The 118555-nt window shown below is 31.3% G+C and overlaps 3 protein-coding genes across 7 annotated transcripts; 1 reads left to right on the forward strand and 2 right to left on the reverse strand.

The window, feature by feature from the left end:
• Positions 1–4460: 4460 nt before the first annotated feature.
• RHBDL2_3 (Rhomboid- protein 2) lies at positions 4461–15467 on the reverse strand (the record flags this gene model as incomplete). 2 transcript variants are annotated; one of them, XM_035730511.2, is made up of 9 exons in its annotated part: positions 15376–15467; positions 15314–15337; positions 15132–15278; positions 13781–14020; positions 12630–12906; positions 12041–12141; positions 10473–10563; positions 9443–9541; positions 6809–6978 (listed from the first exon to the last, which is right to left on the reverse strand). In XM_035730511.2, exons 1-9 carry the CDS (start codon positions 15418–15420, stop codon positions 6809–6811), a joined length of 1194 nt encoding a protein of 397 aa, XP_035588015.1. In that variant the 5' UTR covers positions 15421–15467. The 2 variants fall into 2 exon arrangements, with proteins under 2 accessions (XP_051073584.1, XP_035588015.1); XM_051214572.1 differs by having other exon boundaries at positions 4461–9541; positions 15314–15467.
• A 4239-nt stretch (positions 15468–19706) lies between these two features.
• On the forward strand, positions 19707–38314 carry GNAI1 (Guanine nucleotide-binding protein G(i) subunit alpha-1; the record flags this gene model as incomplete). Of its 2 annotated transcripts, XM_035730510.2 has the most annotated exons (8): positions 19885–20002; positions 20041–20083; positions 20118–20259; positions 21760–21917; positions 22632–22760; positions 24217–24346; positions 29126–29279; positions 35942–38314. In XM_035730510.2, the coding sequence occupies 8 exons, from the start codon at positions 19885–19887 to the stop codon at positions 36127–36129; spliced, it is 1062 nt and encodes a 353-aa protein (XP_035588014.1). In that variant the 3' UTR covers positions 36130–38314. The 2 variants fall into 2 exon arrangements, with proteins under 2 accessions (XP_051073585.1, XP_035588014.1); XM_051214586.1 differs by lacking the exons at positions 29126–29279; positions 35942–38314 and having other exon boundaries at positions 19707–20002; positions 22632–27355.
• A 2854-nt stretch (positions 38315–41168) lies between these two features.
• MS3_00006450 (uncharacterized protein) lies at positions 41169–95791 on the reverse strand. Of its 3 annotated transcripts, XM_051214610.1 has the most exons (9): positions 95501–95791; positions 81836–82086; positions 66700–67315; positions 58798–58990; positions 54072–54304; positions 52172–52935; positions 50935–51365; positions 48730–48786; positions 43178–43882 (listed from the first exon to the last, which is right to left on the reverse strand). In XM_051214610.1, the coding sequence occupies exons 2-9, from the start codon at positions 82050–82052 to the stop codon at positions 43802–43804; spliced, it is 2592 nt and encodes an 863-aa protein (XP_051073586.1). In that variant the 5' UTR covers positions 82053–82086; positions 95501–95791; the 3' UTR covers positions 43178–43801. The 3 variants fall into 3 exon arrangements, with proteins under 3 accessions (XP_035588013.2, XP_051073586.1, XP_051073587.1); XM_035730509.2 differs by lacking the exons at positions 48730–48786; positions 95501–95791 and adding an exon at positions 93239–93383 and having other exon boundaries at positions 41169–43882; XM_051214611.1 differs by lacking the exon at positions 48730–48786 and having other exon boundaries at positions 43308–43882.
• Between the last annotated feature and the right edge of the window lie 22764 nt (positions 95792–118555).

Consider the following 118555-nt stretch of genomic DNA (forward strand, 5'->3'; position numbering starts at 1 on the left):
GTGAATCATCCTCATTGTCTAGTATTCGATATAAGTATCTAGATTTGGTGAAACGTGAAGCTAATGACTATGTTGTCTCAGCAAACCTCATTAACAGAGAGTGTGGACAGTTAAAGTTACCCTCAGGATGCTGAGATTAAGACCAAAAATTTAATTCGACGTCATACTCAGGACACTGACGTATGAGTGCAAACAGTTGCAAAACATCAAACATAACAATGAGTTAATTGGAGAAGTAAATACAAATTTAACCTTCAGTAGTGTCACTGCTATTACATGGTTAAAGGTTCAGCAGCCAAACAACTAGTAACAAACCAATGACTGCTTGTCGGTTATGTGATGATTGAAATTATGTACTATTCTACCCACTTAATTAACGCTGGCGAAAAATGACGATCGTCCACCCAATCGTACGTCCCAGCCCAAGAAGAAACAGGCGTACTCGATACATGGTGGAGTCACGTTCTCCAGGAGCACCTTTTATAACAGACTACGACATTCGAAGGGAGTATGCTGCTAACCAGATTAACGACATCTCAACGCGTCTTGGCACGGTATCCGATATAACTCTGTCTAGAGAAAAGTATAGATTGCTTGGAACGTCGCCAATGGAGCCATCGACGGAGACTGCCAGAAATGCATCGAGATTTCTTTTACTTGTCAAGGAATTACAGTGTGAATTTTCCTTTAATAGAATTAACCGTAGAGGAGTTTGTTGCCAAACAGAACGACCAAACCTTGATCTTGGTCTGGATATGTTAGAAAAACTTATAAAGATGGATATACACATTAACGGTGTCTCTAATGTGTCAAATTCATCATTGGAAACCCCGATACTTGCAAAAAGAGTAGGTTAAAAGTTACTAGAAAAGCTAAAGGGAAAATTTGCTTCTATTTTTCAGAAAAGCCTTTGTCTGCACCAACTAGTGCTGTTTCATTAAGATTCTTATTGGGATTAATTAGTCATAACAGTACATTTCCCTCCTGAAATGAACAGAGTGAAAAGTCTTCTGAATGAACAACTATCACAAGACATACATTGGTCGTGGTCAGCAGAATCTCAAGCATCTTTCGATGAAGTCGAATCAATGCTCAGCTCGAGGTTTTTGTTGACACACTTCGATTCCAACTTGGGAATTGTTAATGTATCTGATGTTTCTAGTAATGGACTTGGAGCAGTGATATCTCACGTGTTTCCGGACAAATCAGAAAAGACAACTGCTTATGCTGATAGGTCACCCAATCCAGCTGACCGGAACTACAGTCGCCTGGATTGAAAGGAAAGCCCTTGCAATCATTTTTCCTGTCGAAAATTCCATAAAATGCTCTACGTCAGTACGTTTACTCTACTGACAGACCACAAACCTTTAACTCAAATTTCCGGTTCTAAGAAAGGAATTCATGTCTATAGGTCCAACAGATTACAGCGATGGGAGACAATGCTTATGAGCTATGGCTTCAATATCGAGTATCCGTCACCAAATACCATCGATCAATTCAACTCTCTCTTTCGATTCATTGGAGTTCAACATCCTGGACTGGAGGACATGATCATTGTTTTCATAGTTGTAGATCCAGAAATAAGGAGTGTAGTAGCAGATACCATTCGAAACAATCCAGTGTCATCAGATGAAGTCAGAGAATAAACTCTTGGAGGCTCGGTTCCACGAAATTAAAAAGTTTCATCTAGAAGAGTGACCCACGAAGATCAGCTCCACAGAGGTTCATCAGTTTCACCAGAGCAAGCTAGCTCTCTTAATCACCGATGACTGCCTTCTGTTTGCCAAACGTGTAATAATCCCGAGGAAGTTATAGCCAACAGTGTTTAAACAGTTGCACTCAGGACATCCTGAAATAAATTGGATGAAAGCACTAGCACGATGTTGTGTGTTGGCCACATTTAGACAACCAACTTGAGCAGATATTCTGTTCCTATACCAAGTGCGAATTAGCAACAAAACCACCACGGGAAGCATAGCTCCAACCATGGCCAATACTACAATCACCATGGCAAGGTATACACTTGGACTAGCGGATACACGGAAAAGACTCTAGGATATTATGGTGTGAAAATTATAAATATACTAACGTTTTTCTCATTTTGATTCCTACTTCCACTTACCCTCGTTTATTTGTGATAAGTCTTGCAAATTGAACGCTATATTCATTTCCTAAGCTATTCTGTAATCCCCAAGCTAGAAACTATACAGAGACCTGAACAACGAGAAAGAAGATGCAAAGTATGCGAGAAATACTTTACTCCAAAGTTCATTTCAATACAGAAAATACAGGGTTTTTATATTTTAAATGTCCTTGGGTTGCTAAAAGATTCTGGAGTGCTACTAAACATAGTAACAGTGTAGCAATTAGCCAATCAGAACCTCTGCATGTGACGTTTCGCCCCCTTGATATTTCTGGCTCAAACTTCAAGTGAACGCTGATTGGAGGAAACGCTTCTTAGTGTTTTCCTGATCCTTGGTTGACCTTTGCGAGAAATTTTCTGGGTCACCCCAACAATTTGGAATATAATTACGTTCCTATTTATACGCGTTCTTATTTGAGGACTTGTGGAGTGAAGTAGTACCCAAAAATACTAAGCAATAAGAGTACCTGGGTAGTAATAAGAGAATTCATAACACTTGAACTGTTGGATTTTAAGAAAAGAAAGAGGTTCACTGGTTCATCAAAAAATGGAGACGTTGCAGCTAAGGAAATTTTCTATTCGATGATATTTTCTGAAGTTGTACAATTTCTACATGTAGCAGTCGATAGTAAAATAGAGGTTTATAAAACTATCAAAGATAGTCAGACTTATTCAAATGTAAGCCACTGAAAACGGAGTGGTGCTGCACAATGTAGTAAAGATTATCAAAAATTTCAAATGTCAACTATCATAATTTATAAATGGAGGGATGTTAGTTCAATGTAATCAAATTTTTTAAGTACTGAATAAAAAAGGTTTATATCATTAAGCAAAGTAATCACCAAGATAGTTTCGGAAGTGGTAACAGGTAATAATCTATGGAATAAAAGATAAAGATAACTATCTACGTAGAGAAGAAGGTAATAGTTAGCGATTAAAAGTTGCAAAATTTGATAGGGGTTCTAAGACATTGGTAGAATAAGGGATTGAACGGGGCTCTTCTGTACACAGAGTTTGGGTTTGAAACAGGTAATTTATATAGTCTTGGCAGTGCATAAATTCCTTATCGAAATGCCTTGGGTTCAGATTACCGTCAATGAAATAAGGTAGGAGACCATTTTCCAAAAGTGTTCGTCGGATCATATTCAGCTCATAATTATTTATCTCATCAGTGCATATTCATCTGGCTCTTGATGATACAAAATGAACTAAATTTCTCTTCCTACTCAGTGGCACCCAAGTGTGGAAGTTCACTCATTGCCCGTTTCAGGCTGGCTTTCTGTATAACGACCGTTGTAGAGACCAGTGTGATCTTCGTTCTACAAAAATATCAAGGAAGTGGAATTCCTAGATCAAATCCGCTTCCATTGTGAATGTGACCGACTGGTGATAATTATTGAACTCTTGCAATATTTTATTAAGGTTGTCTTCGTCACAGATGATAAAAGCATTATCCATACATCGCTTACAAAAATAAAATTTACCGATTTTTGACCGAAAGATGGTGTCCTTTAAGTTGGCCATAAACATATTCTGCTATAAGAGCTCTCATCACAACACCAGAGATCGTCGTTAAATTTAGCGTTGAAAATGTAACGTAGGAATAGCTCTTTGAGGAAATGTTTTGGTGTTCCGACGTCAACGTCGCTAAAGTAAATATGATCACATAAGAAGCAAATACTTTATGAGCGGGACAATTGTGAATAGAGAAGTAACATGTAACGATATCATTTTCTTTCTTGATACATCGACGTTGACTATTGAGTTCAAGAAGTCGAAAGCCTGAAACGCTATGTTTGCAGATTCGGTTTTCGACAGGTAGTAGTGTAGTGAAGGGAAACACAAGTGAGGAAAACCGAATGTATTTTAGCACAAGATTACAGAACATCTCAATAAAATCTGAGAACCATACAGTGAATAGTTAATTTGCAAAATATCAATCGTCTTAAACTTGACTATTTATTTTGTATATATCAGTCGATCGTCTCAGATTTTATTGTTCATTTATTTTCATAGCGATTGCTTCCCATTCCCATTGTTTCCTTCTCTATCTTCTAAATACATTCTATGCCCGACTATCGCCATATACTACTGATGTAGATATAAGTAGCTCACACCACAGTAGAATTTCCACCAGCCATTTGGCAATCGCGTGGTATGGGCGATTATTTATGTCCATTATCTGACGAAGAGGAAAATGTCTCTTGTGTAGCTTCGCGAGCTCATACAACAATGGAATAGAAAAACCCGATGGCTTTAAACGTTTGAATAAGTCATCGTCGATTATTAATCCACTTTTATCTTTTTCAGCATTATGGTTAGCTTTAGTTACATTTGGCATCTTTTTTCTTTGGTTCTTTAGAAAACTTTTCCTCATTATTAAATGTTGAGGATAATTTATCAATATGGTCCCTCCAGTCCATAAGAACAAGTCCAAAAACTTTATCTTAACAGAGCAATAATAGATCCTTATTCTTTAAAAGATCGTTTTTATTCAGATTTATGATAGTATCCAAACTGATGTACTCATGACAATAGTTATAGTTGATTCGAGTTGCTCAAAATGACTGTTGAAAACCAGATTTAAGTTAGATGTTTGTTTGATGAGGTTTTAGAATTACATTTTTGTGTAAGGTCCATCAATTTCCCAAGAAGTATCACAAAATTTCGAACATAGTGACAGTGCATGCATTTGGAACGTGGATAATTGTGCACCAAAATAGTCGTAGACATATTTCTCAAGGGACTCCGTAAAGGTTTTAACTCTGTTTTTTCGGGACCACCATTTCACTTTCAGTGGTCTACACTTTAGTAAGTTCAACTACCTTTGATAATTTTACCATCGACTGCTACATAGAAAAGTTGTACAGCTTCAGAAAATGATATCATCGAAAAGGAAATTTCCTTCGCTGAGACTTCTTCATTCACCTTTTTCTAACTTCTCCATCGACCCATAAATAACTGTCGCACGTCTTTTTTCCATATTTCACATTAATTATTTTATTACTCATATTTCGTATCACTTACAATTAAGTTATGTACACATTATAATCCCCTAATTGCTTTGCTGTGTGGTTATATATTTTGGCTACAATATAGTGAGTTTTGAGCCATAATTGAATAGATTCTAATAAAGAACTGATTTGTCTTTGATTGGACACTAGGTTAAAAGCCGCTCGAAGACCAATACGCGTTAAGATTCTGGAATTTGATAATTACAACAGCTACCTTCTCAATTATTGCCTGATCACACTGGCCTCAGCAATATCAAGCATTTATGTGTTTTTCACGTTATATTAAAACTTAACTCAGACTAGTTGGCAAAATTGTACTTCAGTACTAAATCGAATTATAATTGACTTCAAGTATTAAACTTCTTTTGAATAAAAATAAGAATTAACCATTTAAAGCACATGAACAAATAATCATCATACGATCATCGATCTATTTGTTAAATGAGTTCAAATAATGAAATGTCAAATCATCCAAATTATTAATCTTCATATCTAGTAGTTACTAAATATATGAATGTATGAAAAGGAACAATTTATTAAGTACACAAATATATTTTAGAAAGTATACACTAGCAAACAATAATAATAATAATAATATAAAGTTTCTAATTGCGCAACGCATACAAATACATCTATTTAAAAAAGAATACCTTCACAATTTATGCAACAGGAACAAAATATTGATCAATCTTAGTCATATAGATTGTGAACAAAGCAGTTGAAAAAACCATATAAACAAAACGAATTAAACAAAAATCTTAACTATAAATAAGTAATCTCACTTCATTACTTTATTATTTATCTAAATTGTCCTATTTTATTCGTTTTATTTTTCTCTAAGAAAATAAATACTCATTACTGACGCTTCATGAACCCTTACATTTATACACAAAAACTAAAAATTCCTCTATGTATGCATGCTACGCTGATACATTACAAAACGATAGATAATGATATTATATCTACCTAGCTTAGATTGTCTGATACACAACCAAATAATACTAATAAATCGATTTTAATGAGACAAAACAAAAGTTTATCCAATCAAAATATCCAGAGATGATTATGGATCCAAAAAAATAAATAAATAAACAAAAGTCACTAGGACTAGACTTTAGAACACGAGATATACGAAAACAACAATTTGTATTTTAGTGTCAGCATGTACCACATTAATATCAGTCATGCAAATAAAGCGTAAGAAAGCGTCCAAGTATAGAAAATGAACGTAAAAGGCTGACCAGACAAGAATAAATACGTTAATTCCTTTCTATGAGTCAGACAGTATTTACGCGTCTTTTTTTATAAAACAAACAAAGTATGTGTTTCATGATAAAATTTATACTAACCACTAGAGATCAACGAAGTTAGACAAAAATGATAATAACAAGTAATGGAAAACGGAAAAAGTATAAACGGTTTCCAAAAATAGTATATTTTAGATAATTCCATAAAGGAGAAAGAGTTAACAAAAGAAGCCAACGAAAGCAGGCGCACACATGCACAATCACAAAAACACATAGTGCTTTGATTAGTTACATACATACGTTGAAGTAAAAAATTAGGTCCACAATCTGGAAAAGTGTGTTTTCACAGAACAAGAATGCATAAATTCTCTGTCAAAAAAATAATAAAAATCTGATTGAATTTTTTAGGTATTCCATATAGAGGCAGGACATTTGTTAATTCTTACACAAAATACATTGAATAAGATAGCTGCTATAGAAAATAGGACGAAGAAAAGAATACATATCCAAAAGAAAACTTTTTCCCACTTTTCCACCTTTAAATTGCGCAAAATAACTACACCTAATAAAAGACCTAGAAATGAAAAAAGGCATAGATGTGAGAAATAGGTAATGAAATCTCAACAAAATTAAATCTGAAAACATTTTGATGATATGTTTTCCCAATGAAACTATTTGAAAAGGACAATCTTACATTTTCTTACATATATCGGTTACTTGAAAACGACAATCTGTGTCAACGTTATGTCAAGCACCTCGTAGTATAACGACAATGAGTCGCAAAAATTACAACATGGTCACTTGATTGCAAGTTTTTCTGATTTAAATGCAATGACTAAGTGATTTATTCGTTTCTGCAAACCAACAGGCACCGATTCGTGTACTCGACTTTCAGCCGGTCGATCGAAACGAACTAGATGCAGGGTTGCAATCCCGAAGCTCAGTAGCTGAAACACAAACACCTCAACTCCTGAACAACCACCCCACATTACGATTACAAATATACACTGAAACTGGGTACTTTTACACTAGTTTAAAGGGGAAACAAACCTCATCTAATCTCGTTACGATTGGAACCGCACAGCACATTCCCGTGAAACAGTTACACAAGTACCAAAAACCTTAATGGACCACATCGTTTGCACTATTGGATACTGTCAATGCATTGTAATTGTTAGTGGTAATTTAAAAGATAATAAGCACAAAATCCTACAACTCTCGGGATCCATAACTAGGTAAAACTTTGAAATAGATTGTTCTTCATTCAGAATCACAACCACCACTATTAAAGAAACAGGAACTCTCTTCAATTACATTAGATTATAAAGTTTATATATGGTGGTGAAGGCAAATCTGATTGGTCACTGAGTTTAAAGAAACAGGCACTCAATTTACTGAACATCAAATATGTGATTTCTTCTCCTCTCATTGATTTCTACTCCAGAACAATCGAATGACTGAATGTAATTGAGTCAGATAAAGTATTGTCTAGCGCTACTCTGGTTCTCTATTCCTGGTTGTGAATCGTGTATCTGATATGACGTAATTTAGCCTGTGTATGGCGAACTGTTCGAGTATCCAATTTATTGGTATTATAAACTTGGTCACCCAGTCTTATTATCGTCGTATATCACAGAGAGAAAAATATTATAAATCATCATTCATACCTAACTGTCTACTTCTGCAACTTAAGTATGTAATTTTTCGAACTTTATCGCGATCAAAAGGTTTATTTCCTTACCCTACTTCGATGAAGTAAACAAATAGTTGCCGGCTGTGTGAAATAAGAATGTTGGATAAACTTATCACAACTCAGTAGCTGAGTACATGATCGTGTGTTTAGCTTTCAGTTGTATAATATGAAGTTAGATTTATTTATGCAGTTCATTTCCAGACATCGAATGAGGTACGATGGAGTTCAAAACTACAACTCACTATCTGTTCCACGTCCAAGGCTTAAACAATAAGTAAACAAATTACGTATGTGCTCTTTTATTTGAACATTATAAATTTAGACGTACTTAACCATTCAGAAAACATTACTTATAATCAGTATACAAAAAATACCATCTGTAACTTCAATGAAAACATATGTACACAATAAAGAGATAGTTTAAAGGATAAGAGCTATTTCATCTACCCCTTATACAAGCCAGAGGTAGACATATTAAGTTTGGTTTCAATTAATAACACGTAAACTGTTTTTTATATGATACATGATTAGCATTGATAGATCAAATAAATATGTGAATAGGACTAAGATTCGCTGCCAATAGTTTAACATCTACTTATATTGTTCTAACAGCATTCAAAAAATTCTTTTGTTATAGTTTGCCAGCTTTACTTTTAGATACTTAATATGATAAATACAATCTTCAGTTATATAAAATACTTTTACAAATGAGCGAACATGTGACTAGGTCAAATTTATTACTAGAAATCAATGTATTGGGGTTTTGAAGATATTATTAAACAAGTTATATTATTGCATCTATGTTTGTAAATACATTTACATTTGCTTGTATTTCTTGTTGTAAAACTCAGAAATAATAATAACAACTCATTTACTAGGAGTATTTTTGTGTGCACTTAATGTATAGTTAAACTTGTCTTTGTCTATTGGACGTGATACTACTTATTTGTCTAAAATAAAGTAGATAGCATGGTGTTCAAACCTATAAGCGCGAGGCTGGAGATCACGCACTTCAACCATTAAGTCACTGTTCTAAAAATTATAAAGAGATATAAGTAGCAGAAAAATATAGAAAATATAACTTTATAGCTAGTTAATTTATCTGTTTAAATGTAACTATGGTTGTACAATCTAGTATTGTACATATTTATGAAAGTTCTAGGAGTTGAACTACGAATTTGAAAATTTCACCATAAATTGAGCATGAAAACGCACTAAATATGTAATTCTGGGTCAATAAACAATTTACATATGTTTAAAGAAACTAATCATTGGTTACTGGTAGGAAGTGGATACGTAACAAATGAACGATAATTGTTAGAACAAATTAGATTTGTTTAGTAACCTGCTATAAATCCACCGAAATGAGCAGAAAAACCAACACGTGTTCTTTCATCTGGGTTTTTCAAACGAGCATAAATGGCTAATCCAGTATCACCACCACCTTAAAAAGTGTTAAAATAAAATAGAGAACATGAATTAATACCGATAATCATATAACAATAATGTGCAGACAAGATAGCAAACTATTATACTAGTAAATTGGCATGCAGTGTACTAATATTGAACATCTAGTTTAATCATGACAATCTAAATGGTTTCAACAGTACTCTATCACTAATTATATGAGCAATTATTTGATAAAAGTTCAAACTAAAGTTTCAGGTGAACAAATTGAACAAATTAAAATAAACGTATTCAAAGCAGCAATAAAACCGCTAAGCTACTCTGGTACATTGAAACGGTTTATCATAAATACCAAGGTTATTTATATTTTGCACGATTACGAAAAATATATTTTTGGATTTTATGCCTGAAATAATTGCACATTACTAATGTCTTCTCTAAAAACAGACCAGGGATCTTTCATTCTAGTGAAACCTAAAACCATACGATATAAAATTACTAGGAAAATGGAACAGATAACAAATCGTCCATTGACAATTAATAAAATGTTTACAGACGAACATTAGACTCGAAAATAACTGTATCAACCGTAAAATAATTAAAAAAAGAGAAGTGTTAAAGTAATAGACCTTTTAAGCCAGTATTTAAAGTAGATAATGTGATGAGTGACTTAACTCAGTTATTAAGTACAGATTCGGATGTCCTGTTTTTGGCAACACATTGTGTACACCAGGTGGAGATCTCATACAGTTACTTATAGGGCATCTGATGAAATAGCTTCAACTTTCTAACCAACTGAAAATCAAAACTTATATATATATATATATATATATATATATATATATATATATAAATAGAAAAACAAGCGTAACTAAAATAGAATTAGTAAAAGTGGAAGAAATGTATAAACACTTGTGTGATATGCAGTAATTTACGATGCAAATAAGTATATGATGATTATAACTCACCAAGTAGAATAATTAGAATTAACCTGACAACACCACTTGATATAAAGTTTAAAGGATCTTTCAGCCATCCCTCTTGCATTATATCCCAATTCTGAAGTATTCGGAAAATAAAACAATAATTCAAAGAAAACAGAATGAACTTTAACAAAGTTAAATAGGCACTAATAACCGAAATTCATTTGCAAATGCAATTTTTCTATTGTAATCTGATAGATATCAGACGAAACGACTTCCTAATTACCTATTGATATTTAACCACCGGATAGTTTGTTGACAGAGTTGTCATTCAAACTAATATCTCATCACCTTATCTATACAAAAACAATTTAACGAATCTGAGATTGAAATACACAAAGCCTATAACTTTCAGTTATATATCTTGATCAAATTTAACAAACAAATCAACAGAATCGCGGTAAATTATTTTTTGTGTTTTTTTCAAGGTAACGGATAAGTCAAAGGCATAACCATTATTTGAAAAGAATTGGTTTTACATTTCCCTTACCCTTACTATAACATCACCTAAGACCCTAATTTCTAAATGATCTGAATTTTCTATTGGATCATCTTACAACCATGACTAATATGAAAAAAAAAGCTTCCAGTACTCAGTGAACCAGTATACAGTTGTTTTGGACAAGGGAATTCAAAGTACTTCGGCCACCTCATTGAACAAGGCAATGAAAATCGCAACGATGCCATAGTTTGGTAGAAATGTGTACAACACTCTTTTGATAGGTCAAAGTATTGAACTTATAAAGACGTAGTACTGAAAGGATTTCTGTCAAGTTTTCGATTCATTCTAAACGTTCTTTAACTAGACAGACTGTGGAAAACAAAAAAACCTATGTGTGAGTTACTGACTTTCTTGTGAATTTCACTTTCATTCGCAATTTCCCGACTGATAAGTAACTCAGTCACAATATCTCGATTAAACATTTTGTATACAAATAGTTTTTTCCCTAACCAAACACCCAATAAGTTGAAGATTGGATTAGCCGTAAGAATGCTATGCAGTTCTAATTTGAGCACAGGTTTAATGAGTGAGTTGCCAGTTCAATAATTTTAGTCATTGCTGTCATTATATTAAAACGATAAGTTTATTATAAGACTAATTTTATCACAATAACACCGACAGTTATTATCAACAAAGAGAAAATTTAACTAAACATGTCGGGAATGAACTGTCCATAAACAACATCCCATATGAACGAAATATCCCTTCCTATAAATTTTTACTATTTAAATTCGAAAACATTTATACCTAACTGACTTGCTCTGAATCAGATTGATTAGACATGGTATATTTCTAACAGTTGATTATGCGTTTCGGATTTCTTATTAAAAAACATTTCATGTTATTAGTTCAAATGATAATCAACTCCTGGGTAATAATTACTAAATAATATACAACCAAATCACTTCAAAAGCTTTGAGACTGTTACTACTCGATTTACACAACAATATATTGTCTACACTTGCCATAGGTGGATGATAAAGCAATAATTTCTATTTTTTGTTGAGATTTATTAAGAATATACGGTAACAAGAGAGAAGACCCAACATACCATTATTACAGTAGCTAAATGAGCGCCAATAAGTGCATAACAGCCCCCACTAGCTCCTGCCAACAAAACAAACGGGTCACTCACAGAATGAGCTAAAGAACCTATAGTGAAAACATTAATATACAAAAACAGGATTAAATAAATAACTGTTGAATTTTCGGTTAAAAATCAAGGGACAAATTAAAAATTTCTTGCTAAACACATGCAACATAAATATACAAGACAAAAGAACTAAATATTTACATAAGACTGGTCGGGTGTAGATAGGTATCTCGGAGTTAAATAGGGCAAAATAAAGAAACAGGAAAGCACAGAAAGTAAAATCAGACAATACACTTGCGACCATAGTGTTGTCATGTACTTTACAATAAGTTTTGAGTAGACCTAAGTTTCCAGTTCATTACTTAACATTTTAACTTTTGAAAACGAATACATAAGTGGGAAAATGTATTTGTAAAATTTCAGCGAAAGAATTTGAAGTAGATCCAACGTTTCGCCTGGTAATCTGGTGGAAGCTTTTTCAAGGAAAAAAAGTGTCTGAAAATCTTTTACAAATACGTATTTTTACAAATAATAATACGAAAGCTACCTGCAATAACGCCTAACAAATAGACTAATCCAACTCGCCAAAATTTATGAACAATTTCAAGTAGAAGACCAAGTACAACTTGAAGTAAGCAATTGAAAGCTAGATGCACATAACCATTATGAATAAACATATAGGTTAAAAATCTCCATACTTCATGACGTTTAGTTGGGTTATAAATAAGTATACTATCAATTGGGACACCAGATGACGCTGTGACGATACTGGAAGAGCTAGGTTTGTTGTTGTAAGTAACAACGTAGTAAATAAAAACTACAATCTAAAAAAAGAAAAAAACATCGAAAGTATCGACAGTCACTAACGTGTGACTTTTAAAATGTAAAAGTATAATTTTAGTACTACTATACAGTTCGATATTTGAAATTGAGATTGAATATACTAACCATGAGAATCGCAACAGATGATTCTAAGTAGGTTTTTTTTAGAAAACTGAGAAACAAAAGTTCAACAACGAGAGAGATCACAATTGTATATTCGAAAAGAAATATATGGCAAAAGCCAACCGAAAATGGGTTTCTGGTACGCAGTACATGTATGAAAAAACGTGTGTACAGAAAAACTTTCTAAACTTTCACACAAAACTATAGTACGAGGTTTTGCTTCAGTAATGTCCTTATTTCAGTGTCTTCAAAAACATTGGTCGCAGTAGCTTATGGTTACAATATTTAAGTGCTTATGGATCACTAAAAAATAATCAAATGATTCTTTAAAAAAAACATAACAATGGGATCGACGAAACAATATGCGCCCAGAAACGTGAAAATTATATCTAAATACGACTCAAACAACGTACCCAGTACAGAAGTATAAAATTACGGACAACTGTTGACCCCTCATACATAGTGAGAAAGACAATCTACAGTGAACAAAAATATACCACTTCTCATTTGGCCTTCAAAATTACAACTTCGTGTTTAGATCTGATTCAAATTATAGAGATCCACTTCACTGTTTAATGTTGCTTCCATGTGACTGTTTTCAAAAACTAATTCGTTCTCATCAGAATTAGTATTTTAGACCAGAATAGTGCTGATAGACACTTCTTAGTGAACAACAAAAACAATTACAGATCCACAAACAAAAACCAAATCATGTAAAACAAAGTGTTGTCAGTCAATTAGGAAATGAATTACCTCAGCAATAGTTATCAAAGGGATAAATATAGGAGGAGGACGACAGTCATACGCCTGTACATAATTATCAACATCTGCTTCACCCCAATTGTAGCCATCGATAGAATCGTAACCAGAGTTTACAGCAACAGTCCGTTGATACTCGCGTCCACAATCCGGTGCTATAGCCAGCACTGCACGATTGAGGACTCGTTTGTGAATACGCAGTCTCCGGAGAGTTCCTTCATCCTCAGATAGAACCTATTCCAAATTTAGGGAAACATAGTAAACGGAAAAGTGAAATACTAAAATGGAACTAATAACTACACAAAAAGATTAAAAAATTACGTTGATTCTATTGAATATTGTTAAAAACCATCATATTGTCGCCCAACACGCCCAGCTGCTCTCAAAAACATTACTAGAATTCAAAAACAGCTCTTAGAGGGAATAGGTTCAGTCGAAGTTAAATGTATACTGTCCGCCATGAACTGTGGCAACATATGATTCGTAAAAGAATACAGTAAATAATGGACATATATAGCAAAGATATAAAGATGGAAATCACTCAATCAATTGGAATATAAATGCAACCAAAGTACTATGCTACATAAAGAAATTCAGATTTTGAGCCACATTTATTGTAGTTTACACAATACACAAATGTTATGAAATAAGATTTTAATCATACAGTCAAGAAAGTCGGACCAACAACCCGATAGGGTTACTTAACAGTCAAACGTCAACACAGTTTCAAGAGTTAGGTTATTTAAATAACTGGGAGGAGAATAGACGAAGTTCTCTTCCATCAGTAGCTCTCGGCATCGACAATATTACAAGTTTACACTTCGAAACAGACCTAGTGGGACATTCCACATGTTTGGAAAATTCATACTCTACTAGTGAAAACTTCACTACGATTTTAGTACATTCCCACAACAAATACCAGAGCTTGAAGATGGAAAACATGGTGACTTGCATGTGTCGGAATAACAGATTGGAATCTATGCGTCAACCTGCTTCGTAATCTGGAAACAACCGTGATTATGTATACAAAGATAACCGAGTGATTTCGCCATAGAGGAACACGATCTCAAGTCCAACCGCATCCATACACAACACGAACTAGGATTTAAATAGATACTACTCATTCACAGTAGAGGATCATTGAAAATCATACCACTAAACAATCACACCATCAGTTAAACTGATAAATACAAGTAGCACAAACGAGATGTCAACCGTGTCAACCAGACTTATCGTTCTGAGCTTGTAGTTTGTCACATACACCTTTTTTCTATTACTGCGCATCACATCAGATAACGCATTGACAACATACAAATCTGTTACACTATATTTTGAAAATACTTACTTGTTTTAGGAATTCATCGTAAGTAATGAGCTGGTCTCCATCTTTATCGGCTGAGTCCACAATATTGTGAACTTTTGATTCTGGTAGGTCAGACTTCCCGAGAAGTCTCTTCAAATCAGACAATGGAATACCATCTTTTGTACCGTACTAGGGATCCATTGAGGCAGGTGAACTTAACTTACCTGATCAAAGGTGGGTTTGAATTTCTACAGAGAAGCCGATATGCATACGAAAATGAACATACTTTATCCAAATAAGTGCGCAGATTGCCAGACCGTCTACTCGACATCCTAACTTTGGAGAAGAGAGTACATCAACTAGCTTATATAGAGCGCTTCCGGACATTTAAGGTCATCACTTCGGCCACAAGGACAAAGATAAACTGTCATAAATGTAATTGACTAATTTTCTTTTATCGTGTATATTTCATTAAGATGATACTACAGATTTCTACTAAAAATTGAGTTGTCTGATTCCGGAACATTTATAATTTTCAGTGCGTTTTCATTTTTGTCTTGCCTTCTCACACAAGTTGCAAATGATAATGTAGGGTCAGTTAAAAGTCACTAGGCACTAGCCAAATCATCCAGCAGTGAGCGTCGAACAGTTCACCGATCCTCATCAAGTTCGAGGACAACCAACGCGTATATCGATTAATCTCACACCATGGCCTGGCTCATACCATGGTGATCGCATTCCCTTCCATACACCTACTCTCATTAATATATTTTTGTAATAACGTTCTACGTGCTATACGGTCTTCAAAGTAGCCATAGAGTCTGGACACGACGAGACGGTAGTCCACGTCAGGTACTAACCGTGAGGTGTGGCTTCGACGGTCGAGTTGAACCAGGTTTAACTGAACGTTTGTAAGCCGGTTCACGTCGGTGTTTTGATCCACACGCATTGAGGTTGAATAATCTACGAATTCTCCTGGGGTTCAAGGTGTCGTGATTCAAATGAGTTTGGCTGCAGTGTATCCATTATCATCTTCACTGAAATACGAATTCTGAATAAAAAAATCTAACTACATCAGTCCATTCAAAAATGTATTCTGCTGAGGGTAAAACCTACAACTGTCATTAAAATCGTTCTACCAACCTATTGATATACAGAAGGAAGACGGTCGTTTGTTCATGTGATTCTTGGGAGTGTTGTGATACACAGAAATCCTAATTTGGTCTGAGATCCGTGGTTTTTGTTAACAGTCGAAGGGCGACCAAGGTTTGCTACCAGTCGTTTGATGAAGGAGCAGGCCATTATTTCAGTAGCAAGGTCTCTGACAGATAATGCTTCTGACCACTGTGTTAAATCGTTTATCCACGCTAAGAAATAAGAGTATTAATTTGATTTTGGTAAGACCTACCAAATAATCACTAATATGGTTGAAGCGGTCTCCAGGAGATTTTAACTATTCTGGGGGACATTTAGCAAGTATAATCACCTTTAATGTCCGGTAACTCATGCAAAAATGTGTTCGCTTCTTCAAGTCTTGATTCATACTAGGGCGGAAATATCGATCTTCCCTTAACTTGATGGTTGCTTGAAAATTTGGATACGTAAGCTTGTGCACGTATTGAAGATATTGAGACAACAGTGTTTCCCCATGAATGGACTATCGTTAACTGCAGTGTTGGCACAAAGTACAATTTCCTTGTCTGATCTCATCTGTTTGAGGGTTGTTGAGGATAACACATACAGAAGATCGGCGTCTATTTTTGGAAGCTGGAAAAGTTTTAAGAAAACCGTTAAAATTATGTGGGCGCCTACACTGATTGTCCTTGAAACATGTATGTCTGAATTGATTTTTGAAGTGAAGTCCAGATATTTGATTCTTAAGGAAGGTACTTGTCTGAAGACGGGTAAGGAAAAACGGTTGGACGTTTGTGGATGGAGTGGATACTCGGCTTTCACCACTGTCGTTCAATTCGATGATTTTTGCATGGTCACATAAGACTTCGTGTGGACCATCAGTGGAGATATGTCAGATCGTTGAATGTGTGCAGTCACTTGACTGTGGTCGGTCTTGAGTGATTTAGAACAGCTGCCACTTTGTTTTCTGGGGATTAAATACATTAGGCGAATATTGGCTTGCCTGTGTAAGTCATGTTAGTAGATAACAGTCTGAAATTTCTGTGTTAACGGTGGTGCGGTCCTTTAAAGTCAGTGAAAAACAAAGTTCAAATGCTGGAGACGGGATTCTGTAAATTAACTTGCGACTAGACAGCCATCGACTTATACGCGCGTAAACTATGTTGATGAATCTCTTGAAAGCTTGTGGAGCGGTTTTCAAACTGAATGACACACTTATATTACAACTTACTTAAGCCTATTAACCCTCGTGGAAGAGCAAAGGTCATCCACCAGCATTCCTCATCCAACTCGATTCTGAGAAATCTTTTCCAGTACTCTCCAGTGGCCACAAATCCTTTCATATCTGCTTTGAATTCCTGAGGCAGTGTTTTTAATTTGGTCTTCCTCTTTTCTGTTTCCTTTCAAGATGTCAAGTAAGCGCTTGACTCATGATGAAGTTTGGTGATTTCCGTACTGTCTGTCTTATTCACTTTCATTGTTTTTTCCTAATTTTCAATTCAACTGGAAGCTGGTTTATTCTCTCCTATAGTAGGCTGTTGCTAATAGTTTCCAGTCAATGGACAGATAGTATCGTGCATAAAAAATTGTTTATAAATACTTGTACAATTTGATAATGACTGTAGTAGTTCTCCACGTTTAAGCTCTGAACAGTAGAACTATCTTGACGTTCGTGTTGAGGATGCTGACTTTGGTATTGGTTGACAGTTGTTTTGAGTCTCACACGTTTTTCAGCTGCAGGGAGGCGGCCTTTGCTTTACTAATCCTAGCCCTTACGTCTGCATCGGGTCATCCACGTCCATCAATGATGCTGTCCAGGTACGTGAAAGATTCGACCTACTCGATAGTTTCTCCAAGTGTGGTTGCTGGTTGCAAACTGAATTTTCGTTCAGGTTTATCGTGACAGGTTTGGGATCATTAAAACTGCACAGTTTCTGGAGGACTTATCATGGGTGTTGTTGTAAGAGTACTGATTTTAGTTATATATTACCAGGGAACTAGAGACAGATGTTTTACGTGAAGGGCTTTTTTGAGGAATCTTAGACCATTTGTGATCATGGCAGATGTTCAGAAAGGAAGTGATGGTATTACGGAAATGTTATTTCGTTTTTGTAGACTGAGCTTTCTCTTAACATAATAAACCTCAGTGCCAGTTTTTTTGGTGGTATCCAGGACGTGAAGAATAAATGAAGCTCATTTGTAAGCAAATACAATAAGCTGATCTGTGGTGTTATTTAAGAACGAAATGAGAACTGCTTGCATCTTCTGGAGGAGCTTAGATATAAAGAGTTTTCTGAAATGAAATTCGCTGAAAGTTCGTTTACCAATGATGTCACTCATAAGTCGGGACATTTTCATCGCTTTTCGGTCTCATGATTCGTTATTGCGTGAGAGCTGGTTTAGCTTTTGTCAATCAGTTAGGTCTCCACATATGCGGATGGTCTTTATCAAAGCGTTTCGTTCGGTATAGAAGATTACATCGAAACCACCACTGAAGACGTCAAGGGTTATGACAGATCAGTAATAATGTTGATTACTTATAGAACTATTTGTTACGTGGATTTATGTACCACTACAGGTTTATTGAACTCCATAGATTTATATGAATTGTCTCGTTCTCCTATCAGAATAAAATCTCCCTAAACCTCATATCTATACACAGCATTCTCCTTCCACGGCACAAAAATTATTCACTCAATCGCAGAGTTACGGACAAGTAGATTTCATGCCACTTAAACAAATGAGATAAGCGTGGCTCTCGCATTTCAAAAGTGCATGATTGATTTCTCATGTCGAACATAAAAATAACTTTTTCAGGATATTTTTTTCACTAATGACTTAGATTTAGCTTAAGTGCTACTTTGTCCTTATATAAAAAGCTGCCGTGGCAATGTTGCTTTAAGGCACTCCTGAACAATCTTTCAAGAATTAAAGCCCCTCCCAAGTGAAGAGACAAGAGGCAAGCTGGGCTACACAAAGAAATAGTTCCACGGATTTAACAAATTTTCAGCATTAGCAGCCATTCCTTGAGTTCATATTAACATTTGTGCCGATGAAATTATATACTTTACTAAAAAGGGAAATACTCTTTAGCAAGTGACCATAGGTATAGCATAATATGTGGTTCATTTGACAAAAAATTAAGAAATTACGAACTACTTTCTGGTGAAAATGACATCATTGGTGAATGCCTTTTCCGACACTTTTAAAACCCTTATTGTGATTATTGGTTGTAGATTTATTAGGTTGTAAAATAAAAAGGGTTCGAACAGTCTTATCATAACATATATTACTAACTGCACGAGGCAAATAGCGATTGCGTTTACTTTATCTAAACATACAAACGGTGCACTATTTATTAAAGGAAGCTAATAAATGTAAGGGCTGTAAAAATAAAAGAATCGATAACTCTGAATCTCAGCAGTAAGTTAAGTGTTTATTCACAATCATTTATCATTTTTGATATGATTACTTTGGTACCTTTCAAACCTCAACCAGTGCGGTCTTTCTCTAATGTACAGCATAAATTCACAGAAAATAAAACAATCATTTGATTATGTAGCTCGAAACAAGATAATAAATAAGTTTTCATACAATCTTGGTTTTATTGTTTACTGATTATTAATAGCGCATGGTGTAAACGTTGTAACTATATTCCGTGATGGGATGTTTACTAAGTATTGACGAGAAGGAAGCTGTTCTAAGATCTAAACAGATAGACGCCTCACTCAAAAGCGATGGCGAAAAAATGGCAAGAATAGCTAAGCTGTTGTTGTTGGGTAATCTTCAAAGTTTCATAACCTTTTAATAATACAAGGTGCTGGTGAGTCTGGGAAAAGTACAATACTTAAGCAGCTAAAGTAGGGTCAGTCAATTTTTAGATGAATTTTTTAGGATTATTCACCAATCTAGCTACACAAGAGAGGAGTGCTTACTTTATAAGCCTGTTGTTTATAGCAACACCGTTCAGAGTATGATAGCAATTATACGAGCCATGGGTCACTTGTACATTAAATTTGAGGACGAGTGTCGAATAGTGAGTCGTTTTTCTTGTGAAAATTATCCTCTTTGAATCAACGTCTTAAAACGTCTATCCTTAATTGAATTGATAGATTTTAATTATTGACGATGGTATTTAAAAACATTGCTTTGTCGTGTGTCTTGGTCTCAAACAATTTACTACTTTAACGAAGCAATTTTGAGCAAAACTACATATAAGGCAAAAGTAAACATGTTGCAATCCTTATAAATTGTCCTAACCTAAAGACATAGCTTTTTCATGGTCCTAATCGATAGAAAATTACGTGTAAATTTACTAAGGTGTTCAGAACACTTCAGGCTTTAGTTAGAGCAGATAAAATCGTTTTTATAGTTAAACTGGATTTTCAATCGTTTGTTATGTATTTAACCAAATTAGCTGTCTTGACTTTGTTACGAGCTCAAGAATTGTAGTTTATGGCTGAAACTGTGATATTAAATCTTGAAACAGATGTGGAACTCCAAACAATTTTGGCGTTTTGAAAAATATAGCATATTTTATTAATTCATGCTGTTTACGTGGTTTGTCGCTGGCTTGTTTGTTTCGCTATAGATACATATATTAATATTACCCATCGATTTATTCCTTCAAATGTTCTTTTTTGGGCAAAGTGATATATCATTAAGTGATTTTTTACCTGGCATACTTATCCGCAAGAGACGTCCATTCTTTCCTACGAATGTCGAAATGTCGAAGAAAACTAATAATAAATTACCATGTTTTCAGGCTTGCCTACTGTTGTAGATAGCTCTTTACTAAAATACTAACTGAACTCGGGGATAACTAGGGATCGAGAGTTGCACAGACCATACAGTATGCACAGACTAATCAAGCAACATAGACAAAGTAAAACAAATTCCATAAATAATTCTACCAAGGTTAGCACTTAGGAAATAAGCATATTATAATTTTCTGCTTGACGTCTAACTATTTCTTGTTAAAATGGTATTCTTATGTTACACCTTACAAAAACAAGCCATATGACTTATTTCATAAAATTTGCATTTGAGTGAACAACATATCAAGCTTGCAACTCTGGATAAGTTCACATAAAAACCTAAAAGTTACACGTTACTAATAAAAATTCACTAGCTAAATAAACTTTTGATAAATGACATTGATATACACTGATAATTAAGAGTAATATGGTGTATGTTAAAATGCATTTGGTTGCCCCCACTTGTGTTCTCACTGCTTATAGTAATAAAATTTTGCCTAAGAAGATACCTAAAAAGGTACCCAAAACTTGCTTGTTAGCTTTGAGTATATGATCTTTAACCTGACATTTTTGACGCAAAAGTGTGACCAGGAGATCTTATCCATATTTACTTTTGTCTTGTATTATTTTAATTGTTATGCATTAATTTTTTAAAATCTTAATGAAAAATCACTTTTAAGTCATTTTTAGACCGTTGATTAAATTTTTTCTAGTGTATTCAAGTTATTACTTCCTCAAATATCAGAAAAAATATTTTATTTACTGCAAATCTTAAATAGGACGACGCTCGAACTTTATTTGCGTGTGCGAATGAGGCCGCAGACGGTTACTTATCAACTGAATTATATAGTGCTCTTTATCAACTCTGGAATGATGATGGTGTTCAACAATGTTTCAAGCGTTCAAGAGAATATCAATTAAATGATTCAGCATCTTAGTAAGTTTTGAATAATAAATTAAAGTTTACGCACCATTAGAGTTAAGATCAGTCGCATTAGAAGGAGGTAAATGTTGTAGCAAAACATTTGATTCAATATATAATATTATAACAGACTCTATGAATGCATTCAAACTGGCGGCAGCGATAGATATCATAACATAAACAGTTGTATAGATAAATAATTTTTTCGTCTTGAGGTTAGCTAAGTGAGAATCCTTTGCCATCAACCTAGCCCTCCAACTTGGTAGTTATTTAATAATTGTAAAAGAAACTAGGCGTTATATTAGTGGAAAAAAAACGAGCCACACGCCTGAACATATTAGCTACAAGTAGTTGTTTGGTGAACCGGATGATATCAGATTTTTAAAATATTCATCAGCTGTATTAACAAAGAAATAAAAAAGAAACATTTCTATGATCATTATTTATATGTCTTATTTTTACTGAAAGTGAGGAGAAAATAGGGAGTGTCATATTCTACTCTTGTATTGTATAAAAAAAATGCCCTCTGTATTGATATTACCCCTAGCCATTTTGGCTTTCCAAAGAAAGCGTTACCATCCGCCGACATTGGAGTAAATATTTCGGGATATCGCCAAGAGTTTACGTGAATTATAATCAAGAGATGGAAAAATTATAAAACACAAATGTTATTTTGCCACAACAAATGGCTAAAGCAACTGCTTTCCCATTGTTTCTATTCTTTTGCAGCTTTTTCAATTCTTTAGATAGATTGGCTAAACATGATTACATTCCGACCGATCAAGACGTATTAAGAACACGTGTAAAGACTACGGGCATACAAGAAACTCAGTTTTCTTACAAAAAGATTGAGTTCCGGTAAATGTTTTAATAGTGAATCCTGATTGATGTTCGCTTAAATCAAACTTGTTAACTCTAAGAGCGGCAATAGTTTCAAGTTCTCCAATAATGTCACCACCAGGAAGTTTTAAGTAGTATGTTGAGATGACGTTTTTTATGAAAATATTATTCATGTGATAAACTGAGAATAATTTGCGTTTTCAGTTGACTTTTATTAAACTTCTAATGAAAACAAATTAGAGCAAGATGAAGCGACTGAAAACAGAAGGCATTGGGAGAAAAGTGTTTCGTTAAAATCGTTTTGTTTCATCTTGAGCTAAACGACGCTTTATTCACGTGATGTAAGTTTCCGAACAGCCGAGCAGAGAAAATGACATCTTTCAACCAAACTTTGAAGCATAGTTACTTTTAAATAATTCTTTTTGATCAAGAAATCATTCTTTATCTGCGAATATTTTTATTCATGGTCATTTTTACGTTCGTTTGAAAATATAGCAATCAATTCAGTTTACAATCCGTCGACCGAAATTCTTTGATATTCTTTACACTTTGGCTTAATTTAGTACTTCAGTGAACAAACACTCAGGTGGGGAAGACCAATTTATTGTTTCTTGTACAATTAAATAGTAGTTTAGTAAAATGTGAAAATTATACGCCAACTACATTATTTGCGAATCTCCCTTGAGTTATCTCTTACAAGCTTCCTTGTTCCTTTGTTTCTGTTTTCATCTTGATTACTTCTCTCTTCTCTTCATTTTAATCTTCTCAACCTGGTGCTACACACAACTTATATCTGCAAACACAAGTATCATACACCACAGTACAACTACTGTGTTAATTCGATCAGTGTTTTGCTTCTAACTATTTACTGATTTACATTTAACACCCGGATAAAGTTCCGTTTTTGAAAGAAAGCCATTAACAGAAGGACTATTGTAGGTTTAGTGTAGGATATTGAAAGTTTATTAAGCTGGAGGATACAAGATATAAAAGAAATACCTGGGTAAAAGAACCGGTGAATAATGGTCTATTTACCCCAGACTAAATCGCGATGAAGCAGAGCAACTCTTCAGATAAACCCATAATGACTCCTCAATATGTCAGTTCTCGTGATGGGTAATAAGTTTCAAAATGTATCGTTCGATTTTCTCACGTTTAAAAATCTGTTTTAAATTTAAATAATAATTTTTAGTAAAGGTCGACTAAAACCGTGAATGATTGGTGAAGTGAACATAAAAATAAATTTTTGCTTTATTGTTACCCTTGCGACGAACTATATAATTTGCACTTGTTTGTGAATGAATATCTATCTTAACTCTTTATAATTGATAATCTAACCCTTAATAAATTTGTAAGATATAAGATTTCCAGTGATTAATTAGCTTAATGGTGGCACTCTAGATCCCCTTCTGTTTTTTCCTGACAAAAATAAGAAAACCACTCACGATTACTTTTCATTGTTTGGTGAATGTAGGTTAGTAGATGTTGGCGGACAAAGATCAGAAAGAAAAAAGTGGATTCATTGTTTCCAAGATGTCACTGCAATCATATTTGTGGTTGCATTAAGTGAATATGATCTTGGTCTAGCTGAAGACCAAACAACCGTAAGTTCTTAACTTTTAGTGGTTTGCGTAAACGGTTAACAATTCTTTAAACAATAAACAAACTTGTATGAACTGATGAGCAAGTTTTTAACTTGTTACTCATAAGTATTTCAGTCAACAAGATGGGTTAGCCATGATGCTTTAAGTAAAAAATATTCTAACAGTTGATTATCAAAAGGACAGTTTTAAAGCAGAGCTAGATCTCTTGAGCAGGAAAACAAGTCAGTATGGGTTAGTCCACATGTTTTAATTGTGTAGATTCACCGTCAGCTACCTTTAAATCGGGAGACAGGATAATTCATAACATCAGTTACGTGTTTTCTAAGTCGTGTAGAGAAATACATATAGACTTGCTGCCTGTATTTATGATAGTTCAATAGTTGGAGGTCTTTGTCATCTTGATTTAAAATCATACTCAACTTTCTGAATTAACCAAATTCATGGTTTAGAACCACTAGTTGACCTTTGAGTCTATTTGAATGTTGGCTAGCAGTAAGATTCTTGATGCATATCACATCCTGTTTGGGACTTTTTGGCTGGAGATATATGTATGCCAGTATTAACGTACGTGTTAAAATTGGAACTTATCACATATCACCTTAAATACTGACGTGCTGACGACTATGACACTGAGGTTAGATAGTCGCCAAGCTATTCGGGGTGAATGATGTTTATCAATAAATCATGAAATGTTTTTTCATGAATTTCGAATGAGAAAATATGAGAGTCATAGATTCCAGCGCTACCAGTTATTAACATGTACGAAAACCTGTAGCGAAAGGGACATATAGAAATACTCATTAAGGCTCTACATATCCCCATAAGTATGGGTCAAAATTCAGTCATAAATTTCAACAAAAGGAAATTACAACCTCCAAGAACCATAGTTAATTTTTTCAGTGTTTTGAATTATATACTTGATGGTTTAGTCTAGTTGCCCATATTCAGAAATCAAAACACAGTCAATCGGCGTCTACTACGTAAATATATAACAATTATAATATCGAAGCTTGTGTCAAGTGAACAACGAATTCTTTTAATCGGAAAGTTGCGTTAATGCATAAAATAAATCAGAATGAATGGAGCTTATGGTAACGGCGTTCGTGCTTTGTTACAAATAGAACATGTAGTAGTTGTTGCATCCATAAAAAATCTGATATTCATTGTTCTGTATATAGAGAGAACTATGGTTCACAAGTAAGTAAAGGCCAGCTCGTTGAAAACATGATCATCTTCAGAGCTCAGTTACTGTGTTTGCTGGGTTCGAGCAAAAATTGATAGATCGAAATTGTCTTTGCCGACCAGTTCAAATAAACTAGTCAATGTATTTTGCGAAGTTATGGGGATGGACGTATACAGAGTTTGATAGAAGTAAGCTAAAGTGTCTGAGTTTGACAGGAAATTACTTGCCACTTTGTCCGTTTACCTGGCAGTTAGATGATACATAACAATGTTGGTACGTCAAATGATTTCCGAATATCCTAGATAAAAATTTTGAAAATATCTTTCTACCATGAATCACTGACCATCAAATGACTATAATCCGAGAAGTGATTCGTGAGTGGTCGATTTTTACATTGATAACGCCATAGAAGTTGGTTTTTGACGTCGAAATACCCCCTACTCTGATTTCTTACTTCTGATCAACTCACTTTTTGTACCTCTTATTTTATCAATGTTTTCGTTTTACAATGTGTGTAGTTCGTAATGGTTTCTCTCAACTGAAAATTGTTTCCTACGCTAATGATCAAGATATATTCCATTCTAATGTAGAAACTCAAAATCAATAAATAGAAACTATGGCATTTTTTCTTACATTATTAATTACACTGTTTCTTCATATAAAAAACATCATAATCTATTTCTTTAATGATATATGATGGAAAAAATTTACCAACAGATAAATTGCAATGTCAGTTCATTTACTTTACATATTATGAATAACTGAAGAGAAGCATTTGAATAACTTGAGTCCCTATTTATGTATTGAAAATTTTCTTTTCATTTGATTTGATGAAAAGTACTTGTATTTCAAGCTTATATGAAAACATAATTTTTAATTTCTGTATGCAGTCAAAAGGTTCATGTGATTTACCTTAGCTATGCAGTCGATTTCAGTATTGTTCATAACTCTGAAGTTATAACCTAATATAACTCAGAATATTTAACAAAATGCATCTACAAAATTAAAAAGAACCGAATATTTTACCTATAACTTCGCCATCATCACTATAATAACAATAAGTATAATAAATTAAAATCGATAAAATGTTATTAGCAACACCAACAATAAAAATAATTTGACAAGCAGAAAATAATTATTTCAAAATATATTGACAACGCAAATCCGTTTTCATACGTTACTTTTAATGGTATGACAACGACACAAATATTTATTAATTGTGACCTTATATCGATCCTAGCAAGAAGTAATTGGTTTATTAAGTACTTACGTAATTGCTCTTTTGCTATTGATGTTTGTTAAAAATGTCACATATAATAAATAATCCATTCAAGGTGATTGAAGTGAAAATTGGGGAACACAATTGAAATCTTATAGAATTATGATGATAACTAACTGATTATTATAGACCATATAGGTATAATAGTAAACACAAATCTAACCACTATGTAATTACATATGTAGATAAACGTAAGTGAACAGATTCTTTCATTATAATTAAACTGAATCTGGTCTACTGTGAGTGTCTTTTAAATGTAATCCGGATAATGGATAAGTTTAGTGCTATACAAATGAGCCCCTGATAAGATTATGACTCTTGTAGCCACAATTAGTTGTTGAATAGTCAATACCAACCAAATGAATGCACACTACAGAAGTCCCAGGATGAATCACAATATATATCATTCTGATTGAGATCATGAATCAATTGATGTTAAACCACCGTTGGAAACCTGGATTCACTGGACGGCCGTTTCGTCCTAGTATGAGACTCCTCAGCAGTGCGCATCCACGATCTCGCTCTCCGCGAGATTCGAACCCAGGACCTATCGGTCTCACGCCAGGCGCTTAACCAACTAGACCACTGAGCCGGCATCCAATGGTGTTAGTGTCTAACATCAACCAATCCACGAAATTGCGCGACCAACTTCCATTGTACTGAGGTAGATATCTGTCTCTACCCGACACGGATTCATGATCTCAATCAAAAATTTAACAATCTACAAAACCCCTATACTGATAATTAACATGTGCTCACTAGTGACTAGCTTCGTGAGGGAATTCTCGGAGTTCTAGTGGGAAGCCGTGACCAGTGGAGCTAATCCGTGTCGGGTAGAGGCAGGTATCTACCTCAGTACAATGGAAGTTGGTCGCGCAACTTCGTGGATTGGTTGATGTTAGACACTAACACCATTGGATGCCGGCTCAGTGGTCTAGTTGGTTAAGCGCCTGGCGTGAGACCGATAGGTCCTGGGTTCGAATCTCGCGGAGAGCAAGATCGTGGATGCGCACTGCTGAGGAGTCTCATACTAGGACGAAACGGCCGTCCAGTGAATCCAGGTTTCCAACGGTGGTTTAACATCAATTGATTCATGATCTCAATCACAAACTTAACAATCTCCACAATCCCTATACTGATAATATATCATTCTGATGAATTATTTTAGTGGTGTTATTAATTTTAGAAATAACCATATGATATTTTGATATCATCGAAGTACCCACTATCTGTTTCGCAGTGATTAATTAATTTTTCCCTGAATATGATTATTTAATGGAATATTTTTCTAGTTACTATTTCGTAGGTTAGGATCAGAACGTCGCTTCAAAATATGTGTAAATGATGAAATACCGAGCTGTGAAAATTGCTTCGTTTTGCAAAGAAACATGAAGAAACAATAACGTTTCGTTTAAATGGGACATTTGTAGTTCAATCATGAGCACGAACCGTCTGTAAAACGTTAGAAGCTAAGTATTGATGCATGAATGTCTTTCCTAGATTAAAAATAATCAGCAAAAATACTTGTTAGTATTAATGAAAATTATTTTGATTATCCATAAATACATATTTAGGATTGAGAATTCATCGACCTAAAATAAGATTCAAAATGTCATTTCCCAGTCTGTGTATGGATTCCATACACAACAGTATTGATTCTGTAGTATCATCTACATATAAATGTCAAATACTTTCTTAAACTATTTAAGTGATTATATGAATTTTGACATCAACGTTTGTTCATGACTTACAAACTGAACAAGCGACCAGAAGAACAGTGCAATAGAAATTAGATAAGCCGGTAGGTGCCTTACATAACTGTCAATATATTTTTTAGAAATTAGAATATATGAATATATGAAGCCTGTTAAGGCTTTTTAAGATACCATTTTTGAATCATTTCTCAACATATTTCAATGTTTAGTGTTTATTTGAAAATCAATTTTAATTAACTAGGTGAATTCGAATTACTTTACTGTTAGTTGTACGTCTACAGTAGCAACTAAATGATAAGGTATGAATATATAACTTTAATAAGTTTATTGGTTGTTACGATCTAATGTTTTATGAACTAATAGGAAAATCTGTCTAAAAGTTAATCTGAAGATACTTTTTTGCTCCTTGTATATTAGGTTTTCAACTGTGTTTGTGTTTATTACCTGTTATTTTTTATTGATTTTCTACCATTTTTGTAGAAATTTATTTATTACTTCATATTTTTAGTTATTGGTCTATGCATGAAGTAAGTAAATTTTCGCTTTGTAATGTATTTTAGTTTAAAAGAAACTTTTTATACCCTTAATTATTATTATTTTAGAATCGAATGGTTGAATCTATGAATTTATTTGATTCCATATGTAATAATAGTTGGTTCACTGAGACCAGTATGTTGTTATTTTTGAATAAGCGTGATTTGTTTGAACAAAAAATCTACCATTCACCACTGACAATTTGTTTTCCAGAATATATAGGTATGTTATTGTAATTATCTTTTCATTTCAATTCTGAATTATTACTTACGCCTTATATATTTCATTGCGAATAATTAAGAGATACAGACTACATAAATTAATAAAACAAATTTATTTAAGTAGTATCTTATATTTTGTTGGAAAAGGGATCACATTTTATATCACTATAAAAATTAAACAACATAAATGACGGTATAGAAATTATTTGAGATCTCACTAAAGCAAAAACAAATAAAAAATATGAAAAGCGTTTAAATCATGCGTCTCTTTGTTTTAGATTGAGAGATTTTGTGTCGTACATTAGTGTTTCTTGACAATAAAATATTTACACTTATTCATTCCTTCAAGTTGTTAATATGGAATGAATAGTCGTAGCTAATTTAATAGTCAGTGAAAAATTCAATCATTATTCATCTACATGAATCTTAATATTTACCGGGTTATTGTATTTTAGTTTCACGAAAAATTGAGAATTCTATGTTATACAGTTCTTTATTAACATTTGCTAAGATGTAATGTTACTTAATTTCAGATATTTATAGGCCGAGTTTTGATTAAACTACCTTCAGGCGTCAAGCACAATAATTCAAAGTGTAATGGCTTTAATGTGATTTATGGTAGTCTTGTCTTTTATCTCAAAATATTGTTTTGTAAAAGTACTTAATTTAAAAGAAGGAAACATAAAACAAGTACTTTTTGAGAGTGAGTAATTGTTTGTTTGATGACATCTGATGATGATGTATCCAGAACTCCTTGGAGAAAGTATAATCTCTAAAGCGAAGATTTAATTTTAAGTTAAAATAATTTAAGTTAACGAAGTTAAATATTCGAATAGGTACGCATTTTATTTTATTTAGCTATAAATTTCACCCAATCTATTAGGTTATATATTCAACTACTTGTAGTACATAAGGCTAAAAAAGATCTAATGGACTAATAAATGTAGAATGAATGTTGGTTGCAAAATGTCGCGAATTAATTGAAATCAGGCATATAAACCATTTTGTATCTGCCAAATGGTTTGATGGTTAAGCCTTTACTACCAGAACGCAAAACATGAGTTTATTCCCCAATGGGACTGCCGATACAGACTGCTGAACAGTCAATTAATAGGGAAAAGTAGGTGTTCAGTGCTTTTCGGTTGATTAAGGATCTTAGTAATAAATGTAGAAATGCTGATTATTAATAATCGAAATTAGTATGTGAAACCAAGCTGAATATTGGTGATATACAGTATCAAATTATTGACAAACCTGAGTTTATCAACTTTCGTTTATTTTGCAAAACCAATAATTTTATACCGGAAGTATATCGAGACTAAACGTAATAGTTACAACAAGTAGCTTACCAAAATACAGTGTTTTGTTTTACATGGAACACAAAAATATTTATTTATTGTGAAATAAAACATTTCAACTGCTTTTATGAATAACATTTCGGCGTATCCTAATAGGTTTATATACTTAGGTTTTGCATCTTGCACATCAGAAATAATCTAATATTTAGACGTTTGTTTTCAAAAGTCGTCACAGTTGATTAAAAAAATGTAAGCTGGTAATTTAAGTTGAAACCAAATGTGCCATGGGTGCTAATATTTAACGTTCATTTCTCAAAACGTTGTGTGTCAATCGGTTATCCTTTAGTCGCTTTGTCATCCATGTTATTTATTTCTAAAACAAAGGAAATAGAAAGTATACGTTTGTTTTAGTTGTAAAGTTGTTTCATATGAGTCGATTCTTCTGTATATAGCTGACAGTAACTAAAGAATTATTGAGGGATTTGAAATTTTTGACTTCGACTGTTCTTATGAAGATTGAAATCTTAATGTCGTTGAAAATTCTGAACTACACAGAAACTGTAAGCTGGATATTTATTATTTTATAGTCATCATTTAGTAAGCTAACAGGGTCGTAAGCTGCACTTTACCGAATATTACTAACAAGTTTATGTTTTTATTCACTGGAATAACCTGTTTACTTCACCTTAAAATTCTATTCACTATTTCTTTCGTTCAATAACTGACTTAACAAACTTTTAATAAGTATTTAGACAAGTGTTCATGGCGCTTCCTTTGAAAGCACCAGATTTGATTGCAAGCGATCTTTCACTGTCACATAATATCAGTTAATGAATGCTATAAGAAGAGATAAGCTTGCCTAAGTTTTCGTTATTGTATGTTAATTCTTTCTTTAAAGGATTACGTCGATAACATTTTCCTAATTCATAAGTCCGCAATGATATTTATTGTCACCTGATTTATTGTCATCGCTATCAAAGTACTAACTCTATCATGTGCCTCTACGGAATATAAAACTATCATCAAAGTTCAGTTTTCTCTATCTCTAGTAACGTGTGGATTATTAACGTCAAATTGTTGTCGTGTTACAGACCTCCACTCTATTCAAGTTCTTATTTTTTGAACCATATTAAGATAATCTTCAGTCATCTGTAGATAAAATACACCACAGATCTGCCGGAAACCCTTATACCCTAATCTTTTCTGTAAAGATATAGTGGGATGGTTAAAAATGACTAGCTTATATCTGTGAATCATCTGTTATGTCTCTGAGAAAGTAAATCGTAGGTAGACTACTAACTAGTTCCAAAACAGGAGAAGACAACTGTTTGATATCTCATAGTGATCAATCAATACTCTTTGAAAAGTTAGTTGACTGAAAACACCAAACCTCAATACAGACGTTGTGAGGAACTAAACGAAGTTCTATGTAATTGCTTGATTTCATATTACATTTTGGAAGCGGTTTGCCAAAAATTGATAACGCCATGAATATACTAAAACAATATTGATCATTGAATTTTTTCTTCTAGATCAATTTAGATGCACACTGATGCTTATTCCAACCCCGTAACCCATCAGAAATTAAGGGTTTGTTGATCATTTCAGTTAACACTTTAGAACATATGTGCAAAGATCACTAAGAATTATTTCTGATTGTCTAAATATAATGTTTGATCTATCAGACAAAATATCAGTGGACTACATGATCTCACTGTATTTTTTTATAGATGTATCAATGTTTACTAAAACCAATTTATATATTCGTATCTTTAAAATCAACATCTCTCTAATCGTCCATATAACAATCAACGTTTGTGACATAAAATCGAATAGTGTCATGTTTCATTATTAATCCAGGATAATAACTCAAATAGATTGTGATGTTTAAAACTACAAAAATTCATCATATTTATGTCATTATAGATTATAAATAGTTAAATTGCTTGGGATCTTTTATAAATAGATGAATTTAAATAAAAGTGCTGTATTTGCATTTATTTCGGTAAGGAGTATGTAATTTATAAATCACAATCCTGTAAAATGAATTAGGGTAACCTTGTCATTTTTAAAATAAATAGCTGTTCCTTTTATGTGAAATATAGTTCCGAAACCAAAACCCTTTTAAAAACTTGGTTTACTATTGTTTTGGAGATACTGTAAAGTAGCTTTCAAAATTACTGAATAAAGGTCTCCGAAAATGAGGAAAGATAGTCAGATTTCTTTCTGTCTGATGAATTTGCGATGTTAATTTGACTGCTTTATATAAAGCATCTGTATGTTGCTAAATATGTAACTATTTAAATTTAAATTTAAGGTTTATTGACTGATAGTGTTGTGATTTATTTTTCATAAGCTAATACAACCCTTCGCGAAATAGTGAATAATCATTATCCAATAAGCCTACATTCTTTATATTCACAGCATTCCTGTATCCTTATTAGACCTAGAGTACAGCAATATTGTTTTTCTAGTTCAACGGAAAAGTCTCATATTAATAATCATTGTATGCTTTAAGAACTACTGTAGGGAACTAATGTTGGTAACCAATTATGAATTCATGTTACCATTCCCAGTGAACAATCACGCATTATGCATTACTCAATGGTAGCTTCATTGAGATAATAACATTTTACTCGCAAGTGATGCAAGTTCAAACCATTAGGCTTGCAGAGGAATAATAAAAATTTATGGAACATCATTTGCTTGTTCAGGTGTAAAGACGATTATTTACGATGATTTACTCACTAATATGAGTTGTTATAATGAACATCAGATAGGAACCCGTACAACAGATAACTTACAGATCTGATGAGAATGATGTTCGATTGTGCAGTAGATGTTTTAAAATACGTATGTCATAGCCTGTTTATATATGTAAGTTTCTAAAGGCTGTAATTGTATTTCTTACTGAATAACTATCCAAAGTGACGAGAAATGAACTTTACTCAGTTTTACTTTTTTAGCTAAATAAATATCTATCCGTGATCGGATTGTAACCATGAGTAAACATTTAATCAACATCTGTTTAAGATGAACTAATCGTTTCAAGTCTTATTGACTAAAGTTTAGTTTACTCACTCATCTTAGGACAAAACCTATTCATTATTCCTATACTGGTTACACATGAACAACTTAAAATTTTAAAGTTTTCCTAAGAAAATAGGTTATGATTTTCATTAGAGCTAACTTTATTGATAACAATTGAAATCTAGTTCATTTGTTTGTTTAAATGCTAATTAAAGCTAGTGTAATTAATTTATATTGAACAATTGACGAGTATGATGATACTGTTGGTACAAAAGCCAGGTATATAGCTATAGTAAAGAATGTATGTCTGGTCATCCTTAGCCTGTATATGGCTTATGATCACTGACAGTATGCACTGAAATAGACTGTGGATTATCGTATGTAGTATTCAACCTAATCACTTTAATCGACGAATAATTCACAGTCTAAAGAACGGGTTTACAAGATTTACTTAGTGTTGTGTACAACATCTGCATCGCTCTTACAGTTGTTCCATCATTCAAATATACTGTTTCAAATTCATGTATAATAGCACACAAAAATTCATGTGAATCTCCTGACTGTAGAGACGATATTCAGTGTTTAAGTACTCAATCGCAAACGATGCTAGTACAATCAAATTTTATCATAGATCAGTAATATGGCAGAATTCCTCTGAGAGGAATATCTGATGGCGATTTCTTATACATTCTAAACATGTAGATTGACACGTAATTTAAGCTTTTATCCTTGAATAAAAGACGAAAAATGCATGTGACACAAACACCGTTTAGTTTCTGAAAGTAGCCCAAACGACTGAATTTTAGTGTATAATTTCAGGAAATAGCTCAACTAAGTAATTCAAAAGTGACTAAAAATTAGATTATCAAACGGTCATCCACTATTAGTACTCGTTTCACAGTTTCACATCAATATTTCACAGTGTGGTGGATATATATTTTTAGGTAATTAAAATAATATGTCTTTTCTGAACGAATAAACCTGTTTTTTAAAATAGGACAGAACATCTCTAACCCATGAAGAAGAAAACGGATAAAATTGATTTTATTGAAATTCTCATGTATTATCTGAATGATTCAGGATTAAAAAACTTTTCAGTAAAGTAGAATACAGTAATGAGCATTTAAGCAAACTTATCTGTATTATTTTACTTTTATCAACTAGCAGAAATAAAGAATAATGAACAAAAAACTGATGATAACAATAAATTAAAATGTAGTCGTATTCTTTTAGACAAAAGCAGAAAAATGAAATAGGAATTTGGTATAGGTTTTGAACAAATTAATTTTCTATCCACTTCAATCTTTTTAAACAATAGTGAAGAACAAAAATAATACACATAGATTATTAAATATATTATCATTATTTTTCAATATAGTAACAAAGTTCATCTGCATTTTCATATATTGTATATTCGGTCAAAGTATATAGTTTTAATACAAATGAATTACAGTAGTTCCGGTTCAATGTTAAATAATTGCTTATTTTCATAATAGTTGTATGAAATTACTTGTAAGAATGTATATACAGTAGAACAATTACTCAAAATTACCAGTTAGTCTAAGAAATCTTTGTAAGCTGAACTTGTAGAACGTAAACAGTAAACAGTTAATCAAGACTACATGTTGTCATGATGGTATAAAGCTAACAAGCCTATATTATTTAGAATTTTTTCGGTACAACAATGGGCTGAAATCGAACGATAAATTTTTCTATAATCATGTAATACTATTCTCGCTCTATTACAAATTTAAATTTAGTAACCGAGTATTTCATAATTTCATGTTTATTAAAGAAACCAATAATAAGGTGCACATTCAAAATTATGTTTACATGCCGAATGATATTCCTGAAATTCGGAAAATCATGGGTTTTATGTACCTTCAATTGAAGAGAGTCTATAGTGGACGAGTTGTTATGAGATGACGAATTATTCATCTAATTAAACATAAACACATATTTTCCACAAACTTTGAAGATCTGTATGTATGAATGAGCTGTAAATATTAGCACTCGAATTTTATCAACGTTTTACATAGTTATCTTTTTCTCCAAATGCGTAACCGGCTGAACAAGCATAGAGATTTGCATTGTTAATTGCACCTCATAATATTAAGATTATTTTAATTTGAAATATGTAAACTATCAAAACTGTATCACAGTGTTAAACGAACAGATATAAAGTCAAACTTTCTACATTATCATGATTATTTTATTGTTCTTCTTTTGGAATTTTTACTTTTTATTTGTAACATTTTACAGACGACTTTTAAAGTTATTGATTGTTTACATTGAAAACTAACATTTCTATCATTGAATATACTATTTATTGTAGGTGAAAATAATTATCAAGAAGCTGGATTATATATACAGACAAAATTTGAAGCACTTAATAGACAGACAACAAAAGAAATCTATACACATTTTACATGTGCGACAGATACTACAAATATACAGTTTGTATTCGATGCTGTAACAGATGTTATCATAAGGCGTAATCTTAAATTAGATGGACTTTTATGAAATTTCTTCATATTTTTTTATGTTTGCGTACATAAACAACTTGTGTGAGATTTTATCTTTTGAACATTGTGTATACTGTTCTATGATTATGTGTGAATTATTTGTATAAACCTTATGAAGTAACAAAATTAGCTTCATCACGTATATTACGACCTTAGTAGTAAGAATATATAGGATGTATATGTTTGTGATAAAAGTACACATGCCGTTCTCCAGTGAACTTATAACTTGTCTTTATGCTTTTATATGTCTTTTGAAGATCCTTATACTATTAAGATTACTTTAATACGAATAAATGTTTTATGAAATTTTATCGTTATTATTCCCTTTCTTTTTAGAAGAACAATTGTCCAATTGTAAATCCTAAAACATGTGTGTAAGCTAACTTCTCTGTATCAAATAATGAACTTCAATAACATTTGAAATGTACTGCTGATGCACAGCGATATAACTGGAAAATTTATTTTTCGTTCGAATATTTTGAATCACCTATATTTTATAGGTCATTTTGTATAAATGTAGTCGAACGTCTTGACAACTTCACTTATCTTGGAAGTCTGATCAGCCCTAATGGGTTGGTGTCTGATGAAATCCCTACATGGGTTCGAAAAGCTCGTTTGGCTTTTACCAACTTACGTCACCTATGACGAAAGCGAGATATCCGTCTATCAATAAAAGGATGAGTATACTGCGCGGCAGTCCGTTTTGTTTTACTTTACGGCTGCGAAACGTGGGCATTAAGATTAGATAATCATAATTTACTAGCATTCGATCACAGATGTCCTAGAAATACTGCTCGCATCTTCTGGGATCACCGGATAAGTAATAGTGAGGTTAGACACAGGGTATCAGGGAATGATAATAAATCAGTTGATGAGGATGTGAATCTTCATCGACTGAGATGGTTGGGCCATGTATTACGTATGCCTGAACACCGATTACCACGACGCGCAATGCTAATCAGTGTTGGCGATGGTTGGAAGAAAGTTAGGGGTGGCCAAACTAAAACGTGGCATCAGTGCTTGAAGTTACTAACCTCTAGCTTGAGCCATGTTGGTAGATGCAGACTACTTGGTTGGGGTCCGCGTGACTATCGTAACCAATAGTTGAGGACTTTTGGTGACATGGCTCAGAACCGATCACAATGGCATAGGTGTATACACTCTCTGTCTTCCCTTAAATTAAGAGATTAAAATCGCTTCATATCTTTCTTTCTACGAGCCAATTCTTTCTTCCTGTACTATATTTTTATACAAAGTCTTTTTTTGTATATTACTAAGATTGAAGTAACTACTGTGAATTTGGTGTTCATCTTGTTGTGCACATATGTGGCTGATCCTACTTTGTAGCTGACTGACTTTTTATTTTTAACTTATCTGTTTTCTTAAATTTTATATTTTAATTCAAACGCTTTCCTTTGTATAGTCATCAAATTTCCTCATATATATATCATAAACGAGTTTTGAATAGCTTATATACAGTTGATTTTATATGATAACGAATGACGAGTTAGCACTGACAATTTAATGAATCGAGATTAATCCTCGAGAACCGTGTTTCATTGAGTTATACAATATCAAAAGAGGAAACATGACGGCAAAGCATGTACATTTTAAGAGGTAATCGGGCTCTTTTATATAAAGATTTTCTTTGAAATGGTCGATCATCAAGTTTAAACAACCATATTGTAGGCAAATATCATGTTAAATGAATATCACAAAAGATGACTATGTGAAAGAAATTGCTAGCATATCGTTTACTGTTACACTATACTATTATCATAATGTTTTAATCCATAATTTTACTCTCAATCGCTTCCTAACATTAATGAAGATTGTTTTTGATGAGATTGATCTTAATTAGGTCAGTGTAATCTTTAGCCTGAAATCATAAATTTAAATTGTCCTTTCCTTATCAAGGATGTTATTAATCTTATAATCTACATATGAAACATTCGTTGTTTAATCAAGTAATCTTCAATTTTTTAATACTACGTTAAATAGTTTCTAATATTTCAAATTTCAATTTGCTTTTTATATAATTTTAATAACGAAATACTTCGAAATTCTTCAATGGATAAGAACCCACTGTAAATGACTAGTTCCATGTGTTCTTCCTTATGAAACTATAGTTGACAATGAGATTTAAGTTTACTGAAATACACATCAAACTATTCATATTGCATATTTCTAATTTTGGTTGATATAAAGATGAATTGTATTATATAATACTTGTGCTATTTGATTTAATAAACATTTGTACATTTTCTTAATTATTAAACTAAAAATAGTATTTAAACATTAGAGTAATATCTCGAATCAGTCATTGCAGTTTCATTTAATGTTCTCAAACTATTTCAGTTTATTACATTTAAACTAAATGTGTTGACCCTGAAGCTTTATAAATGTCAAAATAATGTTGTTTTCTTTTATACAAGATTTGCTTTTAAAGTTTAGATAGGAGAAAGTTGAAGATTCTGGAATTGTAAATAGTTGATTAAAAAACGTGTACTTCGTTTATGCAGTAACATAGTAACTTACTTTCTCACTGAATTTCTTTTACTAATGTGTAATTTGTTAATGCGAAACTATCTGACAGACTGAGAGTAACCTAGTTCAGTCCTATAAACAGACTTTTACTAATGATACTTGTCAAATAATCATTGCTAAACAATATTATTTCTTTTCACTAGGTGTTTAATATTAGGCAGTTGGTATATTACAGTTTTTACTGATAATGAAATCATAGTTGGATAAGTTTCAGTAGAAACTTATTACTTTTAGTGTCTTTCAAGTAAGGATTTGGGTGAAACTGAATGAAAACAACACATAACAAACTTATTGATTGATTGAGTGAAACCAAGTATAGTTTGCATGAACACGGAGAGATATTTCAAAATTACGAAGCTACCTAAAGATTCATAAGTTTCAGTGGTTTGTGATGCGAATGATGCTGTGATCCCATAGTTTTTTATGTGTCTTACAAGTTCAATGAATCGGTATTACCTGTCACTGTTTATTAATATTTCACAATACAGAAAGCATGGTGTATTCAGGACACTGTATTATGAAAATATGGACAGTTTGCTTTAATATCAAAACTAATAATCTATGGAGTTCTTTAACGTTTAAATCCACTGAAAACGAGGAAACACTGAATATTTATTCCGTCCTTGTGAAATTTAAACATATCGAAAGTGAAGTATTTACCCTCTGAAAACAATAGATGATTGGGCAATATCGCAAATTGATCGAATTTAGACATGTACACAACTGCATGCTTACTTATACAAAGATTAAGCGTTCGCGGTAAGATCAAAAATGCTGAGTTGAGTCACTGGTGGGGTTGTGAATGTCCAACATCAAGAATTTCCATACTAGGACGAAATAGGTTTCATGTGCTTACTGACTTTCGGTAGATGTTTAAATTAGGTTAATCCATGATTTCAAAAACCTCAGGATGGGAGATTCCCCTGTATACATATCATTTATGGAACACCATAAAATCAGATTATTGTCATGAAAATAGATCATAATTGGAAGGTTATTAATAATATTTTTGAAGTATTTATGCATGCTACTATTTAAAATTGTTCAACAGTTTGAAGGTTTCGTATCACTGCGTTTTCACAATCAATAATAGTAAGGAACCTAATATCTTCATTTGAAAACTGAGAGATTATGTCTTAAAAGATTGAATTTAATAAACCTCAATCCAAAATTATTTCTATTGAGATCTGATAGTCTATGAATACAAGTTTATTTCATGAGTTATGAATAAGCACTATGATCTATATTATTTCTAAATAAATAAGACTTCATAAATCAAAATAACCAATGATTTTCATTGAATAAAAATAAAGAGAATTAAGAGGAAAATGTTTCCTACACTAAAAAGTCATTTATATTAGCCGTACTTTATTATTCAGAGATCTTGGTAAATAAATGAAGTTTACGTTACTGAGGAAGTTCTCTGTGGTTTGACTTGACGAAATATTTGATTGTTAAAATAAATGGATAGAATGCTAATTTATGGATGAACGCAAAATGTGGTCGAGTGATGGATGTTTGTAAGAATACATTATCGGCTCAGGCTCCGGAGTGATTTCTAATCAGTAGCTAGATTACTAACCATATGAATAGTTTTCATGAAAGAGAATAACCTACTTATACACAAAATATGAACATTAGGATTTGGCGACAGTATAAATGAACCAACGATAATAAAAGTAGTAAATCTAGAATTTCGACAAGAAATTCACTTATCCATATGGCTAAATAGTATGTCGGCATAGTAAATGATGTCATTTTACGACGAAAATCCAAATTGTAATTCTTAACCCCAACTACTAACTGCTAATCTTAAACTTAATTATCCATACTAATTGAGAAACCCCTTTTGACCATAGTAATTAAATGAATATTGTCCAGGTCACTTGAACCCTGTTTAAAAGTTGTCCATAAATGGTAATCACATTCAAGATTTTAATCTACAAAGTCTTTGGTTGTAAATATGATTTCATTAATTCTAACATGCATATTGCAGTGATATATATTGTGACTTAAATGGATGAATATTTATTGTTGCCATACGTTGCCATACTATTCGTATGATAAGAATTACTGATTTAAAAATAAATCCTATCATTTCATTTCTATTCTATTCTCGTTTTATTTAAATCATTATATTTTCTCAAAAATTCATCTTTTCAAGGAATTTATTAGAATTTGGTTGATCGACATTGATGAATTGTAATAATTTGAAAAGATATTTAATTACTGGGCAGAGCTCTTGATACAGTTGGATAGTCTTGTTTGATTCACAATCATTCTTCTTCATTTTTACTAGATTAACGTCTAACCAAAAGGTGTTGCAGCATAAGATTACTAGGTGGCAGAAAACTATGCAGATGACCCTGAACAAGTTAAGACAATCGTCAGATGGCGTTCACTGAAAGAACAGTTTATCATAGAGAAGTATGATATTTACATATGATTATAATGATTAGTAAGTTATTTAACATAATAGATCAAATAAAGGATAAATTAAGGGGTTAACTTGGGGTGATAGGAGTTAGATTCAGGATTGAAGAATATTTTTCAAACGTAATGATAAATACTCATAACTATATTTATTTAATTTCAACATTTTAATCACATTTATTTAGTATTGAAGAGGTCAGAGATGATGTTGAGATTTTATATACATCTTATTTCGATTTGCTTATTATTGTTTTTCCCATGAAAATCAAATCACTTTCTCATATTCGATTTCATTAGCATTTTTTAATTTTTCGTTCATTAATTGGAAATCTCAGTTAATAGATATTATTAGGTTTCATCTAGTTCTTACTTAATTACACATTTTTAAATTTATCCATAGTCGGATATGGAATTTCGCCCAAGTATCTAAGATCAACTACCTTTAACCTTGTTAGTTTGGTGGTAATGTTTGCGTGTCCCAGTCCCTTACTTTCTGACATCTCAAATTGTATATTGACTGTTAGAACTAAATGTTGACAATATTTATAACATATTTAGTGTCGATTAAGGCTTTGTTGCTTCCGAAAACTTAATTACTCTTGAAAGTGTTGGTTTGTGAAAAAAACATTTATTTTGCATTGTGAATAAGCATTTTGTTGATAGCTTATAATCGACATGACCTCTTCTGAAGTATTTAAAAAATTAAGGAGCAAAAACCTTTAAATAGTATACATAACTTTGTGCGTAGATCTCTTATTAGTATTGGTTGTAACATCAATAACAATCACTATGCATGGGTTTGAAGAATTGACTTGAACAATATATCGAAAATTTAGCTTGAAGTAAATCACAGACCATTTAATATTTACCCAAGTGATACTTGACCTGTGAAAACAGATGAATTGAATGTTGCAGTATAATAGCTAGTCAAATAAAATGTTCTTTATCCATTATGCAAGTGAATCAACTTTTAATTTATAAGATGATTCTGGAACAAGTAAATTCAAATTAAATATTATACAAGCATTAAACACTATAGGTACATTTTCCTTGTTTCTACATGACATATGTAACATCAGTGAACCACAGGTTTAATTGAAGGGTACGAACATAAAGTAACTGTCACAAGTTATTTTTCAAATCTTGTGATTAATTTATTTATTTGTGCTATGTTAAATTAGCGATAGAATAAATGCAGACACCGGTTGTCAGTTTAAACTTTATTGAGCTTTATTAGTCAAACTTTAACATGTAGTAGTTAGATAAAATGTTCAAAACTATTTTAACTATTAACTAGTAAGCAATAGATTCTAGCTTACCTTCTTTTACCGTAATTTTGGCTTTCATTGTCAAATACATCTATCTGTCTAATCAAAACCGAATATTGTTCAGCAAACATAAAATATGATCACATAATAAATATAAGTATTCATGGTAAACATTATTAAATTTTATGTTCTTGACAATGATACTGAAATGTAGATTATGACTGATTTTCTTATTTGTTTTATTTCGGAGAATATCACATTTGTCTTTCTCACAAAAGTACAGATTCCAGGTAAACACTTGACTACAAAATCAAATTATCATATCAACGTTTACTAATTCTTACTAATCAGACAAAATTTAACGATAAGTAACAAACTGAAATATGATTCTAATATTATGTCAACCTGGATGAGTTGGTGTATTTACTGTTTCAAATAAAATGTATTCGAAATAGATACTCATATTCGATATATAAGTATTTGTTCTGTGCTGAATCCTTGAATTAAACACGTTTCGACAACAATTCTTTAATATGAATGGTTTTTAAACTAAAAATGAGAAATGTTCACCTTTTTATTCAGCGGTCTATAAGTTGTGTAGTCAATATGAAGTTTGAAAGTTGTAGATTTAAATCCTTGAAAGTGTTTATAACGAATGGGTACTGAATCAATCTCCGATTTTTCATTGGTTCTTCAGTTATTATTATACCACTGACAAAAATTAATCTCGGAACCATTATGAATAAAGTCATCAACAAGAAAGAGAATTCTGTATACTTTCAAAGAAATCCAGCAAATAGGTAACTAAGAAACATGTTTACTTAGTGGCCAAAACACTCACAACACATTCGTTAAGTATTAGACATTATGAACATTAATACATAAGTACTCAAATTGTTTAATGACAATAAAATGAGAAGCAAAAATACACTTGAAAAATCAATTCTATTCATCATCGTTTATTTCAAATGAGAAAACAAAAATCGAAACAGACAAAATAGAACAACAATAATGATGCTCAATAACTAATATTCAATTAATAAAAAGAAATAATGACTTTAGAAAAAAATTACATTTATCAATTAAGTTGCCGATTACAAAATTATGGAAATACTTATTTTGTATTTTTTCTAAAAAAATGATATGTGTATTTGAATATTTTTAGTCAGTAGTATATTTTCTTGGAAACAAAAATGTTTATATGTAGAAATTTATTGAATCCATAATTTGAAATTCCCGCTTGTTAATTTGATCAATTCATATTTAAAATACGTTTATATTTCTTTGACAACATTTACTCTGTTCAATTATGTAAGCTAAAATATTCGCATATATTTATGCATTGTAATATAAAAAGAAAATTGATTATTTATGTTCTTTTTTAAAAAAAAATTTTTATTTTAAACTATCACAATACTTTGTTTATGGATTTAATAATTTAATACAATCTCGTAAACGATCCACTTCAAGATTGATATGATCTAAGCTACTTTCCAAACATGTCTAGAATGTTTTTGTTGTTGAAAGAAAAATGACAAAAAAAGAATAGACGAACAGAATATTAACATGACGATTAATAAAACAAAGAAAAAAAGAAAACATGAAATTTATACATTTTATCAGTTGCTAATAAACATATGATTATTAACAGTCAAATATATTTAAATAACCAAAATGTAAACAAAAATGTGTCTGTTTATCGTCGGCTAAAATACCCAGGTAGATTGTGAATGAATACTGATAATATTCAGAGTATTGACCTAATATATTATTAACTTCACTGTGAGATCTGAAACTAGTTATTAATACTGAATGCACCGAGTACCGAAAAATTTAAAATTATTATAATTTTTTTTCGACGAAACTTGTTAATCACCAACAAAGAAATGTTGAAAGTTTTCACATTAAATACATAAATTGGTATAAACATAATTATTTATATAAACTATAGTGGATGGAAACATAGTTTCTTTGAGTGAATACTACTATTAGACACTCAGTAGTTAAAGATAAAAGTGTGCACGGCTAAATGCTGAAAAAAAACAAAAGTAATACATACGCATGCTTCTTACCTATGGTAATTTTCCGTAGCCGCAGAATTTAGTTTGTTGACTGAATTTGGGAACCTGATTAAAAATTTGTTTTATTGAATGTCTTTTTATATTCTACATAAATTACAATTATATGGCATAAAAAAGTTCATAGAAATAATCTGATCAGTGGTCTTTTTTATTGTTTACATACTTTGATTTGATAGTAAGTAGTCCAACTTTATCATTGGCTAGACTAGAACTCATTTGCATTTTAACTATTATCGGAAAAATAACTTTCTGATATATTATTCTGATGACGTCTTTTAAACCGCAGAGGTATTTTTGATAGTTTCTTAAATTTATCAGTGATTCATTCTTTTGATATTGAATGTGTTAAAGAACTTGTTTATATTCTATGTCAGTCTGTTTGATTACAAGAATCAGTGATAGTATGCCATAATGCTGAGGTAATAAAAATCAATATAGCAAGATTCTAAAATTAAGGCCAGCTTAGCATTCATTTTTGAGAACCGCTTCGTTGAAAGTGACTTTATGTTGTAAAAATTACCTGATGTAGAACGAAGTCACTACATTCAGAGGAGTTCTGAATTAAACTTAATTCAAACGATTGCTTAATAATAATCCAAAGTTTTGCCTCTTTTTTTCTGTCAAAAAAATCATTTCTTTATAAACATGTGAAATCTTAGTTTCTTTTTCATCGAATAAATACTTGAAACAAAAAAACCTACTAACATAGTTTTTAAACCAATGTAACATAATTTCATATTGTTTCATCAACTATATCAAACATTTTATAAATTTTGTTACTCTTAACTATAAAATCTTAATTTTAAAGGTTAATGAGAGTCATTCAATAAAATGACTTTTATCATGAGTATCAATTCAAGTATGATACTTTAATATGATTTCAATCATTAATTAAAGCTTTATCAAACCATTTATGTTTGTTATTTATCATTGGTGATGTATAGAAAATTTTCAATTGAGATTCATCAGCATTAGTAACAGATTACAAAATACGTTATACTTATTTTTTGTTTTTACAAACAGGTGACTCTGGAATATTCAACTATGATATTTCATACAAATTATTATTCATTAAATAAAGAATGTTTTTAAACTAAATTGTATTTTCAGAATGAGTTTTGTGGAGATTTTAGTAATTTTTAATAGTTGAAATCATGAGTCACCGTTGGATGCCAGCTCAGTGGTCTAGTGGTTAAGCGTTCGCGCGCAAGACTGATAGGTCTTGGGTTCGAATCTCGCGATGGAGGGGGGCAAAATCGTGGATGCGCAGTGCTGAGATGTCCCATACTAGGACGAAACGGCCGTCTAGTCGTTCCAGGTTTCCCATGGTGGTCTAGTTTCAATTGACTCATGATTTCAACTATTTAAATTGAATTTATTGATGTTAAACTGTTTAGTTTTAAATTTGAAAAGTGGAAATATATTTGAATTCTTAATAAAATTCCTTATCTTAGAAACCTTAAGATTGATTCGACTTAAATAATTTGAACTTATGCTTGATCATAACTATTAGATAGGAGGTATAATCAATAATACAGGAATCAATGAAGCACAAACATTTATGTAATTAAGTTTCTATGAAATCGATAGTAAATAATTAGATGCAGTACTTAGACACGATAATATATGTTGAATAAAACACTACGAACTCTATGATAATGATAGCTAAGAAGAAATACACAATCGTTATGCACACAAAATATAGAGTTAATGATTTAGTGAAAGAGATAATGAAGTACTTTAAACTGTCATACTCCAAAAATCCAAGATTTTTGATCTTTGAACTATATAAATCAAAAATTAGAAGTGTTAACAGTTTTTCGAACATACTCTAATCTCGAAGTATTGATGTGACATAGTACATATATAAATCGAAATATGAATAAACATGCATCTAATAAGTTGACTTGTTACAGATAATTGATTAAGTGTGTAGAAAACGAAATCGAGACTTCATAAAATATACTAGAAGCTATTTAGATACAAGTATGATGATTGTAAGTGAGACTACATCTAAAATTCAGAATAACGATGTAGCCAAGTAGCGAATGTGATGTAAAGAGACTAGCATTTTGACATTTATTCGAATGAAATTCATATAAAAAGATCAGTGTGCATTAATCAATGAACAAAAATTAAAAATGGTGGATACTAGATAAAAACATTAATCGTCAGTTCATACTGCAACACTATTCTGCATGTCACATAATCTTTATACCGAGCTTAGGATAGCTGACGTGGTTCTGTGCTTTATTTCTTCTTGATACTTGGATGAGACATTACTTTAATAATCCAATACATAGAAGGTTTACGTTCAACCCAATAAAAAATAACCGTAGTTTTACTAAGTCCATACAAATAATTATGAACGTTTCTTCAGATTATGTTTAAAAGTCTGAAGATGCACAACTTAACATGTTTTCAATAGTTATCTGTATCTCTATAAAACAAGTAGAAATTGTAATGTTCAGTTAAACTGTCATTACTTCGATTTAATATGTCAATCAGTATGAACGTTACGACGTGCAAATTAAATAACACGACAAATTTTTAATAAGTCACTGAAGTAAAATATACAAAAAGATTATTTAACTATTACATAAATAAATCAACGAGGTTGTCTAATGTCACATCCAGATTATGTGACGACAAGTAAGAAGCATTTGTAGTAAAATCAAAAGTTATCGACTGTAAATAAGGTGTAATATTCCTATTATGTTTATCCGTTTTTCTATTTATTTCATTACAATACAGTACCAAGTTCATAGCCCACGAGACGTAATTAAATTAAAATACTTTTTAATTTGAAGTTGAGTTTTATTGCAAACAGACATTGGTTAGAAAACTGTATAAAGTCAGGGAGAATAGCATTAAAATTTTGAAACGATCGAAGACAGACCATTACTGAAAACTTAGAAACACTGTACGACCATTTCCTTCTAGCGTGAGACTCCTCAGCAAGTTGTATCTACGGAATTGCAGGTGGGGGTTGAACCTCGCAAGTTCGGTCTTGAGAGCGGATGCTTAACGTCTAGGCCACTGAAACGGAACTCAACGGTGTTAATATCTAATGTCAGGTGATCTATGAACTAGCACAATCGTCCAGCATCGTCTTACTCAGATGACTGCCTCATACCTTACGCAACTGAACTGAACTAGTCAAGGATTCTTAAAGTGAATAGAACAACAACTGTGACACGTTCAAAGTGACCTTTCATAAGACCGTGGAGAATCAAGTAAACATATATACGTCAAATAAAACACAATGAATTCTTATCCACGAAATGTCATCTGTAACCAATGAGTCACGAAAAAAAGACCAAGATCATCGATCACCATCAATATTCAATAAGATTTGATAGTCGTCCGAAATTTCTCGACTATACTAATCTCATTTTTCCATATCATTTCACATAATCATCTTTATAAAATGATTAGAAAAATGAGTCATACCTTATTTCACATTTTGAATTATAGAGTATGAATATATATATGTATATACAAGCACTCACAGATTTTAATACTAAAGGAAAACCTTCAATAGCAACTAGAAGTAACTCTTAAAAATAAATAGTCTTGATAATTCTGTTTCATCTCACAAGAAGTCATAATTGCAAACTTTTGAGGAGTTTAAAACTAAGATGAAACAATAATCAAATGGTGCACAACGTAAAAAATATACTTTAAAACTGGATTGAATCTATACTGGACCGCCGTTTTTAGATTCACAATTACCACTTTGAATGTTCGAAAACCTATCTATTAAGCTAGAAAAACGGATTATTGTGAAAAATGAATTATACGAAAATGCTTTTTTTAAATTTTTATATCATGTTTTAATGATCAAATTAAAAACAAACTCTAGTTTTGATTCCCTTTCAAAAACATTTTATCGAATACAACTCATGTGCATTAATTTACCACTGATTTCCGGCTTTTAGTGACAATACAAGACTGTTATACATGGAATTCTTTTGAAGGAAGCTTCTGGTTTACATTAAAAAAATTTCTACTGTATAGATTTCATAAAGGAAAATATAAAACATGATAGCTTGAATATTGATCATAATATGTTTTCACTAAGTTGAAATTAACAGAACAAGACTAAAAATCATTTATTGTATGTTGGAAAACTATTAGCACAATAACACCAACAACAATTACAACTACTACTAATACTAATACTATTACTACTGTTAATACAACTACTAATACTGTTAATAAATGTAGTTATAATAGCTTCAGCTTTGGCATTTTACTACATTTTACCTTTTTTTTATAAGAAATATTCAATTCCTTGCATGATCGGCTTGAAACCAATTCATCCTTTCATGTTCATATTAATATCACCAATCAATTGTTAAAATTCAATTTTATAGTGTAATTGTTCATTCAGTTTATGGAAAAATTATGATTTTATCATTAATTATAAGCATTAACATCATCATCATCATCACCACCATCGTGAATGTTAACATTCCCATTTTTCATGATAAATAATAATAGAATAATATTAAAGATAAATTACTTTTTTTCAAAGAAAAAAAATTAAACAACAAATACTTAACAGTGGTAAAAGAAACTGAAATGTGGGCTTTTTGATTTACATATAAATTACATCATCGTTGATTTCATTGGATTACATTTTGATTAATAAATTATTTAATAATTTCGTTTTCAATGTTCAATAATGATATTATGCTATTACTAATCGATATCATTCATAAGAAGACCTTTCATAATTTATTTTAAACTATGATATTAATGCATATATATATATAATTTGAATAAGAAACCATATCACTTTTACCGCGAACAAAAATTACATTTGTCTTGAAATAAGGTAAGGTGAATCAATTAAGGAAAAATACTTAGAAAAGTATATGATACATATGATCATTGTATACAGATACAATCACTTTTCTGTATGCATTTTGCGAGAAATTCATGAAAATAACTACTTATTATATAACTAATAGTATAAATGCTCAAAATGATATTTTTTTCTATACTTTTTTATGGTTAATTGAAAATAGTGAACTAAGTGAAGAGATCAGGTCATGATAAACTATTTTAGGGGAAATGTAAGAAGAGTTGACAATTTTAATAGTATATATTGTATTAAAAGGTATCCCAATAAACTATCGTAAACTATAGTGGTAATTTATACATGAATGAAGCTTGCTTGACAAAAAATCTTTCATAACATCCTTAATACTCATATTCTGGACTATTTAGCTTGCAACAATGTGTCTTCACAAAACTGCCCATCCCATCGAATAACGTCAAAAAGGTGTTATATAAGCTTGATGTGACTTATTCTTTCTTTTACTATTTCACTTGTTGTTAGGTAACATTACGTTACAATGTGGAAATATAAGCGAGTTTTGGACTGTATTTGTCAAGAGGTGACTACCTTTTGAGACCTTCCACCAGTGATTTTGCTGAAAATAGAGGAATTATCTTCGATAATTTTAATCATTTTTTAAAAAGTGAATTATCTAATAAACAGATTGGTATTCTTATAAATATCATTTCTTGTTTGATATCTTGCGTTTATTTAACATTCTGATTGTTGAAAGAGGATTCTTACAAATTTTTATCAAAGTTTTGAAGTCATTCATTTTATTTGCAAAGATATATGATACCTAATCTTTTAAGAATAAATCTCATGAAAAAAAACTTAACAAATAGCTCAGTTTCATGGATGATACACTTATACACAACAAAATCTCTAATAACTAGATACAACGTTTAAAATGGCATTTTAAATATTCATATCCTATAAACTGAAAGGATAGATCAAAACAATATTCAATCAAGTGTTGAATCAAACAACTTTTCAATGTTCAATAAAATTATATTGTACAGTCGTCAAAAATCAAACTCAAATCTAGTTACACCATTACATAACTTATTGATTTGAATATAAATTACCACTGATCTAAAGAATAAATTTCAAAACTGAATATCTGTTTATCAATTAAATGTTTACTTATAATATCGTCTAACGTTTATTTTTTAAAGTAAGTATTATTACAGCTACTTCATTACACTTTATAAATATGACCTAACTAACGTTACTTTACAATGATTGAGTAAAACTGAGCGTTTTTTTCTGAAAGAATTTCGTTTTTAATTCTATACGTAAACATTCATGAAGGGTATTTGGTTTTTATGCAATTTTTACTATTTTCCATAAAAAGAAAAGAAATTTGAACTAAGAAGAACATTATGATTCAGTTAATAAATCTAATTATACTCTAACGGATTCCGCAATTACATCATAGAAATCTTCCATTCTTAATACTGAAATGACTAGGAAACGACTGATTCACTCACGAGTAATCTTTTTGCAAAAGCATGTAAAGTTATCATGACGTTTCTATAATTTGTTTCAGTGACTTTTTGATTTAATTGATTAAACTGATCAAAGTAATTGCTTTTATAAATTAAATCTTAATCTCACATTACCTTTTCTGGAATTTTTAAATGATGTGATGAATATGACTGGGGAAAGTAAATTCGTTCATATTCGTTATCCATGCGATTACCATGACGTAAATAATTCGCATGTTGCATATCTCTTAAACGACGATCTGAATGTGAGTGAATAATGAGAGGTTGTCGATTTACTTGACGATTCAGTTTTACAGTGGAGTAAGGTTTTGTACTTAAATTTTGACAAGATGTATAATAATCTCTTTCCAGTGATTTTAAACGTTTAGAATTATGTAAATGTCCAAAACTGGTACTTGGTCTAGCTGACGATGGTACAGGGTATAAATCGTACGACCTGTTTAGTGCGCATTCATCCAGATAACCAGAGACTGATGCTGGACGATGTCTATTAAATCGAAGGCTGTTAGTACTGAATACAGATGGCAATACAGGCTGATCAAAAACTGGGATAAAAAGAATTACGATACATGATTATGTCAAAGGATAGAATTCGAACAATTTTAAACCAAATAAAAATTAATATATGTCATCAGTGTACAGCATGCCTTTTCCCTTACTTTCCTATTGTTAGTCAGTTTAGATTTAAGTGTTATCGCTTGTTAAATTATAGAAAATAGCAAAAACAAACAGTCTGACCGATGACAGTGGATGGACCAATATTATCTGGGAAGTAACTTACAGTTAATAAAATCTCCAGTTTTCTACTCACTCGGATATTACTAGTATTTGTACTCAAAGGAACATTATGAAGTTTGCTTTGAGAACTATTTTGTATCCACAATTTATAGACTAAATCATTTTAATTACTTTTTACTAACAATCATACTACTTTTTGAGTAATATAGTAGAATAATCAATTACTGTAAATATTAAATGTTACAGATACATTTACAAAACAGAAAAAATGTGATTGTCCATTAGATTCTCAATCCAATTATAAATAATAAGCTAGAATGGCTCTTGAATTTTTTTAAGCATATTGCTGAAATTTCTGTTTGTAACCGGACTAATAAAAGTCAGTTCTCGCTAATACACCCTCTCCTTTCATTTAGAGTGCCTAAAAACTCCGCAATAATAACTCATAATATATATGGCCAATTTCACAGGTTTCTCAAACTTTCGCGGGAATAATCAATAGAGGTAGCCTTTACTTAAATTCTATCCAGCTTCTTAAAGTAGCATAAATGTTGGTTGAGTTTCAAGGAGTGCTTTTAGCAAATAAAATTTCATTTAACGTTTTTAAACTTACTTTTCTTGTATGAATACTTTTTATGTGAATGACTGGTATGAACTGTCCTTCGTTTTTTTTCAGTTGATGGTGATCGCCCAACAACAACTTGTACTTGAGATCTATGTTTTAATGATTCATCTTCAGTTGATAAAGCATCTTTTTTTAATGACTTAATATGTTGATTAGGCGAATATTGATAATCGGATGCAATACTCCATTTTCTATGGTAATTATTTGTTGAATCTCTTGGTTGTATCTCAATATCCATATCATCTTGCCTAGTTAAATTATTTAAATCTACTAAAGTATCCGATAAATCATCCATACTTTTTTCAACTGATCGATGCTGTATTAAATGTTCTGATTGATGATGAATCTGTTCATCATTGCCAATTGTTGTTGGTGACAAATCAATATTTTGATCATCAAGTGAATCTTTATGATCCTGTGTATTGATATTATTTTCACTTATTTTTGTAGTTATTAAAGAATCTGACATGTTTTTGTTGGACAAATAGCTTTGTTTTTTACCATCTAATAATTCTACTGATCCACAGACTTTGAATGAATCCGATTTTTGTGGTATATACGTATCAGAATCATCTAAATTTTGATTAATACCAATTAGAGTGTTTTTGTTCTGTCTTTCATCTATTGATGCAGTCATTGTGTATATCTTTTGGTTTCTATCTAATGAACCGAAGTCACTTAGTACATATTCAGATTCATCACCAAGTTGGGTATGAAGTCGACTTATGGGTTCATCTTTATGAGATGAGTGTCTGACAACAAATCGGAGTGAAGAAAAAATTAGATGAATTGCACAGACCAAAAATAAAATTACACGAAAATGTCAAAATCCAGTATTTTTCACAAATACCAATTACAAATGATTCTTACAGAATATGAGCGACGATGTGTTACATGAATAATTATTTATATTATATATCGATTTATCCTTTATTACATAATATATTAAAATGACACTTGCTAGTAAGTTTAGAATTTATGTTGATTTAGATACTATGGGATAAGTAACATATAGACAGTGAGCTACAATCCAGATTTATCAGAATTTATTCCTTGCTTTACCGTTTTTCTGATTTAAAAGAGCTAGAAAACTCCCAAGAAAGACTTTAATGTTGTCCTGATGCCGTAAGTAATGATTAATGTTATTTGAACTATATTTTATTGATAGGTTACTTTCTTTGAACAATTACTAGTATGTTCCATATACGTTATTTTCAAGTTTACAAACAAAGTACACATAAAACGCTGTGGGGAATAATCCCCAAAATTTAGAAACCTTAACTGTTGATTACCAGAAAATTAGTTATGATCAATAACTTTTTCGAACTGTTTTACACTTATGAAATTAATTCAAATGTTCCAATTTACACTGAGCTGAGAATTAGAAAAACTGGCTTTGCTTACAATGTTATACAGGAATGTTTTATCATTTATACAAATTCGGTGTTTAAAAAAATTAGACAGATTAAGATTTAGATTGATTAAGTGATACCGTTAATGGTAGTTTGTAGCAGACTTAAAATTATAAAGTGTTGGCTGACGTAAAAGCTCATATATTTCTTAACCGCCTGTCAAACCACTTTTACAATACGCCTACCTAACTTAGCAAGCCTTGCTCAAATTATCTGTATTTACATTTCAAAATTTGTTTGTATGTGAGGAATGAATATTTTAACGCTTGATAACAAGTATCCACAACAGTCTGTGATGTTAACCAAAAAAAACAACAATCTAATATTGAAAGTAGTAGTTACTGCACAGATATAAAGAGATTAATATAAACCAAAGTGAAATATATTGATTATTTCTGATATAAACAAACATACAAGAATTGATTTTATTATTATAATATTCATTTATTTATATCAATAAAATTAATTATTCTTACTTTTGCCGATATGTGTATTCTGCTCGATTTTTTAATTTATGCAAAGTTGATTCTAAATGTATAATTTTTCTAGAAAGTTCATTTTTTTCTAATAATAAATTTTGTAATTGACGATCTTTTTTTGCATGAGCTCGTTCTAAAATTCTTATATCTCTTGATAATGTATTATATTCATCTTCAACACGTTGAAGTAAATTTGATAAGTTTTGTTCTCTTGTTTCTGATTCTCGTAGCTAAATTTTAATAAAATAGTAAAAAAAAATTCCATTAGAATTTCTAGTTTTAAACAGTTAACTAATTGATAAGTACAGATATTTACAATAACATGATTGTTATAATCAGGAGATCTTTCTTAATACAAATAGAAAGATGACAATTAATACGTTTCTTTAAGTATATAGCAATCATGTTAGTCAAGTGTTTATGTGGAATAGGGTATTTTGATCTTGAAACATTTGTAAATCTTTTGCATAAAGTAACTTATTGTTAAATCAATGGCAGACTCTATCAAGCTAATCTTATTCAAAATCTAATCACTAATCAGAGTTCAGGAAACCTCTGAAAATTTATATCTTGAAACATATTTTACTCTTTCATTTTATCGTGGAATAAACGTTTCTCAATAATGAATTTTTAATTCTGTTTCTATCCATTCGATTCAATAATTTCGTGGGTGGCTTGGCGAAACAGACGTTTAGAGGCCAGAAACAGCAGGAAGCTTGATTGTATTTAAGTAGTAACGTGGTGTGGGTTACTTATATCCAAATAAGTAGTAGGTATAGAATGTGTTTCAGTAGAAGATCGATCGAAACGGAACGCAATTGGTGTGAAAATGCATGAACAATAAAATCTGAGCCAATGGACTGATATTCGCAAAGCGAAACGGTGAAGTCTTAGACGATGGATTGATATTTTGCAAACTAATTATTTACTATATGGTTCTCAGATTTTAGTGAGATGCTCTGTAATCTCATGACTAATACATTCTATTATCTCCCCTCGTGTTCTCGTTTACTACAGTAATGTTAATTCAGTAAGACAGCATGTTTCCCTTAGATTTGTAAATGAACAACACTCAAAATTATCCATATGCCATGACCATGACAGTTAAGTTATCTAAGAGAGAAGAAAGCACTTGAGCGATATAGCTGAAGGTATCGAATTCACACTATTCCACATGTCCGAATGCAATTTTGCCTATTATAGCGTGAAACCTACTACCTTTAATTATCTGGTTCGAATCTTCTTCAAGGTACATTATTGTAGAAGTTTAGATATTGGATACATATTGAAAAATACAATGACTAAGTTTCTAACAACTAACGTCAACATATTACAACAGTACTTTTTGAGCAAAACAATAATCTGTTGAGGTATTTATATGAGATCAACTTAGACACATATAATTGAAATAATACATAAAGTTGGTTTAAAAATACCCTTTATTGTGTTGTGTAAAAGTGGTTTAGAAAAATTCTTTAAAAATGTTAAATTCTCAGCCACATGAAAATGCATAATAACTGAAGTATTCAAATGCAGTTTTTCAATAACGATTATTGTTTGAGTTATATGTTCCTCAATCTTATGTCCCATATTATCAAGTCTATAACCCCGTTTTTTTCTCATCTTCATACTTTAATTTTATAAATGTATGATCAGTGTTTTCTTTGAAATGTAATAAATACGGCATAAGTTATATAATTCTCATAAATGTTGTTTTCTTGTTATATTACCATAAATGATTATCTTAATTCAGATTGAATGAGTTTTTTCTCATTCATTTCAATCCAAATACAAAATCATTTTTTAAAAAAAGTACTCACAACCAAAAATTGTGATAAACAAAAAATAATGTCACACTCAATTTGTAATAATGTTTATGAATTCAAATGTTTAACGTCAGATAAATTAAATTACATATTTCTTTTGATGTCATAGAAATCTGAAATCTAGATTGTATATATTTGGTAGAGAAGAATGTTCGAGAAAATGATAGTTTCATTAAACAATATTAAACATAATGTACTTTATTAAATGATTAATAGTACTTTAAGGTAAATCATTAATACTTATTCAAAATAAATGAATTTAACATTCGAACAAATGTAAATTAGATTTTAGAAAGAATATGTAAAAAAGTTCTAAAATAATTTCATACTTGGGTGAATAGCATAAATTATCAGTGAAATTTCAATGTTTCTCATTAATTTTAACAATTTTAGATATTTTTAATACAGTAATATAGTTAACTTTGTAATATTGGTTTATTTTATACTTTGATTCTTTGTCGAAGTTTTAGTGTCACTGAATGTAGAAAAAGTTATCTTTTAGTGAGATATGATATCGACAACATAGTAATAACTAAAGTATACACCAAAAATGATTGTTCTAAAACCACTTAAAAACATCCGAAATAAGAATAAGTTCATTGATAAAATTGACTAGTAATATGCACTGAAAAGAATAGATGTTAGTCAGATGTTTATTCCTGAACACCTAACTTCAGAGTGCCAAACACTAATTTATGTGGTGGACTATCTTTCATTCTTACAAAATATAAACGTTTATCGTAGTTGTGTTGTAATCACGAATAAAGGATCCTGACAGAATGGTTTACATGATAATGTTTAGAATCACTACAAAGCTTCAATGTCTCTCGTCAGGATCAACCACGCAAAAAGAAAATGTGCGTTTACGGTGTAGCTACATTTATGAATGTGAACTGATATTGATCTAATTTTATGTGACTCCAGACAGCATATCATGTGTTTTTGTTGATGAATTCACTAAATTTGCTGTTACCGCCTTCAATGGTTTATTTTTAATTATTTGTGGTGATTTTAATTCATGTGATGCTAGCTTTTTTTCGTCACCAGGTCACCAAAATTTACTCAATGTTCCCTTTTGTTCGGATGCTCATTTAGAGTCAATTTTCATTACTGACGTGGGAATATATGTGACTCGTAAACGTTCTCCATTGCCTAGTTCTGATCATCATATTATCCGTGTTCCATTTAAAATTTATGACAATCTTAGAAAGAGTACACTCTTACATCAGACAAAGAAACTTAAATACAGTAACCACTAAATAGAAAATACCCTAGATCTGAAAAACATATTTCGTATAACAAACTGATATTTATTTACAAATGACTTATTAGGAAACACTGCTGATGTTATCAAATATTATCCCAAATTCCGCTTTGATGCTTCTTCTCTCACTGAGACCACTTTTGTAAGTTTAGGTCGACTTGAATTTCAACAACTAAAGCGATTACGGAGAGGAAAAGGAAGAATGTACACGGAGAAAAACTTTAGAAGATCATATCAGTCTTACATGTTGGTGTTGATCTGCATTGTAACATAGTGTTCAAATCGGAAAAAGGCAAGAATTATGTTTGGTGCCCATTTTTACACTATACATCCCCCTTTGGCTCTCCTACGAAACCACTACTATTAAACACGTTTGCCAGCGTCATTGCCGAATACAAAGTAACTGTGTTCTGGCCTCTCTGAGGGAAAACGGTACACTGTATTTGAAGGAAAGTCCACAACGTCTTTACTAACTCAAAAAAGTGTGACACAAGGAACTGTTCTTACCTCTTTTACTTTATCTTTGTTACTGAGTGATTTGCCATCTTCTATGGAAAACACTTGCTGGGTATGATGTCATTGTATGTGAGCCAATTTCCCCATTTTTTGTCTCATATTGTACTATGGTCTGCTTTTAGTGGTCTCACACTTAATCTTTATAAATTTCAAGATATTTGTTTAAGCTTGAGACATTAGCAGCACTTAAAAACCCCGTTAGACTCCCATCACATTTGTACTACTGGCGATTCTGTAATAAAAATAGTGTAAAACTCCTTTTTCTTCATGTATGTTTTCCTATGATCTCCCTTGTTCTTCTTCCGTTCGGCTTATTATGTAAAGAAAGTGTATGCTTTTGGCACTGCTCGACATTCACTTTACCGATTGATATATTCCCACATATTAAAGCTATTATTTATTGCACACCATTATGCGTTCTCGGACTTTTAAGAAATGATTTCTCTGTGTTCCTGATAGTGCTAAACGCGGCTAGAGGATGTATCTTGAATCTTTTAGAGTCATTATGAACAGATATTTTAAATCTTGCAAACTCCTGGAAATTATTATCTTATTAGATATTAACGATCTACTCCATCCACATCTTTCCGCCTGTATATCTTCTACCGGAACAAGACGCCGATAGATTAGAATCTATTACCTTAATCAAATGTATGAAAGCTCTACGATACCGTTTCTAGCAAATATACTATGTGATGAATAAGTTGTAAGTGCTGATTAAGTCAACAAATTGTATTCCTAAAGATATGGCTAATTAAATGTCATAAAGATCCTTATATTCTTGAAGAAATTTCATTTAAATCCGTGCAGTTTAATTAGTTATTCTATGTGTATATGTATGAAGGTTTCGATTGTATTTTCTTTTTGCAAGAGAAACTTATTAAAATAGTTTTTTCTACACATTCTCTAGTGTTTTAAACACATAATGTTCAATAGAGCCATCAATAATAATAATGACCGAAACTTGATTATATCACAAATTTTCATGTTTTTCATGATATTCTTCCTTAAAAGTATTCCTCTTGTAAACCGTGAAACATAACTATCCTTTCATAATTGTGATTATTCTTGCTAATTGTAAACTTATACAGTTTTCAATCTATAATAGTAAACTTACACTTTGTAAAAAGTAATCACGTTCTTCCATAGCTTTCAAATATTCATTTTCACTTTGTTTTGCATTAAAACGATAATCTTTAACTTTTCCATGTAAATTATGATAAGATTTTTCTAAATTTGTTGTTTTCTTTGACCAATAATCAGCTGTTGCACGTACATCACGGACTTCTGCTACAAATAATTTTAATAAACTATTGAAGAAGAAAAAGAAAACGTTTTACCTGATTAGTGTGGTTATGATAGGAATGATAAGTGCTTTATTCTACATCATAAAGTTGATTCTTAGCAAAACAATACTGTATTAATATAGAATACAATTTATGAAATTATCTCACTTGTAACTAGTCGAAAATATCCTAAAATCTTTCCTCGATCAAGTCTACGTCACTTAAAGTATGGATCTCGATTTATTCTCTTCTCATTTCAACAACAGAAAAGATGAAAGTGTATTTAATCCTATACTACTTAATATTTACGATCAGTATGAAAGTATATTTTAGGATTCACAAATATAATCATTTTGTTGTTTAAATATATATAAAGCAGAAGAGTTAATTACAGTTTCTGTAGTTTTAAAATTGTTGAATTAAGTGTTTTAACAGCTTGAGAGACAATTTTCATTCATAGATTTCATGTAGGACTATATGTTAATAAAATGAATGAAACACATAGGTAGATACATTTTCTTTTCAATAAAAACCATTTAACTGTCAGCATCATTATCGCTATCAATTTAGACAAAAATGAATCGATAGCAATGATATTTAACTCCGCTTTAAAAGCTTTTTACTATTTACAACTCAGTCACCTGAAACGAATCCAGTTTTGCATTTGACTTACTATGAAATTATGAGTATGTGATATGTAAAACCTTATTTCGAGAACAAATCAGCTTCCAGCCGAATAGGAAACTAGGAAAAGATGTTGGAAGTGGATAGGACATATATTGCGGAAATCAAACTGCATCACAATCTTGAAGGGAAACGGAAAAGAAGAAGGCTAAAGAATACACCGCGTCGAGAATCGGATGCAGATATGAAAATGATGAATAGTAACTGGGAAGAACAGAAAAGGATTGTCCAGGGCAGCGTTGGATAGAGAATGCCAGTGGGCAGTCTATGCTCCTTCGTGAGAGTGACAGGCATAATGAAGTAAGTAAAGCCTTATTTGTTACATATTCACTTGTGGATTTATGGTGAACAGAATGCTAATGGCATTTTTAACTGGCACTCGAAAACTTGTAAGCATTTAATCTACTCTTGTATGATTAGTGAATATTGTTTCATTGTAATGAAAGTTTCAAATGACATGATAATATATAAAATAATTTATTACCAAATAAAACCTTTTTAAGTTCCATCGATTTGATGATATACAACAAAAATCATGTTAATAACCCCCAAACTATACAGTTGAAATAATCTCAGTGATTTCAACCATAACAATCACAAATAATGTTCTCTCTAAACTTATTCGATTTCTGTCAAACTATTCGTCCTAATACTAACAAATATTCATATAAATTATTTCGTAATCGAATTAAATTATAAAAGAAATTATGTAACTGGTACAATCACCGAGTTTTTATTCTACGATTTTTAAGACAAAATGTCTGTCCAAAATATCTGTTGATCAAATCTCTTGACAAATCTGTTCGCTTTGTCAAAGCGGTGGTCACAGCTGCGAGAACATTTTAGAGATCGTATTCACGAAGCCAATATGAATCTGCTATCACTGAGTTTAAGGATTGGTAACATTGTTGACGTCTCGTCCGTTATCAAATCGAAGGAAATAGGATCCAATGTCAACGAATTTTTTAAACGTAGGGAATAGTTTCATCATCAATCGTCAAAACAGCGGCAGATAAGGAAGCTTGAAGAAATGCTGAAACACTCATCAAACCACAAAGTTCAACAGACTGGAGATAAATCAAACACATCGGAGATAAAAAAACTGACCATTAATTTGCCAGATGGAAATCTAAGTACCCATAAATTGTCTTTGCTTAAACAAGTCTTAATTTCAATACAAATAGACCACAATTATCACCTTTCAATATTATACCTGCAATTAAAATCTCTTTACTGATGAAACAGAGAATGATCTGGGGAATAAAATAGCGGCCACTTTATTAAATCAAAAACTACACAATTCTAACCTAACTAAAATTATTTATATCCAATAAAACAGCTGAGGAACGATAATACATTACGAGAGCAGATAAAGGTAACGTGACTGTTATTACGAACAAATCGGACTACGAGAAAAAGCCAGGAAACATCTCAAACATGACCCATATAAATTAATTAGAAAAGCGAGACGTCGGACTAAACTTAATAAGCTTACGGCTGAAAATAGAGAAATTCCACAGTCGGTTAAGGTAAAACTAAGACCGTTATTTTGGTTCATATTATATCCAAAATGCTGTGGTCTTTGTACGTTCTATAGACTACCAAAGATTTACAGGAATAATACTCCACTAAGACAAGTGGTTGATTTTACAAATGCGCCGAAATATAATCTAGAGAAATACATAGCTGTGATATTCAAACCATATGACTAATTGGCTGATCATGGAATTAAAAAATACCGAATTCAAGGATATTTTTCCAAAGGGAGTGTAGTGAACAGAACACGGATGGTGACAATCGAATGTATTTATTAAGAAATTACAGAGTTACTTGATTAAATAGAAAAACCCTATAGTAAATCGTTAATTTGCAAAATATCAACCTGTACTGTTCCTGTTGCAAACATCAACCCACTGTCTCACATTTCATTGTTCTTGCGTTTTCTTACAAATTGCATTGTGTTCTCGCTTTTCCTTTATTGTTTTTCCCCATCTTCTGCTGCCAGACATTACGTTTTTAACTTGCGTCATATACTACTTACATAAATATAAGTAGAACGCACCACAGAATGACAACAGAATGTTGTCTATGAAGTTGGAAGAATATAAACAATGTTTGAAAAATTATCCTATATCCTAAGTTGATCTGGAGAGACTTGAAAAGAGGTCGATGATGGCGTTGCATGCGTTAAAAACAGTACATAAGATGAATTTCGAATTGACTAAAATACTTCAGTAAGGTTTTGGCACACATAAAGTAAGACTGACAGCAGAAGCGCTGTATTTAGGGCTAATAAGAACAGGCTGAAAAGAAAATATTGTATTCAACTAGCTACCATCTGGCAAATGTTCATTAACATGTAATTTGAACCTATCTCTATTCAACCTTTTTATTTCACATGCTCCGTTATTCTGATATTTTAGCACTACAATTATTTATATGATGGTTCTCATTTTACATTCACATAGACAGTTGAAAAACAATTTCAACTCGCTTTTTTACTTCATGTAAAACAAATTCACACCTAATATAAACTATCAATAACTCAAACGTACACATACATTCACAAACACAATCATTTATCCATTTCTCTTCACACTGTGAACCTTTTACATGTTCATCATTTAACTGGCTCGTGTTATCCTATTTACAAAAGTCAACATCTGAATATGATTAGATAAGCACAGTAAATATGTGATTTGATTGTTAAGCTTTACGTATTCTTTGATATTTTTGATTTTGATTATTATCCTGAAGAAGTCCAAGCAAGTTTGCTGGACAAAACTGTTGAATTATTTAAAGTCCAATGGATGAGATTACTTCAAATATAATTTCCATAAATAAAGAAAAAAATTAAGGTTTTGAAATTTGCAGGCAAACTATATTTATGATTAACTTTAAAATCTAAAGTTTGAACATCAGTTTTTGTGGTAAACTTAAGAAGATAGATTCGTTAAAAAAAATTCAGTTTTAAAAATACTTTTAACAGTGGGGTCAATCGAATATGTTTAACAAAAAATTACAAGACTTGTTAATAAGATCTAACAATCGTGAAGTAAATACGTAATTTGCAAAATGTCCATCGACTGTCTCATCATGACTCAGACTTCATTGTTCTTGCATTTTCATACAAACTGCATTTTGTTTCCATTCTTTACTGTTCGATCCTCTTGTCTCTCTGCTGCCAGACCTTCTGTTCACGACCAACATCATACATTATTTATGTCAATATAAGTAGCACACACCACACTCCGAAGTTTGCAATTTCAAATATTCAATGAGTTTACTTTCTCTACCTATCAGGTAAACTATTGATATAGTAAGCGATTAGGTCATGACAATGAGATATGTGTAACTTCTCTATGCAAATATTTGATTACTACCGTGGTACACAGACCTATCAATTCACATTGGTACAACTAACGTTTTTATTTTGTTCTCGTTTCCTTTCTCTATTATGACTAATATTTTTTTCAATTTAATATTCTGATAATTAGTATTTTCTATTAAATGATTGACATTATGATAATTTTCATTGTTTATCTCATTACATGTTGGCAACTAACTAATTTCATTCGTTTTATTTAAATAAATTAATAAAGACTTTTCATTGAAAATCGAATCATGTTAATTTTTTTCTTTCTCCTTACTTTTCTTCTTTTTTTCTTTGCTAAATAAACTTCACAATTTTAATTTACTAAACATTTTTTATTAATTACTCATTCTATTAAGAAAAAATATTTTTCAGTGCAAGTTTATTAATGTATCTATGTAGGTAAATTTGTTTATAGGTTACGTGAACAAATAAATGATTGGTAATATGAATTTTAAACAAATAACAATATAAATGGATAATTACTAATAATAATCATTTTCATTTAATGTTACAAATACAAAATTGGATGTTTTATTTGTTATGATTTGTAAAATTATGAATTAGTAGTATAGAAAAATGGAAGTAATGAGTATGGAATTAAAAAGAAAAAAAACAATTCATGGGAATTTATACGAATATTCGTCAAGATTAGAACGAATAGTTTGACAAGAATTGGGCGCCGAGTATAGAGAAGTCATTCTATGTGAAAATTATATTTGAAATAATCTCAACGATTGAAATTTAAATAATTCTAACGTTTCGTCCGGACAAGTTAGCTGGGTTTTAATTTCAATCGATGAGATTACTTCAAATATAATTTTTAGACATAATGAATTCATGGGAATGTTTATATAATTTTTTTTAAGAATTTTTATATGAATAGATGATAAAGAAATTTTAAAAAAAGAAATTGATCATTCATATAGTTTATGAATGTGTTAGAATATTGAGTTGATGTTAATCATAATCCTAATTAAATGATTTCTAATTAAGAAATTTTAATGGTTTCACCAACTATCCTCCCTTCTTCTCCACATTAACGTCACCAACTGTCGGGTAGCAACAATAGACATTACTGTCTAGGTTTCTTTGGAAGTTATTTTTTTCACATTATTATTAAAATTACTTAAATGTTTCTACATATTATTCATATACTTTATGAACGATCTATTTCTTTTTTATTTCTTTACCATATACGCATATAAAAATTCTTAAGAAATTATATATGCATTTCCATGACTTTGTAGTATTTATTAACACCACGTTACAAGTCACAACGAATAAACATTCCCATTTGTATTTATAACGCCAGATGAGAAGTAATCGGGAATACTTAATTCATTTATTCTTACAAAAATTCATTATGATTAAAATATTTAGTTGATATTATGACTAAACCACTAGAAAGTTGACTCAAACTAAGTCAATTTATTTATCCCTTTTGACATGTTTTGGCCTATTTTTCATGTGTTTACTTTTAAACGTTACTAAAGGCTAATAATTTGACTTTGCTTGTGATTGGATACAAGGAAGTTATATCTCTAGTAAGTTCTGATAATGGTTCTCATAGTAAACATAAATACATCATTGTAGACATTATATTTATTATAACTACACGTTCAGTAAACAACTCCGTTCCTACATTCATAACCGTGCATTACGTTTGTGTAATCATTAATAAGTGCTTTATTAACTAACAACAATAAAGCAAATAAATATATGTTATGTGATTACTTTAAAAATAGCATTGGCTCTAATAATAGTAATAGTGAAAATAATAATAATATGGAATTTAATCATTTGTTCACATCCAAACATTACTGTATTGAATTGTTTGTTTCGAACGTTATTTGAGGATGTAACAATGATTTTATCATTTTTCATTTAAGATGAAACAGTGTAGGCAAATGTTTCAGCGTGAAAAAGCCAATTTGTAATTACTTATCGTTAAGCTATTCTATTATTCATAAGCTCATTATCAAGTGAAATAATCCTAACAGTATTACAAGGAAACATGGTAGAATTCACTTGCTATTGTGGATTAATTTTCTCTTACATGATCAACTTATTCAACATAATATTTAGTATCATTTATGTTGTATCAAGGTTTACATTTTATTCAGTGAAAAATTTGTATGTAGAAGATTTCTTCTCAATATATTGAAGATTTCAAAATACTTGTGAAAATTCGACGAAATCTGTTAATGCTTTAAGTTATTAGATTCATTATATGCACTAACTAGTTGGATATTCTGTTGTGTCATTCAGAAATGTTTTTTTCGCAAGAAAAGCTGATTATCCACAATCGCTTGTCTGTCTTAAAGGTTATAAAATCAGTTCACTGATGAAAGTTTTACCAAAAAGAAAGGATGTGGAATATATTAGAACATCTAATACTGTATTTAAGTTAGTGTCTTTATTTAAGAATGATATTTGTATTACCTAATGTCAATTGCCCACACAAGATTTATTTCGAATACTGGGAACAAAAAAGAATATAACTACTGGTTTTCCTATATCTTATAATCCATCTTTTACATATAGTTACTGTTTCCTGCATATTGCTGAATAAATTTATAAAAATGGGTTTGGAAGACTCGTTATTACAGAAACAAGCGTTTTTCATCAATGTATAATCTCTATTCACAGAGTTTTGTTCCATTCTGTGCATATCTATTTCACAAGTGACATCAAAAAGTGCTTAAGAAAGCTATATTGAAAAAAAGTGCCTGTGTGATGTCATAAGTGATCCCAAATGAAAACATTAACACTTTTGGAAGAGTATTATGAAAATCAATTATATGTGTAAGTCCTTAAATGACAGCAGCAAAGGATAAATACATAACAATTTGCAATGAAGCTGTTAATTCTATAAGGAAATTCCTCAGTGAAACCTTATAAACCTTACAATATAATTGAGTAATATATTGTTGGGCATCTTAATCTTATCTGTTCCCAAGATCATGCCATTTAATTACGTTATATTAATAGTCGTTGAATAGTTAACGTTTATAGATACCGAGTTTCCTGATATACATACTCAGTATGCAGTATATCTAGATATCAGTGATAAATACTTACATAAGAATTTAATGAAAGTCACGAAAAGGATTTAAACGTTAATTCAAATATTGAATTCGGTGTGTGCTTATGGATATACTTGTCCAATAACTTATGTGCTTTGAGAATTGACGTAACTTACGTGAATGCTTTTGATGGTTTGACCATGATAACCAATAACATTACTTTCTTCTGTTCCAAGCAAGTTTATTATGTAATAAATGTACTTTAAATTTATCAGCTTAAAATTAAAAACCATTGCATTATTGGTATAGATTTTCGGCTCACATTCATAACGTTGCGGATTAAAATCCCATTCCATCTACCTAAGTTTAAGACGTCATTTGCTATCACCATTGCCCATCTAAAATGAGGCTCAAAAAGTGCAAATTTTCGTATCTTAAAATTGCCATTACGATTGAACTTAATTAAAAACAAATAACAAATTTACACGGCTTTAACCAGGCAACTGCGTAACATGCAGTCTGACGTTTGATTTCAGTCATATTATATTCCTTGATCAGTAAAATAATCAGATTCATGTTTTCATATTAAAATTAAGTATTTAGACTAAGACGTTTTGAGAATATTGTATGTGTATAAACTCACTTACTTTTCAGCCTCTTTTACACAGGATTCCAATTCAGCTATTCTGCGAACCATTATTTCTTCTGTCAATTTATTACCATTTTTATTATTGATCACTTGTTCCCATTGTCTTGTTGCTCGTTCACAGCTCCGTTTAAATTCATCTAATCTATTTAAGGTAGGTGTATTTGATGTGTGAATTACCCTAACATCTTGTGGTATACGTCGTATTTTAATAGGAACACTGATTTGTGGTCTTGATATACTTTCATAATTATTTGTTTGAGGCACATTACTCTCTGGTGCTAATTTAGTAACCGTAGATAAAACTTTATGTGATGTCAAATTACTGTGACCATTGATATTTTCATCCGATTTTTTAGGTAAATTTTCTACATGATGATGATATTGATATGAACTGCAAGAAGATGAATAACTTGGGTATTTATTTGTTACACGTGTCTTAACATAATCAGAAAAGTCCGGTGGTGATGTAGGATAACCAGCTGATGAAACAGTATCAAAGTAAGATTTGACAGACTTCTCTTTAACTTCTTCAGTTTCTGTAATGGATGATCGTATGATCTTTTTTAGTGGAGGAACATTTGTTTTGGATTTTGTATCACTTGTTGGTGTGTTGTCTGACATTGAAACAAGGAAGAATAGAATACATAGAAAATAAGTAAAAACTATTATCAAGTTATATTACCTTATCTAAAAGTTTTAAATATGAGTAAAGGATTAGCGATATTCTTGCATACGTTTCACATATCTCATTTTAAAATTATTGTTCGATTTTTATCAGTTATTTATCATTTAAACATATATAATACCCACAAATATTACTTAAAGCTTTACAAGAATTGTCATCCGACTATAAAAAACCAATAACAGTGCATTTTTAATTGTAAATTTTGATTTTAGCTTACAAATTCATTTATAATATTAACTGCAGACCGTCATAATGAATTCAAATCGGGTCTTTTATTGTCATCAATTTATGTCAACGCTAATACACTAACCTTAAAGTATTTAAAGTTAAGATGTGTGTAAAATGAACCTCGTCAATAGTTATGATGAAATTAATGAAGTTAAGACGCTTGTTTTTCTCTACTATTTATATGTATTTATCGTAGATTCATGCATTTTTGAAATATGCAAATTGATATAATCAGTTATTTGTAGATATTCTTAAGGAAATGAAAGCCGTTTGTAAGTTTTAATTAACACTATTCGATAAATTACAACCATTTACATTGTTGTTATCGTATAGAAGCGCAGTTGAGTAATATGTCCTTGTCTCAGTTATATATTTAATAGTAATTTCGTCTGTCAATGTTATGTATCAAGATTCAAATTTTTTCTGTGGTTTAATTATTACAGTTTTCACATGAAAGTATCTAAGACAATCAACTACATAAGTGTAGTATGATAGAACTACCAACTTTATAAGTCAAGTCAATATTTACATATGTATATCAATCTTTCACATAATTTACGAGTCTGATTTTGTTTTTTAATTTAAGCATGATTTTCGACAAGTTTACTTAACTACATTAAGAGATCTAGTTTCATTATTAAATGACATATAATATAAATACTAACATGCACAATATCTGTCATATTATAAATACGCATAAAACTCTCTACATCACTTTTTCTAGTCTCCACAATAATATTGTCAAAATATATATGTAACATTTAATTTTTTATTCTATAAATCAAAGAATCATTCTAATAGTAAAAGATTTTATATTTAACAATATTGCTGAATTATATAAATATAGAACATAAAACGTTACATAGAGTTTCTTTTCTTATGAGATTTATTATTGCCAGAAAATGACTATTGTGAAATTCTATCGAATATATTGTGATTAAAGAATAAAACCGATAAATTAGTACTTTTCATCAAAATATATGCTTACTACAAGAAACGAAATAATAATTTTGAATAGGGTAATTTATAAGTAAATTTAACGCTCATCTACTTATGAATTCCATATCTATGAAACTCAATATGTTTATATTAGTCTATTTTTATTTTTATTTATACAAAAATGAAGGTTTATTTGGAAACAATCATGATGGTAGAGATTCAGTAACTCATGTTATATATATTTATGATTACAAATGAAGGATGTTACCAATTATTTAATTCATCAACATACTACAATAATAAGAAGTACAAAATTCGGTAAAGTATCGAAACTTCCAAATATATAGTCTTTAAATTGATATAATATTGAATCATGGATAGTAATAAAAAGATTGAAAAAACTATGTATAAGTTAGTAATCTTGTCAGTAAACAAACAGAAACAGAAACCATTCGAGTGAAATAAAAACCAAGAACTAATTTTCTCCATTAGTATTCTAAGTTATTTAAAACAAACAGAATTGTAGTTCATAGTTACGTTATAAACTGACATTCAGAATGATAATACGAAACAGTACGTAGCATTATAGAACTTCATTTTCCTAGCACAGGACTCATTACTAGATTATTCTACCCGACCCAGAATCAGCGAGTCGCTCTGATACTGATTAATCGTTGAACTACCGAGTTGAAATTTCTAGGTTTACATCTACAAACTCAACTACTTGACTCAAACCTGTAAACTGTAGAATGGTTAACATCATTAATTATATAGTTTTATACATTCATAAGTGTTGTTATAAATTAAACCGTTACTCAACTATTTTGTGTGATACATCATACTCTTTATCGAATATATATGGCAATATACCTATTTACAGAAAAAAAAATAACTATCGGACAATTTTTTATCTACCTGAAGATCTCTTCTATTGATTTTTAGGATAATTAAAATCTGATGCATAAACACTTTCTTACAATTAGAACGACCTTTAGTTCAACCGATTCAACATGGAATTTTACTTCACAGATAAAATCATCAAAAATATTTGATTTTAGAAATGTTTTATTTTTTGGACATCGATTCAACTAGAAAGATCATGGATCTGACATATAAGATATTATACTATAAGCTAGAACCATTAACAATCCGTTTTTGTCAATATTTATATTGTTAAATAACTCTTTAAATGAATTCATTTAGAAGTTATACCATAATATCGACATTTCATCATATTTGTGTAATGTGAAGTTATACCGTTTACGTTTATTTGTTTTCTGTCAATATTATTTAAATAAACCTGTCAGTAATATCTGATTATGAACTTATTAGATGTGGATAAGAGCTTTCTTTGTATTAAACCGAAATGCTCTCTGTAATCTCCCTATAAAAGCTACTGGGAATTTCTGTCGTTATCGATTTTGGCAACTCATTAAATTTCCAATTGATTTGTTACTGAGTAGTGATTGATATAATGTTAGTCAAGTCATGATTAGTAGTGGCTAGGTTCTGTCGATCAGTTATAAATGTGACTAACACACTAAGTAACTCGAAATTGCGTGCACCATGTTGTGATGGTCGTTAGGAAACACAGAATATCCTATTTCGAGTCAATTAAACTAAACTCTATGTTGTAAGTTGATCGATTGGATCTGATCAGCATTTAGAAGTAATTGGTGAGTATGTCATTTGTTATTGGTTGATATTCAATCATTTTTAAATGCATTTCATTGCTACAGGAGGTCAGTAGAGTCCCAAATAACTCAGTAGCAACATCTCTGAATGTAAAACTGAATAGCTCAGATTCAAACCCATGGAAGATTACTTTACCTCTAATTTTGCAGGTGCATTCTGCTCAAGAATGTCAAAAAGCATAAAACCTACGGCAATGAAGTCCCTCTTGACTACGTCAAACTATGTAATATCACCCGAGTTCTTACTAACACTTAATTATGAACGATTGGTAGCCAACTTTACCTCGTGACGGTGACCATACAGTTAAGTTTGCTTCGAAAAACAATTGGCGATTATTAGGAACAGTACTTATGAACTAATCTTAAGAAGAAATTTATGAACGTATTTATAAAATGTCTTTCTAACTGATATTATTTACCATAATAGTTTATTTCTAAAGAAACTTATAAATTGTGAGATTAATACAACCTCTGTCATTTGTATATTATCATTCACTACAGTTAATATCCCATGGTACTACATGAATTCATCTACTAAAAAGTTATTGCTTTTATGAAAGAAATCTTAATTCACCTATGAAGTAAGTATATTGTAATTACGATTGTTTCATTCGGTAGCATATACTTCATCACAGTAAAAAAATTCTAAACACATTAAACGTGATATCTCTACGAATTCCATCTTAAATTTAGTTTTGAACACTTGAATAAGTGTTTCTTTCATTAAATCTTTTGTACCATTCATCCTTAATCCTAAAAGTATTCAAAAAGCTATGTATCAAACTAGTACTATTCAACTTACGATTTCATATATATGTATCAAAATACAGAAAAGAATGAAAATTTAATAGTCAGCATAGTATCCTAATGTAAATTTTAGGTTGACATATGTAACTACTTCATTAAAATAAATCTCAAGTAAACAAACATACCACAATCTTTTTATAGCTGAAAAACATAGATGACTCAGATTTTTGAGTTGTCAATAGTATAAAAGTCGAGCAACAATAATATAGTGTTTCACCTAATATATATATATATATATATATATATATATATATATATATATAAACGTTGTTAATAATAATAAGGTAACAAGATATGACTGACACGTTTAATGATAAGTCAAAAAAATGTATGAAATTCTTTGAAAACCAAAGGCAAATTACTGATATAGAATGCTTAATTTCGATAAAAAAAATCTACCAACAGATGATATGTTATCTTTGAAACTGTTATTCATGTGATGGATGTTTAAATATCAACCATTCAACAAATATGTATTAAACAGTTTAGTTACCGTGATTCAGTTACTTTAGATTAGTTTTGTCCCTAAAACTCTTCTTCCTCAGAATTCACTAAATAAAAATAATACTATTTGCAGCATTGGTGATAAAATTAATAACCAGTATGGAATATATTTTTCAATTTTTCAGTTCTTAACAGTCTGTAAAACGTTTTTTGAATGCATATCAATGCATCAGGGCAACATAGCTAAATGTGCGATTTCCTTGTAATCTTTGTACAGTTGAAAAAATAACTATATACACAATTTAAAGACTGTGATAAAGAGAATGACAATGGAAAAGCTAATCTACCGAGTAAAAATTAATATGTAGAGTCAGAGGTTTTCATATTGCATACATCACCTTCGATATAGAACTAACAATACGCCATACAAAAAATACTTAAGCATAAACCATTATTTACAAAACCTATTTGTGGTTAAGTAAGTGGATTTGCATATTTTTCATCTTGAATGACCTATCCTATTCTAAAAACGTCATCAATATGGATTTTTAACTTCATGTAGACCAAGTAGTCACTTTTCTAACCATTATTGTATAAGACATTCGTTGTATAAAGTATTATAAAACGATAACTCAATTAATTCGTTCAAAAATCAGCTTCGTTTAATAATCACTAATAGACTGTATTCGCAACTCGAAAACAACATTTAGGTAGAAAAAACGTTTTATGTACATGAACTGTCGGCATTTATTCATTATTTATTTATTTGAACATATAAATATTGGTACAAAGGGGCACCACATACATATACGCCGCACAATTCGCTTGATTTGCGTGTGGGCTGTGATACTGCCCCAGTAACCCAACTGAAACAGGTGATTTCCTAAGGAGGATACACCCGGAGCCTTCGACCTGAAGGTCTGATCCACAAGGCAGTGGAGCATCGTAAGGAGATGCAGTCCCATTGTAGCCGGTGACCAACAATTGGTCCATACGCCATTTGTTCCTTCAGGATCCCGGAACTCATGTGCACCATTAGTTTGGAATCAGAGTTTTTTAACTCCCCTAGGTGGACCGTCCGTGTCCATCGACATGGCTAAAGCACCGGACATTCGCTTTTGTCCTTTCATTTCCGTGAACAACAACGCCGTCACGAGAAGGCAGTGAGTAGGATTTCCCTGGGAGTGGCTATATACGCATGACCATTTGAAAACATTTTGAGAGGGAGAGCTAACTCTCCCCGCCCTCGACCGTACCAGGGTATTTGGGGGCAATAAAAGCAGTATTAAGTTTGAAGTGATCCATAAAGCTTATTGACGTGTTTAAGAACTACTATAGCAATCAACCGTAGTAGCTGCCAAACATTTGCTTGAACTGAATCAAAGTGACATACACATTTCATGCAACAGTTATATTGTGGATGAAAAGAACGATCAAACCATAACAATCAAGTACTGTTATATATTACGTCATTTGATGATGAATCAGAATGAATATGAAAGTATCTTATTTATGATTTTATAAATTAACGTTAGAAAACCTTAACTAATTATGGTTTTGAACAAGGTTAAGAATAAACTATCACACACCTCAGAACTATTAGATGAAAATAGTCATCTATCGTTTATGTTGTATTAAAAGTGTAAACATGTTATTTCGAATAATGATTTACATTCTGTTATCGACCTTCCATACATATCATATCTATATTGAAAACTAGTTATATGGAAAGGCTGCAAACATTGGACATTGCACTAGAGCGCTACTAGGGATATATAATCCATATTATATGACGGTTAACTAATTAAGCATTAGTATATGCTACTGAATTTCATTTTATTACTTTACATTATTATTCTCAATATCTCGTCTTGAAAGTATTTCTATAACTTGTTTATATCATAATAAGCAGCATGATTGTTATTATAGAAATCGGAATAATTTATAATTTAACTAATTCATCATTTTCATTGTCTTGTCAGCATTCCATAACTTTAAGAATACTTAGACAAATAAATGAATATGCATACCATCTCTCCTTTTATTTATGTGTTTTTTTTCTACAATAGATCAAGGTTTCATATGTTTGATCTTATTTTGATCGAATACATGATCCTACTAAAAACTGATTTTCAATAATTCATTTTACATTTTAAAAAAATAAGAAAAAAAGTATATTTTCACAAATACATATATATATATATATATATATATATATATATGTACTAAGATTACGTCATTTCAAATAATCCATTACTTAGTATCTAATTATTCATTGAAATAACCCATATTATTATAAATTCCAAAAAAAGTGTTTTGTGCAATAAATCAATAAAAATACAAGTCAATTAATGAGTTGATAATTTACATTTCGAATGATAGCCGTTTCGTTTGTTTGTTTGTTTTTTCTAGTAAATTCTTTATCGAATGAATTAACTTTATTATTATTATTATTCTGTCAAGTTTTTCTACAGAACTCTATTAAAGAAATAATAATAATAAATTGATTGATATAATTATTTCTTAATAGTTATATTGATGAGAAAAAAACAAACCATTTTATTATATACAAATAGAATAATCTTAAGAAAAAAAATTGAATTAATTTCAATAGTGTAATAAGAAGATGAAGATTATTAGAACTATGTGTTATATTAGAGCAATACATTTCGAATAATCTGATCATACATAATACACTTGTTAAATATATATATATACGATTAGCTTCCCTTCCTCGATATACTTCTGAGTAGACGAGAAGATGGCTCAATCAAAAGATCCATTTATAGAAAATCAATGTGGACAAGTCACTACCTTAATTACTATAGTTATTACCCCGTGCAATACAAACGTGGTTTGATAAGGTGTCTATTTAACAGGATGGACCATATTTGTACAAACGATTCCACTAGTGATGATATTGGGTTGCTAAATAGAACATTGATGGAACATAGCTATCCTCTTAAATTCATAGAAAGATGAAAAGTTCATAGTACAGTAAGAGAAAAAAAGCCTGTCTACATTATTTTACCATTTAGAGATGATTCAAGTAGCCTTTTATTGAAATAAAGGCTTAAATCAGTCATTAACAAGACATATTGTGCAGCGAAAGTCAATATCAAGGAAAAAACAAGGTTCGTGCTTCATCGAAAACCTAAAAGACAAGAAAATGATTGCGTCACATCCCACTGTGTTTACTAATTTAAGTGTGTGTGTCGTCACACATAAATTACTTACTTACTTACTTACGCCTGTTACTCCCAATGGAGCATAGGTCGCCGGCCAGCATTTTCCAACCCACTCTGTCCTGGGCCTTCTTTTCTAGTTCCATCCAATTCTTGTTCATTTTTCTCATGTCTATCTCCATTTCTTGGCGTAATGTGTTCTTTGGTCTTCCTCTTTTCCTTTGGCCTTAAGAATTCCATGTGAGGGCTTGTCTTGTGACGCAGTTGGGTGCTTTCCTCAATGTGTGTCCTATCCACTTCCAGCGCTTCTTCCTAATTTTTTCCTCCACTGGGATCTGGTTTGTTCTCTCCCACAGTTGGTTGTTGTTAATAGTGTCCGGCTAACGGATCCAAAGTATTTTGAGTAGACAACTGTTAATAAACACCTGTATTTTCTGGATGATGGCTTTCGTAGTTCTCCAGGTTTCTGCCCCATACAGTAGAACTGTGTTGATATTTGTATTGAAAAGTCTGACCTTGGTGATGGTTGACAGTTGCTTTGAGTTCCAGATGTTCTTCAGTTGTAAATATGCTACTCTTGCCTTAACGATCCGCGCTTTCACATCTGCATCAGATCCACCCTGTTCATCAATGATGCTGCCCAGATATGTAAGGGTTTTTACATCTTCCAAATCTTCTTCGTCAATTGTGGTTGGATTGGTGTATGCTGTGTTGTATCGGAGAACCTTGCTTTTCGCTTTGTGTTTGTTGAGACCTACTGCTGCCGAGGCTGCTACTACACTGGTCGTCTTCTCCTGCATTTGTTGTTGCGTTTGGGATAGAAGGGTCAGATCATCTGCGAAGTCTAGATCGTCCAACTGCATCTTAGATGTCCAATGTATCCCGTGCTTCCCTTCAGATGTTGATGTCTTCATGACCCAGTCGATCACCAGGAGAAAGAGAAAGGGTGAGAGTGAGCAACCTTGTCTGACACCGGTCTTTATCTCGAACGAGTTTTTCAACTGTCCTCCATGCACGATTTTGCAGTGTAATCCATCATAAGAATACCGTATGATATTGAATAACTTCTCAGGTACGCTATAGTGTCGAAGAAGCTTCCATAGTGTTGTTCTGTTCACGCTATCAAATGCTTTCTCGTAGTCAATGAAGTTGATGTAGAGTGATGAATTCCATTCAATTGATTGCTCCACAATGATCCGTAGAGTTGCGATTTGGTCTGTACACGATCGATCCTTACGGAATCCTGCATGTTGGTCACGAAGTTAGGTGTCTACGCAGTCCCTCATCCTGTTTAACAATACCCTGTTGAAGACTTCTCCCGGTATTGAGAGAAGAGTGATGCCCCTGTAGTTATCACAGTTGCTGAGATCGCCTTTCGTCGTCACACATAAATAGGGAGGAGTAATCGTGATCTCAAAATAAGGGTGTGTGAACATGTACGTAAATGATTGTAGAAACGTATAGAATAAAATAACCCAATAAGAGTAAAGATAAGCATCCATCATCCTCTACTGCCAAACACATAATTGAAAACAGGTCATACGATTGATCTTAACTCGGCTTTTGTGGTGTTGTACAAAAGTGAAAAGGAGAGTATACTAAGGTTTATTAAAGGCTTAGCCACGCGAAAATTCAAACCCCTTTTGTGTATTCAAAAACAATTTGTTCTCACCGTAAACCTACCGTGGTAATATTAGCTTATTATCCAGAGTGATGAGGTTTAAAATTGTTTTCACATTATTACTTTAATATATTTGTCTCCTCTTAGCCTCCATTTATAGTCTAGTTGACCATTTATATATATTTATATATATAAATGTTCTTAACAAGTGTGTTATGTATGATCAGATTATTCGAAATGTATTGTTATATTCGATAATTTTGTTGTCTGATTGTATTTTCCTTGAAAAAGCTTGGACCAGATTGCTAGGCGAAACGTTGGAATTACTTCAAATTCTGTCGCTGAGATTTTACAAATATATATTATTCCTCTTTAATGACTCACATTAACTCAGCGCCGAAATATTGTGAAACTATTCGTTCAAATTTAGACGAAAGTTCTTATTTAATATAACACATAGTTCCAATAATCTTCATCTTCTTATTACACTATTGAAATTTATCAAAGGGACTAATTGGTTTAATTAATTATTTAACATTTTGATGATTATATTATTGGTAAAGAGTAGTGCACAAAATGAATATTAACATTTATTTATCTAATTCTAACAAACTAACATATCTTCGTTTTATAAATAATAGGTAAGAAACATACTGATAGATCATAATGTACAAACTGATTTGTATTATTTGTTTTTTTGTTGCTTTCAGTACAACTTAATGAATGCTAGTGAGAGGTTTATTTTCTCCATGAAGCGTAATGGGCGTAAGTAACAGCTGAATGAATTATAATATGAAAAGTGTTTATATAATAGAAGATTAACATTAGTTAAATGAAACCTACGAACTTACACTTTATAGTGACTGATACATACTAAAAATTCGTCAGTCACATAAAATCCAACGTTAAAAGGAGAATTGAATGTGTATTACCTCAAGTGTTCAATCATGATGATTTCAAATGGGTGAAATAGTGTTTTTTAAAAAATCACTTATTTTATCATCGATAAGCTAAGGAAATGAAGAACAACTATACTGAAAGTTGTGAACAAAATTTATACAAACCTAAATGAATTCAGTAAAAGGTTCACTTGCGACATCAGTCTGTTATATTGATTTCTTCCACACTTATTATGAGTATTCGACTAATGAATCGACCACAACTATATGTTAACTTTACAGATGTTTCACTAGTTAATATAGTGATCAGGCCGTGTGAAATGTAAAAGAAAGGTTTATACGTTTGAAAAATTTGTCTATTCTAAAACACTTTCTCTTTTATTTATCTGAAACTCATTCATTTAAAACTATAGTTATCAAATCAAAATTATGGTGAATGACAATTTTAAAAACAGTAAAATCCTTTTTATTCTATGTTCTGCGAATATGTTTATTACAATGAATTTACACTTGAACATCGATTTCTGTATCGATTGTAATACTTTGTAAATATCAATCATACGCTCACATACGTTTTCATCATTTTATTTCTTTATGGTAATGCTACAACTGATCCAACTCACTAGTTTTGTTCTTCAAATAGAAATTTATGTTGTTTACCAATCGGTATCGATTACAATTAACTGGTACCAAGTATAAACATTTTATTCCCGACAACAGAATAAATAAATTAGAGTCCCGAATGTAGGCGAGCAATTACTTTTTCATTTTCTGATGAAGGTTTCAATGTAGTTCTTCAAAATCACTTAATAGTTACTCGTTAGATGTTTTTCAATCAGCCAACAAACAATAATACATGGATTAGTTATTTGATTATAACATCGCAAAAATTGTTGTTTATTTAAAATGTCCTAAAATACCATATAAGACTAACAATTATTACACTATACATAAGTTCGATCTTGCTCAGTGAAAATCTAAATTCAGTTGAAATGTTTGCAAAGGTTTTTCAATTTAAAAAAATATCAGTTGGTTATGACTGACTTAAGTAAAACTTTATAACCTCTCTGAGGCTTTATTCAGTATTACTTATCGAGTTAATGATAAAAATTAAATTCCAATAATCAAAAACCTATATTCAATCTATCGAGACCAAAATTAACCCACTATACACACACGATTGAATTTTATATTTATTACTAACAACACCTACCATACCATTTGTCAGTCTAATGAAAAAACGATTAATTCATTTTTGCTTCATCTATGCGATTCTTGAAAAAAGTATTTGTATCTAAGTACTTAACTATTAGCAAAACGTTTTCATGGGCATAGATTATAATTCATTTTCCTAAAACATTTTTTAAACATATTTTAAACTCTCTTTTAATGCGTACTTACCATAAGCAATTACCTCCATCATTGCAATACATAAATAGAATTATGTAGAGGTGTGTTAAATGATCAATTTTTAGTAAATGAGAGAACATTAAAGCTGAGAAATAAATACTGAACTATTTTCTGATCAGCCATATTGATAATGAATTTCTTGAAAGACCTATTGAATCTAACCTCTGATTACTGAATAGGCGACTAAGAAACAAAGTGCGTTCTCTGAACAAACGACTGAAATTAAGTTACGAAACATCGGAAATACAATTTTCTACTCATCATAATATTACAAAAATATATTTATTATTAACTTTCAACGCATTTGGTATCGATACCTACTAACGAACTTAATCTTTTTTCGTTCCATTTATGAGTTGATTGAAATTGTATTAATTAAACGTTAGAAGTTGACATCAAAGACGATAAAATAGGAAGATATTTAAATTAGAAAATTTGGTATCGTATTGTTCATTGATGCTAAATGGAAAGCCAAGAACAGCCTTTCTACATTACTTTAATTTAAATAACGTTGTTCTTCATTACCATAGTGTTGTTTATAATTATTTTCTAGAAAACCGATTTTTGCTTCACTCAATATGTTTTAGTCATAACCTATTATAACCATGATTTTTTGTCAGTGTCTATAAACAAAGTGACGTAAGCAATTCATGGAATTGAGACTGATAAAAAGTATGGTGAACTAACTTTAAATTTTGATTAAATCACAATTCAGGTTTGATACAAGGTTGAGAAAAATGGTTATCGACAGCCAAACATACATTCTAAGGAAAGTCATTTAATTGACCTTAAGGTAGACTTAAGATTCTGTGTTAAAACTATCAGGAGGTTATTTGTAGGTCAGTAGGAGCGGTTATTATGAACAAAATTGTCAATAAGTCTAAAAATAGTTGGGTGTCATGCTTAATCCATGTTGATAATCCATTATGTATATTATTCTAATAAGTATTTTGGATATATGATATGAGTTTTGTAATAATATGAACTATTTCTCTCTTATATAATGGCTTATTTACTGAATTAACCTTTGTTCATTTCTAACATAAAACATCATGATATTCAATTGTTTGATCAAACTAATCGAAATATTTTGCTTAAACAGACTGTGTCAAATACATCAAGTTGATCTTTGCATTACATTCTGTTTTAATTTATGAAGGATAAAATAACTAATCCGAGATTGATTGTACTTCAAAAGGTTTTAAAGCGGAAAAGTTAGCTGTTAAATATTGTCAGTTAACACCGACTAATATAATAAGTCTAATTAATCTAGAATTTAACGTAACATTGCTTAAGCACAGAAACCATTGTAACAAGTGACATGACAGTGATGATTCACTGACTTTCTGTGCATTCTGTTTGCTGATTATTAAATAAAGTTGTTACTTATGTCCTAAGTAAATCTCACAATCTGTCTACGTCGACATAATACATGTGTCACTTTTACAGAATCACAACAAACAAACGTTTATAGGTTTTGTGCGATAAATCTTAGGTTCTAAGAAGTTAATGTCATGACTTATTATAAATATTTCTTTTTTAAATGTATTTAAAATAGTCTATGTTTAGGTTAAATTAACCACAATAAAGAGAACCTCTTATTTTTAATGCGAATTTTGATTATTTTTACTATGAGTTAATCATCAGATAGCGATTGATTACTTAATGACAATTAACATTCATGTTTATAAAGTGTTTAGTCCTGATTGCATTAGACTAATCTAAGAGTTGTGTAACCACTAATCTAAGTGATTTAGTTCCAAGTTAACAATATTTTCATGTCAAACGACTGTGAATTTTTTGTGTCGCCTAACCAGTCGCATGTGAACTACATATGTCAATGCGTGAATTATAATGTTGAATATTGATATGATGGAAAGAAAATTCAATTTTCGATTGATTTACTCATCATGAGTTTTGTTCAAGATTACTTCCGTTTCGATTCAATGTAATGATTACTCAATGTATTATTTATTTCCTTTTCTCGTATGATATTTTATTCTGTATAATATGCGATATTCTTCTATCCCATTGACATGAACTATGCTCATTATAGGATTTGTTATAACTCGAAGTATTTTTTCATGTATGTGATTGCATCCTAATTATTAAGGAAAATGGGTGTACAATCAATATATAAATGAGTGTATTTTCTACTAGAGTTGTTGTCGTCGTCATAGTGTTTTGGGTTAATAAATCACCACTTATACCAGTCTTTGTGTTCTCACTTTCGCATCGTGGGAATTGCAGAGGTCCCTCATTCCGAGTATAAGTTGTAGGCGTTTCCGACATAACAATCAACGACGACCAGATGCAAAAAGTAGCATTGAAAGAGCCAAGACAATAAGCATTCAAACGACAAGTTATAACAAATATAACCATATATAATGTCGACGATATATAAATGCTTCCGAATATTTGACATACTCGATGAAAGTTTATCAACAATAATAAAGTAAAAATTCAACTTTCTCCTAATTTGTTATTAAACATCGAAGTACCATACAAAGTAGCTTGCTTCTTAAGCCTTTGTACTCGATGGACATTTACTAAGCCTCAAAGTAACCACCATATATATCTATTTCTTAAAGAAGGGCTGCTCAATAGACAACGCATTTGTTTATTTCCAAAACGTAATTAGCATTCTATGATTTTCTAATATCACATTTTAATATTTCATTTGTTACAAGGGTGTAATTCTACAGTGCTAGAAATAATGGCAGGTATTTGACCACACATGTTTAAGTGTAGCTAGTTTTTTGTTGACGATAACTAGTTCAGTTAAGTAGCTTGTTATTTTACGTTAATCATAGATACACATATATACGATTCGAGTTAGATTAAGCTTGTATCTACTGTTGATAAATAAACAACGTTTTCTTCTACCGTCCAACTGTTTACGAATGTCATGTTTGATAGAATGATTCGACTGTAAATCTACTCGATAACCTAAAGCTATTGTGTTCACTATAAAGTCAGAATATCCTGACTCTGATTACGGATGAAATAACAGATACGTAAATCAAACCAAGACAAAATAGCAACTTGATATTGATTTTTATTTTTGATAAATGATATCAGCCCATGACATCATGTATATCAGTATGGTGAAAAAGAATATCAATCGTAACAAAATGTAATCGTTTGATAGTTATTTTATACATGAATAAATCGACTACAAAATATATTAAATAATTAACAATTATTCTTTGTATTGCTTACCTGTTGAATTTGTTGCCTCTTGTGATTTATCATAATCATTCAATGGTTGAGTATTAACTGAAATTTGTGATAATGAATTTGGTAATTTGTCTTTTGAAACAGTTTCAACTTCACTAACTTTTGAATATTCAAAAAGTGTATCATCTTCTTTATTAGTATCTAGTTGAGGTTCATCGGAATTTTTAAATGTTTTATCTTGTTGTTGTTCTGTTGTCATTGTTAATGTTTGTGATACTTGTGTTGGTGATAATCTATAATATTTTTTATTGGGAAAAAGGATTTTAGGCACAACATGAATATTCATTGTTTTCAAACTATGATAAATAGTTAAAATAATAAATCAATTCTGTTCTATAATATTTGTTTACTAAATGCTATTTTAATTGTTTATTAAGTATATCTACAGTAATAATAACTTTATCCAAACTTCATTATTTAAATAGTCTTCATAATTATAACAATTTGATCATTTTACTTTTGTTCTAGTAGATGTACAGGTTTTATATTCCATTAGTTAAATGACTCATTTAGAAAATAAACCATTCGAGTATTATGCCTTTTGCTTTGAAGAGAATCGATTTTATGTACTTGATGGTATCCAATAGAATGTTAGAGAATTAAACACTATGTTATTCTTAGTCTGATCGGTCAACTACGGTCATGTTTTATACTCTTTATCTATCCATATATATATATATATATATATATATATATATATATATATATATATAATTCAGTGGGTTATTTCATATGCAAATTAGTTAAGAAACGCATAGAATTTAATTTTGAATGTATCTGTTTTCAGTGTATTTGCTAGTAACTCTACCTTTTGTTGCACAGTTATTTTATTTGATCAGTTAAATTAGATCTTAAATAGATTTATTGAACACATATGAATTGTTTTCATTTGACAGTGATTAAGAACAATTTAACTTAATGAACACATTAATTAAACTTGAAATATTTGATTTAAATAAAAGTTTATGTAGAATAATAAAAGAAGGAAGAAAATATTAAAGAAATATTGTTTAAGAATAAAATATCTTCCTTGTAACTATTTTATAAAATAGACAAATGTACCTGAAGTTTACCATGAATTTAAATTTGTAGCTTTCAAAGAACATTTATTTTTGAAGTATTTGACAATGAATTAATCATTTAACAAATTGATTTCATAAACTAAATATCATTTTATCAATAGTACTGATTTCATGTAGTAAATTAAAGTAAATAGGATATAGTGGGGGGTAAAAATGAATTATATTACTTTATTAATAAAAAGTTAATTTCATCATTTGAGATTTGTTTCTTACACTTCAATAGTCTATTTGCAAAATGATGAAATTTTTATGTAATTTACATAAAATAAATACTAAATATATGAGTTAATGAACTTTTATATAATAGTTTATCTGTCTTTATTGTACCTTTAAGTCATTAGTTACCAACGGGACGATTAAAATGGAAACCTAATTTTTTTATTTATCAAGGTACAAGAATGTAATAAATCGAAAATAAGTTCACAACATTTGTTAATTAATTAAATGTTGAATGAATCGATGCTCATTAAAGAAATATACAGAAACCACCTAGCAATAGCTAATGTCATGTAGGCTATATTTTAGAGATGTTCCAAATTATAGGTCGATTATTAATTTGCACACCACATTAAGCAATCGTACATTGTGTGACATCTTACTTCAGATCTTAGTTGGTTGAAAACAAATTGCAAGAAATTATGATTTCGGATATCATACTAAATGGCAATTCTACAGGAGATGTCTGTTATCTGAAGTACTTTGATGCACTAAATCCGATTTAACACCATTTCATTGAGTATTAAAACCTTATGTGTTGACTGACAGGAATTCACGTCGAATATACAGTTGAAGGTCCGAGTCCTTGACTTAACATCAACTCCGAAATGCATTTTCATTCAAATGACGAATTTGAAATAGGAAGAAATGCACTGATAGCCACTATTCAACTCTACTCAGTATCTTTATGACTTGATGGCAATACCGAAGCGAACGCTTAGCATGCACATATGCCGAAAAAGACTGATCGTTTCCAGTTCAAAACATCACTGCAAAAATTAAAACAACCAATACTTAAAAATTATAATTCGCCTTATTTCACAAGCCAGTGGCTATCTGGACTCAGTAGATAAGTGGGTAACGCTACTCCACACATCCAACTGATGGGTCTTAAAAAGGACGAAACACGCATACTCGGTATTCGGTCCAATTTTAATTAAGCATCTATTTAAATGTCGTTCCTATGACTCGTCCTAATGATAGGTCTAACTTTGAAAAACATAGTCAGTAGCTCTGTCTGCTTAGTATAAAATTGAGATCAACTTATAATTTTATGAAAAATTTGTTAGTATCCATCCTTTAGCTGATTATGTCTTAAATTTGCCATAATGTAACAGTTGAATTCATCAGACAATGTAAACTAGACTACCGTTAAAAACCTGGAAGCACTATATGGCCTTCTCGTCCTAGCACGGGTCTCCTCAGCAGTGCGCATCCACGATACCTCACACGGAACTCAAACCCAAGACCTTAGGTCTCGCACACGAATGCTTCACCTCTAGATCACTGATTCATCATCCAACAATGTTAATATCTAACACCAGTGGATAGATGAACTTGCGCAACGTTGCATCCGTTGTCTGAGGTGAATAACCATCTCACATCCAACATGGATATATATCACAAGTGGATGTAAACTAAGAAATGATCGAAATTTATTTCCTTTAATAAATTTTCCCACTGTTTTAAACTTCTGAAGTACTGTTTTAGTATCTAGTCATTATGAAAAGGATATTATCACACAAATCCATTCATGAAATAAGTGAACGTTTATAAATTTTACTTTATTATCATCACATTAATATTTCTGCCAATTACACCTAAGCATAAACTAATCTCTAATCATGTAATAAGATTTCATTTTAAAAAAAAAACATATTTCCCCTGGAAACATTGCACATAACTGAAAAGATCACTTTTATATTTTCAACAAGATAAATGATAGCAATATTTAACCATATCTTTAATAACCAATTTATATAATCCAACAATCAAATGATTTTCAAATGTATAATTATATAGTTTAACAAGTTAGTATTATATAATGAAATGTCATTTATAACATAACAGAATAGATTTAAAAGAATAAGTAAACTAGAAATATTCTATTCATTTATAAAAAAATAAAGAAAAAAAGAGAAAAGAAAACAATTTGTCAAATGTAATTACTGTCTCGTTAAAACAAACGAAAGATTCATATGAATTCAATTAAATGGTTGATTATGATTGCTTCTTGTTAACAATTTATATAACTTGATTATTATTTCAATTGAATAACATGTGATAATTTTATTGTCATGAAATATTTTACAGAAAAATACAGAAAATGTAGCAAAACATTCGAACTCATACATTGATAATGAAGAAAATCAATGAATTGTGGATAGTTTAGTATCAATGATGTTATTTCAACACAAAATGATTTGAATTACATATTATAAGAGAGAGGAAAGTGAGTGAGTGAATAATATAAAGTTAATCTAGAAATTCATTCACAGAGTATGAGACAGTATCGAATGTAACTTGATCAAGTTCTGTTTACGTTTGTTTTAATGAAGGTAAAGTTTATTGATCTAAAATATAGTTGTCAGACTTAATAAACAGTGAATAGTACGTGAAAAAAGTTTTGTAAGCATATAATAAAATAATGAATGCTTTCGAAAGATTTAACGAATTTTATAACCTTAGCCATTGTTAAACACCGTAATCAAAGTATGCGAGAACTGTGCGTTCATTTCCTACTAGCGTCTATCGTTTATGTTTGCTTTAGATATTGGAATTAAAATCTTTACATTTACAAAGTAGCTTTACAAGCAGGTTCACATCAACCACATTATTCTATTCTTTACAAATCCTTCAACTACGATACATATTTATTTAAAAGCACGACGTTTAGCAAAGAAATCTATTTTCGACAAATTTTTATCGAATTGTACAATCGTATATATATATATATGCGAAAATACGGAATTATAAAAGTATTACTACCGTGAGGACATGAAAAAGAGGAGTGGGGAATTCTTATACAGTAAACAAACAAAACGTATGTAGCAATGAACGGATTGATAATGAACTTGGATTCCTCCAGAAAAACATTATCTGAAAGCGGTTACCCAAACCGCTCCACAATGACGAACATAAAAGGAATTTGGAAAAAGAAATCCATTAGGTCCGTTTCTCTCTTCTGATGTATATACAAACCAGTTAAGGGTATCGATAAAATGAACGTTTTCTACAATAAAACTGTGAGTAACGTTTACTGGTAGAAACTTGTTTTCTGTATCCGTAAAGCCTAAGCTTCCTCGTCGAACCACTTCTATGTACATATACCGATTCAACCGCTCTTGTGTAGCAAGACACATAGACCCTAACTGGAGCTTGATTTCAACTATAATACAAGAACATGTCTAAGTGTGATGCTACAATAGTGAGAGGACAGCAGTCAGAAGCTCCATTCTTCAACATTTAATTGATTTCAGTCAAACCACTTATCTACAAGTTGCTTTTAAGGTTGTTTATAAAATTTATTCAAATTTACCTAGATATCTTTGCATCCAACTCATTAAAACAAATATGACTCTAACCATCCCTGAGATTAACCAATAACTGTGCGTACAAATAAATTACATCTTATCCCTATCTTTACCATGGTCTTAAACTGTTATTATTATTTTTCATATTCGATAAAGTCCCCATTTCTCTTTAATTATTTTTTTCATATACTCATAATTTTAATCACCACTGTTTCTGACACTACGTCATTCCATTTCGCTCCACTATTACATGTAATTATTGTAACAAAACATTTTAATTATTTTTCTCCATTCGCATTATAATCCATTGCCAACTTATTAATTTTACAAGACTTTTATCTGTGCATACACACATCATCATTTATCATTCCATATATATGTGATTGCGCAGTTTGGAAATAAATTCTCTGGAAAAAGATAGCTTCTCTGAAATTCATGTTTCTAATGTTTAAATGGGAATCGTATGTATATTTATTTCATTAATAAAGAACTAATTTTAAAATGTTATAACAATGACCTAATAAAGTTATTTTAAAAATATACTGGTCAGATTATTGTCAGATTTTGATGAATTCATGGTACTGAAAGCTTAACTTGATGACTTCTGCAATCTTCGACACTTTAACCGTAAATTATAGCTGAAGCAAAAAATTTGTAAGAATACTTACTTCCAAGGTTAAATTACTTACAGAACGTTAAAGATAACTGGATGAATACCAGTAAAAATTACAGTCCTACAAACTTTGAAAAAGGTTACTAACATTGCTAAGGCTTTAAACACTTATAAACTAGACTAAAGGAGAGCATAGCTAATTGATGGATAGGTTTTCTGAAAATTTTCTGAAAATATCAATAACTAATTTGTAGTAATTGTCAGTATTTAACAGATTTCACTAAATTTTTTAACAATTAAAGATATATATATATCATTGTTGGAAAATGCTGAGGTCAACTATATATTAGTCTTAAGTATCGAGTTTATTTCAGCCTATATTAGCATATCCATATTTGTAAGATTTCCCTCGGCCTACTTATTATGATACAAGTCCTGGTAGGTAAAATCAACACTAAGGTGCATGTACATCAGGTTAACGAGTATCAAACAGAATAAGACTGGCGTCCTGAACTTCGTTTCAGGCCATATCTATTAATTCAAAATGCATACATAACAACAATGGTTAGTCAAAGTTCGGTTTCTTATTTCATGAAGTAGGATAAATTGAACGCTTCTTAATAGTAATTTAAATATCTTACTTACTGAACAAGTTAAAAGCTATTTGAACTTAGTATTCCTGCATATAGTGTTTTGAGGATACAGGAACAAAGGTACATTGTTTGAGTCCCGTTATGAAAATCAACACTGTGATGCAAGTACACCTAGCTAATGAGTCTAACTAAGAATAAAACTCACTTCGTGGATTTGAATGATAACCACCGTTCATCTATTCTACATTATAACCATCCTTTGAAACTCTTAACGTAAGATCCAAATACTGATAATAAAGCGCTTCCTCAACAAATATCAGGTAATAATAAGGTATAATGTAAACTAAAGCATGTAGCTATTCTGAAATACACAAGGTGAATGGATAATAATTGTAACATATACGCAAGAAAAAAATAGATATAAAGTATTAGACAACTGATAAGGATATCCATATAAAAACGTAAGTCATAGAAATCAAACTAAGACTGAAATTCTCTGTTTACTAGAACATCATTGTTTAACAAATTTATCTACTTTTTGACTAGCTGGTACATTCGTCATAAAGTATAAAACCATTCTTTTTAATCCATTTGATCACTCAGCAAAATCCATAATAACACATGAAAATTTTAAAAGACCAGTACTGTACACCAGGTAACTTCCATATGTGCGCAGCTAAATATTCCATATAAGAATAGTGGAGTCATCTCAATAACGTCAAACGTTTTATACAGTGCACATAGTAAACATCACAAACCTGCGTGCAAGAATCTATTCCCTACTTCTTTTAAAATATTATGTAAAACCAGTTGTATAGTGTCTTCAACTGAATTTTTGATGCTTTTCAATGTCAAATAAACCATTTTCCATGAAATACTTATTTTCTACAGGTCAAAAACCTTGAAGCAATTAAAAGACAAAATCCAGACTTTGATTAGAAATCGATAAATTTAAAAATGCTCACAACTTAGGAAGAAAACCATGTCTTATCTATTACTTTTGTTAGGATGTGAATATGATCGCGTATTTAGAACCCCTGCTGTATTATAACTGAAGATCTAGACATTTCCAGCAATGTTCTATTAATTTGCATTTACGCAATTTGTAAATAATTTACAGCATGTTCCGACTTCTTCAAAAACCAGAAAACATTTGGGAGCTATTTTAGTCTATTAACAGAACTAGGGGTGCGAATGTACGGCTACGTTAAATAGAGGACATAGGACCACCAGGCTAATTGTTTACTGAATTATCTTTAGATCATAAGGTTAACATCCGGCGGTCTACATTGCTGAAGCTGAAAATATTACAGTCGTTTTATTTAGACAAGATTTTTTGAATCAACGAACCTAGTACTATTACGAATCACAGTTATTAGACCGGTAATAAAGCAGTAAGCTGAACTGACTTTTAAAACTTTTCGCCTTTAATCACAAAACACTTTGAGAAATGTAATACTGTTTCTTAGTGAATATCCGTCAACTGAAATAATAAATGCCAGACTAATTGGAAGATACTACCATAATCCCATTTCGTCTTATTCAGTATTCGTCAGCTAAATATGGCTGTATCTATGTGTTACTTTTTACAAAGAATGAAACCTATTACCTTTTTCTTCAAAAGACTGATTAACCGAAGACTTCAACATCAACGGCAGAATATTTTATCTGCTTGCAAATAAAAGAAAAATCTGGTTTATGTAAAATACAAAACCTGGTGACTGATTTCTAGGTACTTTCAGTATTAACACAGTAGTTTTTGAAAGGCAAAAGTGTATGAAATCATTTCATATTAGTTATTTCACAAAGATCATATTTTATATTGAAAATTATTTTAATATTTGAAAGAAAAGTTAAACACAAAACTTAGTGTTAATCGAAACGAAATTGTAAGACTATATATATATATATATATATATATATATATATATATATATATATATATATATATATACACTCGAACGATGGATGGAAGGAAAACGAATCCTAGTAATCACAGCTGGTCGCCATCGAAAATGTCTTTAAATTATCATATATACCGTCAGTTAAACAAATGAATTCATTATATATATCGTCAAACAATAGAGGCCATCACACACACCCGAAAGATAGCTTTGTAGTATTCTGATCACCAAATCATGCATAATCACATAGATTACAGTAAGAACTAGTTGGGTGATGGTATAATCTTAAGTTATTTATATCCTCATTATCAATTTAATCTGTGTATTTAAGAGAGATATCTATGAAATTGTGTGGCCTTGCACCTCTATCAATATATATATATATATATATATATATATATATATATATTAATAAATGAAAATTATAGTCTGCTGTTCTATAGCTATTCATGTATTCATAACATTAGCGGGTTGTCATCATATACATAAATTAAAATATTGGCGACAAGAGCTATTTACAGGTTTACTAGAGTCACGTTAAAATAATCAATGGCATAGATGCTACGGTTGAATAATATTTTTTAGATTTAAAAATTTATGCTTTCGTTTTATAGTACGAAAGAGTATACGTTAGATTTTTAAAAGTATTCGAAAATCAAGTAAATAAATCAATAATACTAATAACGACCATCTGAATAGATGATCCTTTCTTTCTTGAAGTTTGCCTAATTACAGAAATAAAAAAGTATCTTTATAGTCATTATGCCAATGAATATGCCAAGAATGTGAACTAATTACATGACATTATGTGAAATGACCTTTAGAGTGATAGCGATATTCGTAAGTGAAACGTAATTTGGTAACTTATTGATTTGAAGTTACACAATTCACAAAGTCGGAATCCTGATTGATTGTATTTTCAACCACATTTAGTTCACCATACTATAGGGAATAGAACTGATCTGGATCCAATCATTTAGGACATTGTTCTTTTTATAGAATCATTCCTACCTAGGACTTTGGTTTTTAATATTATCCGTAGGCACGTTGATCAGATTAGATAAAATATAATCCATAATTAGGAATAGTAATAAGTAAATGATAAGATTTTCACATATTGGATATAATTCGATAAACGATCAAGTTTAATGACGAAAATGTTTGCTTCATACAGTTATAACTTTACCCAAAAAAGATTATTCACCCAAGGTTATCTATAGACATATATCTTCTTGCCAATCATGTAGACACGATTTCTGTGGTAAATATTTCATAACTGTTTTGTATCAACCCTTCAAAAATAACTATCCTACCTCAATGGTGCTTTCATCTATCCTAATATGATATGTATAGGATTTGTAAGATCATCAGTCAATAAAAGTTTTTCTTTTGCAAAATAATATGCTCATATACAAAATATTAACACAGAAGTAAACATTGCAAGATCTTATAATTCATTGAAAAGTATTGCATTATTCAGGCCGCTTACTTCCTCTTAAACTAAGATCTGTTTATGCAGCTCAATTCTTTGCCATCAAAAAATACAGGGGTAAAGGTTTACAACTCATACTAAATAATAACAATGGTAGAGTCACTTCACTGTATGTGGCTACCATTGAGACTGTTCTTAACTGTTCAAACTTATTGTAATAATAATGTATACGGTTTTTGAAAATGAAACTATGATCAGTGAGATTTATTATCTGTTATGTTGCTTGGTGAGTAAATTTTAATTTTCTTACTTTTAAACAACCCTAAACCTAACAGAATAATCACGTAATTAATATATTTATCTGCCTATCATATTCTACGTGATACAGAAAAAATCTATCTAAATTTCAAAAGTAATTCCTTTAGTTTTAAGGAATAAATTAGGTTCCCACTTTTGTCCACTTTCATGTAACACTTATTTTGTCGATGCTTTAAATTATCAAATGTAGGGAGGTGAGTTTATGAAACATGTTTGTTTCCATACAGAATAATTTTGAAATGTATGATGAACAAATAAGCAAGTAAACAATATTATACCGGTAAACCGTACCAAGGGCAAACTTACTATTCCATGAATTCAAATATGCACCTTTAATTGAACATCAGGAGGATTACTTGGTAAAACTATGTTTTTCTGTTAAAATAGCCTGTGTACAAAAACTTTGAAGTGTACAGTTTTGTTTTCAATCTTAAGATAAAAATGTTTCATTGGATTTATGAGTGTTCACTTTGCTGTTGTTGATATTCAAGGTTGAAATGACCATGGACTAACAAAAGAATTCAAGACGTGTATATCTCACTGTCATTTCACAATGAATAATCAATAACTATAAATCACGAATTATTTACAGATACAAATTACATAAACAGCAGACGAGTGGTGTCTTTTCGCAATTTCAAATTTAAACTAGTAAACAGATTAGTAGTTTATGTACCTATGAAAAGCTTTATAGATTACTTAGGGAAAAACCAATATCTCAACGACTTTCAAATTGTTACAAAATGATTTATTTTAAGGTTTATTATTCTTGAAAGATAAAATGAGTATTATAAGACGGTGATTTAGTTGCTAAAATATTCTCTTTCAATCAATATGTTGCAGTTTAGGATCACTCTCAGCCAACTTTAGGATGGTACTACTTATTCTCATACAAACAATGTGGCTTTAAACGTCTATCTAGTAAAAATGATTTACATCAAAAAGTAACAAAAACTTCAGTAAATTCTTAAATCATGTTAATTTCTCACACCAAATACAAGATAACGGAGCCATAGAGTTGACTGACTTTCGCAGATTCGAATCTAATAATACTACTAGTCAGTAAAGCCTTCCTTACAATTCAACCTATATTCATAAAATAAGTCAATGTTCCCAACAAACAAGTATTCAGTACATCTTATATAAGAAAATATTATAATGTATTTCTCATAAGCTAAACATTGTGAACCCAGAAAGTGTATCATATATATATTAATTCATCTACAGAAATTATGCTGATAGACATTTAACTAGGTATTAAATAGGTTTGTGAATTCATATTAGAAACATTTGAATGTTAAAAAAATTTAATACACCATAAAGTAATGATAGTTTCTTAGATTATTTCCAATTTCTCTTGATTAGATTAATCATTTCTAGTTTATATACCTTAGTATTTTTATTTCTCAAATATACTATCGAGCCAAAAGATTTATTTACAAAACATTGTCATCAATATTTTTCCCCAATTTTGTTTCAAAATCACATCCAAAAAACAATGGAATGAAAAAACTCTAGCAAATGTTTTACAAATATTCTTGATTCGATTTTAAAGATATCAATCAATTTAAAGATAATCTACATCACAAACTAACTATAGCTAAACAATCATGATACACTTAACTAATTCAAACAGCTATTTCAACACAGTATAAAACTTCTCAACCCTAACGTTATTGCTGTTTAGTCTTTCATGACATGTACACAACAAAAGTTGTTACTACACAAAATTAAGTCTATGTACATCTAAACTATGAGATTCATAACTATTATCCAAATTGAATCAAAACATTTTTAAGACTTACAATCAATAACACAGTACAGTTACTTAAAAATTAATCAACAAATCTTTTAGCTTTATACAAATTCATAGAAATAACATTGTATATTAACGTAAATTGTACTTTACTTACTTAATATTTTGATATTCCATAAAAAATCATGAATTAATAGAAACCTAGTGGTCTGTATTTCAAGTACTAATAACATGAAATACTGACAATTATCTTTAATTAACCACATTATTTATTGAATTAAAATTTCCTCTTTGTTTTCATTTATTTTCATTTATACTTAATACAATTCATTGAAACTTGAATTAATCGTATATCGTCTTATATACACAAATTTCAAGGTTAATCAAACCAACAAGATTGTATAATAAATAAAAAAAATAAACAAACTTAGAGATTAATTAAACAAATAATTGTAAATAAAAATAAACGTTGATTATTTTATTTATTCAGTCTTTTTTTTTCTATATTAACATTCTATATTAACTAATAGATAACTGTTTTGTTACAAAAATGTAAATAAGATAAGATCTAAGATCAGATTTTTCAAAACAAGACAAAAAATAACATCATTGATGATTTATATGAAGTGTATAATTGTGAACATGATGAATATGAACTGATTAAATAAATAAAATCATTGAAATGATTTTCAATAAAATTTATTAGTTGAAAATTTAAAGAAACAAACATCTACTTTTTTTTTCTTGGCAACTTAACTAATTCACTTAAAGTGTTTGGTAGAAACAACAAAAAAAAAAGAAACCGGAAATTCGATGAAAATTTACTCATTTCAAATGAAACATGGAAATTAAATTATTTTTTATTATGATATGTCATTATATTAAGGTGAAAATGTATAAAATGTGATGAAACTTGATTAGTATTATTCTTATACTAAACCATGGATAAACATAGATGGAAAGCATAAAATTTCATCAGGATTTATTTAATTTTCAATAATTGTATCACAAATATTCATAATGATAGATTAATCATTTTGAATAGTGTTAATGAAGATAACTTAAACATTGAGTATTATAAACAATTATGTAATAAAGATTTTGCAAATATATTAACTACACTCATTTGTTTTGAATGAATATTTAGTCATGACTAAAATTCTGTACATACTATTTAAAGTATAGTTAGTTAACCGTATGGTATGTAGTGCAAATAACTTTCTTCCTACATTTAACAAATATTTTATTAAATAAAGACATTTGTTGACCATAATAAACCGATTTTTCTGTTCGTTCCATTTGGCAACTTATCAACAAAATCCTATCTTTATTACGTAAAATTCATATTGTTCTATAATATACAATATACTGGAGGCCAACTTTTATCTTACTTATGTTTCGAATTAGATTGGATATAGACGAACTATTTCATTGTGTTTTGATAGTATGAATAACGATGAAAAAATACTCAAGTCACATACATGGGTCTAAACGTGGGAATTGATGTCAAAGACGTTTCCTTAACTAATTAACTGAGTCTTACTAATTCACTAATAGTTCGGTTATTTTGTGACTATCCGATCAATAAGTTATATTAAAGTTTTAAATAAAAAATATCAACCATCTGTTAAAAATAATTAGGTAATAGACATGAGATTACTTAGAATACACAACAATATGTTTAGTGGTGTGTTGAGTGATTCTTCACAATAAGGTTGCCAAAATAGGTTTTGCTGTGGTATAAGACACTGATTTGGTTTTCTTTTAGCGAACATATTAGTTATTAAATCCCAAATGTTCACTAGATTAGACTAATTTTGACGAAAATTAGTCGCTTTTGAAACAATTTCAAGAATAATTTCTCATAATAAACTATGAAAATCACAGTTTTCATGTTAAAAATGTACATAATTGTATTATGTATTTAAAAACAGATCATTTGATTAAACTTATTTATCAGTATGCGTATTTATTAGTAGCTTCACAAAATAACACTTAGATACATATGGAATAGTATTCGTCTTCAATTATTAAATTGACTTACTCAAGTTTAAAATATTTCAGTAAAGATCTTGGATAAGATACCAATTTTTTTATATACATAAACAAAACTTCCTATTTATGTTTTAATTTAAAAACTGTTTTGTGTATTGATAAAATTTAATTGTATATATACTATTTATTTATTAAAATACATAATAACCTTGTACAACATGATATATAATAGTAAAACTTAACATGATAAGTAAACTATTCAAAATCTCTACAGTGGACTTATTTTCATTTCTCTATTCTTATTAAATCAGATTCTTTAAATATTCATATTATTTTTATATTCATAATCAATATGAATAAACAAAACAAAAAACGAATTGAACATTGATTATAAATTCAAAATAAAAATCAATAATTCAATTACCTGATTTTGATAATATTTTAATATAGGTCAATATCATACATTTTCTTTTTATATATTCTTTGATAATAGATGAAAAATAATTCAAATAATCTTAATTAAAATTATATTAGAATTGAATGTAAAAATGATAATGATTGTTTGTTTTATTTTATCTTTTTTTATTTTAATTTTTTATTATTTGACAACTTATATGCTACACTTGAAATCTGATATTTGACAAAAATGTTAATAATAATAATATTTATTATTAATAATAATGATAATGATTATTGTCTTAATATATAACTAACTACACGATAGAATAAATAACATTATGAAATTATCGAAATTTTAAAAATTTAACTAACACTAACATACAAGCACGTACGCACAATAAGCATATACATACACACATAAACACCATTTTTATTTTCGATACGCAGTATACTGATATATACCACGTGGAATATAAAGATGATATATAGTTTAGAATTATTAGTATGATTAAAACTGTGATTTTATTATTATTAGTAGTAGTAGTAGTATTTTTTGTATCATTATTATTGGTGATAATAGTGGTGGTGATGGTGATAGTATTAGTAATATTAGTAGTAGTACTGTGTGTATTAATAATACAATCCATTTTAAACTTATTATAAATAATAAATATGAAAAGTACAAATTATTAGTTAATATTATATAGACAGGTATAATAATGTTAGATAAATAGACAGGTGAGTCTAAAGTGAAACTAATATAGTTTTGAGTAGTTAAGAAAAAAGAGACCTTTTGTTTTTTCGTTTTTTTTATTTATTAAAGACACTAATTAACCCGTCAAAATAGTTCAGAATATTATTATTATTTTTTGTTATTGTTGATAATAATGTTCAACAATCAATTATTATTTAACTTTTACAACTAATGACAATGATAACATCATTATTTACTATTATAAAACAAACTATAGAACTTGAAATGATCCATATAAAGTTCAAAATAATGACAAATGAACAAATATATAAGTAGATAATTTGGAAATTACAAAATTTATATACTATTGGATGCCGGATGAGTAGTCTAGTTGTTAAGCGCTCGTGCATGAGACTGATACGTCTTGGGTTCGAGTCTCGTGAGGTAGAATCGTTGATGCGTACTGCTGAGGGCGAAACGGCCATCCAGTGCTTTCAGGTTTTACACGGTGGTCTAGCTTCAATTGACTCATGATCTTAACCATTGAAACTATTTATTTTTGTTAAGCTAAAATTAAATAAATTAATTTTGTTTATTAAATCCATGTAGACGGATAAATAAGCTTCCAAATTAGTAGGGGGGGAAACGCTAAACAGCTTAAGTAACAAATTCTTTAAATCTACCAGTAAAAACAGTTATTCATTCAGGTCAATGATTATGGTTGCGAATATTACTTTACTTCAAATGTCAACATCTATTTATATGTTGTAATATAAAATATGTTAAATATATTTGTATATTTGAACTTCAATTAATATCCGACAGATTTCTATCATTCGCTATTTACATAGATAAATTGAAACACAACAAAAAATAGATAATTATCAGACAGATTCTTAACTATGTATTGGCAAAACACTATGAATAAATATTTATTTTCATAATATTTGATATTATTATCAAGGTAGACCATAATTTTCTAGTGATTACTATATTTTCTGTCCTTTATCAGATAACTATACATATACCGTTTCTTTATTTTAATCTGATTAACTCTATTTGTTTTCCAGCAATTATTCGGTTTGCGTTCTAACATGTGATGTGTATAAATAAATGAACCATGAGTGAATACATCATAAACATAAAAAACTGGATTCTCATTACTCTTTTATGAATAACCCTGTAATCCATCAGTTATGCCTAGTTTAGTCAAAGATCCGTAAATAATACCCTTACAAATTTGTGAAAATACAACTATATATATATACTAGTCTCAATGAAGGTCATAAACTTTTTTCACAAGTGGTAAAAGCATTAAATTATTTAAATACATTTCAAGTGCATAATGTTGTCTATCATGCATATACGAACACCTCGTCTTTGGAAATATACTTGGACAGCTCTTAAATTTATGTTATACGCACGAGTTTTTTTAATAGGAAATAGCATGCAAAATACAAGAGCTATATAGATAGTTTCTGTAGTATTTAACAAACTAACAGAATTAATTTGATTCATAGAACCGAAGATTTTGGAACTTATAAATTAATAGTCGGTCATAATCAATAATTAATATAAGTTCATAGATTATTCAAGTGATTTCTTTTTAACTTCATTTAAAACAATATTTTCATAACTCTTTTTAATGTACTCTTATTTATTGATTTTAGAAAATGATTGATTATTTTAATAAATAAATATCTTTGTCAGATAATGATCACAACGCTTCATACAAGTTTTTTTACAATAAGCTCGTTTTAATTATTTTATCGTTTTTTGTCACACTTCTTAAATAGATTATATTCATTTTCAAACTTTATTGAAAAAAAAAAGATTGATGTAATGTCACGAAACTATTAGGAACAAATAATATTAAAGTTCGGGTTCTACTGTAAACATCACCATTGGAATGAAGGTACATCTAACTAATAAGTTCTTTAAAGAAAAAAAACGCCCATCTTAGGTTCTATCACTAGTCACGATCAATATATGTCAAAGTGCTGGATAATATTCAAATTGTTTCTATATTTCAACCCTTTCTTCATTGAGTAGGTAATACGTTTATTTAACTTGGCGGAATCAAATTTTTGTGATAAGTGCAAACCAATAATTTGTATGTAAGTCCATTTGTATGTACTAATGACTAAATTAATTCAAAAATAAACAAGCCAGTCACGGTAAAATTTGAGTAGACGTAAATAGAATTAAACATTTGTTTATTTTTAAAATAGGAATTTTTGACTCAATTTCAAGGTATGAAAACTATTACTGTGGGTGGTTTAACGTAAAATTTTGTTAATTCAGTGAAATTAACGAAATAGAAGTCAATTAAACAATAAAGTTTTCAGGAAATTTATTGTTTATTCAACAGAAAATTCATTGGGCCAGAGCTCACTTGTATACAATAAAAGATCTGCTATGTCGATTTCATAATATTGTATATGGTACATTTAACGTTCAATTTAGTGAATAATCATCGATAAAACTAGTGATTAGGTTTACATATTTTAAATTAATAGACCAGTAAGCTTAATATCACAATGTAAAGCAAGCTATAGTAAAACATTAGAATACTTAAATTACTTAAATACTTAAATCAATAGACTACGTCAGTGATCTACTCAAAAACTAGAGATCTGTGAATTGACGCTTAATTTAGATTAGCAGATTAGTGATAATTTAACTTGATGTCCCAAAATGAAATTCAAATTCATCCTCTCAAATACCCTTCACTTATTTAGTTAAAACTCGATTATTCACAACTTTAACCTCAAAGAACTGATCCAAAGAAATCAATGACTAGTTATATCACTGTTCACTTGACTTAACGGATTATCATTACACAGTGAAACTTTAGGAAATGTACCACAACAATATTTATTAAACAACACCAGAATTCATATTTAATCAAACAATTTTTAGAAGAATTCAAACACTTTGAAGATCGTAAGTCTGTAGAGTTTAGGATTTCCGAATTTAAGACGAAATAATCATCTACAATCCCTTGCTTTCAATGTTCACCTAACTGATGTCAGTATGTAGTCAAGACTACCATGTACATACAATTAAAAATATAAAACATATATATATATATATATATACAATAACTTATTGATTATATTTTAAATCCAGTTTGGAATAAGCTTAAAAACATGCATAACTACCATTTCATATAAAACATTTCAATGAATCACTTGTTTCATTCAATTGGCTTTTGTTTTTTCGTTCTTTTTATGACTGAGAGTTTTTCTATAAAAAAGGCACCATAAAACTTTATGTGTTCATCTAGTGTGTACATGTTTCTATCGTCAGTTATTGATTCAATATGAAATGTAAATTTTGAAAGGCAAGCGCTTTGCCTACATACATCTGGGGTTATGTGTGTAATAAAGAGAAAGAAAGAGACCCATAGAGTAACAAAATAATCAATAAAATCAGGTGACACCAAATTATATTTCAGAAATATAAGTTTTTATTTAAATCAAATAAAGACTGAACTCTTATATTCGATCTCTTAATGAATAAAAATATTCAAGTTAATTGTAAGGACTTTGTTCAAGATGAAATTAATTACTCTCATGGACTGAAATTAGTTGTAGAAACATTAAATACCATATATTTATATCATTCTACCTTAAAATTCATCAGTTGAGTATACCCACGACCTCATAAAAGCTCGAACCCGCAGGGAATGTTCCTGAGCATGCAAATACATTACTTAATTCTCATGCTTCAGATAAATAGCTAGTTATAGAAAACAGAAAATATCAAACGCTAATATGTAAGCATAAAATCAAATGGAAAAGTTATTTGATCTCTAATTCAAAATAGAAATCCTTAGTTCATGAGTAACGCCATTACAGTCTTCGTGGGAGTACAAAGCATGATTTATATGCTACGATTATTAGTGTTATGAATTTTAACACTATTCTGTAAGGTTGATAGCTAAGAAAATGTCATCTTCATTGGTCACTATCATTCAAAAATCGATTCAGTGTTATAAATACCCATTAATTATTTCGTCTAAATTAGTGAAGTAATTAATAAGATACAACTTATGATGTATATAATTTCGTGTAATTTTTTTCAGATTGTAATGGACCTGTACAAATGGTATTACATGATAGTTTTCTATATATTATTGATATAATTAACTACAATACTTTCATCACATCATCAAACTCATACGGGTTTGTTTGAGTCCTGTGTATATCAGTTAAGTAAACGTGCATGTCTATTTGAAGATGGTTTTCATTACACCTAATATCTACAGAGAGTATATGTTCAATAGATGAGAAGTTTAGTATATTAGTCAATAGTTTGTGTAAGCTCCTTGATTCTAAAAGAGTGAATATCGTATGAAATTGGATTCACAATCGCTGACATTTTTCCACATATTTTGTGCAATAAAATGTTACGTAAAAATAACAGTGAACAGTCACTATCTGCAATATCATTCCTTTATTTGTTACTGTGAAGAGAAAAACAAATAAAAAATGGTAAATGAAGTAAATCACTTCTTGAGGCATTATTCCGCTTAATTTACAGTTTGTACTAACTAGTATTTAGTTTGCGTGATTGCCTCATTCGATTTATTCATAATCAATCGTTTAACCTACAGATTATTTTCACATCTCTTCTTATTGCAAATTGAATATAATTTAAAAGCGACATTTATACCTTATTTTGGACCTTGTTTTGACAAATATTTTCTCATTTATTGAAGGTTGTGTTCCAGTTGCTAGACATTTGTTCATGTACCTTTTTGAGCTGGTACAATCGGAAATAAAGATTTTCTGTCATAGTTGTCCTGTCTCTTCAATTCTCACCCAATGATTATCCGCGCAGCTGGCCGTCAGTCAGTAAATAGGATAGTTCTATACTCTCAGGCCAATAAGTCACAAAATGAGCTCACACATTCCCGGTTTCAAGGTTATGCTGCGTAACCTAGCACACCTTAAACGTCATTTATTTTCGAGAAAAAGCCTCCCTGAATATCCAACCACATACAGATCGGCGGATTAACGTGACAACAGTTACCCACTTAATGTAGATTTTATTTTATGTATAACGCGTTTAACTCTTATGTTCTCCATGTGGAAAAACAGCTTAATACTTGTGAAGACGATTTATAAGTACTTAATTCATATCACAAATTACAATGCATTCAAATGTAGTTACTGCTTTCTCTGTGACTTGATAACTGGTCCATACGTCACTGCTGAAATACGCATTGGAAAGTCCTGTGATCTACTAATAATTATACTAAACCCTATTCAAATCTTTCTACTTTTCACATTACTTTTCTTTTAGAGACAAAATTCATCTCTGTATCTAAGAAGTCACCATATATATCTGTAGTAAAAAAAATAATGTTATGCAATTTGATTCCTACTAATCAGCTTTATTAGCTCACACATGATTTTAAATTTTGTCAACCATAAACTAGTGTCTTGAAAATATGTTTTCAGAACTCTGAAGCAATTTGTATGCCACAAAGAGGAGCTGAATATCTCTACCCTTCTTCTAAACTATTGTCACCGTATTATATTCGATGTATTTAATTTGCAACAAGCAGTTCCATGCACTCAAGTCAATTTCTGAAAAAATAATAGGAGAAATTCAAGTCTAGATAGATTTATCTCATGGTTGATTGATAACCATAAAATTTTATAGCGTCTTCTTCCATACGAGTTTGAATTCATAAACCAAATTTACTAACCTAAAATGTGAAACTTTAAAGGACGTATTCACATTTTCTGAAGGCTTCAGGAATACTACAGCACAATTAATCATCGCATTGATGTTATTTTATTGTACTAACTGACCTTATATTTTGTATTATCGGCATGGATTAATCTAAAACATTTTGGACTTCCACTATTATTTTTTATTGCACTTTGACAAACCGTTGGTCGAAACATTTCAAAATCGACATTACAGCCGAATGACTTTAAGTTTCTAGCCGTCCAAAATTGGCATTCTATAAAGATGAATTAACTGTTAAGAAAATATGTTTTTCATATTTTAGCTTTGCATTATAAGTTCAATTTGCATTACATAAACGGAATGATACTCTAGTTAATCTATTATTCTTATAATTTCAACATTTGGTTCACCTAACTAGTTCCACAATATTCAAAGGCGAATATATTGATTCAACTAAAATCTAACTATAATCATTTTTCAGTTTCATCTTTTCAGCTTTTTATAATAAATGTTTAATCTTAATCAAAACCAATAGGACCCATCGACCACAACTCAAAGAGGTCTTCTCAGGTTTGCAAAAACGTTTTATTGATGTCTTACTAAAAGTGACGTTGTTCAGTGTAATGGCTCTATGAAGAAGTACTCCCTTATAAAGTAATCCCCTATTTAACGAAATCAATCTGACATGAAAGTTTCATTTAAGTTACCTGAATAACTAGAATTCGGAAGATTTTGCCTAACCAAATACTTCTACTTAGAAATAATAAATTTCATCGGTAATAATCTAAATTTTGGCAGATTATACAATTTTAAAAATTATAATGAAACTTCATCATACCTTTCAAGTTGCAACTTTTCTATCACTAATTATAAGCAATAGAGAATGCATTACAAAACTTCTATAGAGTATAAGTTACTAAATTTTAAATATCAAAATATATAGATATTTGGTACAACGGAAGTAAGATATAATAATGTTTAATAATTAGATCACTCTGACATATTTCAACAAGTCTTATGACTTTAAGAATTTATACCCTACTATCCGTCTTATTATGTGGCATATATAGAGCAACGTACATCCATTTGAGTAAATGTTTTGCTTCCTAAGTGTAGAAGTACTAGTGAAAAAATTATTTGTTACGTTTCTTTCCTTCACGAACTGTATCCATAAAATCAGTCTATTACTTTGTGTTATGTATCTTATTTCTGAAGCACCACTAGAGAATCTATTGTTACTTTTGCTGCTTTATTTTATATGTATATTATCTAACGTTATATTTCCAACTGTTTTGTGTTTTATAAGGGATCTCTGTAAACTAACTGTTTTAATTAATCGAAGTAAAAATTAACCTGAGAAAATTTGACACAGCCATGTTTAAACTACTCGCCAGTAGCACAAATAATAATTCTCGGTTGACTTAATTCCATAAGGGTTTTATGAAGTTTGTACTGTTAGTAATTTGATCTGATTGCTGTTGGTTAAGTGAAGACTAGGACGAAACTTTCATTTTTTTTGAAAGGTTATTATTCAGAGATTTTCAATAAAATGTTGGTTTCACCCACTTTATTAATGATAGATTCAAAGATCTAATTCCAAATTAATCAAAAACTTAAGTTCCTTTCATGAAATATTTTTGATGAACATTGATATTGGTAAAAATTAAGGATAGTTTTTATTTATACACTTTTCATCAAATAACTTTATGCTTAGGCTTATAAAATAAATGTATCAATATCACTGTGAACACAGACTATTAATCCAAATCTGTATAATGATACTAATAATAATGGATGAAGTATTGTTTACTAAAACAACATTCAGTTTGATGCTAAGATTTTCGGTTTTCAAGCTAAAAATATACTATATTCTCCAAAAATATTCGAATTTTCTAGAATACTCATTGACGTTACGACTTTTTTTAATATATTTTTTAATGTCGGGATAAATTGAATTTCCAACCATTCCTTTAAAGATGACTAATTGTTGAGTAGTAGTTCATTGATATTTGAACATAGTTTACACAACAGTTACAGTAATACTGAACATTCTGCATCACATATTGGATGACATTAAGAAGTTCTACCAAGATACTAACCAAAGGGATTACTTCAAAACCGTTCATAAATATTTCATTGACTGAACTATAAAAATTGCATTCAGGAAACACTAAACGCCTTAAGTTAGATTCCTTTGTACTTCATGTCTGCCTGATTTTGAATTCGAAATACAATACTTTCGTTTGTGCTTATCTAGTTCTGTTTGGTTTAAATTGCGCTATTTCAATTATTCCTAGTTCGTATAATAATTCAAATACTTCTAATTATCACATAATTATATTAATTCTAACATTTTTGGAACTGACGACTTATTCTATCTTACTCAGATAAACGAAAAGAATTATAATAACTTAAGAATATTACTTCTATATTATTCTAATATTATGTGCAACGATTGATGACTGACATTCAATTCATTTATTAGTATGAAACAGGTTATCAAAGGAAAGTAGTTAAACTTTCTTATTTTTTCACATATAATATCAAAAGTATATCATCAGTAAAATGCCAATTGCATTATTAACTCAAAATTATTTTGAAAATTATTTTTGATTAATATGAAAATATGTTGGCAAATATTATACAATGATCATTATACATAGATACATTCATAATTAATACTATTTTAAGAAAGTGAATTACAACTATGTTATCCTCTTTGAACTGTTATTCATCACCTTTATACGTGTGTGTAATTTATCAGTATTATTGTTATTCGTGCTTAACTTCTGGTAGCACATGTCAAATAATTCATTATTTTTGCCTTCATCTGAAAAGCGGTTTTGATTGTATTTTGTTTTTTTATTCTAGCTACACTGAAGTACTTCCACGTGCTTCATAACTTAAATTATGCGAATATCCGAGTAAATTTTTAAAAAATTTTAGAAAGAAATTAACAAGCCATTTTTAGAATACAACTATAAAATATGTTATGCACTAGTTAAGCTATGATAATAATAGTCGTTGAGACTATGTGTGTGATGTGAGAGTTATACATGAATGCAAGACCTCAAGTTGACCTTTGTTTTACTTACCTGATTAAATGAACCCGTATAAACACGTAAGTATAAGGAATAGAGATAGAATTATTTAACAGAAATCGTGATACCACACCAGTATGCTAGGCATTAAACATTCTATTATCAATTAATATGGTCATAGGTAGATCCGCACTTTTTATATCCGATCAAACTGACCAGTCAGTACTGGTTATCTTATTCAGATATTAGGTTCAAAATTATTATAGCATTCAGCATGGCGCTCATAACTTTTTCTGCATCCATATTTAACTTATATGGTGATATAAAATTTCGAACATCACTGCGACTAAATTATTAATAATTGATGCCCAAAAATCTGATGTTTTTTCAAAAAAATCACACTTATCTGAAAGATTCATAGCCTTAATAATAGTAGTAATACTAATAGTAATAATTTTAAAAAAAAACTCATGTTAATTCAGTTGTCAAAATGTCACCTATGTCAATTTATTCCATAGATATTTTCTATATCTCTCCTTGGGACTTGAAGTAAGCAAAAGAGAGATAAATCAGTTGGCTTACTTTTTCGCATAGCTTTTTGTATCCATGACGGTTTCTTGGTATGAGATTTTGTTCGTAGGGCCAGTTAAATGTTATCGGGCCCTGACCAAATTATCCGGCAGACAAGTTACTGATTGATTATACGCCATGAACTAACCTGTGTAGTACCGGTCATAATCTATTTCTTCTATGTTTTCTTAGTAATACACTTATTTATTAATATTATCCTTATTCTATAAGATTATCAAAGTAGACACAGGGCCTGGATACAACGAGAGGGTGATACACGTTATGTATTAACCGTGAGGTGTGACTTCGACGTAAGCTGGAAGGTAAAACCATTCCCATCCAACCCCGACAGACCGGAACCACCCAAACAGGTCGCTTACATTGGTGAATAACAAGTCTTTAACTAAGGCATTAATGTGGAAGTAAAAAGTCCCACAACGCTTAGTCAGTGCCTTTCCGGAATACCGATAAAAGACACAAATCAGGTTGTGCGTACCTTAACATCAATAAGTAAGCTCAAAAAGGTAGGTTTTACACTAGCTAGTCATACAAAAAAAAGAATATCTTGCAAATCTCATATAAGACTTTATATACAGTCCATAGTATTAATAATTGGTAAAAGTCAAACTCATCAAACACTTCGGTGGCTGTCTTAGCTCCGTAATTTTTTTTAAGCAAATCGTTAGCGATTACTACGGTAAGCATTATAATTTTGTCTTACAGCTGATATCAGCAGTAAAATCCATGGGCATTTAGTTGCCATGTTACGTAGAAGGTCCTGGTTTGTACGACAAGAAGAATTGCATGGTTGAATTTTAAGCGTAAGACGATTTTTCATTGTTAAGTAATTCGAGCAATAAAAAAATTTCTCCATCGTTTAAAACTTATTGAATAACCTATTATTATCTGTATTTTAAAATAAAGTGACTTGTAGTTTTTAGTGTTTAAATGTACACAGTCGAATCTAGAATCTTATTGGTTGAAGACCTGCGCAGAATAAACCAATTTATTTACTTCAACCATTTTTGCTCTTCTTTCTTTGCTCTTCATGTTTCTCTTCTGCCAGTAGGAATTCTAATCGCAATCCGGATACATACTACTTAGATTTGTCCGTATAAGTAGCACACACCACATTACGATCTCCATATCATTTGTGCTTATTTATTCAATAATCACAAAACTTTATTTTCCTTGTAATTGTGACTGTGACCCATAATTATTCCATATAAAATACAAACTAATATAGGACCTACACTTTTCGAAGTTTTGAATTCAACAACGGACGCTGATTAACTAAAGACTTCAGTAAACATAAGATCATATTTAATATGGCAATGACTCACTCGTTTAGCATCTTTATTTTTTGGATGAACTAAATTGACAACTTGGTTTGAGTGTGAAATACAAGATGATATAAAAAGGAAACGCGTGAATTCGAGTCTTTTGATAATGGTCCTACAGATGCTTCAACTATGTTTACAAACCTATGACTTCGTCACAAGACTGATTGAAGAAAATGAATTAAGCAAGCTGTAACACCTTAGAAAAAATTGTGGGTAGCCATACTTTTGTAAGACCTATATATTTCACTAACATAGGTAAGCTAGCTATGGGAACCATGACCTGATGCATTCAAAAATGCCTTCAAACAGCTGGAGGAATTTTAGTGACCAGTATACCTATTGAATACTGCATACATGACATTGAACACCATCCCCTGATCAATCAATTGTTTATCAGCAATATTAGAAAGAAACAGTTATAAATATATTTGTATTCATGCCTGGTTAGTATCTGTAGGTTATGTAGCAACAAATAAATAGCCAAAATAAATCATTATATATGCCTTTGTCATCTTTACTGACCTCAATAGTTTTACTGCACACAACCTAGCTGATGACGCTCGGTCGCGCATCCGCTTTAGATCACTAGTGAGTACGCCATACTGCTAGTCAGCCAAAACGAAACACTTCTCGATAATATCGACAACTTCCTAATTATATATTCAAGCCCTTCACTTCTGACTTCTGATGTGACTGGGTTGGTATATTTTGATTATAAGGGAGTTACGTTTGAACGAGCAGCCAAACTCCGATTACCTGTGGTATATTTGGCACGGACTAGCGGGTAAGCCAGGGATTTTCGCGCACACGTTACATATTGTCGTGGATTTTTGTGTCGTTATTTATCAGCTATTAACAGGCTTTTTGCATGACACATCAATTTCTGTATTGCTAGTGCTTGTAACATAGTTTTTATTCCAATTTATTGGCAGTTTGACGTATTTCTTGCTCACCACGTAAGTAAATCTGAAGTTAGCTTAATATAGTTATTTGTAACAATACAAACTCAAGCAAGTAAAGTTCACCGTGTTTCTAGTCAAAAAATACATCACAGATTGAGTTTTCATGAAAATGAACCGTAAAATCTTTTACATATGGTTCACCTCCTTGATTGCGGTGACGGTGAACATGGATGTCGGTAGTTGTTTATAAAATGTAAGTAGAAGCAATAAAGCGTTAACCTAATTGTGAATATTATATAACTTGTTTGTATTTAGCCATAAAAAGTTATATCCATTAGAGGTACCATTGTTTTGTACTGAAGTGACATAATTATGTAACGTATAAAAAATATGTGAGTAACAATTGACGTTTATAGTGTTGTCCAGCGGCTTTCTGAATGTCTGCAGTAATAGTGTATAACACCACATCAAGTAGGAACAAAATCTTCATGAATAAAACGATCGGTGTTTCTTGTGAGAATGGTGACACAACCATGTTTTTAGTTAATACTGATTTGTGACGTGTCTGTTATAGGGTTCACAAATGAGTTATTATATACTCTTCACTCCGTTTCGGTAATACAGTTGTTGTGTTACTTAGGAAGTTATGAATGAATGTCACTACTTGTTAATAAAAGACTTATAGGCACAGTCTGTTACTTGCTATTTGAATAACTTATTGAATATGATACTGAGAACAAAGTTTAATTGTTTGTCTCAAAACGGATTTGTTGTTTTTCAGAATAGTATGAAGCTTATGGAATTTAGGATTACGGAAGATCGTGTGGAAAACCGGTTTACAAGTTTACGATAACTGTTTTATATTGCCTACTGCTATGCTCATTCATCTAATGAATTATTTAAATATAAATATAACAACCATACGCAGTGTTTTATATTATAAATCCTGTAAGTTAGTATAATTATGGTCTAAATAAAGCCAAAACAAATATTGACGCACAATCATGTGACTGCATTACATTTCGTGGTTTCTTATAAGTTGCATACAACTGAATATGCATTATAATTTAAGATTGAGGGAAGAAATAGTATGAAATATAATAGAAAGCAAAGAATTGGAATGACCTAGGTTATCAATAATAACTATACATATGTATATGCTTGAACAGGTCAAAGGTCATTTGGTGTTAGACTTAAGGAACATAAAGGATGGGTGGTGTAATAGTCGAGTGAAGCTCAGAAGCATATAAGATAAATTGTGTGATAATTCTAGATGTAATGAATAAATCATTGAATTAAGAACTAATAAGATAAGTGAAGACAATCTGAAGAGTTAACATAATTTAGCAAAGAAGTGTGAGTGGAAGGGTGGTCTAAGGATTACGTAATCCATCTTATCAAGGAACTAGCTGCATGAAATTGTCTAGTTCCATACTAATACTAACTTGATAATGGACGTAATCTGACAACGGAAAATATGTAAGGCGGTTGTTTAATCTGTAAGGTTTTACGTGGAAGTCGCATTATTGTTTTATTTGACTCATTGATTCCTGACAATGAACAACGATATAACGCTAAGTTCTAACGACAGTTCGTAACTAATACAGTAGTACAAATTCTTAATTTTCACACACAATTATTCGTTAAAGCGATTGGTAAACCTCCCCATGAAAGTATGAAGAAGACTAAAATAAAAAATGAGAAAAAGTTTATTGATTTTTCATGACTACTAAAGTGGAAAGATAAGTTTACAAGTTGTATAAATAGTGGTATAAAATAAAGCCACAAAGAACTGTTAATCGTAAACCTGCTGTCTAGCTGTTTATAATTCTTAAGTAAAAATTGTAGACCCTTCTCTCCACCTGATTCGCGAAGCGTTCACCATATTTCTCAACAATTCGTTGTTTGCACATTCTTTGGAGCCGTTGAAGTTGTATATATTCTTTACTTCGTCTCCGTAATGAAATTACTGTGTTGTTTTGTAAATTGTGCGTATTGTCTAATTTCCATCTACAGCAACACCTAAGAAGTTGATGGCTATGCAGTTTATATTTTATAATTTAAATAGCTTACCTGTTAGACTTCGTCTTTTAATATATGCCAGCAGGAGATGGCGGCACGGATATCGACACATATTAAACGTGCTACAATTGCATTCACAAATACTTACATCTACTTCGTAATGTTGTCCGCGGTCAAGCATAAACAACCACTCGCCGCTTTCATATTCTAAGTTAACGAAACGCATTCTTTTTAGTTCGTATAACACTTTGGATCTTGCGAATGGGGTCAACATGTTCAGCAAGGGTATAAGACGCTGTGGAGCATCATAATTGTATGCATGCTCTCTAACTTGACCGTTTTGTCGCATCATCTGCAATACCTGCTTCCGAGTCCAACCTGAAATATATTTATATACACTTACCAGTGGAGAGTTCAGCTTTCATATTTTTGACATCAGCAGCGGTCACCTGCTTACCTGTTCTTCCCTTAATACTTTCGATAACTTCGTCCGTCGACTGACAGTGCAATATAACTGGTTTCAAGTTTTCTTTTTCTTCTGATGACAATCGTCTACTCAACGGATCACAAACCATCCACGAACTTGTACACGGATGGTTGTGAGTCATGTTGTAAGATTTTATAACGTATTGTTGACCCTCCAATCTTACGCGAAACATCGATTGGCAATTTAAAAATTTAGACCTTAAAGGTAACACATTAGTTAGAGTCCTCACGGTTTTTTAATCACATTCAGACCTTCTGATTTACGTTTACGACCAAACGTGCAACGAAACACTACGAACAAGTATTTATATCTCACATCCTTCAACAATCTACTTTCTGCGTGAACATAGTGTGTATGGGTCATCTGAGAAAACATAGATTTAACCCATCATACTTTATGGAAATCCTTTAGCGCATTATCTAATCCAATCCAGCTTCCGAATCTCTTATTCAGCATAATACGTTGGAACGCGTCGCTTACGTTCACTGAAATTTCACTTGAGCATGAGGCACTAGATACAACATACAATAGCTATTAAAAAAGGTTATTCCTTGAAAAAACTAACTGAAGGAAGAACAACAAATATTTAGGACTTACCCTTCAGTTGACATTTCGTCTTAACTCACAAAAACTATGCGCATCTATAACCTTTTACGTTATTTTATCTTTCTTACGTTGTTTTCCGGACCTTATCAACAAATTATATATAGCTGTTGACTTTCACTACAGCACTTAGGACCACAGATCAAGTTTCGAAGGAACAACAGAGCTAAAGTGTGCACTACAAAACAGAAAATACTCAGTTAATGCTCTTAGCAGTTATTTAGTGTTTATTATGCATCAAAAGATGACTTATATATGGAAACATTTAATACTCATATGACCCAACACACACACGGCAATTGAAATACGGAATGCCCGCTTCCAGTCAGCGCGTTCAAGGTCGTTGAAACGAAACGGCGGACAGATTTGAAAGGGATTACCGTTTATACCTTGCCGGTATATTTAGTAATGATATTTCATATCGGAAGCGCATCTTCCGGAAACCATCTTTGAGCAGTTCAATATAAATCCAATACAACAAATTGCTTTTTTCGGTTCCAAGCAACAAATACAACATCTTATTATTTTTCATAACGAAGGATAACGCAAATACCTATAAAACGTAAGTAGACTACTTCTGCTACTAAATCTTCAAAACTGTGACCGAAGATTTTCTCCTATGTATGAATGACTGGCGCGCTATCTAAAAAGGACAGTGGTATTGTTTCTCGTTGAATTAGTAAATTGTTTTGATCGTAAATTACGTATCAAAACTACGATTTACACTTTAATTGAATCTAATACAGTTAAAGTGATATTCTGTTGAGTTTTTTTGGCTTTTGTGTATTTATTACGTTCGAAGCATTCTTGGTCTGTGTCAAAGTACTTTCGTTAAGGTTTGAAATCTTGCTAAAGTTTTTCTTGTGGTAACCTTTTACTCGTTGACAGACATTTGTGTTCATACTGTGATCATATTGTGTGTTACACCTTGATCAGACTAAACTGGTTGGTAGTACTCACAAATGTGGACAACCAAACTGTTTATTCCCTATGGAGGAGGGAATGCAGTGTGACGAATGCCATAAGTGGTTCCACAAAATGTGCACCCGCTTAAATCCCACCGCATACAAAAGATGTTCGAAGCCTAACTCACATTGGCTTTGCATGTTTTGCTGTGCCAACAAGGCATTACTAATACAGGAGGCTATGAGCCTATTGGCTTTGGCCTGTAAAAAGAAGAATGGCATATGCGCTGACAACACGGGCACTGACAGTGACGAATGTGTCAGTGTAGTACCTGCTGTTACGCGACGCCTCAAACAACCGACTCTGACCGACGTAAAAGTGAAATCTTCGTTGACATTAACAGGGGGAGTAGTACCACCTGGTACTGACATTGTTAATAATGCACCTTTAATAGGAACCGAAGACCTGGATAAAACAGTCACCGTTCCGAATAGTCCTAGTGTTATGAGGGATGAAAAATGGACTACAGTACGTAGGAAACGAAACGAAAAGAAAAAAGCTGTAAGCAGTACACAGGTAGTTAGTAACTCACTGGTGGACCCAAATTGTGAGCCACAAATTGCACTACCAAAATCTGAAGGTAAGAGTGAAACCCATCCTGACGTGACTGAGAAGAAAAATCTAATAACATCGAATATTATTGTGAGCAAATTGCGGGAGTCAAACGACCCTGATCCGAAAATTAGACACGCGCATGACTTAGAAAAGCTAGGAGAATACATTCGTAGTATTTTACCAGATAACTCCAAAGGAGTTCAGGTCAAAAAATTGGTAAGAATAGGCAAGAGGACCGAGGACAATGTTGAACCCCGTCCATGCAGACTCCTTAAGGTAATCCTAGGATCGGAGAAGCAACGGGATCTCTTGTTAGGTAGCGCTCGTTGTCACGACAATTCTGACATCCGAGTTAGACCTGACATGTCTCTCGAAGATAGAATAAAAAGGAAGAAAGCACTAGCTGAACTTGAAACCCATCGGCAAAACGGCGAGGAAAATCTCCGGCTAGTGGGTTTTCGGATAGTCATGTCTTGGAAGCGAATGCTACCAAGGCCTGTGTGGATAGGCTGTTCTACTTAGGAGTTTTATATGCCAACGCTCGTAGTTTACGAAATAAGTTCTATGAACTAGAAGCACTAGTAGACAGGTTAAAGCCACTCATAGTAGCAGTGACAGAAACTTGGTTAGTCCCTGACTTGCGTCAGGATTGATAGACATAGATGTAGAAAAGGAGGCGACGTCCTGTTATATATAACCAATAGCATAAACATCCGCTCCTCTACTAGCGAATCCCATGATAGCGGCACTTGTGAAGTCATTAGCTGTAAGTTGGCTATAGGATGTAGTACATTTATGCTAGGTGTCATCTATCGGAGCCCAATCTGCTTAGCTGATGACTTTGTTTTAGAGCACATTCATCTTTGGAGTGATAATACCAGGTGCTTAATAATAGGAGACTTTAACGCACCTGATATTAATTGGACTGATATGACCACAGAAGGATCTATAAACTCCTTTGATAGTAGGTTACTGATAACAATAATGGAACATGCACTAGTGCAGCATGTATCCCAACCCACACGTTTTGGTGTTAACCAGGGTTCTTCTCTGCTGAATTTGGTAATCACTCATGAGACTGAGGATATTGTCGACTTAACTATTCTTCCACCGTTAGTAAACAGCGATCACGCTGTTTTGTCATTCACGTTTAGAACTAGGGACATGTTATACGATCAGGTTACACCGCGCCCAAATGTATGGAAAGCTAACATATCAGCCATTCAGGAATGCGCTGCTAAGACAGATTGGTTAGTAGATACTAGCATATCAGTTGAAGAAGCATGGTCTGTATTTAAAGGTAAATTTAGACTAGTTACGTCCCCGTTCATACCATACCTGGTGCCGCGAAGACCGAATAATAGTCCACCATGAATAACTAAAACGGTCAGGAAACTGCTTAGAAAAAGGAAGAATCACTGGAATATGTTCATCTCTACTGGCTTAGAACAATACAGATCCAGTTATTGTAAGATTAGTAATGCCTGTAAAGCGTTAATAAGCAAGACTAGACATTCATACGAAAAAAAATTGGTTAGGGATTCTAGATATAGTCCGAAACGGTTATTCCCGTATATAAAAAGGCAAACTAAGAGAAGCGATAGAATTCCATCACTTTTGATACGAGACAATCCGTTAATCTTAGCAGAGAATGATGCCGAAAAAGCTGAAGCTTTATCGGAATATTTTAGTAAAGTGTTTTCTATCGGTAATGAGGAACGACCAATGATTCATCGTGACCGTGACGGCTCGCTGATGGATCCTGTAGTCATTGAGAAAGATACTGTTTTAAGGCTACTTCAGCATCTCAAACCTGATAAGTCCAGTGGTCCCGATGATATTCATCCTAAGATTATGAAAGCCATATCAGATGAAATTGCTGAACCATTAGCGATACTATTCGACATGTCTCTGAGACAGTCCAGACTTCCTAGAGACTGGAAAGACGCCATAATTAGTCCGGTGTATAAGGCTGGGAGTAGGGATTTAGTTAGTAACTATAGACCCGTTAGCCTAACTAGTGCAGTTGTGAAACTGATGGAGAAAATCATTCGGATAGCTGTTATAAACTATGTTGAAGGTCAAAATCTTTTCTCTAGGGCACAACATGGTTTTCGGAAAGGCCTATCTTGCTTGACAAATCTTCTCATTGCACGAGAAGAGTGGGCTGCGGCAAAGGATCGGAATGCTCCTGTGGATGCAATTTTCATAGATCTAAGTAAAGCCTTTGATAAGGTTTCCCACTCTGGTCTTAAATTCAAACTGAAACGTTTTGGAATCCATTACACAGTCGTCGATTGGATAAGCAACTTTCTCCATGACAGGAGACAAAGGGTAAGGGTTAATGGGGCTCTCTCCTCGTGTGTACCTGTAAAAAGTGGGGTTCCCCAAGGCACAATCCTAGGTCCTCTTCTCTTTTTACTTTATGTAAATGAATTGCCAACTGTAGCAAAATCATCCGCTCTACTCTTCGCTGATGACATAAAGATTTGGAGACCCATACATAGTATGTCGGATAGAATAGTATTACATCACGATCTTAGCTCATTGGTGGCATGATTAGACAGGTGGTCACTAGAAGTAAATCCTAATAAGAGTGTAGTGATGCAGTTAAATAACTCTGATGAATCGTATGACTATACACTATGTGGATTCGTGCTACCCAAAGCAAGAAACTATAAAGACTTAGGAGTTATATTAAGCAATGATCTCAAAACGACTAGTCACTGTAAGGCTGCTGCTGCAAAAGGCTATAGGGTATTATGGTCAATTCGTAGGTCTTTTCAGTATTTAGATGATGAAATGTTTGGATTACTATACCCGATTTATGTGTGACCACATTAAGAATACGGGATTCAAGCAGCGAGTCCTTGTTTCAAATATGAAGCAGATATGCTAGAAAGAGTCCAACGACAGGCTACTAAGATGGTACAAGGTCTAGCTGGCCTATCTTATGAAGACAGACTGAGACACCTTAACTTATTTCCGTTATCTTACCGTAGAGTACGGGGTGATCTAATATTGGCTTATCGTATACTGAACGATTACCTTGGTATTAACATGTCTTATCTTTTGCTTCCGTCTAGAACCGATCATTTGAGAGGACACTCGAAGAAAGTTCAAAAACCGAGATCAAACCGTTTACGTCTGGAGTTCCGTTTCTCGCACCGAGTAGTGAATTACTGGAATTCAAATGGTTCAAATGGTTGTGGACGGAATAGAAGAAGCTTTCGCTTAACAGGCTTCCGTGTCTAGTAGCAGGGGATCACCATATCCTCCAGGCAGGAACCTAGGTATGTTAACAATAAAAGAGGAAAAGAAATTGGTAAATCATAGTGTGATGCTGTCCTTGGTCCTTAAGAATAGGTCAAGTTGCCTCTTGAAGGACTCCTGAGAAGTCGCTTGGACTAGCTCGGCCGGCAGCGAATTCCAGCTTTTGACAACTCTTAAGGAGTAGAAGTTGTGTCTACAGTCCGTCTTGCTATGTTGTGTCTCCAGTTTCTGGGTGTTACCCCTTAGGTTATTAATCGAACTAAGCTTAAGTAGGTGTTTAAGAGGATGTCCAGAAGTGTTAAGAATACTATAAGCCATTAATAAATCACCTCTAAGACGCCTATATTCTAATGGGTAAAGGTCTAGTGAACGGAGGCGTTCTTCGTAAGGCTTAGATTTGAGTCCTAGAACGGATTTCGTGGCTCGCCGTTGGATACGCTCCAAAGTGACCTTGTCCTTTTGGAGTGAGGGGGGAGTACTATGTTTCCGTACTCTAAATGGGGACGGATGAAACTATTGAAGATTGTGTGGAAAGTTCTTCTGTCAAACTGGCCAAAAGTGCGCCTCAACGTTACCAGTGCAAGGTTTGCTCGGAAGACATTTTTGTCACAGTTAGCGTAAGAATTTAAGTCATGGGGCACCAGGACTCCTAAATCTTTTTCGACTCGGGATACTACTAGAGAGGAGTTTCCTAAGTTGTAACTGTAGTTTGCGACATGTCGCAGATGGACTACTTTACACTTTGAAGTGTTAAAGGTAAGTCCGTTATCGTCTGCCCAACTTTGAAGTCGAGTCAGATCCTCCTGAAGTGCCTGTGTATCGTCTTGGTTGCATATCTCTCTCCAAAGTTTCACGTCGTCGGCAAAAAGTAATAAATCTGACGTTACCTGTTGAGGAAGATCATTTATGTAGATCAAGAAGAGAAGAGGCCCTAGTACTGAGCCCTGGGGGACCCCACTAGGACATTCCATAGCCTGAGATAAAGTGAAATTAACCCTAACCTTAAAGTGTCGATTTTTAGGTATGAAGTAAGCCAATCGATTAGAGGTGGTCTGATACCTAGTCGTTTGAGCTTGTTGATAAGACACAAGTGGTTAACCTTATCAAAAGCTTTTGAGAAGTCAAGGTAAATGACATCAACCTTTCCCTTGCAATCGAGGATGCTTGTCCATCTGTCCACCGCAGTCAGCAGGTTTGTTATACAAGAGTAACTCTTCCTGAAACCATGCTGTTGGGGTGAGAAGAAATTTAAGGACAGTAGATAGTCATTTAAACCGTCACATATCAGGGACTCCATGAGTTTTGAAGGTAATGACAGAAGAGCCACCGGCCGATAACTTGAAGGTTCATTGCGTCGACCTCCTTTGAAAATTGGTGTGATGTGAGCCAACTTCCAATTTTCCGGTAATTTGCCTCGGCTAAGCGAGTGTGAAAACATCACGCTAAGCGGCGTTGCCAGGATTGAGGCTGCCTCCTCAGTATGGCAGGATGAACCGTATCCGGGCCAGGAGAAGTATCTAGTCTTAAGTGCTGCAATTTCCGGAACACCAAGTCAGGGCTTAGGTGCACTTCAGAAAGTCCTGTGGAACTGCAGATGAAACTGTCGTCAATAAAGTTGATGTCAGCCGGTTGAAATGTTTGAGAGTAATGTGCCGCCAGAAGGTTAGCGGCGTCACCATCGTTGTTGGTCGGGCCGTTAAGACCTAGCAGTTGAGAAACTCCTGTTTTGGCTTGACGAAGAGAGGCTGCATAACGGAATAGGCTTCTAGGGTTAGAGGCGAATTTGTCCATAAGCTTTGTTTGGTACTGAAGCCTGTCTTCTCTTATAGCCTTCGTGCATATGTTCCTGATATGTTTATATTGCCTATACGCTTCATCGTTATTAGTTCGTTTGTATTCCGCCCAACAGTGCCTTTTGCGGCTTAGCAGGCGAAGGGTACGGTTCTTGATTACTGTAGGTGGCTTGCAGCTTTTTGGAACCGTTTGAGGAACTGGATGGTCTGTAGCACATAAGAGCGTGTGCAGTAAGAAGTCCCAATGACCATCCACATCGAGTTGAGGGTGAACGTCCCAAACCACCTGTTGTAGATAGTCATGTAGAGCTGGCACATTCAGCCGTTTAAAATTCCAACGCAAATTATTGTTGGGATACCTTAGCTTAGTTTTGATGACAAAACTGAAGGCTATGACGGCATGATCGCTCTTTCCCAGAGGAGCCAGGATTGAGAGGTTGTCGACTAGGAATTCTTCGTTAGTGAATACACAGTCTAAGCGCGATGGTGTCTGACTGTTTCTCCAACGAGTTGCCGACCTCACATTTTCATATAAGCCCAAGTTATCGATGAGGTTGAAGAACCGAGCTTCAATTGAGTTGTCGCCTCCAGTGTACGTGTGTTCCGCGAAGTTGACTCTAGGGAGATTAAAGTCCCCTAGAATCAGGATGTGTGTGAAACCGAGACGGATAGAGCGGGATAGTCCTCCCAGCACACGACTATCGTACTCGATGTCGGCAGTTGGCTTCCTGTAAATGACTCCGACTAGACACCTCGAAGTACTAGACAATCTTGCAGAGCACCATATGGATTCCTCAAGATTGTTAAACTCGAGGTTGTGAACTTGGTACACCTCCAAGCAAGAGCTTATGTACATGGCTACTCCGCCCCCAATTCCTGTTTTTCTGTCGTTGCGGAACAAAGTCATCCCAGTTAATGCTAACTCTTGGTCCGAGAACTGAGAAGATATCCAGGTTTCAGATATTCCTATCAGATGGGCCTTATTAGCGTTGCTAAGTTCACGTAGTTCATCCAGTTTGTTTGGTAGACTCGCGGCGTTCATATATAAGCAGTTTATGCTTTCAATTTGGAACGCGTGAGCTTCGTCCTGTTTTTCTGTATGAACCTTATGTGAATGGACAG

The sequence above is a fragment of the Schistosoma haematobium genome, chromosome 1, assembly GCF_000699445.3.
Source record: "Schistosoma haematobium chromosome 1, whole genome shotgun sequence".
NCBI classification, from domain to species: domain Eukaryota; kingdom Metazoa; phylum Platyhelminthes; class Trematoda; order Strigeidida; family Schistosomatidae; genus Schistosoma; species Schistosoma haematobium.

Coding starts and splice junctions, on each gene's coding strand:
- MS3_00006450 (XM_051214610.1), bottom strand. CDS start 82,052: ATGACAACAGAACAACAACAAGATAAAACATTTAAAAATTCCGATGAA. Junction 58,991..66,699: donor TGTGTAAAAGAGGCTGAAAA/GTAAGTGAGTTT, acceptor CTTCTTCAATAG/TTTATTAAAATTATTTGTAG. Junction 54,305..58,797: donor GTGATTACTTTTTACAAAGT/GTAAGTTTACTA, acceptor ATTAAAATTTAG/CTACGAGAATCAGAAACAAG.